General features: G+C 39.4%; 1 protein-coding gene and 1 non-coding gene across 3 annotated transcripts; one reads left to right on the forward strand and one right to left on the reverse strand.

Moving 5' to 3' along the window:
• Positions 1–35,328: 35,328 nt before the first annotated feature.
• GIPC2 (GIPC PDZ domain containing family member 2) lies at positions 35,329–118,230 on the reverse strand. 2 transcript variants are annotated; one of them, XM_047873560.1, is made up of 6 exons: positions 117,468–118,230; positions 91,271–91,456; positions 76,063–76,243; positions 55,535–55,641; positions 49,180–49,261; positions 35,329–37,180 (listed from the first exon to the last, which is right to left on the reverse strand). In XM_047873560.1, exons 1-6 carry the CDS (start codon positions 117,705–117,707, stop codon positions 37,035–37,037), a joined length of 942 nt encoding a protein of 313 aa, XP_047729516.1. In that variant the 5' UTR covers positions 117,708–118,230; the 3' UTR covers positions 35,329–37,034. The 2 variants fall into 2 exon arrangements, with proteins under 2 accessions (XP_047729516.1, XP_047729517.1); XM_047873561.1 differs by lacking the exon at positions 117,468–118,230 and adding an exon at positions 117,294–117,416.
• Positions 85,782–85,885, forward strand: LOC125174181 (U6 spliceosomal RNA). The gene has a single exon (XR_007155309.1). It is a non-coding gene; the product is annotated as a U6 spliceosomal RNA (small nuclear RNA).
• Positions 118,231–121,896: the final 3,666 nt, after the last annotated feature.

The raw sequence follows: 121,896 nt of genomic DNA on the forward strand, positions 1-121,896 counted from the left end.
AAAATACCTAGGAATAAATCTAACCAAAGATGTAAAGGATCTGTATGCTGAAAATTATAGAAAGCTTATGAAGGAAATTGAAGAAGATTTAAAGAAATGGAAAGACATTCCCTGCTCATGGATTGGAAAAATAAATATTGTCAAAATGTCAATACTACCCAAAGCTATCTACACATTCAATGCAATCCCAATCAAAATTGCACCAGCATTCTTCTTGAAACTAGAACAAGCAATCCTAAAATTCATATGGAACCACAAAAGGCCCCGAATAGCCAAAGGAATTTTGAAGAAGAAGACCAAAGCAGGAGGCATCACAATCCCAGACTTTAGCCTCTACTACAAAGCTGTCATCATCAAGACAGCATGGTATTGGCACCAAAACAGACACATAGACCAATGGAATAGAATAGAAACCCCAGAACTAGACCCACAAACGTATGGCCAACTCATCTTTGACAAAGCAGGAAAGAACATCCAATGGAAAAAAGACAGCCTCTTTAACAAATGGTGCTGGGAGAACTGGACAGCAACATGCAGAAGGTTGAAACTAGACCACTTTCTCACACCATTCACAAAAATAAACTCAAAATGGATAAAGGACCTAAATGTGAGACAGGAAACCATCAAAACCTTAGAGGAGAAAGCAGGAAAAGACCTCTCTGACCTCAGCCGTAGCAATCTCTTACTGGACACATCCCCAAAGGCAAGGGAATTAAAAGCAAAAGTGAATTACTGGGACCTTATGAAGATAAAAAGCTTCTGCACAGCAAAGGAAACAACCAACAAAACTAAAAGGCAACCAACAGAATGGGAAAAGATATTCGCAAATGACATATCGGACAAAGGGCTAGTATCCAAAATCTATAAAGAGCTCACCAAACTCCACACCCGAAAAACAAATAACCCAGTGAAGAAATGGGCAGAAAACATGAATAGACACTTCTCTAAAGAAGACATCCGGATGGCCAACAGGCACATGAAAAGATGTTCAGCGTCGCTCCTTATCAGGGAAATACAAATCAAAACCACACTCAGGTATCACCTCACGCCAGTCAGAGTGGCCAAAATGAACAAATCCGGAGACTATAGATGCTGGAGAGGATGTGGAGAAACGGGAACCCTCTTGCACTGTTGGTGGGAATGCAAATTAGTGCAGCCGCTCTGGAAAGCAGTGTGGAGGTTCCTCAGAAAATTAAAAATAGACCTACCCTATGACCCAGCAATAGCACTGCTAGGAATTTATCCAAGGGATACAGGAGCGCTGATGCATAGGGCCACGTGTACCCCAATGTTCATAGCAGCACTCTCAACAATAGCCAAATTATGGAAAGAGCCTAAATGTCCATCAACTGATGAATGGATAAAGAAATTGTGGTTTATATACACAATGGAATATTACGTGGCAATGAGAAAAAATGAAATATGGCCTTTCGTAGCAACGTGGATGGAACTGGAGAGTGTGATGCTAAGTGAAATAAGCCATACAGAGAAAGACAGATACCATATGGTTTCACTCTTATGTGGATCCTGAGAAACTTCACAGGAACCCATGGGGGAGGGGAAGGAAAAAAAAAAAAAAAAGAGGTTAGAATGGGAGAGAGCCAAAGCATAAGAGACTTAAAAACTGAGAACAAACTGAGGGTTGATGGGGGGTGGGAGGGAGGAGAGGGTGGGTGATGGGTATTGAGGAGGGCACCTTTTGGGATGAGCACTGGGTGTTGTATGGAAACCAATTTGTCAATAAATTTCATAAAAAAAAAAAAAAAAAAAAAAAAAAAAAAGACTACAACATATTAATTTCATTTGGTTGTACTGACCATTGCTAAAGTCATCAGGATAGATTTTAGTATGCACTCTCTCAAATAAACTTCAAAAAAAATATGTAAGTAATGTTTAACCTAACGTCTATATTGACATTTATTCTATCCTAATTATTTGACATGTGATTGCAGTATAAAACTATAAATGTATTTTCTTACTAATGTTATCAAAAACAGCAACTGCATAACTAAATTAAGAATTAATGGCTTCAGAGGAATTCAGGCATTCTTTTCAAACAATGTTTCAAAATAAGGAATATTTTTATGATAAAATATATCTTTATCCAAAATCTCAAAAATTTTTAAAGTTTTCATAAAATTTATATATTTTTTAATTTGAGAGGGTGTGTGAGAGAGCAGGAGAGAGGCAGAGAGAGGGGAAGAGAAAGAATCCCAAGCAGGCTCCACACTGCCAGTGCAGAGCCTGACATGGGGCTTGAACCCACAAGCCATGAGATCATGACCTGAGCTGAAATCAAGAGTCAGATGCTTAACCGAGACACCCAGGTGCCCCAAAATTTACAGTATTTTATTTTTTATGATTTTTTAATGAGAATTTCATTTTAATGTTTTTTTTAATTTACATCCAAATTAGAATATGGTGCAACAACGATTTCAGGAGTAGATTCCTTAGTGCCCCTTACCCATTTAGCTCATCCTCCCTCCCACAACCCCTCCAGTAACCCTCAGTTTGTTCTCCATATTTGAGTCTTTTATGAAAAAAACAATTAAAAAAAGACTCTCTTATGTTTTTTTCCCCTCCCTGTTTTTATATTTTGTTTCCCCCTTCCCTTTGTTCATCTGTTGTCTCTTAAAGTCCTCATATGAAGTCATATATTCGTCTAATTTCACTTAACATAAGTGGGTCGTAGGGTAGTTCTTTCTCTGCATTCTCACCAACATCTGTTGTTGCCTCAGTTGTTAATGTTAGCCATTCTGACAGGTGTAAGGTGGTATCTCATTGGGGTTTTGATTTGTATTTCCGTGATGATGAGTGATGTTGAGCATTTTTTCATGTGTCTGTTAGCCATCTGGATATCTTCTTTGGAGAAGTGTCTATTCATGGCTTTTGCCCATTTCTTCACTGGATTGTTTTTTGGGTGTTGAGTTTGATAAGTTGTTTATAGATTTTGGATACTAACCCTTTATCTGATATGTCGTTTGCAAATATCTTCTCCCATTCTGTCGGTTGCCTTTTAGTTTTGATGATTGTATTTTTAAATGAAAGTTCTATATGTTATATTTTATCTTTAATAAGATTTTATCTATAAGGATGATATATTTTAATATTACTCTTTTAAACATTATTAGCAATAATATAAATTTAAATTTTGCAGTGTTATTACAAAGATTAATGGTTAGCCTTTAACCTAATGGCCTCAAGGTAGCCACCATTAAATTGAGAAGGAAGGGTATGGGAACAAGAAAGCAAAGAAATAAGACTTGAGAATGACATCTAGGCAAACATTGGATGTATTTACTGGCACATGGAACTGACTAGATGCTAACAGATCAAAAGCCTTCTAGATTTCTAAGTGAACTGTACTGTCAAATAAATATAATCCCAACCTGAAAAAGCCTTAGACTATTTGAGCATTAAAACAATCCTCAGGACCTCACACTTGCACAAGTAGGAAACAGGCTGTGAAAGTTGTATAGCCTTCAAGAATACACTCCCAAATATCCTCTTCAGGTGTGGCCATAAAAAACATGACATGGAAGTCCCTCCCAGAGGATGGACCCAGGGCCATGGACAAAGGAGTTGACCAGGAGAGCAACGTCATGATCTAATCAAGGAACTTCCCCTAACCCCACCTTATGAAGACAGGATATTTTCATAATGCTTGTTCAGGATTTCATATATACTAGCAACTAGAAATTGTTGAGTGTCTTCTGTTTTTCTGTTTTCCAAAAGAGAGGTTCATTTGTTTTTGTTTTGTCTTGTTTTGTTGAGTTATCCTGTTCCTGATTCACCACTCTATATTCAGATCACACAAGAGGCCCCATCCAGACACCATGTCCATCACTGGAAGATCTGAACTTTGTGCCAGTTGGCTGACTTCATAGGTCTTCGGGTGCCTCCTATGAGAAATGGATATTTTCTATAAAAGAATGGAATAGATATTTGTGACCAGAAAGAAAGACTGCGGAGGATACTGGTTAGCAAGTCATTGAAAACCATTTTCTTTTTCTCCTGGGACACTGTTAGCCTGTTTTGTGGTCAGTACTGACCAATATAATGTGAGAAGTAACATCTGTTGCTTCCAGGCCTGACTTGTTTGGCCTCTGACTCATGACCCTCATGCCTTTTTCCTTCCAGCTGGCTAGGCTGGAGATGAGAAGAACAACTTTGGGAGTTGTGGTGTGAACATGGGGGATCCAAAGGACAGAAGAAACAGGAGTCCCTAAAAACGTGTAGAGAAATGCCACCCTCTAGGAGTGACTGTATTCCATTCTAACCTGAGCAAAAATAAATATACTTTAATCATATTAAGCCCCTGAGGTTTGAAAGGTTATCTATTACAATCACTAATGTATATATAGCAGAAAGAACAGCACAAAGATAGGAAGATTGAAAGAAATGACACAGCCTGAGGAGGGTAAGTGGTTCTCTTTGGCCAAAACATAGGCACAAGAAAGAGAACAGCAACGAACAAGAGGTTCCTTTGGGCATATTGCTATGGGTCTTAAACACATGCAAAAATTTGGACTTTATTATGTAGAAATGGGGACCGTCAAAAGTTTATATCTATTATATATCTTCTATTTAAAACTGCTAGAGTCAGTGCTGCCAGTAATCTGCCTTTTCTCAGGCAATTGAGAATCCATATCTTTCACACACTGTTGCCCCCCAAAACTGAGAATATACAATATAATCACCAAGCTGACAACAGCTTTTGCAATCTGTTAAAGCTGCAACTCACATCAAAATGGATCCTGCCAAATTCAGTAAGAAAATCGAGAATCAGGGGTGCCTGGGTGGCTCAGTCGGTTAAGCATCTGACTTCAGCTCAGGTCATGATCTCGCGGTTTGTGAGTTCCAGCCCCGCATCGGGCTCTGTGCTGACAGCTCAGAGCCTGGAGCCTGCTTCAGATTCTGTCTCTCTCTCCCCCTGCCCCTCCCCTGCTCACACACTCTCTCTCTCAAAAATAGATAAGCATTAAAAAAAATTTTTAAGAAAATGGAGAATCAGTAACCTTCAGAAAAAAAAGTCAACTTTCAAAATCTGTTTCTTCATGAAAGTGTGGTGTGTCGGGGGGAGGGAGAAAAGGAGATGTCTTTGCAGATAATGCTATTCCTGCAACAAAACAAAACTGAAAATGGGCTTAAATCAGGGGCGCCTGGGTGGCTCAGTTAAGCACCTGACTTCAGCTAGGGTCAAGCCTTGCGTTGGGCTCTATGCTGACAGCTCAGAGTCTAGAGCCTGCTTCAGATTCTGTCTCCCTCTCTCTCTCAAGAATAAAAACATTAAAAATTAATTAATTAATTAAATTTAAAAAGACGGGCTTAAATCATGGTCACATTTACTAAGCTCCTTCCATGTGTGTCTAGCAGGTGGCCTGCTAGAAGTCTACAATACAAAGATAAATTACTTACCAGGACTTCGAATTACTCAGAGTAATACAATTAGTAGGAACAAAAACAGATTAACCAGGATACATTAGTGTACATGCTATTATAAAAATAGGACCCAACCGAACTACACGGTTTGGGGAAGAATCAGGGGTCACAGAACTTTCTTAGCCTCATACTGAAGATCCTTCTTGATCAGACTCAACCTACCCTTGCAGACTGAAATTTTGGTACTTTTCTTCACAAAATCATTTGCTCTCATACCTATCCTCCACCTTCCCACATCCATGCCTTGCCTTCTACCTCATTTTCTCTCCCTGACTCATTGCTGGCCACTGTTTAATGTGCTGCCAAGACTCTACCCATGAACTCTCCCCTGGTTCCAGTGGGATGTATTCTCCCCCTTCTCAGGGGTCCCATCAGAGCCCTCGCAGGAAATTACCACTCCTCTGCTTTGCATTTTGGCTACTTTCTGACTTGTAGTCTTGTCTCATCTCCACTCTAAACTATAAGCCCCCTGAGGATCAGGAATGTTTCTGGTATGGCACCTTGTATGTACATAGTGGATTTTCAGCATTTTTTGAATGTTAGAATTTTAAACCCAAAACCCACTCCCTGCAGATGCTAACTCAGCACACACAAATAGTCACTGCATTCTTTGGTCCAGAGCTAAATCGCTGGGTGTATGGTATTTTCCCATGGGAGGGGAACAATCCTGAAAGAATATTCAGTAATAACAAGCTGAAGAAATAAAAATAGTACTACACCCTGGTTCTAACTAGTGCCTAGTTGTATTGCAAAAATTAAGATTGTCCAATTGGTCAAAATGCTTACATACTGATTAGAATGTATTAAAATATCTAAGTTTGCCTTACTGCAAAACAATCTTTTATAGAAAAATCTCTACTTTAAAATATGTCAGCATTTGCTCTTAAGCAATCCAGAGAGGAGAAAATGGAAAGTGGCCTCCCTTTCTAATATCAATACCATTAGCAAATGGTATTGACATGAGGGCAGCTGGAAATATGGTCTATAATGTCCCCACACTACACTGATGCTATAAGAGCTGGAAGCTAAAACATGGAGACAAATCAGCATTATTCAGGACGGAATGGTCAAAGCCAAAAGTAGAAAAAAATTGATGTCTATAAAATATTGAAGTAGACTGAATGTGTTCACTGGGGCCTGGAACATAATAAAGGAAATACATGCTTAAAATTTAAGCGAGGACAAACTTAGGATAAGTAGAAATATGTACAAGTTTTTTTAAGTGGGATGAACTTAAGGTTTTTGTTAAGAGATAAGAACAGATGAGAATGAAAATATAAATCCATGGATAATAGCTCCATAAAATATTAATAGAGGAATTTTTGTGGCAGTGGTCCCCAGCCTGTTGAGTACTGGGGCCCCTTGGCCACCATAATTAGTACAAGGACACTGTAACTACATAAACACAGCAAGCCCTGTCTGTGGACTGTATAAACAACATGCCTAACACATTTGTACTACCATTTGACACAAACACAAAGATGTTTTTCCTGAGTAACAGAATGTCAGACAGGTTGGGGAAACTGGGCAGACTGATCTAGTAGGAACACATAGCTCTGAGAAGAGCTGTCAGAAGGAGAGGGAAAACTCTACTCACCAGGGGGGGCACATGATGTTTGGGAAGGATCCCAGAAGGAACACTGGCTTTGAAAGGCCCTGAGCAGAAAACAGAGGACAGAGCCTGCAAGATGGCACAGGCTGTGTAGTGAGTAAAGGAACCTCTCAGATCTTCAAGACAATTACCACATTCAAAAAATTCTGTGTATGGTTAAAGTTTTTGTGGGAAATGGTCAAGGGGCTGAGCTTCTGGATCACCACAAACAGCAAAAAAGTGGAAGTAATGGGACACATGAGGAATTAAAGAGTGGGAAATCCAAGGAAACAGGAGAAGGGGCACCTGGGTGGCTCAGTTAAGTGTCTAACTCTTGATTTCAGTTCATGTCATGATCTCATGGTTCATGAGTTCAATCCTGCATTGGACTCCATGCTGACAGCATGGAACCTGCTTGGGATTCTCCGCCCCCCACCTGCCCCTCCCCTGTTCACACATGCTCTCTCAAAAAAATAAAAAATAAAAAAAGGGGGGGGGCAACATTGGGGCACTTGGGTGGCTCAGTCGGTTGAGCATCCGACTTTGGCTCAGGTCATGGTCTCATGGTCTGTGAGTTAGAGCCCCACGTTGGCCTCTGTGCTGACAGCTCGGAGCCTGGAGCCTGCTTCGGATTCTGTGTCTCCTTCTCTCTCTGCCCCCCTCCCCAACTTGTGCTTGATCTCTCAAAAATAAATGAAAAAAAATTTTTTTAATTAAAAAAAAAAGGTGGGGGGCAGCAGCACTATGCCTGTTATAGGCCCTGAAAATGGAGCTCAAACCTAATTTAATCTGGCATGGGGGTCTTGGGCAGTATCGGAGTTTCTTACATAAATTCACTCAAAAGTGTTCCTGAATCCTCAGAAGCTTTTTGTCATTATGTGTTTCCTTGGTTGATGGAATAATGCAAAAAAAAAAAAAAAAAAAAAAAAGATTTTGTACTATAGATTTTGCACTATAGGTTGATGGAATAATGCAAAAATCAAAAAACAAACAAACAAACAAAACCACTATTTTCAGAGTACTGGCCTGTTCTGACTGAAGCCAAGAGGAATATGAAGTTGTTAGCTTCACCAGACAGGGAAGGCTGAACTCAGTTCACCAGAGAACTATGAAATGCCACATAGGCCACGGTCTTCTTTGAGAGCATCCATGGACCACATCCCAGTCCCATGTATTGCCAAATAAATAGGTAATACTAGTCACAGAAAGGCCCTGAATGGGTGTAATGGTTAGAGCTTTCATCAAAACTTGTTTCCTTTCCTTGCTCTGTTCCATTTAATCCTCACAACAACCCCATTTGGAAGTTAACATTATTAGCCTAATATTAAAGATGAAGAAACTGAGGCATAGAATTAACCAAAGTCATATAGTTAGTAAACAGCACAGAGTCCAAAACTTTGACTGTGAAGCCTGTAAGAATTAATCAACTATGTATTGTACACTGTGCAAAGTACTAAAACAGGCATATGATTAGCAAATGTTATGTATATTACTGCATTAGGGTTCTCAAGAGAAACAGAACCAGTAAGATGTAGGAATTGGAATATATGAATTGAATCACATGAGTATGGAGGCTGGCAAGTCCAAATCTGCAGTGATCTTCTTGAAACCCAAGAGAGACAATGCAGTTCCAGTCTAAAGCAGGTGCAGGTACAGGAAACCTGATGATACAGAAGAAGTCTGAAGACAGTCTACTGAAGACTTTTTTCCTCTTACTCCAGGGAGGGTCAATCTTATTCTATTTAGACCTTCAACTAATTGGATGATGCCCACCCACATTATAGAAAGCAACCAGCTTTACCCCTTAAAATATTAATCTCATCAAAAAATACCCTTGCAGATATACCCAAAATAATGTGTGACCAAATATCTGGGCACCCTATGGCCCAGTCACATTGACATATAAAATTAACTATCACAATTACATTCCAAATGAACTTTCTTTCAACCCTTTATCCTTATAGTACCTTTATAATTTACATACTTTACTAGTCTGGAATTTAATACAAGTACTTTTTAGTCTCAAATACTTAAGAACCCACAATTCCCTTTATAGCAATTAAGGATATAATTTACATTTGTATCTCTTATTTTTAAACTTTAAATTAGAGTTTAAATGTAGACTTTCAATTGCTATGTCCTCAGGGAACTCCTAAACTTAATAAGACATGAATTTGAAATTAATGCTTTCAGAATTAAGCTTTCTGATAAAAATCTTACTTAAGCAAATTTTATTATTTTTCACATTTACTACAGAGATAAAGATAAGGGGGAAAAAATGTCTCAGGAAAATGAGTTCTGAGGCAGAAAGGGCAATTTAAATCAGGAAGTGACAAAATGACAAACAGCAGCTAATAAAATGCCTGGTAAAAAAGAACTTTAGGGCTATGAGAATGATATCTAGAACCAAAAGGGAGTCCTACCTTGCTGTTCAGCGCTAAGGGTTAGTGTTAGAGTTAGGGCTAGGTCTCACTGTTAAGGTTCCCTAGGGCAGGAATCACATCTTTATGTCTCCCTCCATCTACCATGAGGTATAATACAGGCCTTGCATAATAGGTTCTCAATTTTGTCAAGTTAAAAAAGAATAGATATTTGGAGAAAAGTAACTTAGCAGAAGGGAATTAAAAAAAAAAAAGAAAAGAAAAGAAGGAATGTGCTGTCCAGGCATGTGATATGGCTTGGTTACAGGCTTATTAGGTAAGAAGGCTGAGATTCCAAGACCTTTTTAGATTATTAAAGGAGTAAGATTTACATGAAGGCACATTCCCAAGGCCTGACACACTTATTTAGCTCAAGAAATACTTTAATTCTCCCCTATGACAATAAAACATAACAAAAATTGGTCATTTAAAAATCCTCACTATTGGGCTGCCTGGGTGGCTGAGTCGGTTAAGCACCTGACTTCGGCTCAGGTCATGATCTTACAGTCCGTGAGTTCGAGCCCCGCATCAGGCTCTGTGCTGACAGCTTGGAGCCTGGAGCCTGCTTCAGATTCTGTTTCCCTCTCTCTCTGACCTTCCCCCATTCATGTTCTGGCTCTCGGTCTCAAAAATAAATAAACATTTTAAAAAATCCCCACTATATCCCCCACCTACCAGGCTCCCCCCACCCCTTAAAAAGCTAGTAACTTTTCTAGGTTACTTAGGAAAAAAGAAAGTTCATTTCCAATTCTCCTTTTCTAATCTTTCTGCCAACTTCAAATATTTGGGCTTTGCATTTCAGCTTAAAAATCTTTTTTGAAACACACACACACTAGGATTTATGTCAATCTCAGTTCTGATTAGAAATGCAAAGTCAGTTTCACTTGGGGTACAGCACTATGGGAATTCTAATGCAATCAGAGGTCAGACATTCCTTCAAAGTCACAAGAACTCTCACATAGATTATATATATATACACACACATATATATATATGGCAATCCAAAAACCTTTTCACTTTGTATAGTACATTTCCAGGAAAGAACCCCCAAACTTTCATAACTGATATACACAAAACACCAATTAAACAAAGCTGTTGTCAAAGCTTTCAGAGCAAGAGCAGAAATTCTGGCCTAAAACACAGGGTCCGTAACATCTGAGAAAAGTGCCCTAAGGTCCTTCCAATTCCAATATTCCATCTGAAAGAATAAGCACAGCCAATTGTCTGGACATAGAGTCCACTCATTAGAAAGCAAATACATAAGGAGAGAGTTCATTAGAATAGAGGCACAGTCAGAGAAGAATGAAAATCATTAACCCCAGGGTTAGAAGTCACATGGTAATTTTCTAACCACTCTTACTAATGAAATCATAGAATCTTAGGATTGGGGGAAGTATTAATATATAATCTAGATTCCAGACAAAACACTGCATCAGAAAGATGACTACCCATATTTTGCAAATTCAATTCTTATGCTTAGTGAACTGTATTTGGAAACAAGCAAAAAACAAAAAACAAAACAAAACCCCCCAAAAAAATGAAAAACTTGACTTTAGCCTTTTTCAAGTTATTGGCAATTTTACTTGCAGCTTGAGTTTAAAAAGAATGACTTTCCAAAAAACAATGAAGTATGAAACATTTAGGAAGATAGTTATTTAGAAAATTGATAAATTTACACAATTTTTTAAACGTTTCAACTACTTTTAGACCCATTTTAAGCAGAGAAAAAGAGTAAAAACCATAAGGAAGAAGGCTGAAAAAGACATGTACACTACTTCATTAAATGTGAAAAACATGGCCATGACATGTGCACCTGCTGCTTCTAGTGCCCACAATGGGATCTCTGTCCCAGTGACATAGGTCAGCTGCTTGATCCTTCAAGCTCTTGCTAAGGCCAACAGACACAGGTATTTTATTACAACATTTCTCTATTTCTTTCCAATAGCTATATTTCAAAAGATGACTTGCTTCTCTCCTGGAGTGTGACTAAGGCTTTGTTTAAATGAAGAGGTCATAGATGCTTAACACTTCTTAAGCTTATTTCACTTAGTCGGTCACTTCTTTCAGTTATCTAAGCCTTTTTGTTGAACACTGGACAAAAATAGTCCTGATGAGGTCTTCTGGAGAGTAATGTGCTGTTTGCCTGGGAGAACTAGCTTTAAAAATTACGTCCTCCTTTAGCTCTAAAAATTTATCACTTATGTCTCTGAAATAAAGCACACCATGAAAGAAAACACAAACATTATCCATGTAACCTTGATTTTCTGGGAGAGTCCAAGTTTCATGAATTAAAATATAGTATTAAGTGTCAAATTATAGAGGTTTGGTTGAATAAGTTGTAATATATCATACAATAGGCAACTATAAAGCCATTTAAAAGATGTGTGGAAGAATATGAAATGGAAAATGTATTAAGTGTTTAGGTTAGAAACCAAATTATAAAAATTATAGTACTGATTTTATAGAGACAGCAAGAGGATTGAAAACTACACCAAAATAATAATTGCAGTTTTATTTATGTGGTGAAATTATGTGTGATTTTTACTTTTTCCTTGAACTTTTCCATACTTAACTTTTCTATAGAAAGCATTGTATTAAATAGATTAAAAATAATTGTAAAAAGAAAAGTCACTATTACCACTCAGCAAAAGACACCCGAAAAAGTAAAAGTTGCAGTGTTTCCTATGATCTTTATATCTGCATCTTTTCCATGATTTTTTTTTAATTTTTATTTACATCCGAGTTAGTTAGCATATAGTGCAACAAAGATTTCAGGAGCAGATTCCAGTGACTCATCCCCTCTGTATAACACTCAGTGCCCATCCCAACAAGTGTCTTCCTTAATGCCCCTTACCCATTTAGCCCATCCTCCCACAACCTCTCCAGCAACCCTCAGTTTGTTCTCTGTATTTAAGAGTCTCTTATGTTTTGTCCCCTTCCCTGTTTTTATATTATTTTCACTTCCTTTCCCTTATGTTCATCTGTTTTGGTTTTAAATTCCACAAGTCATATGATATTTGTCTTTCTCTGACTTATTTCACTTAGCATAACACCCTCTAGTTCCATCCACATTGTTGCAAATGGCAAAATTTCCTTCCTTTTGATTGCCAGGTAATACTCCACTGTGTGTGTGCGCGCGCATGTGTATACACACACGCGTACACACACACACACCACTTCTTTATCCATTCATCTGTCAATGGACATTTGGGCTCTTTCCATACTTTGGCTATTGTCAATAGCACTGTTATAAACATTGGGATGCCTGAGCACACCAGATTCCCTTAGATATATATTAGTGCAATTGCTGAGTCATAAGACAATTCTATTTTTTTTTAATTTTTTGAGGAACTGCCACACTGTTTTCCAGAGTAGTTGCACTCATTTCCCTTCCCACCAGCAATGCAAAAAAGATCCTCTTTCTCCACATCCCTGCCAACATCTGTTGTTGCCTGAGTTGTTAACGTTACCCATTCTGACTGGTGTGAGGTGGTATCTCATTGTGGTTTTGAGTTGCATTTCCCTGATGATGAGTGATGTTGAGCATTTTTTCATGTGTCTGTTAGCCATCTGTATGTCTTCTTTGGAGAAGTATCTATTCATGTCTTTTGCCCATTTCTTAGCTGGACTGTTTGTTTTTTGGGTGTTGAGTTTGAAAAGTTCTTTATAGATTTTGGATACTAACCCTTTATCTGATATGTCGTTTGCAAATATCTTCTCCCATTCTGATGGTTGCCTTTTAGTTTTGTTGATTGTTTCCTTCCCCATGCAGAAGGCTTTTATCTTGATGAGGTCCCAATAGTTCATTTTTGCTTTTGTTTCCCTTGCCTCTGGAGACTTGTTGAGTAAGAAGTTGCTGCAGCCAAGGTCCAAAAGGTTTTTGCCTGCTTTCTCCTCAAGGATTTTGATGGCTTCCTGTCTTACATTCAGGTCTTTCATCCATTTTGAGTTTATTTTTGGGTATGGTGTAAGGAAGCGGTCCAGATTCATTTTTCTGCATGTCACTGTCCAGTTTTCCAGTACCATTTTCTGAAGAGACTGTCTTTATTCCATTGGATATTCTCTTCTACCTTGTTCAAAATTAGTTGGCCATACCTTTGTGGGTCCATTTCTGGGTTCTCTATTCTGTTCCATTGATCTGAGTGTCTGTTCTTGCCTAGTACCATACTGTCTTGATGATTCAGCTTTGTAATACAGCTTGAAGTCTGGGATTGTGATGCCTCCAGATTTGGTTTTCTTTTTCAGGATTGTTTTGGCTATTCGGGGTCTTTTCTAGTTCCATACAAATTTTAGAATTGTTTGTTCTAACTCTGTGAAGAATGGTGGTGTTATTTTGATAGGGATTGCGTTGAATATGTAGATTGCTTTGGGTAGTATCGACATTTTAACAATACTTGTTCTTCCAATCCATGAGCACAGAATATTTTTTTATTTTCTTTATATTTTTTCTTCAATTTCTTCCATAAGCTTTCTAGTTTTCAGTGTGCAGATTTTTCACCTCTTTGGTTAGATTTATTCCTAGCTATTTTATGGTTTTTGGTGCAGTCATAAATGGGATCGACTCCCTGATTTCTCTTTCTGTTGCTTCATAATTGGTGTACAGTAATGCTACTGATTTGCATTGATTTTATATTCTGTGATTTTGCTGAATTCATGGATCAGTTCTAGAAGTTTTTTGGTGGAATCTTTTGGGTTTTCCATATAGAGTATCATGTCTTCTGCAAAGAGTGAAAGTTTGATTTCCTCCTTGCCAATTTGGATGCCTTTTATTCCTTTGTGTTGTCTGATTGCTGAGGCTAGGATTTCCAATACCATATTGAATAACAGTGGCGAGAGTGGACATCCCTGTCATGTTCCTGACCTTAGGAGGAAAGCTCTCACAGTTTTTCCCCATTGAGGATGATATTAGCAGTGGGTCTTTCATATATGCCTTTTATGATCTCAAGGTATGATCCTTCTATCTCTACTTTTTTGGGGGGTTTTATTAAGAATGAATGCTGTTTTTTGGCAAATGCTTTCTCTGCATTTATTGAGAGGATCATGTGGTTCTTGTCCTTCCTTTTATTGATGTGATGTATCACATTGATTGTTTTACATATATTGAACCAGCCTTCCACCCAAGTATAAATCTCACTTGGTCATGGTGAATAATTCTTCAATGTATTGTTGGATCTGGTTGGCTAATATCTTATTGAGGATGCTTGCATCCATGTGCATTAGGGAAATTGGTCTGTAGTTCTCCTTTTCAGTGGGGTCTTTGTCTGAAATCAAGGTAATGCTGGCTTCACAGAATGAGTTTGGAAGTTTTCCTTCCATTCATATCTTTGGAACAGCTTCAAAAGAATAGATGTTAACTTTTCTTTAAATGATTGGTAGAATTCTCCCAGAAAGCCATCCAGCCCTGGACTCTTGTTTGTTGGGAGATTTTTGATTACTAATTCGATTTCTTTACTGGTTAAGGGTCTGTTCAAATTTTCCATTTCTTCCTGTTTTAGTTCTGGTAGTTTATATGTTTTTAGGAATTTGTCCATTTCTTCCAGATTGCCCAATTTATTGGCATATAACTGCTTATAATATTCTTTTATTGGTTGCATTTCTGCAGTGTTGGTTGTGATCTCATTCTTGACTTTACTTATTTGGGTCCTTTTTGTTGTTGTTGTTTTAATCAAACTGGTTGGGGTTTATCAATTTTGTTAATTCAAAGAAACAGCTCCTGGTTTCATTGACCTGTTTTTTTTTTATTTCAGTAGCATCTATTTCTGCTTTAACCTTTATTATTTCCCTTCTTCTGCTGGTTTTAGGCTTTCTGTTCTTTTTCCAGCTCTTTAAGGTGTAATGTTAGGCTGTGTATCTGAGACCTTTCTTCCTTCTTTAGGAAAGCCTGGAATGCTTTATACTGCCCTCTTATGACTGACTTTGCTGCATCCCAGAGGTTTGGGGCTGTGGTGTTATCATTTTCATTGGCTTCTATGTACTTTTTAATTTCCTCTTTAACTTCTTGGTTAGCCCATTCATTCTTTAATAGGATGTTTTAGTCTCCAAGTATTTGTCATCTTTACAAATTTTTCCTTGTGGTTGGAGTTTCATAGCAGTGTGGTCTGAAAAGTATGCATGATATGATCTCAATCTTTTTATACTTGTTGAGGGCTGATTTGTGTCCCAGTATGTGATCTATTCTGGAGAACGTCCCATGTGAACTCAAGAAGAATGTGTATTCTGCTGCTTTAGGGTGAAATGTTCTGAATATATGTTAAGTTCATCCAGTCCAGTGTGTCACTCAAAGCCATGGTTTCCTTGTAGATTTTCTGTTTAGATGATCTGCCCATTGCTATAAGTGGGGTGAAGTCCCCTACTATTATGGTATGATCAATGAGTTTCTGTATGTGATTGATTTATATATTTAGGTGCCTTCACGTTGGGGGCATAGATGTTTACAATTGTTGGGTCTTCTTGGTGGATAGACCCCTTAATTATGATATAATGCCTTTCATCTCTTGTTAGTCTTTATTTTAAAATTTATATTGTTGGGGCACCTGGGTAGCTCAGTCAGTTAAGCGTCCGACTTCAGCTCAGGTCATGATCTCACGGACCATGAGTTTGAGCCCCACATCGGGCTCTGTGCTGACAGCTCAGAGCCTGGAGCCTGCTTCGGATCTGTGTCTCCCTCTCTCTGACCCTCCCCTGTTCATACTCTCTGCCTCAAAAATAAAAAAACATTAAAAAATTTATATTGTCTAAGTATGGCTACTCCTGCTTTCTTTTGGTGACCATTAGCATAACAGATGGTTCTCCATCCACTTATTTTCAATCTGAAGGTGTTTTTAGGTCTAAAATGGGTCTCCTGTGAACAGCATATAGATGGATCTTGTTTTCTTATCAATTCTGATATCCTATGTCTTTTGATTGGAGCATTTAGTCCATTGACATTTAGAGTGAGTACTGAAAGATATGAATTTAGTGCCATTGTGCTGCCTGTAGAGTTGGGAGTTTCTGGTGGTGTTCTCTGGTTCTTTCTAGTCTTTGTTGCTCTTGTTCTCTGTTTCATCTTTTCTCCCCTCAGAGAGTCCCCCTTAAAATTTCTTTCAGGGCTGGTTTAGTGGTCATGAACTCCTTTAGTTTTTGAGAAATTTTTTCTCCTCCTATTTTGAATGACAGCCTTGCTGAATAAAGAATTCTTGGCTGCATACTTTTCTGATTCAGCACATTGAATATATCCTGCCACTCCTTTCTGGCCTACCAGGTTTCTGTGGATCGGTCTGCTGCAAACCTGATCTGTCTTCCCTTGTAGGTTAAGGACTCTTTTTCCCTTGCTGCTTTCATAATTCTTCCCTTGTCTATGTATTTTGTGAATTTGACTACCATATGCCTTGGTGATGGTTGGTTTTTGTTGAATCTAATGGGAGTTCCCTGTGCTTCCTGGATTTTGAGGTCTGTGTCTTTCCCAGGTTAGGAAAGTTTTCTGCTATGATTTGCTCACATAACCCTTCTATCCCTTTTTCTCTCTTCATCTTCTAGGACCCCCATGATTTGGATGCTATTCCTTTTTAATGAGTCACTGAGTTCTCTAATTCTTATGTTGTGCTCTTTTGCCTTAGTTTCCTCTCTTTTTTTCTGCTTCGTTAGTCTCCGTAAGTTTGTCCTCTATATCGCTGATTCGCTGCTCTGCTTTGTCCATCATTGCCGCCATGGCATCCATTCAAGACTGCATCTCCGTTATAGCATTTTAATTTTGTCCTGACTAGATTCTACCTCTTTTATCTCTGCAGAAAGAGATTCTATACTTTTTTCAGCCCCAGTTATCGTTCCTATTGTGATTCTAAATTCTGGTTCAGACATCTTGCTTGTATCTGTGTTAAGTCCCTGGCTGTCATTTCTTCCTGTTCTTTTGGGGTGAATTCCTTTGTTTTATCATTTTGGAGGGAGAAAAATAAAAATTAGAAACACAAAAAAATCAAATAAAAGATGCTATATCCTAGGTGTATTTTGGTGTGATTGTTGAAAGCTGCTTGATAGAACAGAGGAAAAAGAGAAAAAAAGGAAAATATTTGAAAATTTCAAAATACATGAATACAATAGAATGAATTGATATAGAATCTTAAGAATATACAAAATATGGAAAAAAATTAATCTTTATAAAAACAAAAAATAAGTTTTTTCTCTTTCTTTTTCTCTTTCTCTTTCTCTAAAAAAGGAAAATATTTGAAAATTTCAAAATACATGAATACAATAGAATGAATTGATATAGAATCTTAAGAATATACAAAATATGGAAAAAAATTAAAGAAATCTTTATAAAAACAAAAAATAAGTTTTTTCTCTTTCTCTTTTTCTCTTTTCGCTCTTTCTCAAGAAGGAAAAAAATTTTGAATAGATGGACCAGTGAACAGAATGGAATACAATTGAAATTACATCCAGTTTCCCCTAGAAGTCAAACTATGAATCATTTTTTTTTCAACATTTATTTTTGGGACAGACAGAGCATGAACGGGGGAGGGGCAGAGAGAGAGGGAAACACAGAATCGGAAACAGGCTCCAGGCTCTGAGCCATCAGCCCAGAGCCTGACGCGGGGCTCGAACTCACAGACCGCAAGATCGTGACCTGGCTGAAGTTGGATGCTCAACCGACTGCACCACCCAGGCGCCCCTATGAATCATTTTATACATCATAAACTAAGTAGGTGGAGAGACTTGGAGTGTTCCTCCAGAGTATGGCTGGCACAGCTGGATGGGGCTTGGTGTAATGGCTCCATTCTCCACTAGATGGTGCTGCATAGCTTACTGGGATGGATTGTTGTAGCACATGTATGCGCTTGCATGGCAGAGGTGAAAATGAAGTCACCCAGCTACCCAGTCTCTAGCATCAGAACTCTGTGCTCTTGCCAACCAGCAATCAAACACCCCTCCCCTTTGTCTCTGTCCTCTATCTACTCCCCATTTCTACCCTGTTCATGACCAAGTCATCAGCCTACCAGATGGTACCTCTGTCCAGAGTTTTATCTCAGATGAGGCTGTGTTTATAAATCCCTCACTTCAGAGGGCTCTGCAGCTTTGATGCGCTCAGACCCTCTGGAGGAGGGTCTCACCAAGCAATGGTGGGGTGCTGGCCCACCCCTGGGAACACTGTCATGACCACACCACTGCAGATGTCCAGAGACTGCAGCTAGGTGCCAGCCCACCCCATGAAAAGTTCACGCAATCATGTAGCAGCAGCATTTCAGGAATTATGGTAAATCACAACACACATCTGGCATCAAGTTTCATTGCCTGTTAATATTCTTATTTCAAAACCAGCGAACGTGGCTGTTCTCCAGGGCCCACTGGGACCTTTGCCTGTGGGGAGGCCACACAGCCTGTATCAAATGTCCTCTGAGCAGGGGAACTGCCTCTCCCTATGTGGCCTGAGGACCCCTCAGACTTCACTATCTGCTCCTGGAGATTCACCCTTCCCACCAGAGCTCTGCCAGGTATCGAACTACAGAGCTGCAGACTCTGTGCTCCCCTGTTCATTGATCTTAATGGTATCCAAACCTCCTTTCTCCCTTTCTTGTTCAGTCCCTTATGGGTGTTTCCACTCTTTCTTTCTCTCCAGCTGCTTTCAGGTGTGTGTGGGGGGAGTGCTTTTTCTGTACTCTCCCCCATCTCTGTCCTCTCTCTGCAAGCAAAAAACAGATCCCTACCCTCCGTGGCTTCTCTCCCCCTCAGTTCACCTCTTTGTGCACTGCATAGCTGCCAAGTTCTTTGGTTCACGTTATGCCAATTGTTGAGTTAATCCTCAGATCAATTTTCTAGGTGTGCAAGATGGTTTGGTGTTGACCTAGCTAAACTTCAGGGAAGAAAGGGACACAAAAAGCTTCCATGTTGCTCCACCATCTTTCCCCCTCCCTTGATCTTTGAATTTCTTCTTGTCCCTTCTTTCTAATTAAATTCTGTATTACTTTCTAATGCAATGTAACAATATACACCAAAACTAAGCAATTTGTAATAATGCACAATTATCTCACAGTTTCTAGGATTCATGAGTCTGGGCACAGCTTATCTGGATCCTGTGATTCATTGTCCCTCAGTCAAGAAGTTGGCCAGGATTTACAGTCTCATCTGAAGATTCAACTGGGGAAGGATCAACTTCCCAAATTCATTCAGTGTTTGTGGGCAGTTGTTCCTCACAGGGTGTTGGACTAAAAATAAAAATCTCAATATCTTGCTGGCTGCTGGCCACAAATTTCTGTCATTTCCTTGCCACATGTGCCTCTCCAACGGAGCAGCTATTTTATCAAAGTATGCAGGCCAAGACAACAAAGAGGATCTTGTAGCAAGGTGGAAGCCACAAAATTTTGTAACTGAATCATAGAAGTAACACCCCACACCTTTGCCATAGCCATTGCTTAGAACGAAGTCATTAAGTCCACCCCACACTCAAGGGGAGAAAATTATACAAGGACACAAATACCAATGGGGGGGAACCATCTTAGAAGTCTGCTTACCCCATTATTCTTTCTAGTAGGCCTTTTTATAATTTCTCAAATATACCTTAGAATTAGTTTTCTATCTTCCTTCAGTCTATAAATTTATAAAAATAAATACAAAAATCAGGTTTTCTGTTTTATACCTTAAGTTTTTAGAGAAAGTAATTTAAAAATCATTCTTCTAATAAATTGATAGATTTTTTTATATTTGTATGTCTTTAAGTGATTTTGTATTCCTTTAATGGAAAAAAGAAAAACTGTATCACGATATTATTTACAATACTGGCAAGCTATTTTAAAAACCTCAATTTTCAGTGTATATAAATTATGATATCAGAGGGAATAATATTTAATGAGCAAAATCATGTTGTGGAAAAACATCTGTGACATTAGAAACACCTATACTGTTAAATGAAAAAGTCAAGATCTAAAGCACCATATTGAGCATGATCACAATTTGTTAAAATACATAAGTAAACAAACAGGAACACTCCTGGCAGTATGCACAATAAAATATTAACAATGTTTATCTTTGGATATTAAAATCTCAAGTGATTTTCCCCTTCACAGTATCTTCACAATTTGAATATTTTATTATTAAATTGTTACATTTAAGTATTTATTAAACATTATTTTATTTCCTCTCAACAAAGTAAAACCTAAAATTAATATATTTCTTAATAGCAATTAATATATGTGACCAATATTATCCAAAAATTCCTAACAGAACCTTCAAATAATCCTTATAATACCAAACGGTTTTGAAATTCAAGTAATATAGATTTTTAAAGTTAGAATATTGAGAAATTTACAATTATCTTATGTAGTAAAGAGGATATTATCAGTTAATTCTAAGAACAAAAAGGACAATACTCTAGAATTCTTACAGATGAAATCTCTTTAGAGCATAAGGTAAGTGGAAGATAAATTAATAAAGCTTTAAAACAATTTTTTTCATGTACTATTTGTGTGTCTACTTTGGGCAAGCCTCTGTAGCTTAAAATTCAGTTCGTTAGCTCAGAAACAAAACCCAAGTTACATATAGAATTTTCCTGTTTGCTATATTAAGTCATTTTTAAATGTCTAACAGCATTTTCTAATTTATTGAATTTGGGTTCATACCTTAAACTTTCAATAGAAGTTATCTGCTTTTGAATTTTCAATAAACGAGGTTTCTTCCATTTTTGTCACATTATGGGAAACAGACCAAAAAATTAAAACAGAAAGCCCATTCATCACCTAGAGAAAATTGTTATATCCCAAATTCAGTTCCTCCACAGTATCTTCCACAGATACAATTCATTTGCTTAAAAGATTCATTTTAATTTTTTAAGGGAAGGGAAGGGACTAGTTAGAAAATGAAGAAAAAATTAAAAGGAGAAACTTCCCAAATCTCTCTAAAGACAAAGCTAGCCATGTGAAATTGTCTAAATCTTTTTTTTAATATTGTAAGTTTTATCATATCCTTCATGACTATATTTTGATACAGCCACTGTCTCCATTTTGAATAGTGTTCCTTTTCTGAGTATGGAAATAATGCATAATCATTGTTGAGATTTGGAAAACAAAGGTACAAGAAAGAACAAAGTCACCCACAATTGTACTACTTAGATTTTACTATTGTTAGTATTTATATTACTGCCTTATATATATATTTTTTTTAACTTTTTTCTAGATATGTCTCTTAAGGCGAGGGAAACAAAAGCAAAAATAAACTGTTGGGAATACATCAAAATAAAAAATTCTGCACAGCGAAGGAAACAATCAACAAAACTAAAAGGCCACCTAGGAAATAGGAGAAGATATTTGCAAATGATGTATCTGAAAAGAGTTGGTGTCCAAAATGTACAAAAAACTTCCAAAACTCACACCCCAAAATGAATAATCCAATTTAAAAACAGGCAGAAGACATGAATAAACATTTTTCCAAAGATGAATCCATCACTGATCATTAGGGAAATACATATCAAAACTACAATATCACTTCACACCTGTCAGAATGGCTAAAATTAATGACAATAAACAACAGGTGCTGGCAAGGATGAAGAAAAAGGAACCCAACTACACTATTGGTGGGAATGCAAACTGTACAGCCACTATGAAAAACAGTGTGGAGGTTCTTCAAAAATAGAACTACCCTATGATCCAGGAATTGCACTACTGGGTATTTACCCAAAGAGTACAAAAATCACTAATTCAAAAGGATACATGCATCCTTGTGTTTATAGCAGCGTTATTTACAATAGCCAAGATATGGAAGCAACCCAAGTTTCCATCAATTGATGAATGGATAAAGAAGATGTGGTATATTTATAAAATGGAATACTATTCAGCCATAAAAAAGAATGAAATCCTGCCATTTGCAACCTGGATGGTGCTACCGAGCATTATGTTAAACCAAAATAAGTCAGTCAGAGAAAGACAAATACTATACAATCTAACTGATGTGTGGAATTTAACAAAATAAATGAACAAAGGGGGAATAAAAGAGAGAGGCAAACCAAGAAGCACTCTTAACTATAGAAAACAAATTGATGATTACCAGAATGGGGTAAGGGGCATGAGGGGCTGGGCTAAATAGGTGATGGAGATTAAGGAATGCATTCTTCATGATGAGCACTGGGTGATGTATGGAATTGTTGAATCACTATATTGTATACCTGAAAGTAATATAACACTGTATTTTAACCAACTGGCATTAAAATAAATACTTAAAAGGGAAAAATGTTATTAACAAAATGGATCCTGCTGAATATAAAGTTGTAAGCCCTCCTTTCTAAATGAACATTATACATTTTCTCATGTCATTCAATGCATTTTGAATACAGTATTTCAATGATATCCCATCAAGATGATGTTTTTATCCAAATCTCTGTTCAAGTATTCAAATCTTAAGTTGTACAGCAGCACTATGTGACACTCGTAAAGTAATTGATAGAATTTCAGCATGTCTCAATGCTCTATAATAGTTACTATAAAATAGAAATTATCTTTTTCCAAAAATAAAAAACTCGCATTTTCTGTCTGCACAGAGTCATTCAGTAGATGAAGGGAATTAATTCCTCCATGGTGATTGAACTATTCAGGTTTTCTACTCAATTTGGGTAATTTTTTTCCAGAAAATTACGTATTTTACATATGGCATAAATTCCTTCTCAAGTAGGGCAGATTGTTGCTGAATATTACAGTTGTCAACATTCTTCAAGATTATTGAAATGGGGAGGTAGGAGAAAGCATATCAGGCACTTCTACCTAGCTCCTATCATATTCAGGAACCTCTCTACCAGCGTGTGAAAACTCTGGATGTGTACCAACAACAATAAACTTACTAAATACTTACTATGTTCCAAATAATATGTTAAGTGTTTTAGGTATATTATCTATGTAATCCTTGCAAGGACCTCACGACAAGTAAATATTATTATTCCCCATTTAAAACATGAAGAAACGGAATGCCGGAGAAGTAATTTAACCTGTAAGTGGAGCTAGTCTAGCACCCAAGTCTATATGACTTCCATTTCCTTATGTAATATTTCATTATGCAATATCATCTCCCATTATGAGCCATTTTTCTCTACCATTTTTTAATGTATGACTTAATTTGATATGTTTACATGCATTAACTATTTCTCTCTGTTGCAGATGATGAAATAATCTGAACTGGAAAAGAAGGAAAAAGGGGCGCCTGGGTGGCTCAGTCGGTTGGGCATCCGACTTCAGCTCAGGTCACGATCTCATGGTCTGTGAGTTCGAACCCCGCGTCGGGATCTGTGCTGACAGCTCAGAGCCTGGAGCCTGTTTCAGATTCTGTGTCTCCCTCTCTCTGACCCTCCCCCGTTCATGCTCTGTCTCTCTCTGTCTCAAAAATAAATAAACGTTAAAAAAAAATTTTTTTTTAAAAGAAAAGAAGGAAAAAGAATCTGATGTAATTAGATACAAAAGACTTTACCACTATGCTGCAAGAAGGACAGGCTTAGAAAATCCCAGACTTTTGCAAAAACTGAAGATGTTATACATTCTATAACATTTTCTAGCCAAAATGAAATTCTAAGTGCAGGGCTTGTTTGCACATTAAAAGATATAACCATGATATTTTCACTCACCTTTATATCTTAGAGCCAAGAGACTTCCAGCAGCATTAATTTCTCAGTGTACAGAACATTTAAAACATTATCTACAATTTTTTAAAACAAAAATGAAAACACTTATGATGAAAATGTCTAAACTAGTGTAGTGCCTTAACAACCAACCAATCAGGGATGGAATTAAGAGTCAGTGACTAAAATAATTAAAGAAGAATAAGTGTTCACTTAGATCAGTTCTTAGCACAAATAAAGGAAAAAATCACTACCATTTAGCATTACTTATAAAATCCAATTTGGAAAGTAATATGTAATCCATTGAAAAGATGCTTCAGCATAGACAAGAGGCAAAAAAGGTCATTTCATTTAGATCAATTAACAGTCTATCAGTTCCTTAATATGATTTGTCTTATATCCTTTGTACTGAGGCACTCTATAATAATGAAGTAAACCTAATAAAATTCTTTCAAGCAAACCATCATTTGTGTAGGAACAAAGGATTTTTTTTTTCAACGTTTATTTATTTTTGGGACAGAGAGAGACAGAGCATGAACGGGCGAGGGGCAGAGAGAGAGGGAGACACAGAATTGGAAACAGGCTCCAGGCTCTGAGCCATCAGCCCAGAGCCCGACGCGGGGCTCGAACTCACAGATCACGAGATCGTGACCTGGCTGAAGTCGGACGCTTAACCGACTGCGCCACCCAGGCGCCCCAGGATTTTTTTTTTTAAGGAAAAGAAAGTTGGAACATTCACCCAGTAGAGAAAGCAAAATACAAATGAAAGAAAATTACAGCGGATGATTGCCCACTGAGCCCGAAACTAATCAGCAGCCTTGCAGAAATTCAGAGAAAAGAATGCACCAACAAGTTCCCATACCACACAACTCAACAATTAATCTATAAAGCTTTTACTTTTTTATTTTCAAGAATAAAATCTTCTAATGTAGATTGTTTTGTCTCAAGGCAATGGGAGCTGCAGGGTGGTACTGTTTTATCCTATGCCCATTTCACCAACTTTCACACAAGCTTCAAGAAAATATGTTAGCCAGTGATTTGATTTTATTTTACTTTATTTTATCTTATTTGAGAGAGAGAGCACAAGTGAGCACATGAGCTGGGGGGGGGGGGGGGGCTTGGTGCAGAGGGAGAGAGAGAATCTTAAGCAGGCTCCACACTCAGCATGGAAACTGATCCCATGACCCTGGAAAGATGACCTGAGCCAAAATCAAGAGTCAGACACTCAACTGATTGAGCCACCCAGGTGCTCCACCGATTTTATTTTTAAAAGACAGCATGAATTTTAAAAAATAGTTTACCAATCTATATAAATATGTTCTGGCTGTCTGCTTACATGCCAAAAAAGGCTGGCTGGTTTTTCCCAATTAGGGAAGTAAGCTGGGCTGCTTAAAAATAAGTCTGACTTAAATATAGACTATTGGTAGTAGCAAATATTTTGGATTGGCTTACTCAACATCTATTCCAATCTTGCTGCGTTATCCTTCTGATACTAGAGTAGACAAAAAAAACTTTTTACCTCAGGGTCTTTTGCAGCTACAGATTCTGGATATGATTTAAGTTCTGCCACTCATGTGCACTCAAGATTTGAATTCAGAAGGCAGATACAGCAGAAGTGATATGGCTCCAGAGCTGCTAAAGATTTAGTAGAAACGGGGTGCCTGGGTGGCTCAGTCAGTTAAGTGTCCGACTTTGGCTCAGGTTCTCACAGTTCCTGAGTTCAAGCCCCACATCAGGCTCTGTGCTGACAGCTCAGAGCCTGGAGCCTGCTTCAGATTCTGTGTCTCCCTCTCTCTGTCCCCTCCCCCTCCCCATACTCACTCTCTCTCTCTCTCTCTCAAAAATAAACATTAAAAAGAATTTTTTTTAAAAAGATTTAGCAGAACAGCATCCAGACCATGGCAGCAGCTCCATTAGCAACCCAGTTGGGCAGCAAGACTTTGGGAATTCATCCTTGTGCCTACCTCCCTCAGTTTAGAGGCTTCTCTGGAGTGCTAACAATTTGGGGGCCTATTTGGTAACCTAGATTACATTACTTTCTGCTTATAACAGTACAGCAGATTGTATTCTCTGTAACTGAATCCTGACTAATAGGATGATTTTATATAAAATTCAGGGGAGGGGGCCAAGATGGCAGAACAGCATGGAAGTTTGTTTTGCATCTCTTGTCCTTGAAATGCAGCCAGGTTTTATATAAAATTCAACTTACAGAGACCCAGGGACAATGAGAGGTCCCAGGTCATCGATCAGGAGAGGCGCACACTCTCCAGGACAATGGAGACTGAAGCTCAAAGTGCAGACTGTTTGTGCCCTTGAAGAAATGAACCAAAATCCTCCAGATCTGCAGAAAATGAGGTACATAGATAGACTCCTGCAAGTGTCAATCAGAGACATGGTCTTTCACAGGCTAGTGAAATCCAAGTCTAACATTTGGTTTGGATATTTGGTTCCAACCATGTGGAACATGCCATACTTAATAAAACACACTGTGGACAGAGGAAACAAACCTAAGTGCAAAAATGAGCCACAAATCAGCTAGATTAAGGAATCCAACAATAGACTAATGGCTGACATTGACCATCTAATTGTCCACGCTTTTCCTGGAATTACTAAATTCCAGAGATTATGAAATCCTTACTATCAACGCAACATGAAGAATTTGGACATTTAACATAAGACCAATGCTTACAACAGGGCTTTTCAGGAGGTCTAATAAAGGGAAATTCTCTAGAAGCCACTGATTCCTTCCAACTTCACCTTTGCTTTTGCATCTCTGCTATTCCCTATGACCAGTTATAAAGCCTAGATAAAATATTTTTAATTGAGGGTGTTGATTTGTGATTCAGTTGCTTCTTTCATGGGCAAGTATACTCCATACAGCAGCATGAAATCATGCATATAGACCCTGGGCCTGAATTGACAAGTATGCCTATAAGGAAGCAGTTCAATTATAATTATAGGAAATTATTACAATCCCAACTTTTAAAACTCTTATTTCTAACAAATGTCATTTAGCTATAGCTAATGGGTCCTGAATAACATCAGTTGATAATAGATCTGATATACATTTAATAAGGGGAAAATATCCTATAAGTACAAGATATTATAACTCAGAAGTATTGGCAAATTACTTAAATGTAAAAAAAACATGAGAGAGGAGAAAAGTTAGTTCAAATGACAGTCGTTGAAACAGTAACATATGAAATCAATGTCTGGCCAGAATTCTATCTCCATGGTTTTTTTCATGATGTGAATTATCACACAATATTAATTACTAAATATAAAGAAGCTCAACTTGCTTTATTTATTCAGGGAAAGAACAAATTCACAATTAACTATTTGCTTAAAACTTATTTAAAAGTTTTGAAGTCATGAATAAGGTTTTAAAGTTTTTAATGTACCTATTTAATTTTATGCTTGGTATGAAGCCATCTATAACTTTCACAGGATATTAACCATAATCACCTCCTACAGTACTTCAGTGCTCAGTCATTTATTCGCCTCTCAGATCTCAAGGAGCCTTGGTTGGTTTTGCAGAATTAGTCATTCACTCTGAACACTCTCCCAGACCAGAAGATATAATCCCCCAGATTCTGAGAAGAAACTGTCCAGGTATCAAAGATACTTGCACTGTCAAAAAGCTATCCTTAGTGAAATCACAAATGACCTCAAAAGTCAGGCTGGACAAGTCAGAACAGATACAAGAAGAATACAAAACAGCTAAGTTGGTATGGAAGGTTAGTTGCATAAGAGACAGATAGACTTGAGGTAGTCCCGAGGGCAGGCAGTGCCACCTACTGGTCAGAGGATGTAAATTTTTTAAATTGCCTAGTGAATTCCCTCTGTCAGGTGACAAGGTGGTAGAGAGCTGGGAGGTCTCCTTCTAAGCACTACATCACCTGGAAGAAACTTTCTGGAAACTAATTATTTTAAAACATTATACCAAGGTGATTAAAGTGTTTATCAAAAAACTCAAAAAGGAGAGTCACAGACACACTCCATAGAATTTTAGAATGATCAGTCCTGAAAATGCCACTTAATTCTATTTAAGTCAATATACCTTCTTCAGAATTTCCCTGGACCTCCTTTAATTAGGAATTCAATAAACCTGTCCAAATTACAAATGAATATTTGATCTCTGGAAAGACATATGATTGACTTCATTTTTTTCATTACCACAGTTACAGTCTTACTTTGGGTTTAATATTGAGGGAAGCCTCACAAATATTCCCTATTCACCAACTCATAATATGTTGAAACTGACCACTCTTATGTATAGAAAACTGAGCAGGGAATATATTCAGGAAATTTATAATCATCTCTATAAACTCACCTCTTTGACCCACAAATTAAAATTTTTGTCTAGAAATGGGCTTCTGAGCAACATAACTTCTCAATTCATGTCTCAGAATTCAAGTATCTTAGTCTTAAAAATGGTCAATGGTGATATTCCATGCTCCATGAAACCTCAAATGCTAATGACATTTTCAAACAGTAAATGGTACACAAAGCATTTGGTAATAAGCTGCTTTTAAAAAATTTGTGAAACAATGATTAAAAAAAAAACTAAAGAACACAGCACTCACCCCTTAGTTTTCTGAAACATAAACAATGACTCCAGAAGCAAAATACCCACAACTCAAAGCAAAACAATTAAACCATAAAATCACTTTAACCAGATTTGAAGGATTTCAAAGCCAGTCTTCATTCTCCAAGATATGGTCAGGAACTTTCTTAATCTTTTTTTTTTTCCTTTAGTTACACCAGCAAGAATTTATTATGCCAGTGACTACAATGTTTGTTTTGTTAGTTTTTAATCTAGACTTAACTATTGCCAGTCACAATTTTTTTTTACTCTAAAGAATCACTAAAATCCTTTAGCGTACGGTTTGTAACATAAAATCCATCACTTAGCCATTCAAGTCCACTTCTTGGCTTGCCCTCAGAGTAGCTGTTCCCTACTCAGACTGATGACAGCAGCCAAGTGAGCCTATAGCCTTGTTCTCTGGGTTTAATCCCCTCTACAGCTTTCCTCAGTTGAGTGAGAACACTGCTCTGGTAAAGTATTAACAGGATCAAGTTGAGAGAGTCAGGACTTAAAACTGGGTTCAAATCCTGTCTGCCACTAACCAAACATGTGCCTTAGAGCAAGGTATTTAATTTCTCTGGACCTGTTTCTTCACCTTTAAAGTGAAGATGATCATTGCCTTCCTCAGGGGTTTGCTGAGGATTAGGTGAATTGATCTACTTCCAACAACTGAGCACACAGTGGGCACTCAATTAACATTTGAAGTTCCTTATTAATTATTTTGTTAGTATTTAATACATACCAGGCTCCATGCCAAGTGCTGGGGATAGAACAGTAAGAGATAAAAACAATCCCACCGCCAAGAAACTGATATTCAAGTGGGGAATATAGAAGAAAAATGAAACAATTTAAAATACTGATGTGTTAGGGTGAAAACAAACAAGGGCTGAAATCAAGAATAGAGAGAATAAAGGGAGGAAGAAGATCAAAAACGTCATCCCCAAAGAAATGCCATTTAAATTAATTACTGAAGGATGACAAGGACACGGTCATGCAAATAGGAGGAACAGTGCTCAGGGAAGAGAAAACAAAGTGAAATAGCTCTAAGAAAGGAAGTGCTTGGTGAAAAGTGAAAAGTGAAAAAAAGTTCCGTGTAACCAGAGCACACACTTGGAGGAAGTGTGGCAATGAGGTGGGCAGGGCTCTGGAGGCCACTGTAAAGAGCCTGAAGGAGGGTGGTGTGATCCCATTAACATGTAGCAGAAAGGGTCATTTGCCCATGTCCCTGTGAAAAGTCTTGTGCTGGTACAAAAGCAAAGGCTTTCCCCACCACTCCACTAGGCGTATCCAAGGGACCATCTCTCTCTTCTCAGGTTTATATGTGGGTCACATCATTACCAAACGAAAAAAAAAAAAAAAAGAGCCTAGGGGCGCCTGGGTGGCTTGGTCGGTTAAGCGTCCGACTTCGGCTCAGGTCATGATCTCATGGTCCATGAGTTCGAGCCCTGCGTCGGGCTCTGTGCTGACAGCTCAGAGCCTGGAGCCTGTTTCAGATTCTGTGTCTCCCTCTCTCTGCCCCTCCCCTGTTCATGCTCTGTCTCTCTCTGTCTCAAAAATAAATAAACGTTAAAAAAAAATTTAAAAAAAAAAAAAAAAAAAAAAGAGCCTAGAGCAGGGAACCCACAGGAATAAGCCAGAGGCCTGAGCTGATGTGACAGCCCTCCTGCTGGACAACAGTAGGCAAAACTGCATACAAAAAAGTCCTCACCAAACACTGATGAGAGAAACAAACAAGAGACGGGAAGTGCTGGTTCTATGAAAGCTGCTGGGCTCTGCTCAATGACTCAGGCTTCGACAAGGGTCCTGGGTGCTCAAACATCACCCCTGACTGGGAGTCTTACTGCCTCTGCAATGAGGAGACAGCAGGAATCTTTGGAAGGTCCTTGCCCCTGTTGGTCTAACACTCCATCTAGCTATAACAAGTCTGCAGGAAAACAAGGCACAATCTTCCTGTTTGGACCTTTCTCCCCCCACCTTCCCCAACACACTCACACACATACACCCCCATAGCCTTTAGCCTCTGTGTGCCCTTTAGTAGAAGCTGAATCATCCAAAAACCAGTGCCCCTTCCCTCGAAGACAAAAATGAGCATAAGGTCAAGCCCTTCCAGAGAAGAAAAACATTAAGACCCTGACATCTTCACTTTCAAGAAAGCTGAACACTTATGTCCTGTAATCAATGTTTTCAGAGCACTCCCATTACTAGGTAAAACCTAAACTGGAGGAAGGCAAGAATGGAAGATGGAAGAGCCAATGCAGAGCCTGAAGCAGCAGCCCAGATGGAAATGAGGCATGGATGAAACAGGGGACAGTGAAACTAGAAAGAAGTAGACATTTGGGAGACAGATGAATTAGGTACAGTAGGTGAAGAAAGAAACAATGAAGCGAATTATGATGCCACTTCCTGTCAGAGAAAATTAAGGAAAATAAGACTTTAAAATTAGCTTCATCCTGAACACGTTAAAGTTCTGACACACAAGTGGAGAGGTCAAGAAAGCAGTTGATATCTGAATATAAATCTCAGAAGAGCAATCCAAAATGTTAAGATATATATCTAGGAGTTGTAACTGTCAAAATGCTGAAAGACATGGGAATAGATGAGTCTTCCAAGAAGAGGGTAGAAAAGGGGACAGAACCCAGGTCTGGGCCTGAGGAACCCCCCATGGATAGAGGGTGGGTAAAGAAGAAGCCAGGAAGGGATGCGCAGTGGAGAGGAGGGAAGAACATTGCAAGAACATGGCTGCAATGTTCCCATTTTCATTTCCCACACCTAACCTATCCTACACTGGAAACCTATAAAAATAAAACCAAATTATTTTTATAACAACTTACCTGGAAAAGTGGGTAAGAATTCAAACTTAGAGGAACTTTTTTTTTATGTTTATTTTTGAGAGAGAGCATGAGCAAACATGAGCAGAGAAGAGGCAGAGAGAGAGGGAGACAAATAATCCTCAGAGAGAGAGGGAGACAAATAATCAGGCTCCGCACTGTCAGGTCAGAGCCTGATGCAGGGCTCAAACTCATGAACCATGAGATCATGACCTGAACCAAAAACTCAAGAGCCAGATGCTTAACTGACTGAGCCATCCAGAGCCCCTAGAGAACTTTTTCAAAGCTAAATTAAACTCACTGGATCTACAATTTTTTTTAATCATAAATATTATATCAACATATTTTTGGGTGACACATAAGAAGATAATGAAGCATGAATCATATTCACTCTACCCCCTACATGAAGAAACCTCACTAAGAGAAAAATCTACACAAGAGTTCAAGTAGCATTTTTAGAAGCTTAGCTTCTCCATAATTAAAACTACAGTACCCACTGAAGTTATTTCCATTGAGATCAATCTTATCATGCATGTCAATTCCACTCTAAAAACCACTAAGAGCATCCTCATCTACAAAACTAGAAGAGAATAAAATACCTAGTAAGAGAAAGATAAATAGCCAATATTATTTGTATCAATGGGAAGTATCAAATACTGCATGTAAACTGAGACAAAACTATCACATGGGTTAATCCATAGTGCACCAATTGGGAAGTCTCCTTCTCCAAGAACAAATTCTTCTGGCATACCAAGTTACATTTAGAAAATCACCCACTTGGTGAAATTAAAAGAAATCTTACTATCATCTACAGCTTCTTCCCATACTATTTTATATCCATTTTAGCACTTACCTAATTGTATTTGAGAGCTCTTTTAGGTCTCTGCTTACCTTGACAGATGGTAAGTTCTTGAAGTCGTATCTATTGTTCCTACCCAATGCTAGTCCATGACCTTCAGAGACTTCAAAGTAAAGGTCCATGATTCACTTCCATTGGAACCATCTGGAGAATGGGTCAAAACGCAGATTCCTGGACTCCACCCCAAACATATGAAATTAGCATATTTTTAAGGATTTCTAACAGCTCTGATAGGGCTTTAAAACTGCATCAAGGAGATAATGAATCCAAAAGGCATAACTACCTAAGAGTTATAAGCTGCTATTTCTTCTACTTACACTATTGTTTGGAAACTACTGCCATAAAACTGGTTGAATAAGGAAATGTCACCCTGGGTAAACCTCCATCTAATAAACAGAAAAAGATTATGACTATTTTATCTTAGAGTACCCCGGCAGTGCATATCTCTTGTATTTTTACTGAATCAAACCACATAATTTTGGGATTTTCATTGAGGAAAAAATGCACTGAGAAAAAAATATACCAATGATGTATTAAAAACATAAAGACCTAAACAATTACATGTGTTATCCCCTGAATCATTTAAACAAAAAGCCTAACATTTAAAACCCCAAATTTTTATGATAAAAACATTTTTTCATGAAAAGTTTATTTTAAGGAGTCATATTTTAAATATAAGAAAGATTATAAATTATAGCTTTACAATAATTTACTTTGATCAGTGCATGAACATTTATACATCTATGAGTAGAAACACAGTAAACACATTTTTAAACAATATCAAAATACGTTACGATTTCACATAACAGATTCCCAAAATTCAATCTCAAAAAAACATTTTAAAGAATATGTTATGATTTTTATAAAAGAGAAAAGCTTTCCTTTTCCCAAAACTGTAGAATATTTTACTTGTATATAGTCAATACTACTTACTGCACAGCAAATGATATAAGATGTATTCAAAATATAAGATGTATACTTAAAACAATCTACCAGAAAATCTTTTAAATTTCTTTTTGTTACTGCTTTAAAAAATATCTATGGCTATACTGAAGTTTTACAGAGGCTTAATGTCTGAAATTCAAGATGTCATATTCAACTTTCAATCCTCCTGGCAGATAATAACCTAGAGTCATTTCTTAGAACTAGTTTTCAGGTAATAGGTAGGGACAGGCTGTGCCATTTGTACACTTCACAATCTTAGAAACATTTTATAACCATGACATGTGTTAGGACTTGTAATTACTCTGATGTCCCTTTCAATCGGTGTCAAGAAGATAATAAATGTGCATTTTACCCAGAGCACTAATTCTTGGCACTATAAGCTGAACAGCATCTCCTATCTCTTTATTCACTTCTAGCTTGGGTAAAACCCCCACTGTCCTTCTAACCTATTACTTCCACCAGAATAATAGCAATGCTATTAGTACCCATATATTTTTAGAGGTATCAGAGGGTGAGAGGGTCATTAATGATCCAACTTTCATATGGCGGATAACTATGCTCTGTTTAGAAGAACCATTATTTTGAAACCTATTTGCAGATGAAATTCATTTTGCTACTCTGCCAGATAGGCAATGGTAACTGAAGAATGCCAGGAAGGCTCTCTCTCAACTTGATGAAGGTCTAGCAATAACATGGACCTAAAGAAAATGTGCTGTACTTAGAAAATGTCTATTTGTTAAAGTTATAGGAGGAAATATAGCAAATTAACCATTTGGCAAAATTATCTCTATTTAATCATCTGTTCACATTACAATATTGGACATGGCAGCCCCAAACAGAGGTTAACTGATTACTGCTTTTATAACTGAATTCTTAAAGAGTTTCACATAATTATATTTATGAAACATCACAGAAACCTAAAATGTACCTATTTGTAATCATCAGAATTTATACGCTTGATCAGGACCAAGCTATGTTCGAGGCTCCATCTAGCCCGACGTTCAGTCATCACATGTATTCCCTGCCACAAAGAAAACATGTGCTCTTAGTAGCCACTGAAAGATGCTGTTTTGCATGGAAGAAAATCAAGAATTAAATACCCTTCTCCACCGGGCAGGAAACCCCTACAGAACAAAAGATGATGACAGAGGTTTCTGGAAATGTTCAGAGGGACCAATGAAATAGCATGCTTAGTGAGGGGCTGGGGGGAAGATTGGTCTCACTGTAGCAGGAGGGTAGCCCAAACTGCAGACCATGACATCTAAAAAGAGACCCTGTTCTTTTTGTTCACGGAGAGTTACCAAAAGTCACCAAGTTCACAAACAGATATATCTTCATGTAAGGGAACATAATGACAAAGAAACTGACCCTGTTATCAGCTTAGCAATAGAGGTGAGAGAGAAAGACATTTCAAGGAAAAACTTACTAGTATTAAAGTACCTGTGGACAGCTGAAGCCCTAAATAATAACTGCCATTTAACGCCAACAGACAAATGGAGTTACAGCTGTACATGGACCCTGGTACCTTACATATCAAAATTCTAGAAAAATCATGGTGAGTATAACCCACTTTGTGAATATGAGATTCCATAAATCACAGGGAATCAATCTTCCTGCATCCCCAAAAAAAGGAGAAACGGACATCGATCATAATAATGACTTATCATTTCAGATCTAACATCTAGTGACAAGAATTTTTTTGTTTAAAATGTTTCCGTGGGCCTCAATGTTTTCATATCTAAAAATATCAATTCTTGGGGTGCCTGGGTGGCTCAGTTTGTTAAGCACCCAACTCTTGATTTCAGCTCGGGTCATGATCTCACAATCTTGAGATGGAGCCCCATGTTGGGCTCTCACTGGGCATGAAGCCTGCTAAAGATTCTCTCTCTCCCTCTACTCCTCCCCTGTGCACACGCATATACACATGCTCTCAAAAAAAAAAAAAAAAAAAAAAAAAGAGGGGCGCCTGGGTGGCGCAGTCAGTTAAGCGTCCGACTTCAGCCAGGTCACGATCTTGCGGTCCGTGAGTTCGAGCCCCGCGTCGGGCTCTGGGCTGATGGCTCAGAGCCTGGAGCCTGTTTCCAATTCTGTGTCTCCCTCTCTCTCTGCCCCTCCCCCGTTCATGCTCTGTCTCTGTCCCAAAAATAAAATAAAACGTTGAAAAAAAAATTAAAAAAAAAAAAAGAAAGAAAGAAAGAAAGAAAAATATCAACTCTTTCTTTGTGTGTCCTTCTAAGACAGATGGTGTTAATAATTAATAGATATTTGGGGAGCTCCAAAAGAAATCCAATGAACAAGTAACAACAAATTACATCCTGAGGTGGGTCCTATTTTCAAATGATGGGCAAGTACAATAAGACAAACCACATTCTATAACCTACTTTTGTCACACATTAATGAGTAAAACCGGGCTTCTGTACAGGTCTCAGATTAATGAGACAAAGAATATCAGCTTCATAGCATTAGATTTATGTGAAAGAGGAGTGGATGTCTGTACAGGTAAAGTTGTACCAGAAATCAATAGTTACCTTAGCATTAACTCAGCACGAAAAAGGAACTACTTCTGATTTCCTGGAACACAGCCCTCACGGGTTATTATTTCTGATTACCATGGCAGCACACAGCATCTTCCATACAACACTTTAGAAGAATGCTTGGTCACACCATGCTCTGCCTTATTAAATGATCTATGTTGAAACCATGCATTTCCATTTCTCCTACATCTATAACATGTCAAATAAGAGTGATAAGACAGTCATTTGCCCTCAATTTTCTCAATAATGTAAGGTTTTAGAGAAAGTATGTTAGAACTCTAAAATAATAGGCTAATATATTTTCTCAATTCCTCTGGTCCTCCTTTATTTCCACCGGGGGAAATCGATTTCTGATGCTATCTCCTCTAAAGTTTAGGGGGCTTAAAAGCATTGCTCTTTCACCCCAAAAAATGTTCTCAAACATAGTTATTTTCTGAGTAAATATCTTTCAAAAGAAAAGTTCCACAAGGACTATAAAAAACCTTCCCTGGAGTGCTTATAAAAGGTAACATAAACGTGGGTATGAGTGGAAAAAGAAATAATGGTTAAAGAATTGCTTTAAAAAAAAAATCAAATATAAGTGGTTTCTACTCTATCTGCCTTTTCCACCTTTCTTCCACACAAGCAAACACATAGCACAACAGATTTCACGAGTTTTTAAAAAGAAGTAATTACAAAGAAGCAAAAAGCAAGTCAATCAATCCTTGTTTTATGAAGAGAGAAAGTAGGCTATAGACATCAAGAGACTATAGAAACCTTCCTCCCTCTTACTCAGTGGATTAAAGAAACAATGCTTCTAGACCTATAGGTGGCATAATTCACACTTCGCTTCCTGAACATATCCTGCTCAGGCTGGTATAACAAAATGAAGATGCTACAAGACAAATCAAACTCTAATCCTAGTTTCACTGCATTAAGATATTGAAAATGAGCTACAGACCTATTGCAATCAATGACTTCTATGTGGAAGAGAAAACATGGGTTAATGTGGAGCAAAATCATCTCTCTAGAAATACTCCCTAAAACTTACTTTAAAAAGACTCTTGAATGAATATTTAAATTGATATTTTAGGTAATTTATCTTAAGAATAGCACATATGAAACTGCATTAGAAGATACCCAGAAACCAAAATTATATTTCAAAGAAGGTATTTCATACACATAAGACCAAACCAGAGTCCGTAACAGTGTCTAAAAACAGATCTTATGGGACTTCAAAAAAGGAAGAATGGTTCATTTCTCCAGAGATGGATCATCCACATCATAATCATTCTCGTTTCACATCACCGATGGCTCCCCAAACATCAAAGAGAAATTCATCTGGGAATGCAAAGTCTCCAAGAGTTTCGTCAAGTGCCACAGCAAATTCATCTGGATTACCTTTGTCCTTTCCAGCTTCAAACATTGTGGTAGCTATCAAAAACAATTTTTAAAAATTAATGACATGCAACAGCATCACAGATTGGAGAAAAATGGCACCAGGAAAATTACTTTCTAAATGTAACATGCATAGATATATTTCTAGTACAAGTTATAACATTAACATTCTATCATATCAAGGCAGCAAATATATTTTTAAACAATCTGTCCCCTGCAGCCAGATTTGCAGCTGTCCTGTCCTCTCCTCCACCTTGGAGCCCATCAGTCAGGAACTACTGCTAATCCTATGGGCGTGACAAGAGCTCCTGAAAGAAAACCCTGTGGCTAAGCCTGCTGGGAAACTCCAAGTACATCATCCCTCCCCCATCTCTTCACAGCCACTAGCTCTACCAGTACCCCACTCTTAACTAGAATGGAATCTAGTCCTCCCGACCCCTCAAAAGAAAAAAGACAAAGGATAACAATTTGCAATGGGAAAACCAAGCTACGGAGAAGAGGAGAAAGGTATCTATCTACTTGTGGAATCAAGGTAACTTCTTCTGAGCCCCTTTCTTGTTTAAGATAGAAAGAGGAAGTGGTGCCCTTATTCTGTTTTTCCAGTAAATTACCTGGGCCCCATATCTTATCTCTGGGAACCAACATCTCCAGGAGTACATATTCCCATGGAACCTGCCCAAACTAGCTGGGAACCCATGAGGCTCAGGTGTTTTTGTTGTTGTTGTTTTTTCCCCTCAGCCCCCTATAAATACTAGTAACCAGAAAGAGACAATGTAGATGTGATATGGGACTTGGGTGAAGAACCTACAGGGAAAAAAGAAACACCAAAACTCAGTATCTCCTTTCCTCCCAGGTTAAGGTTGAACAAATCAACAGTTGTAGGATTTCTCTGAATGAGCCAAGAGGTCTGGTCTTTCAGCTAAAATCTACTAGGGCTCTTAAGAGCATTTAAGAACTGTGTCTTGCCTTAAATAGTTCTGTACTGACACAGATTGAAGGGAAGGAGAAGATCTGGCTCAAAGAAGGGCACCACAATCAGAGCAGAAGTGGGATGTGGCTGGAGTGACTCCATGCAGGGATGAAAGAAGCTTCCACATGGCCAAACAACCTGGTGGCAGATGGAGAGTCCAGGTGTGGTAAGGAAGGCACGGAGGTTGGGCAGGAGGGAAGAGGAGAAGACAGCAGCTACAATGATGATTGGTCACACACTTGGAGAATAATCACCTACGCATATATATTAAGAATATTGGGAGCCAGATTTGTCACTGCCAGAAAAAGTTAAACAGGGAAAGGGGAAAACTAGAATGAATCCTGTGGAACAGAACTCAAGAGACCAATGGAGACATATTTCAACAGAGAGATTTAGACACCCAGATAGCAAGAAGCACACAAAGCACCCAGAACTTGGCTCTTAAACACCTTTCTCCACTAAAAAGAATCAGAGTTCACAGGAGAAATGGCTGATTCCAGGATTGGAGCAGGCAAAGTAAAATATGAACCAAGAGTAGCTAATCTTATGCCAAAAGGTAAGAAACCATCAACAACTGGTGAGAACATGAAAAAGACACAGAAGTCAAAGTGATAGAGACCCCATCGACTAGACCAGGGATAATTTAAGCAACAAATTAAGTGGCAATGTTAATAGATTATAATCCCATTGAACAAAATATGAAACCATAAATCCACAATGAAATGACTGATAAATAGATTGAAGGAAGGTAGGAACATGAGGAATAGGATATTTACAGAGTTTCAAAATCTCTTTCCACCAAATACTTATTAAGAAGAGAATAACTTTATGGTGGAGACAATTATCAAACATCACCGTAAATCATCAATATGAATATCAGAAATAGAACAAATCAAGTCCTATGCCTCCCGATAAGATGTAATGAAAAGAATCTAATAATCCAGTGAATAAATGGGCAAAAGACACGAATAGACACTTCTCCAAAGAAGACATCCAGATGGCCAACCGACACATGAAAAAATGCTCCACATCACTCATCATCATAAATACAAATCAAAACCACAATGAGAGATTATCTCACACCTGTCAGAATGACTAACACTAACAACTCAGGCAACAAGAGATGTTGGCGAGGATGCAGAGAAAGAGGATCTCTTTTGCGCTGCTGGTGGGAATGCAAGCTGGTGCAACCACTCTGGAAAACAGTATGGAGGTTCCTTAAAAAATTAAAAACAGAACTACCCTACGACGCAGCAATTGCACTACTAGGTATTTATCCACGGGATACAGGTATGCTGTTTCGAAGGGACACATGCACCCCATCTTTATAGCAGCACTATCAACAATAGCCAAAGTATGGAAAGAGCCCAAATGTCCATCGATGGAAGAATGGATAAAGAAAATGTGGTGTATGTATGTATGTGTATATATATATATATATATATATATATATACACACACACACACACACACACACACACACACACACACACACACACAAACGGGGTATTACTCGGCAATCAAAAAGAATGAAATCTTGCCATTTGCAACTATGTGGATGGAACTGGAGGGTATTATGCTAAGTGAAATTAGAGAAAGACAAATATCATGACTTCATAGGAGGACTTTAAAAGACAAAACAGATGAACATAAGGGAAGGAAAACAAAAATAATATAAAAACAGGGAGGGGGACAAAACAGAAGAGACTCAAATATGGAGAACAAACAGAGGGTTACTGGAGGGGTTGTGGGAGGGGAGGATGGGCTAAATGGGTAAGGGCCACTAAGGAATCTACTCCTGAAATCATTGTTGAACTATACGCTAATTTGGATGTAAATTAAAAAAATAAAACTTACAAAACAAAAAAAAAGAATAGAGCACATATTTGATATTTCTGCCAGAGGTATAACCTGAATGCAATTCAGAAAAAAAAAAAATCAGGCAAACCAGAATTGAGGAGCATTCTATAAAATAACTGGTTTGTACCCTCCAAAAGCATCAAGATCATGAAAATCAAGAGTGGGAAACGATTCCAAATTGATATAAAAGTAACACATGATTTTCGACATGTCCTTCTATAACAGATATTATTTAGTAAAACATAAGATCTGAGTTTAACATTTATTTATTTATTTATTTTTTTGGGACAGAGAGAGACAGAGCATGAACGGGGGAGGGGCAGAGAGAGAGGGAGGCACAGAATCGGAAACAGGCTCCAGGCTCCGAGCCATCAGCCCAGAGCCTGACGCGGGGCTCGAACTCACGGACCGCGAGATCGTGACCTGGCTGAAGTCGGACGCTTAACCGACTGCGCCACCCAGGCGCCCCAAGATCTGAGTTTAGATGGTAATGATGTATCAATGTTAATTTCATGATTCATGGTTATATTGTGACTAGATAGGAGAATATCTTTGTTTACAGGAAATATGCACTAAAGTATCTGGGGGCAATGAATATCATTAATTTATTCCCAAATGGTTCAAGAGTAAAAAGTCTTTGTATTGTATTTATAAGCTTCCAAGTTTAAGATTGCTTCAAAAATATTTTTATAAAGCAGTAATGAATTGACTTTCTCATCATTGTCCCCCCACCCCCCTTACCTTGCCTCAGCCCTGACCCAGAAGCTACTGCATTTACCATCAATCCAGAAACAAACACTTCAAAGAAGAGCATCCGTCAGCTGGACCTGCTACTCCAGCCAAAGCATTTTGCCAAGTTTATTAAAACTTTTATATATAGATCTTAAACGATATGCAGCACTAGCCAGGATATAGTGAAGCAAAGATTCAGATACACTGGCTTAACTTCGTAAGTTTGGCTTTTGAAAAACAATTTGGCAGCAGATATCAAAATCCTTAAAAATGTTCACATTCTTTAATCTACTAACATTGTCCACTTCTGGGAGCCTACACTTTTTTTTCTTCCAGCTTTATTGAGATATAATTGATATGCATCACTAAGTTTAAGGTGTATAGTGATTTGACTTACATATATTGTAAAATGATTACAGTAAATTTACTTAATACCCATCACACCTCATATAGATATAAAAAAAGGGAAAAATTTTTTCCTGTGAGAACACTTAGGATTTACTCGCTTAACAGCTTTCCTGTATGTCATGCTTCAATGTTAACTATATTGTCATCATGTTGTACATATAACCCTAGTACTTATTCATAACTGGAATTCTGTACCTTATGACAACTTTCTTTCAATTCCCTCTCCTCTCTCACCTGCCTCCAGTAACCACAAATCTAGTCTCTTTTTCTAGGAGTAGGAGAGAGGAGGTTTCTTTGGGAGGAAGGGGTCTTTATTGTGTGGTTGTTGGCTTTCTTTTTAGATTCCACATATAAGGGAGACCATACAGTATGTATTTGTCTTTCTCTGTATGACTACTCCACTTAGCATAATGCCTTGAGATCTGTCAATGTTGTACAAATGGCAGGATTTTCTCCTCTTTTTACAGCTGAATATATTCCATGGTGCATATATACCACAACTTCTTTATCCATTCATCTTGATAGGCACTTTGTTTCCATGTCTTGGCTATTGTGAATAATGCTGCAATGAACATGGGAGTGCAAGTATTTCTTCAACATAGTGTTTTTATTTCTTTTGGATATACAGGAATCTAACTTCTTTAAAAATCTTAGAAACAGAGAGATGCCTGGGTGGCTCAGTCGGTTGAGTGGCTGGCTTTGGCCCAGGTCATGATCTCGCAGTTCATGAGTTCAAACCCTGCGTCGGGCTCTGTCCTGACATCTCAGAGCCTGGAGCCTGCTTCGGATTCTGTGTCTCCCTCTCTCTCTGCCCCTCCCCAACTCATGCATGCACATGCAAGCACTCTCTCTCAAAAATAAATAAAAACATCTAAAAATCTAAAAATGTTTTTTAATCTTAAAAACAGAATTTAGCATACAAATGGACCTAACAGTATCAAACACAAAAACAAAACCTAAGATGCAGAATCATTAAGTTCTCTCTGCACAATGAATTCTAGTAGATGAAATACTTGATGAAATATTTTGAAATCATTTTTAAACAGTATTTATTATTAGACTAACTCTAATAAGCTGGGGATAGTTTTTCATCTTAACATTTACTGAGAAAGCAACATAAATTTTATATTACAATCAACTACATTTTTTTTTTACACAAAATCTCTATATAGGATGGATAAATGGAGAAGTAGGTGATGAAGAGATTATAGTAAATTAACAGAATCTTTTAACTCCACTATATGTCTGAAAATCCTAACAAAACATTAGAAAGAGGACTTCTACACAGACAAGGGAAAAATACTTAAAATACAGTAGACACAGTCAAACTGGAGAGAAAGATTGTTTTTTAAGTTAAGAAAAGTAGAGAGCTGCCCTGAGCATGCATGTTCACACAGAGAAGCCAAGGGCTCAGGAAACAGTACTTTACTGATATTCCCCCATAAACCTGGAGGGTTCTCCCTGTGTCTCTCTTCTCCTTAGGTTGTCTTGCCTTGGCGATTTTAGCCACAACCATGACCTTGCAGAAAAATCCTAAACCTTTACTTCCATCCCTGACTTCTCTCATGAGTTCCAAATACCTGTTACTGAGTAAGTGGTAGACAAGTCTTCCTAGGTGTTCTGTGAGTAAATCAACCAGCATGTCCAGAAACCAAACCTCCTCCTCCCTTCTGAAGAAATTGCTACTCTTTCTATTGTCTCCACTGTCATTCGTGGTGCACACATTCTCCCCGTTACAGCTCTCTTCTTGTGCCTGTGGACCACACATGCCTCCCCTCAGTTGCACCTCTGCACTCTGCTGTACTCTCTGATCTGCTCCTTTACAATTCACTCCCATGGCCACCCATGTTGTTTCCTTAACCTCCAAGTCCGGGCAGCACCATCCCCAGAGATACAATAAATTTATCTTCCTAAAGCACAGTGTGGATCCTATTAGACAATGAGACAAAAGGACCAGAAAGCTCCTTTCCATCTCAAAGACTGTCTGCATCATTCCCATATATAAAAATACTCCTTGGGTCACCAATGCTTACTTACAAACACCAAACTCTAGTCTGGCATTCTCATCCAAAGCACCCTTGGCTCCCACTTGGCTATACTTCTCTACACTAACGCTACGCCCTCATGAATCTGACCACTCAAACCACCACCATCCCTCCTTCCTGCCTTCACCCAGGATAACCTACTCCTAATCACCAGCTCCACTGTCAGAATCCTTTCTCTCCTTGGAGGCTCCTTCCTCCAGGAAGTCCCATGTCCACAACTGAAAGTGATATCTGCATTCCCCAAAGCCTTCTGCCAGTGCCCCTCACATTTGAATGTGCAAGCAAATTGCCTGGGACCTTGGCGAAATGCAGGTTCTGGTCCAGAAGCTCTGCTGCAAGGCCTGCGAGTCTACATTTCCAACAACTGACAGGTAATGCCAGTCCCCAGACCACATGTTGAGTGATAAGGTCTTACAGTGCATATTTAACATTGTTCTGTATTGTCATCATTTCCACCTCTGTATCTTCTCTCCTTTTAAGACAATAAACTCCCAACAGATCTTGAATAGATCCTCAGTCTTTCATGCCCACAAGAATTAGTTCAGTGTCTTAGGCATAGTACATGCTGATAGGTGCACAGGTACAGGCGGAGGCTTTGTAATTACACTTAAGAAATTTTTTAAGGTTTATTTATTTGATAGAGAGGGACAGAGAGCAGGAGAGGAACAGAGTGAGGGAGAGAAAGAATCCCAAGCAGGCTCTCCACTGTCAGCATGGAGCCTGACACTAGGCTAGAACCCATGAACCGTGAGATCATGACCTGAGTCAAAACCAAGAGTCAGACACTTAACCAACTGAGCCACCCAGGTGCCCCTACACTTAAATAATTTTTACACTGGCACAGGTAACATGCATTGGAGAAAGCAAAGCCCAGAACTCTGGTCCTGTAGCCAGGCTGTGAAAGAGTAAACAAAACCTGAAGTATTGTAAAAGTAGGACTCGAGTTTAGAATTTTGCTTAGTCTACCATTTTAAATATTTCTGACTCCACACACAGCATCTATTGAGACCGTTACCTGAAGATTTTACTAACATTTGGGTCAAATACAACCTGACTGAGGAAGAAAGAAGATGCACACAGAAGATACAAGAAAATCTACACACCATTCAGAAGCAGAAACTAACAGTGCACATAAATGATGCTCTTAAACCGGGGACACAATGACAAGGATCAGATGTTCCCTGACAATGAGTCAACCAAGCTGTCACACACATACACATACCCACTTGACTATAAGAGACAACTTGGCACATGGCTGTTTGACACCTCAGGAAGCTCAACAGCATTGTCTAGGCCACTGAGCCCAGGAATGATATAGTCTCAACCTTGCCCACTCTGACTTGCAACCTCTGGTTTAAGCTCCTTAGTTACAAAATGAGAAAAATGACGGTCTAAGATGCCCATACCACAACTTCACAATCCCAGCTGTATAATCTCACTCATGCACTCGTGATGGCACTGCAGAAAAATAAAACTTCCGCCCTAACTACAGTCCCAGAGTTGGTCAGACCTCCAGTTATGCAGTCCTACCTACCTCTATCATCACTACTACTATTACTAGTAATAATTACCAGTGATTACTGCTAAAAATGGTAATAGCTATACCTATGATTTATTATGTAACAGGAACTTTATACATATTATTTAATGATCCCACAGTTCGTGACTTCAAGCCCCACGTTGGGCTCTGTGCTGACAGCTCAGAGCCTAGAGCCTACTTCTGTGTCTCCGTCTCTCTCTGCCCCTCCACCACCCCAGCTCACGCACGCATGTGCTCTCTCAAAAATAAACGTTAAAAAGATTTTTTTTAATTTATACATATGATTTAATGCAATGTGTTAGCAACCTGATAAGGTTTTTATTTTACCCTTTTTATAAAAATGTGAACATTAGGCTCAAAGTTTAATAAATTTGCCCAGGAGCTAAAGCATCAAACTAATGAAGTTAGGACTCATACTTTCTGTGAATTCACTATTTTTGTGCCTCTCAAAGGACAGTCAACAAGCATTTACCAAATATTTACTCTAGGAGAGCTACTGTAGTAGGAGTGGAGATTAAAAACAAAGTATCTGCCTTCAAAGAACTCCTGGTATGGTAGAAATAACAAAAATATCAATTAGGCAGTTTCACTGTTGTGTTAGAAACACTATATGTAATACAGTGTTTCATAAGTCTTTTTAAAAACACAGTAATTTGCTGTATGAATTTTCAAAGAAATTAAGAATGGAGCATGCACTAAAACATGTATGAAATCTGGCTAATGAATAAAGTATAAACATAAATTTTCAACATCCTTGCACGAAAAGTAAACTAGTATAATTTTATCCTTTTTGATTAAAGACTATCTTTAAAAGAAAAGCAAAATGAAACTCAAGCAAAATGAAGCACTTTTTATAAAGTTATATCACATTAACATGACAGCTACTAAAATATTTTTTGTCTGTAACATATCTGCAATAACACTTAACACCCGAATACTATCTGGGAGAAAAAAAAAATTGTACTGAAAGAGTTGAATTGTTAGACTACATATAGCAGCTAAGTGCTTCCCTCTAGTGGCCATTTTGAAAATATCTTTATATCCTTCCCACAACTGAATTTAACATCATTTATTAGCAACAACCTTATTTTGGTACTATAAGTCAATCTACATTTTCCACTAAGTTTTTAAATACTTAAAGCTTTTAAACATAATATATTATTTCAGATGAAAAATCCTGGTATCAAAATCCCAGAACTGAATCTCAGCTTAACTTGTTAGCTGACTTTGGGTAGGTTACCAAACTTCTCTACATCTGTTTTCAAATCTATAAAATGACACATAGCAGTATTAAATAAAGATGTCATAACCACTGTTAGCCATTAAACCTGTAGTTGTATTTTCTTCAATTGAGGGTCTTTAGCACTTATTTTCCTTAAGGCTTTTCATAAATAATCCATTTCAAGCAACTCAAGACAGGAGTTAAACATCAAAAACACAACCAATGTTGAATATGGTTTCTTATTAATGAAAATCTATTTCATTGGCTTTATCTGAGAAGGATGACTTTCTATAGTGTTGTTTTGAATTCACTGAATAAAATCATCTTAAGAATGTAATTATCTCTATTAAAACACCATTATTGTATATTTTTAAAAGAACTAAGAAATATTTTATGAGAAAAAATTACTTAGAATCTATCATTCAAATTTCCTTTCCACACATTCCTGGATCCCTTAATAAATTAGAAGTCCTAAAATTCTGACATTGCTAGGGTGATCTCCAAACTCCTAAATCAGTATCAGAACATATTGTAGTTGTATATATAATTTACACAGTTGCCTTAACTTATATGAAACTTATAGGATACAACTTTTCATTAAGTTAGGTCAATCACATATAAGGCGTCACAGGACTCAAAATCTTCCAGACTCCATTCTCCCCTAAGGATAACATTCCAAGGCAACACATATGGGCATTGGGTCAGTTGAAAAGTCATAATAACATTTCTGAATGCTAAGAACACTGAGAATAGCAAGCAAATATATTCATTTGTCTGTTGAATCAGTGTCACAATTGTGATTTGTGCTTCATGCTAATCATATCTGAATAATGACAGAAATTCCTAATTTAACAATGGTTTACATTCTTCAAATAATTACTTTCCTTAAACTTTACCTCCCTAGATGACTGATCACATTGGTAATCATGTATAATGATAATGACTTTCCATGTCATTGGAGGAATTTGTTACAGATGACTAACTTTACAATGGGATTACAAGTTAATTTACAAGGAATTTGTGAGCAATGTTTAGTGCGCTGAATTTTTCAGAGTAAAAGAAACTGATTCCTAAAGAACTGCTTCTTAATTCATTCATAATTACTCCACTGTCCAATTGTTCTTCCATGTATACTTGTATATATTTAATAACAAAAGAGCAAAACTTATTTATTCCCAATTTATACTTAAGTAATATAAGGACTGTACCCAAAAATTTTTTTTAATTTTTGAGAGAGAGAGAGAGACAGAGACAGACAGCACACACACACGCATGAGTAGGGGAGGGACAAAGAGATGGCAAGAGAATCCATCCCAAGCAGGCTCTAAGCTGTCAACACAGAGCCTAAGATGGGGCTCAATCTCATGAACCACACAGGATCATGACCTGAGCTGAAACCAAGAGTAGGATGCTTAACCAACTGAGCCACCCAGGCACCCCTGGCCTATTCCCAAAATTAAGTTCTAAAGACAGTTTTAAATTCTCGCCTGTGAAAAGTGTGGTTCTCCTAAATTTGAGTTCATCAAGATCTAGCATTGATATGCTAGTTTCTGAATAGTATAATATTCAGTTATATGGTTTGAAAACTTCTCAGCTTCTCTTCTCAATAGAGATAGAGATTATTTTTCCAACAATAAGAGCACTGCCATTTCTAAATCCCCTTTGTCTTCATTTGCATAATTTCCATAGACCTACCTCACACAAATCTGTTTTTCCAAATGCAAAAAGGTTGAGAAAAATTTTAAGACCCTGGCTTTCTATAGGATAATTTCACCTTTAACTTCTTGTCTGTGTGGAGCAAGTATCTATTTCATGCAAATTTTATATTCTGAACCAAGGAACTAAAAAAGAGTATCAATTTTTCTTAAGTTACAGGCAGCATCTGTATGTCCAACACAGAAATTTTATTTTAGGTCAGACAGGCAGGAAAAAATAAGAATAGATTCTATAGGAAAAAAGGAAGGTGAGTTAAAGTAGAAAAGGAAGAATGAGTTTCAAATACTCTACCTGAGCTACAGTAAAACACTTCACTTGGCAGCAGGTAAACATAATAGTCCAAGTCTTTGGCTTAAAAAATTTTATTAAGTAGCTGATCCAAACAACACGTGTGTGCACACACACTCACACACCGATGCATATAGACACAAACCACATCACTACAGTGTGCATTACTCTTTCGTCATCCAGCATCCATCTGCCCTTCTCAAAGGCACATTTTCCTGGCTTCTACATGGGAAAGGCCAGGACTTTGACCAGCTCAACCCTAATATTCCAGTCACTCTCAGCTCCAGAGCTGGAGCATTTGACCCAGATCTAACCATCCTGCCCCCTGCACCCCAAAACTGCTGCCTCAGTGAGCCAATCAAGCCAATCAGAGTCAATCCTCAGCATTTTGTTCGAATGACTTGGAAAAGGTCTTCCCTCTTTCCCATCATGCTTGACACTAAGTTGTAGAGGATGAAGCCATAGCCATCATTTGGACTCCATGAGGGAGGGCCTGAAGTTGCCAGAGGACACTAGGTAGGGGGGCCTAAAATGCAGCCCAAATGAAAAGAAGAGAAACCACATCCTGGTGATAGCCTAAGAACTCCAGGTCTAGCCATTTTTGAAGCCAGGATCTATCTCTAGACTTTTCAGTTATAAGAACCAAACATGTCCCCCCTTTTATTCCTTACGTCAGCTGGAATTCAGCTTGTTGTTGCTTTGTTATTTGCAATGGATAGTCTTACTTGATAAATCAAAACCCTGATATCTTAATGACGACACAAGAAATACACAGAAATTGAACTGCTCAACTGCCCTTATCAGTCATACACCAGGCATGTCCTTCCTCTTCAGATTTCTGATCCATTGTTCACAGGGTCTCAGTAATTGTATTAAGTGTGCACAACTTTGATATCCCAATATACAATTTAGTTGACATAGATCTGTAGCAAAAACATTTCATGTATCCTGTAACGAAACCTGTTCACATATATATTTTAAATCCGTAAAGCAAGCCTATGAAGGAAGGCTGTTATTACAGTTTATAGTTTGTAGATTAAAAACTTAAGTTTAGAAAAGTCGACTTGAGTCTTAATGCCTCACAGTTAGTAAATGGTAAGGGTCAGGTCTTTTCATTATTCTTTTATTACATTTTCATTGTTTTTCTTATTCCACAAATAATTTTTATCACGAAGTATAAATGCAGGACATAAATAAGCACTAAATTCCATCAAATTAAGAACTATAAGACTTTTCAAAATAGTATAATCTTACCTAACTCAGGATCTCGAATTCCCATGTACAATTCAAGAAGATCATCAATCTTCTCAACTGCTTTTGTTTTGGCTTCAGAGGGCTTTATCAAAGACAAGAGAAAGAAGATACTATTTTATATAAAATCTCTTGAATGTTAAGGGAAGGTAAAATCTGATTTGGAGCCAGTTCATGGTTGTGTCCATCAGCTCATTTGAGTGGAAATCTATCCCCAATGTGCTCTGTAATGCAATACAAATCAATACAGTAAATACTTATTTTTAGTGTCAGCGTTAAGTGCCATGGATTCAAAGGAGAAACAGAACACAGTCTCTAAGTAGCTAACAATCCAGAAAGGGAGACAACTGTGAAAATAAATATGTAATAATAAGGAAAATTTTTAAAGGATATAAGAGGCATCACAGACAAGGTAAACTTAAATCTCTTAGAAGTCACAGAGGACTTGAAAAAAGGTGACTTAAAAACTGTGTTTTCAGGGGTGCCTGGGTGGCTCAGTCGGTTAAGCATCTGACTTTGGCTCAGGTCATGATCTCGCTGTTCGTGAGTTCAAGCCCCACGCCAGGCTCTGTGCTGACAGCTCAAACCCTGGCACCTGCTTCTGATTCTGTGTCTCCCTCCCTCCCCCCCCTTCCCCTCCCTGCTTGCTTGCTAAGAAAAAAAAAAAAAAACTGTTTCCAAAGATAAACTGGTAGAAGATAAGCAGGAGAGGTTACTGCAAATAAAAGTATTGCAAATAGGGGCACCTGGCTGGCTCGGTTGGTAGAGTATGTGACTTGATTTCGGGATTGTGAGTTCAAGCTCCACGTTGTATGTAGAGATTACTTAAAAATAAAATCTTAAAAAACTATTGCAATAAATATGCAAAGTCTATGTGAACTCGGAGTCTCATAAAAAAGAGTATACCCAGACAGGACTTGGTCTTAGGGGTTCCTGTGAGCCATGAAAAGGGCTTTGGTCCTCATCATGCAGATGAAGGGTCTCCAAACCTTTTAATGGCTCATCCCCAGGGTAAAACATTTGTGAACATATACTCTTACTATTTTTTATTTAATTTTACTGTATTGTTGAAATAACTTTCTGGGCCCAAGATGGAGCCATGCTGTCCAAAGTGTCATGTTATCTAACTTTCTTGTCCCTGTAAATACTATGTTTGACCAGAAACGCAGTATAATCCAGTCAGCCCACCCCCAAATATCAAGCGAACTCTAGGACTCCTCACACCTAACAAGATTGACTATCTAGCCCCAGACAATCAGAGATTTTCTATTTCTCTCTTACTTGTTCTTTAATCTTTATCCTACAAATCTTGTCCTCTAACCCATTTTGCAATTGTCTGAAAGGGGACTGTCCACTTCATGAATAAAGTCTGTATCACCTAAATTGTCTTTAATTTTTTTTATTTGTGGCATTTTATTATTTTTTTATGTAAGCTCTACACCCAATATGGGGCTCAAACTCATGACCCCGAGATCAAGAGTCACATGCTCTACTGATTGAGCCAGCCAGGCACCCCTTCTTTAATCATTTTTTCACAGTATGTATCTTTCATAAATACATGTAGTACTATATTAATGTATTATATACATTATGAAATACACAGAAATGTTATAAAAGGAGAAGATGCTGAAACAATAGTTAATTTTTATGTATTAATGGTACCAAAATATTTTTGTTCTTCCTAAAATTATTAAAGGTTAGAGTGAAAAACATGATTGGATACATTATTCTTTGAAAATCTTGGTTTAACGTTGGCAAAGTTTGTTTCTACATTCAGTTTATTTCAATACTTGGTCTTAATGGCTTCATAGCTAAAAAGGAAATTACCCAAAGATGTAAAATAATCAACTACTGGTACAAATGCAGAATTCAAGATTAGATTGTAAGAAATTCATAATGCTTTTAAGACAGTTATAAATATATGTTGCTTTGTGTTCTCCAAACTTATTTAAAATATGCATTTTATTACAAATACCATTTTATTTTTATTTCCTTGAGGATATTATTACAACTTTCTCATGTTCTTATTTATACGAACTAAGCCTTAGAAAAACAGGTACAATATACCACTCTTGCCTTCTTTATGGTGTATTTTGGATGTGCTGTGTAAATCAACAGTCCATGCAAAGTAACTTGGGTGTTCACCTTTGTACCCAGCCAGCCATATTGTTAAGTTTTGTAACAAGTATCACTACTTCTCATACACAATTTTTACCATTCCACCCCCTAAATAGCTCTTGATCTCATCACCTCTTCCCCACTCACATTCTGATTGTCTGGGTTTAGCCCTCAATTTTTTCATATTTGCAGAAGTTTCCTAATTTTTCTCCCTGCCTGCAATCTTCACCCTCTCAAACCCACCCTGCTCAACAACCCATCCCTTAGAACCAAGGGATTTTTCTAAAACACAAAACTATATTGCTCTCCTCAAAATTCTTTTTTTTTTTAACGTTTATTTTTGAGAGAGACCGAATGCAAGCAGGGGGGAGGCATGGGTAGCCGAGACAGAGGGAGACACAGAATCTGAAACAGGCTCCAGGCTCTGAGCTGTCAGCACAGAGCCCGATGCAGGGCTCAAACTCATGGCTCGTGAGATCATGACCTGAGCCGAAGTCAGACACTCAACTGACGGAGTCATTCAGGCTCCCCACTCTCCTCACAATTCTTAAATGGCTTCCCCAATTCCACAGACCTTTCACATCCTGACCCAGGCCTCCTCACCCCCAAGCAGATCCCTCTAGCACCCCCAAATCCCAATCATGGGATGCTTATAACATCCCCAAGCCCATCATTTTTTCAGGCCTAGAATACTCTTCTCCCCATCTTTAACCAACTCAACCATTTCTTTGGGATAGAAATTCCCTCCCACCTCTCCCTATCCCTGACAGCAGCTGATCAGCTCTCCTCTGATATTAACCCTATTCCCTAGTTTTTAATGGCTTCTTTCAATACTTCTCTCCCTTTATAAGAAAAACAAGGTTTTTATTCATCTTTGTATCACCAGCACCTGGACTATGCCTGTCTCAAGAAACACATACCAAATAATTTATGAAGTACGCAGGTGGAATAGCTTCCACACTTTTCAGAATCTGTGCTAGGTTATAAGGAGGTGATTTGTTTCAGATCTATAAATTCTTTAGATCATAAGTCCTTTGCACCAAATTTAACATTAGCAACAAACTAGCCTTTTCCTTTGAATTGGGCTATTTTCAATTACTCTATTTAATGAAATAGGCTATGAAAATAGGAATGGAGTTTTAAATTTTTTTTTAACATTTATTTTTGAGACACAGAGACAGAGTGCATGGAGGGGAGGGACAGAGACAGGGAGACACAGAATCCTAAGCAGGCTCCAGGCTCCAGCTGTCAGCACGGAGCCCAACTCAGGGCTCTAATTCACGAACTGTGAAGATCATGACCTGAGCCAAAGTCAGACACTTAATTGAGCAACCTAGGCGCCCCTAGGAATGGAGTTTTAGAAGTTTATCTTCAAATGAATCTTTCCTACCTCCCCAGACAGATCTTTGGCTCCTCCTTTTCATCCCAACACCTTATAAACAGCAGGTACTCAACAAATACTAATTATGTTAACTAAGCAAAGATGACCCTCCTCCTGAAGTGACATCGAGTTTTCTGCCTGCTTCTGACCCCTTTGCAAGTGGTTTTAAGATCTGTCCTTTGTTCCTCACAGCCTGGACTAGAAAGCAGTGGGCATTCTCCTGGCTCCCCCTGCCAGCTCCCTCCCACTGTCTTCCACTCTATTCCAGATTCCTCTTCTACTCAGGTTTGTTCATTCATGCAATAAACATTTACTGGCCTGCATCAATGTGCCCAAGGGTGTGCTGGACACTGGGGTCACTTGGGTGGCTCAGTTGGTTAAGCATCTGACTTAGGCTCAGGTCATGATCTCAACATCTAGGAGTTTGAGTCCACTTCAGGTGACCCCACCCCACTTTCTCTCTCTCCCCTTCTCTGCCTCTAACTCACTTGCACCCTCTCAAAAAAAAAAAAAAAAAAAGTGCACAGGACACTGGAAAAGTAAAAACTCAGAACTACCAGATGTCACTGCCATGAGTTTTTCACATACCTCCTCAAATCTCATTTGTAAAATACTTTTGGCTCTCCCTGGTCTCTTCCTTGCCCCTTGCATCCACATCAATCCTTTCATTCACTATCCAAGACCAAGGTACCTGACTCAGAATCTTTCTCTGGATTCCCCCAAACGGACAACATCCTAGGGGACTCAAACATTTGAAAGTACAACTTTGGCCTCACGGTTCTTTGAGTGTCTGCTCCAACAAACCACCCCCATGAATGATCCTGGGCATCGTCACCCAACAAAACTCTGGGATCCCACTCTGAAAACGTGCTCACTCTGCTCTTCAAACACATGGAGAGCCCTAGGCCAATATGAACCAGCCATCTCTGGTGCCTGTGTCCTGCCTGCTGGAGCTCCCTCGCCTCAGACACATGCCTGACCTCCCCATTGTCTACAGGAGGACTTCATCACCACAGTCTTCCCTGGGAGAGCAGACCACCATGTGCCACCCTGAATCCTCATTACCCCTGTCACCCTTAACCCCTGCTATTCTCTCCTTTCACCCTTCCTCCCTCCATTGGTCTCTTCTCCTTTTGGTGTTTTTCACTTAAAAACTGACCAAGCCGGGGGCACCTGGGTGGCTAAGTTGGTTAGGCGTCTGACTTGAGCTCAGGTCATGATCTCACAGTTTGTGAGTTCGAGCCCCACGTCGGGCTCTGTGCTGACAACATAGAGCCTGGAGCCTGCTTCAGATTCTGTGTCTCCCTCTCTCTGCCCCTACCCTGCTCATGCTCGGTCTTGTCTCTCAATAATAAACAAACATTTTTAAAAAATTTTTTAATAAAAAAACACCGACCAAGTCAATCAGCAAAACCCTACTCAAGTTTAAATAACTGTTTATTAATTCAGCAAAGATTTGCACTCCTTTGATGTGTCAGGTACTGTTCTAGGTGCTGCAGTTACAGCAATGAATAAGACATGTGAGAAAAAGAACTAAACAGATAAGAAACAAAGATATAATGTGTCCTATTGTGCTTAGTGCTTTAAAGAAAATTAAGGGCAAGGAAGATTGGGCAGAGGGAGGAGTGTCAGGAATTGCTACTTAAGCAAGATACTCAAAGAAGGCCTTTTAGATAAAGCAATATGTGGACAGAAACCTGAAGAAGTCAAGGGAGTGAGCCATGCCTATAAGTGGACAGGCAGAGGTAACAACAGTACAGAGACATTGAGATGGGATGTATCTGGAATATTTGGGGACAGCAAGGAGACCCATGTGGCTGAAGCAGCGAGAGCCAGGAGAGGAGAGGAGTGGTGGGCAACAAGATCAGGGAAGAAATGCAGGGTCAGATCATGTTGCTCACTCCAAGGACTTTAGCTTTTATTCTGAGTGCAATGGGAAGACACTGGAGAGTATGGAACAGAAAAGCAACCACTTGTACTTTTAATTCTGGCTGACGCGCTAAGCACAGAGGGAAAGAGGACAAGGGTAAACACAGGAAGACTGAATACAAGGCGACTGCAACATTCAAGACAAGATGTAAGTGCCTTGGGCCAGATGAAGAGGGCAGAGATGGTGACAAGTTGCTGGATTATGTTCTGTTGTGGAGGTAGACCCACCAGGGTTTGCTGATAAAAGGGACATTGGTCACGAAAGACAAAAGTCAAAGGTGATGAGGAAATGTTTTACCAGAGGAGACTGGAGTTCATGAATATAGTATTTCATTATCAAAATCTTTTTTTTTTAATGTTTTATTTATTTTTGAGGCAGAGAGAGACAGAGCATGAGCAGGGGAGGGGCAGAGAGAGAGAGAGAGAGCGAGACACAGAATCCAAAGCAGGCTCCAGGCTCTGAGCTGCCAGCACAGAGCCCGACGCAGGGCTCGAACTCACAAACCGTGAGATCATGACCCGAGCCGAAGTCGGATGCTCAACCAACTGAGCCACCCAGGCGCCCCTCATTATCAAAATCTTAAGTATGCCTGCTACTACCAGTGGCTCTGAGACTTTCTCTTGCCTCTCAGAGAATTCTGGTTAAGTGTTTGAGCCAGTCCAGATGTCTATAGACTCTAGCAAATGTTCTCAGCAGGTAGCTGAAGATGGCCATAGATCACAATTTCTTCTCTTGGACTTACTTATGTTTCCTTCTTAAATGCTTTCAGTAATCTTCGTATTATTTAAGTAGGCATTGAATTAAAGTCCTTGCTTTAGCGTATATGGTACCCTGTTTAGTTTTGTGGCTTTGCCTTTATTTCCAGCTCTAATAAACATGAATATCCACACATTTCCAAGCAAAATGGGAGTTAAATAAACATAACCTACCATTTCTTCCACGGTGGCAGGACCCTTTGATCTCAGGCGAAGTGTCTCCCTTCCAGTACTAATTTTTCCTGCTGAGGACTTTCCAGCTTTTGACCTTGGCTCTATTTCTATAAACATATAATAGATGGAGAAAGGTGTGTATATTCAGAAAGAATTTCAACAGATTTCTATAAATGTAAATGCATTTTCCATCATAAAACTATATACACAATTAGACATTTGATAGAAGACATGTCTTCTTATAGAATTTCCTAAAAAAAAAAAAAAAATTCGCCTGCCATTGTTATTCTTATATTCCACATACAGTCTGGTTACAAAAATAAAAGGGAAATATTTTAAATATAGTTGGAAAGCACTAAGAGTTAAAAGGAATAAAAAATAAAACAGTTGGCTTTATTATAATAAAGGGATGTAAGTAACAGGAGAGCAGAGGCAGAAGTTCAGCTGGACTTCATTAAGGTCATGAAGGATTCACGTCTGGATAGAAGAGAGGAGTGGAGGCACTCCTACTGAAGTACCTACCCTCTGCTTGATGCTCTATATACAAAACTCATTTAATACTCATACCAACCTATGATGTAAGTTATAGCCCTCATTTTACAGAAAAGGAATTTGGACTCCATGAGGAACAGAGCGGGGATTCAAATCCAGGTCTTGTGACCCCAAGTCTGTATGCTTTCCTCAATGACACTCCAACACCGTACCTCTTGCAAACACAAGGGATAGATTCAGAGATGTCATACTGAGAGAAGCAGGATTCTAAAGAGGCTAGGAATAAGTTTCAAGGAAGGAATTCTCCTCAGAAAGTCGGTAAAAGAACAGAGAACAAAAATCCAGGGAAAGCCACTGCTTTCCTTAGGCTTGTTGTGTTTTGGTTTTTTGTTTGTTTTTCCTACCCACCAGGAGTCACCCAATACTAAGTAGTAACATAAATGAGTGAAAGGGTAGGGCGGGGACTGAGGATAACTCCAAAGCACATGCCCTATCTATAACTTACTCCAATAACTTACTGCCCTGGGGAAATGTGGGCCCCGCATAGTTGAATCTACTTGTTTGCAAAGAAACTGGATACTCAGTTCTCTATGAAACTCCTGATTTTTAAGTTTTTCCAATTAAGTCAAACCTTTAAAAACAACGTATTAGCAAAAATAAAAGATGTGTGGATCCAATTCCAGTCACAGGCTACCAACTCATAAGTTCACAAATATCCCCAAGCACCCTTGACCAAGGACTCTGTGGCAGCAGTTTGGGACAAAGTACAGAGGTGGGGCAGGAAGATGCCCTACCACCAACTGGAGATAACTGAGCTCCAATGAGGAGCCACAGGACAGGCTGGTACATGCAAGTAGGTAGTGAGGGATGTACAAAGCTCTCCAGACAGACATCAAGTGTCCTGCAAATATGCTTTGTTGCTGACATAGAATCTAGAATCATTCCCATCTTCAGCAAGTACTGTTTTGCTATTGGGAATCTACACCAAAGTAATTAAGGATTTTACATATTAATTGTAACTTGTAAGCGGGAATAGAATCACCAAAACATAAAACAAGTTTTCTGCTGGGGTGCCTGGGTGGCTCAGTTGGTTAAACGTCCAACTTTGACTCAGGTCATGATCTCACAGTTCGTGAGTTTGAGCCCCGCGTCGGGCTCTGTGCTAATAGCTCAGAGCCTGGAGCTTGCTTTGAATTCTGTGTCTCCCTCTCTCAAAAATAAACATTAAAAAAAAAAAAAAAAAAAGCTTTCCTTGGAGAATGAAATTATTTAAAATTATCACACAATAAAGAGACCAGTTCTCGTAAGCTGATGACATTAATGCTAATCATCATGACCAGACAGATTCTCCAGCAACCAGAGCTTTATCGGCAAGTCTACTGCATTTGCCTTGCCAGTCATACTGTGCCCTGAGGGAAGAACAAATTAATGGAAGATTTTCAGCACAGAATTTCCAAAAGCGTGCCCAAAGAAAAAGATGAGGTCTGTCATCATCACCACCTCGGAGTGACGTACAGACCTAAAGCACTCAAGACAGTCTCAGCTTAATATTAACCTTCAAGATAAATAACCTTACACCACCCACCCCTTCCACACACCCCCCCCACACACACCACACCACTGTGATTTCACTAAGCAACCTACTCAGTATAACCTGTCTCCCCATAAAAATTTCCTATAAGGTGGAAAATGAATTGCCAGCTAACACAGGTGTTTTGGTCTACCACTTCACACACATTTCTAACTAAACTACTACACTAGCATTCTGACTTAACAAGTCTCTTGTAAGTTTGGTCAGCAGGATAGAACCCTGGAAAATTGGACAACTCTAACAACAGTGAAAATAAAAGGTTTCTGAGGTTTACAAAGCTAAGGACCCAGCCTCTGGAGTTTTATCAAGGGACTGTCATCCAGGCTGGAGAAGTCAGCCAGCTTCCCTAGATGATGTCTCTATCTTACCTTGCTCTTAAAACACCAGTAGCTAGAAAGGAAAATGCATGTAGAATGGAAGGGTTTTTTAAGTTCGTTTTTTTTTTTTTTAATATTTATTTTGAAAGAGAGAAAGAGAAAGAGCGGAGAAGGGGCAGAAAGAGAAAGAGTCCCACACAGGCTCCATGCTGTCAGCACAGAGCCTAACCTGAGGCTCGATCCCACAAACCATGATATCATGACCTGAGCCGAAATCAAGAGTTGGATGATTAGCCAACTCAGCCACCCAGGTGCCCCTGGAAGGTTTGCTTCTTTAAATGTTTTATTTTTTAAAACAGTTTTAGGTTCAAAACTGAGAAGACAAATTTCCCATATGCCTCCTGCCCCCACATGTGTACAGCTTTCCCTTTTATCACCATTTGCCACCACAGTGATAAATTTGGTACAATCAACAGACCTACACATCAACAGACCTGACACATCATTACTTGAGGTCTGTGGTTTACGTTACAGTTCACTCTTGATGTTGTACTTTCTATGGGTTTGGAAAATTTATCCACCATCACAGTAGCATGTAATTTTTCTTTTAATTTACATGCAAGTTGGTTAGCAGATAGTGCAACAATGTATTCAGGGGTAGATTCCTTAATGCCCCTTACCCACTTATAGCCCATCCCCTTTTCCACCACCCCTCCAGCAACCCTCTGTTTGTTCTCCATATTTATGAGTCTCTTCTGTTTTGTCCCCCTCCCTGGTTTTATATTTTTTGCTTCCCTTCCCTTGTGTTCATCTATTCTGTATCTTAAAGTCCTCATATGATATTTGTCTTTCTCTGACTTTGCTTAACATAACATCTCTAATTCCATCCACATAGTTGCAAATGGCAAGATTTCATTCTTTTTGATTGGCGAGTAATACTCCATTGTGTGTGTTTGTATACATATATATACACACACATATACATATATATGTATATATACACACACACCCCACATCTTCTTTATCCATTCATCTGTCAATGGACATTTGTCCTCTTTCCATACTTTGGCTATTGTTGACAGTGCTGCTGTAAAGATGGGGGTGCACGTGTCCCTTTGAAACAGCATACCTGTGTCCCTTGGATAAATACCTAGTAGTGCAATTGCTGGGTCATAGGGAAGTTCTGTTTTTAGCTTTTTGAGGAACCTCCATACTGTTTTCCAGAGTGGCTGCACCAGCTTGCATTCCCACCAGCAGTGCAAAAGAGATCCTCTTTCTCTGCATCCTCGCCAACATCTGTCGTTGCCAGAGTTGTTAATGTTAGCCATTCTGACAGCTGTGAGGCGGTCTCTCATGGTGGTTTTGATTTGTATTTCCCTGATGATGAGTGATGTGGAGCATTTTTTCATGTGTCGGTTGGCCATCTGGATGTCTTCTTTGGAGAAGTGTCTATTCGTGTCTTTTGCCCATTTCTTCACTGGATTATTTGTTTTTTGGGTGTTGAGTTTGAGAAGTTCTTTATAGATTTTATCTAACCCTTTATCTGATATGTTCTTTACAGATTTTATCTAACCCTTTATCTGATATGTCGTTTGCAAATATCTTCTCCCGTTCCGTCGGTTGCCTTTTAGTTTTGCTGATTGTTTCCTTTGCTGTGCAGAAGCTTTTTATTTTGATGAGGTCCCAGTAGTTCATTTTTGCTTTTGTTTCCCTTGCCTCTGGAAACTTGTTAAGAAGTTGCTGTGGCCAATGTCAAAGATGGTTTTGCCTGCTTTCTCAAGGATTTTGATGACTTCCGGTCTTACATTGAGGTCTTTCATCCATTTTGAGTTTATTTTGGGGTATGGGTATAAGAGTGGTCCAGATTCATTTTTCTGCATGTGGCTGTCCAGTTTTCCAGCACCATTCGCTGAAGAGACTGTCTTTATTCCATTGGATATTCTTTCCTGCTTTGTCAAAGATTAGTTGGCCATACATTTCTGGGTCCATTTTTGGGTTCTCTATTCTGTTCCATTGATCTGAGTGTCTGTTCTTGCACCAGTACCATACTATCTTGATGATGACAGCTTTGTAATTCAGCTTGAAGTCCGGGATTGTGATGCCTCCTGCTTTGGTTTTCTTTTTCAAGATTGCGTTGGCTATTAGGGATATTTTCTGGTTCCATACAAATTTGAGGATTGTTTGTTCTAGCTCTGTGAGGAATGCTGGTGTCGTTTTGATAGGAATTGCACTGAATATGTAGATTGCTTTGGGCAGTATCAACATTTTAACAATACTTGTTCTTCCAATCCAAGAGCATGGAATATTCTTCCATTTTTTTGTGTGTCTTCTTCAATTTCTTTCATAAGCTTTCCATAGTTTTCGGTGTATAGATTTTTCACCTCTTTGGTTAGATTTATTCCTAGGTATTTTATGGGTTTTGGTGAGCATACAATTTTTTTTTAATGTTTAATTATTTTTGGCAGAGAGAGTGCAAGCAGAGGAGGGGTAGAGAGAGATGGGGACAGAGGATCCAAAGTGGGCTCTGTGCTGACAGCAGCAAGCCCAATGTGGGGCTCGAACTCACAAACCGTGAAATCACAACCTGAGCTGAAGTCAGACATTCAGGTGACTGAGCCACCCAGTTGCTCCAGTAGCATGTAATCATTGTCCTAAAAATCCTTTGTGCTCTGCCAATTCACCCCAGTTTTTTTTAAGTCATTATTTGTCAAACCATCCTTCTCCATGAGGGTAGTTATCTCAAAACCAACCACTCGGTGGCACCAAATATTAAATTTTAAGTTCTGGCTTGGACCAACCTCCGGAAAGGCAGCTTTTACAGCTAAGGAAACAGAAGCCATGTTTCTCTATGATCCTATGATTCAGGGACGTAAATCACCAGTTCATACATGAAAACAGGATGGTCCTGTTTACCCGCAGGAGAAAAAAACAAGTTCTGTCCTTCTGTGCTGAATGTTTTGAAGACTGTGAAAGTTTCTCATCTGGCCTACTTTTGGCAAGCCGGCCTAAGCATGTCTAACTAACGAGGCCAAGCCCTAAGTCAGTCACTTCACACTTCCCATGAACAAGTTTACATGAGACCTCTCTTGGGGCTGAGTTCAGAGAGAGATGCAGTTCGTCCAGTAGACACTAGTAGCCAGCCTGCAGCTGGCTAGATTTGCTAGATTCAGGGCTCCTCACTCCTGTGAAGCATACAGACTACCCACCTGCTGCAGATGACGTAGACCACAGGACACACACAGCTGTGGTTACACAGCTGCTCCCATAGTTGAGGGGGAGGTCACCAAGAAGCAGTCACACTTGTTCCCAAGCCCATTTTGTGGCAATTGTATCTGTTACTCTAATTATGTAATTTAATTTAAAAGTACATGCACTGATGAAGTAAGTGTGAACCAAGGAGTTATTGTGAGGAAAAGTAGGTTAACAGCTTTGGAAAGATTCCATGAGGGCAGATGCAAAAAAAAAAAAAAAAAAAAATAGATGTAAGCAAGACAACACTAAGAGATTAGGAAAAATATTTTTAAACATCCAGCATTTCGGGGCACCTGGGTGGCTCATTCGGTTGAGCATCCAACTTCAGCTCAGGTCATGATCTCACATTCCGTGAGTTCAAGCCCCGCGTCGGGCTCTGGGCTGATGGCTCAGAGCCTGGAGCCTGCTTCCAGTTCTGTGCCTCCCTCTCTCTCTGCCCCTCCCCCGTTCATGCTCTGTCTCTCTCTGTCTCAAAATAAATAAACGTTAAAAAAAATTTTTTTAATAAAAAATAAAAAAAAATAAACACCCAGCATTTCACATATCTAGTTTTTTAAAATGAAACAGAACCCACAGATATGCATGAAGATTGTAATTATGTAAGACCTCACAGAACTCCAATCTGTGTCCTCTACTCAAAGGGATTTTTACAGCAACAAAAAAAAAAACAGTAAAAGAATGTATACATTTTTAAATAAGATATTTATACACACTAGTATCATTCTTTATGATACCCCATTTTAATGGGCATTTTCAATAATTAGCCCACCCTCCAGTCTCTGCTATACTATGAAGTGGAGGAATGAGGAAGCAGAGAAGACAGATGTCTACCTCTAGTTCGACCCTGACCTCTGGAGAAATAAGAGGCTGACAAAAACTATAGCCCTGTTTTCAGGAGGGGCACATACAACATGGCTTAGATCCCCAACTGACACAGAGTGACAAGGTGGTGAAATGGGCATCCTCCTCACGTCTGCAAAACAAGATCCTGTTCTGGTCCCATGAGGGCTCTAGTTGGCCTACAGTATGGATCATCACTTTCATAAGGAAGACCAAAGCCAGGATTTCAACAGGAGATGGGTACAGACAGATACAGCTACATCTAACACTTACTCAGTGAACAAGGTAGAGTTCAGAATCAGAAAACCTGAGTTCAAATCCCAGCTCTTCTGTTCACAGGGAACAAGTCCTCATCCATAAAAGACCACCACCTAAATATGGTGTTGTTTTAAGCATTCACACAGCTAATGTATAATACTTGGTCAGCCCACTGGCCTGGCTCATATCATAGAAGGTTTCTGCTGGTACATTTCAACCTGGGGAGGAGAAATCTCTTCCCAAAACTCTCTCCCCATCAGAAACACTTGCATTGGTTTTCTGACAGTATTCAGAGACTTGTCACTTCAAATAGAGGTCTCCTTTTTATTCTATTTAATCTTTTCCATAAAACTATGATTTTGCCCCTTCAATTTACAGGAGCATGGAAATAACACATGACCCTCCCTCCCACTGCTCCACTCAGATTCTCCAAAGTGGCTGAGTTTAAACCCAACCTCTCATGGAGGCATTCAGCAGTGGAGGCCCTCCAGTATCCATTCCATTGGTTGCCTTCTCAGTACCCAGCAATCATTTGAGGGTCACTGTGGTTCAGGGGAAGCTGACTGCTCTCAGCTTCAGGGATGGGCCAACCTATCAGATTCCCTTCATCACAAGTGACTGTTTCAGAGATGATGATGTGACCAAAGTCAGTTAAGGCAGAATGAATCTAAGGACTTTCGCTAGAAATTCTGAGACAAGGACATGCTCCTTTTCTATTCTGCAATGAATAAGGAAGCACACAGTCTCAGTAGTTGCTGACCTCCATCTCGGGACAGAATGTGGAGCTAACCTTAAGATAATATAGGAATAATGAAGCTGATGCCTCAGGCAGCAGAGAAGAAAGAGCAAGAAACTGGGTCCTGATCACACCGTACAGCCCATACACGGAGCTTTGCTAATGCCAGCACCCCTCATGGACGGCTGATTTATAAGATGCCCTTTTCTGCACAAGTCAGTTTGGTAAGGTTTTCCACTGTTGCCAACTGAAAGAGATCTCACAATACAGAATTCTGTCTAAGCAGTGAAGCGATTTCTAAAAAGGCCTTCCAATGCTTGGACATACACAAATAGACCTGTCTATAAACAGTTCAAGAGCTCCCTACCCTATTCCCACCCCTAACACACACATGCCTGCACACATACTTCTCAGAACAGTTGACATAAAAATCTAGCTTGTGTTCCAAAATATAAAAATTTAACTGTACATTCCCTTTTTCCATGTGTTCTTCCTCTCACCAACATTTCTCAGACTCCTTTAGAATAGCCATGAGTTTTTGTTTTTCAAATTCAGCTGGTAGGGTGCTGGGGTACGTTTAAAAAAGACAAGTTGGGGCACCTAGATGGCTCCATTGGTTGAGCATCCGACTCTTGATTTCAGCTCAGGTCATGATCCCAGGGTCATGGGATGGAGCCCCACACTGGGCTCTGCAGTGAGTGTGGAGCCCGCTTGGGATTCTCTCCCTCGCCCTCTGCCCCTCTCCCCAGCTTGTGTTCACTCTCTAAAAAGAAATAAACATTTTTAAAAAAGACAAAAAGACAAGTGGATGCCACATGCACAAGGCATCATTGTCTACTGGATCAAAGGAGCTGGCAACAATGAACCAACACCACAAAACACACACACACACACACACACACACACACACACACACACACACACACACAGTTGCTCTTAACTATTCCTTTGAGGAGACTATACAGTGCATGATAAGTGTGGGAAACGGAATAACTGTACCTGAAATCTTATTCTTTAGTTAAGATGTCATTTGAGCGTGCCTGGGTGGTTCAGTGGTTAAGCATCTGACCTGGCTCAGGTCATGATCTCACAACTCTTGAGTTCAAGCCCTGCTCGAGCCCCCCACCGCGGTCATAAGCTCCAGCCCCAGGTGAGCCCTGCTTCTCTCTCTCAGCCCCTCACTCACTTGTGCCCTCTCTCAAAATAAAAAATAAAAAGACATCATTTGAGAAAAACTCAGCTCTATTTTTAGAACTCCTTGAAATTACAGGCAAAAGTTAATGCACGCCTTGAAGAAAGTTTGTAGCTTTAATACAGGGGGGACTGTGTTACAAAAAAGATTATAAACCTCTGGACTCCAATGGGAGGGAAAAAAAATTTTTAAGTGCTGGATAAAATATTTTTACCCTTTTAAACTTATTTATTCCACAGCATGATTTTATCAGAGAATTCAAAAAATCAAGAGGTATCCTTCACTTTTATTATTGGTTTACTACATATTTTCTACTAGTCTTTGAAAAGGTATGAAAAGTGTTACAAAAACAATCTTAACAGTTTAAAGAAGTGATACAATGGAATATTCTATATTTCTAACACAGAACTATTTATAATATTAAAGAAAATGGTTTAAAATGAGAATAATCAGGGGTGGCTGGGCAGCTCAGTAGGTTGTGTCCAACTGCAGCTCAGGTTATGATCTCACAGTTCATGAGTTCGAGCCCCACGTCGGGTTCTGTGCTAACAGCTTGGAGTCTGAAGCCTGCTTTGGATTCTGTGTGTGTGTGCACATGCTCGCTTGCTCGCTCTCTCTCTCTCTCTCTCTCTCTCTCTCTCTCTCTCTGCCCCTCCCCCACTCACACTGTCTCCTCTTTCAAAAATAAATTTCAAAAAAAATTTTTTAATGAGAATAATCATATAGTTAAAAATTATGAAGCCACTAAGTAGAATGACTCAGTTTCTCTACTTCTTAGCCTAGAAATGCTAGCCTCTTTTTCCAAATAATTGTTTTCTGGCTATAAAAGTTAGTATATTAATTTTATATTAAAAATGCAAAGAACACAAGAAGCCTAAAGAAAGAAGTCACTCATAAACTCACCACCTAAAAAACTATTAAGTTTCAATATACATATGCTGTAAGTCATTTTCCTTAGTTGTTACAGGAGCCCCTGAGTGGCTCAGTCAGCAGACTGTCCAACTCTTGATTTCGGCTCAGGCCATCTCACACATAGCCTGCAGCGGGCTGTGCTGACTGCGGGGAGGCTGCTTGGGATTCTCGGTCTCTGTCTCTCTCTCTCTCACTCTATCTCTACCCCTCCCCAGCTCACACTCTCTCTCAAATAAACATTAAAAAAAAAAAAAAAAGTTTTACAGAAATAGGATATTACCACACATTGTTTTGTAGTCTGCCTTTTCACTTAATACATCATTAATCATTTTCCATACACAAAAGAAATAATCTCCTTAACTTATTTTGAAAACATACTCTTACCACAATTTTGAGCACAATCTGTTATATAATTATAGGATAATGGATCTGACAACTCCCATTGTAAAAATACTCTCACAGAATGTGTGTTGGTATAATTGCTGTTTTTCTAATAAGTTACTTTTTTTATTAAAAGAAATTTTTAAGTTTATTTATTTTGAGAGAGAGAGCAGGGGAGAAACAGCGATAGAGGAAGAAAGAAAATCCCAAGCAGGTTCTATGCCATCAGCACAGAGCCCGATGTGGGGCTTGAACTCACGAACTGTGAGATTGTGACCTAAGCTAAAACCAAGAGTCGGGTGCTTAACCGACTGAGCCACCCAGGCACCATTCTAATAAATTACATTATATTCATACTGTGCAGCCATATTAAGGAAGCCACTTACATTTTAGCATTTTTGCCCCCTTCGTCCTACAGTGCTAGGACTAAGCTTAAGAACAGTTGAAAACTTAATCTTTTATTCACGGTTATTAATTCCAAGTGTTCCTGAAACATTATAGTTCTAAGAAACCAATCTCTGTTTAAAGTAAGTGACTCGGGATTACAAAGTTCTTAATACTATAGATTGTAATTTCTCTTTTCCCAATTAAAAATGTCAGCATTTAATAAATTTTCTTTTAAGGAGAGTTTACAACTACAACAAGAAAAGAGTGTGTATTTAGCTTGAGTCTTTATCCAGCTAAGTCTTACGCTGAAAACGCATTTATCAGTTACACTCAGTATTCAACACATCTGCCACACCCCACAAAAGAGAATTTGGCTCTTTATTTATCTTCTCCCATAGTATCTTAGTGGCAAATGCCAAACCAACATCCAGTTAGATAGAAGAGCAGAACAAATTCTGTGACATAAAAAGATGATTAAGTGGCATGTTCTACCCCCTAAATTTATCACTGTGAAGACCTTAAGCCTTTGCCTGTGTATACACATACACACACACACACATATATATATAATACATGTATATACATATGTATGTATATACGTATACACATATATACATACACACACACGAGTGCCACTGTCAGATAAAATGCAAAATATCTAAAACTGAACATCTCTCCCTAACTTTCCCTCAAACCAATTCTACATCCAAACTGCCTCATTTCCAGTCATCACTCTTATTACACAGGCTCCAAGGATAGGCATCTTGGGAGTGACATTTGTTTCTTCTGAACTTTCTCTTCTCTCTTCTCCTTTAAGCAGCATCAATCCAACTCCTGACAACCATGTTGGCCTTGGCAATATTACTCAGGCTTCTTTCTCTCCTTCAAATCCCTACTGCTGCCCCTAATCCCAGCCCTTATTTACTCCCAGACTGCTGCTGCAGCCTCCTATACAGTTTCTTCTCTATAAAATCCAGCCACATTGATTTTCAGGCTAAATCCCCAAAATCTATTTCATGTCATTCTTCAGTTCTAATACCTAAAGGACTCCCTCTCTCCCTCAAAAACAAGCTCAGATTCCCCACCTCATTTTTGGAGCTCTTCTTATAATAACCCAGAACTGCTTCTGCAGCCTGATTTGCTGCAGTTCCTACAAGCCCAAGCTCTTCACTGTTCTCAACACTTCCCACAGAAAACCGTCTATACTTTTCCTCCCATCTACCAAGACCGAGTTCAAATGCAAATCTTCCCTAGGAAGATTTCACCTACCTACCTTTCCCTTCTCTGAACATCAATTTAAATTTCTGAAGCAGATTTAAAATTTTACTCCACAATTTTGGGTATAAGAAAGGTCAGATTGAACAGGATTCGGAGCCCCTCATTCCAGAGGCTTGGTGAGAAACCGAGCCTTAGCTTTGTTTTTGAAGTCTCTCTTCCCTCTCTGAGCATCAAGAGGGCTGCTAATGGGCTCAGTCCAACAAAAACCCTACAGTCTGAAACTATGTCTGAGTCAGTGTGTCCACTTGTAGCCTAAGCCCAGGACACAGGGCAATCTTGACCTCAAGCCCGCAAGGCTACAGTTTTGTTCTTTGGAAGGTTCTTTTGTTTTTGTTTTTAGATAGTGAGCACACAAGCAGGAGGGACAGAGGGGGACGATGGATCTGAAGCAGGCTCTCCGCTGACAGTAGCAAGCCCGATGAGGGGCTTGAACTCACCAACCGCAGAATTATGCCCCGAGCCAAAGCTGGATTTTCAACCAGCTGAGCCACCACCTAGGTGCCCCATAAGGCCACAGTTCTTAAGTCTCTAATATCCTATGGAACTCTATCAGGCATCCTGTCACCTCTTACGGGGAGTTACATGGAAATAGGGCCCTGGTCCCTGATTCTGGTGGAACCTACCAAAAACCATGGCTTTCTCTTTGGGGAAGTTCCTTCCCAATCTTACCATTTCTCCCAGCCCCCATCACTGTCGAAGCTTTAGAACCCTTCCCAGTCATAGACAGTCAGCTCTCAGCCGAACTGCACTTTAAACGTTTTTCTAGCACATACCCTGGCTTGTGTTGTATTCTAGAAAGGCAGTAACATCCAATGTTAATACAAGCCTCAGGAGCAAACAGGAATGGAGTACTGTATTTGCACTTCCCATCCACCGTTGGGTGACCTCAGCAAGGTATTTAACTGCCCAAAGTCTCAGTTTACTTATCTGAAAAACTCTCAGGAATGGCATGATGATTAAATCAGGCCATAACAGTCCTATTAGTAATGACTTACATTTATGTAGCACTATGTGCCAAGCACTATTCTAAGTACTTTACATATATTAACTCATCTAATCTCACAAGGCTTTATAGATAAGTAAACAGGAACAGAGGGAGTACATGGTCCAAAATCACATAGATAACAAGCAGCAGAGATAGGAATTAAACCCAAGCAATTTGTCTCAGTCTATGCTCTTTATTGCTTCCTATAAGCCTTCAATAAATGGTACCTTACTGCTATTAATAGAATTACTTGATTCTTAATATATCTGCCTCCTATAAATTGGAAGCTCCTTGAGGACAGCAAACATACAGACGTATCTGCAACAGTTGTTAGAAAGCTGGCTCTGAAGGCTCACTGCATGGGTTAGAAGGCTGCCTCCATCACTCACTAGTCTAAAACCTTGGACAAACTGCTTCATATTCTAGCAAGGTTGAAAGGATTAAGTGATTTCCAACATAGAAAGTACTTAGAAAAGTGAATGGCAGGCAGCTACTATAAGGACATACAGATATATCTCACTGATAGGAGACAGGATATCATCGTAGGTCTTTTCGAGATCTGGAACCGTGCCAGAGTTCCCAACAAATAACGTGCTAATCACCAACTCATCTCCATTACTTTTCAAGTTTCACATGTGTTTGTCTTGTTCCTAAAATCACCCCTTACAGAAAGGTTCCACCTTCATAATAATAGTAATAAAACTTACATTGAATACTTACTAGGTGTCAGGGACTGTTCTGTTCTCTTTTCATGTATTTAATCATTTAACCCTCGCAGTGGCCTGATAGGATAAATACTATTTTCATTTTCACTTTTTGTATGAAGAAACCAAGTCACAAAGTTTAATCCAATGCCACATGATCACAGAGTCCAAACGTGACAGTCTATATACTTAATTACTTGTACTTTCTCTTCAGTAACTTTTACCATATTCCCCAGTATGTTTTGTAGAATTCAGTATACATGAAAAGGCACTAAAAGCATTTGTTGGTTGAAACTTTTTCACTAGAAATAGCATGAAGAATAGACATTTCAAACACTTAAAAAATACTATCTAAAAAGTCATCTAAAACTTAAAAGCCAAAGTTTCTGTCTTAATATCAAATAGACTTAGTCTTTGAAAAGGAGCATATCAGTGAAGCTGAATCACACAGATGAGGTCCGAGTTTTCCAGCTGTGAATGACTCAAAGGACTCAGACGTACTTCACATACTGAACATCCTATTCTGATAGACACATAGCACAGAAATGAAGCCTCTAAAAGAAGACATAGCCCGGAGATCTGTTACAAAATCTAACCCCAAAGCAAAGACTATTAATGCTTTAGGAGGTACACTTTTCTTTTAACTCCCTTTCTGATTTTGAAAACAATTTACAAAAAACACTTCAGGCCTTCTTCCACAAACATCTTTCCATAAAGGGCAACAAATACAAATTAAAGAACTTCTCTGGGATACATAGAGAATCATCCAAGTAAAACAACCAAAGTTTCAGAGATTTAACAGTTATTTTTCTGCAGTTAAAAGGCCGCACAGGAAACAAACCAGTTGAACTAGTCTAGTCTTAAAGCCAGCTAAATGGAAGAGTGGGTTTTCACAGTCTTGGGAAAGTCTAGGTTTACAGGGCAAACCCTGCAGTGTTGAGCTCATTGTGGAGACATGTTCCTTTTCATTGGCAAAAAGGGAAAGGAAGTGAGCCATGCCCTAAAAAAAATATCACTAGAGACATTCCACCCGATACTTGATAAGGACTGGGAAGGCTGCCATCAACTCATGGCTAGAAGGAGAAAAATTTGGATCAGAAAGCAGCTGACCAGGAGAAACCATGTTAGGTATGGGAAAGATTTCTCAAGCTACAAATTTTTAACAAGGGAATCATTTAAACCAGTGGCTTCCATTTTTATCATTTTTTTGCTATGACCCACAGTGACAAATACACATATCATAACACAATTACAAATATATACATAACTGAAACACAAATATACAAAACGTAACTGACACGTACAGTGTAACCTACCCTTACTAGGCACAAAGCACTATGAAGTTTCCGATTCTATTCTACTTTGTGTTTTGGGGTTTTTTTATAATGTTTATTTTTGAAAGAGACAGACCAAGATAGAAAATGAGCAGGGGAGTGGCAAATGGAAGAGGACAGAGAATCCAAAGCAGGCTCTGCTCTAACAGCAGAGAACCCAATGCAGGACTCAAACTCACAAACCGTGAGATCATGACCTGAGTCGAAGTCAGACACTTAACAGACTGAGCCACCCAGGTGCCACTACTTGGTGTTTTAAACACACTGGTTGAGATCCACTGGATGAACAGTGATTTAAACTCTGATCAACACAGGAGAATCTGAGGGTGTGTCTTAAAATAGCCTTTAGCTCCCCCTCAGAGCCCCACCGCCAACTCAGGAAAAGCTGCAGTGGAGCATCTGCTCTTGGGACAAGTACTGGGCTCTTGAGTGCTTGGGGAAAGGGCATCCAAAAGCTGTCTCCTCCAGGTCTGGCCATTCCTCACTGTGCTGGCCCCTCCTCCCTCTACTCAGGAAAGGCTGGGCTTCCCCCACAGCTCTAGGTTTGATCTTTTTCTCTTACTCCTCTGAGTGATGGGATTTCCACAGCTTGAAATTACTCCTAAATCCCATCCCCGAGGCTCCAGTTCTCGACACCTGTCTACCTCTTACACATTGCCAACTAAATTTTCCCACAAGTTTCAAATTCCTCAGGCCCAAAATTATACTGTAAGTACAGTCTCTCTTCCCTATCTTCTCACCCAAATATGTTTCTCTTCGTTTTCCTCATCTTAAAGAATGGCACTACAATCCCTCACCCAAGCCACATCTGTGGGTCATCATCTGCAATATCTTTTACCTCTACAATGAGTTGCCAATTCTACCTTCTTAATATTCACTAGTACACAGATAAATGTTTAACCATCAGCTCTCTAAGCTTAAAAAAAAAAAAAAAAAGTCCTGACTTGCAGCACTTTTCTATGTCTGTGATGTAAATGATGTCACTAAATGTGGAGTTTGGAAGAGATGTGCACAAATGGCTCCAGCACGCCACTGTCTATTCCTCGGAACCATTTCTCATCTCCATACCTACCGGTACTACCTTAATTCAGGATTTCGCCTTCTCTCTCTGCAACCTACACAATAGAATCTTCATGGATTTCGTTGACCACTATCTCATAAACCACCCCCGCTTTGACACAGTCTCCAAACTGTCTAAAAGCCAAGTCTCATCATGTCACTCTCCTGCTTAAGCCCCTTCATTGCCCAGTCTTTATCTTCACATATAAGGGTCTTGATTATTTGGTCTCTACTGACCCTTGAGCTTCGTCTCTTGCCACACAACCACCTATAACCTCTATTGGAATCACACTGACATACATGCTTATTCCCAAACATAGGATACTGCCCCATGCCTCTGCACCCTTATTGTATTCTCACTCCCTGGGACAACCTTTCCTAATTTGTTTACTGAGCACACCTCTTTTAAGATTCAGCTCAAATCCTTTCTCCAGAAAGCTTTTCCTCAACTCTTAGGTACACCTGATGTCTCCCACTTTTATGCCTCTAATACATGTTAGCACCTCTAACACTCTATTGGATTTCTTTCTTTTCATATCTATCTCTTCCCACTAGATCTGAGCTTCTTAAAGGCAAGAATTAGATCTTATTCACAGACAGACCAAGCAGGTAATATCGTGATGGAATACAGTGGACTCTCAAGAAACTATATCAGCAATTAATATCCTAAGACCAACATGTATTAACTGATCAAACATCTATTGAATGAAAACATCAGGATGTTCTTGCCATATACCCAAGGCCAAAGGACAGCTAAGACACCCCACCTGTACCTTCTAGATTACTAGGGAGCCCATACTGCTATAGTCAAAGAATTTGCACTGTGATTTTTTTTTTAAGCCTATTGGCTTCTGTGTTAGTTTCCTAGGGCAAGTACAAAAGACCACCTATCTGAAACATAAGAAATCATTTTCTCAGTTCTAGAAAAGTCCGAGATCAAGCCAACACCAAGGTTGCTTTCTTCTAAGACCACTCTTCTTGACTCGTAGAGATCTTCGTGGTCACATGGCATTCTCTATGTGTATTTATGTCCAAATTTCCTCTTCTTATACCAGTCATATTGGATCAGGGCTCACCCTAATGATCTCATTTTAATTTAATTACCTCCTTAAAGACCTTATCTCAAAATACAGTTACATTTTGAGGTAGTGGAGATTAGGATTTCAACACATGAATTTTAGGGGCAAAATTCACTGAATAACAGCCTCCTGCTAAACTGTGAACTCCTCAAAAGGTAAGAACTATAGCCTTCTTTCTTAGTATCCACTGTGCCTAATGGAGTTCCCAGAACACAGCAGATTCTTAAGTTAACTGTGGGAGACGATAAATGAAAGATCTTCTCAGAAGTATAGTCCAAATCTGGATTGTTGTCCTTTCCAAATCTGGTGATCAGCACTAAGAATGTTTCTTTCACCCTTTCCCTAAAAGAAAGCTTGATGCAGGGTGCCTGTCTGGCTCAGTTGGTAGAGCATGAGACTCCTGATCTCAGGGTGTTAAATCTGAGTAAGCCTCATGCTGGGTGTAAAGATTACTTAAAATTAAAAAAAAAAAAAATCCTTAAGACCAGACATGCAAAGCCAATTGACAATATCCTGCCTCCCTCCACATCCATTCTTTTTTTTAAGTAGGCTTCACGCCCAGGCTGGAGCCAACACAGGGCCTGAATTCACGACCCTGAGATCGAGATCTGAGCTGAGATCAAGAGTCAAATGCTTTACAGACTGAGCCACCCAGGCACCCCCCTCCATATCCATTCTACACACCCAGCCTCATAGTATCATGCATGGGTACGGTCAGATTCAAAGTCAAGAGAACACCAACACACTCCACTAAACAAGGTAATAACTTAGGAGAAACGGCAAAATGAACATCTGCTACTTTTTCCTACCCAAAAGGAAACCTCTCCCTCCTGTCCTGCATGATTTTGGTGGGCCTACTGATCATGTAACACTGCCTTCTTCACTATCAAGATGGAACATGACTTAATCAGTGTCCCTCCCTCTCTGAGGAATCTGAATCCTCAGTGGAGAAACATGAAGATAGGAAATACCTAAAGGGAGTTAATTCAGTGCCATGAAAGGTGCCTGGTTCAAACATCCCTGAAATGGCCTTAGCTCCCGACCTTCCCAAGGCTTGACTGACAGTCTGTTTCTGAGACCTGATAGTCTTCTAAAAAAAAACAAACAAAATGGGTTTTCAATAAACTAGGAAGTGTTTATTCTGTAGCTCTCAAAGAATCTTGGCATATATAATGGCCCCCAAAAGTGGGATGTGGTGGACCTATGAAAATGGGAGCAGGCTGTAAGGATTCCCCCATCCATGTCTGAAAGTTGAATTCATCATCTTTATTACACCATTGCAAAGCAGCCAACTGCACTCTTCCTCCTTGGATTTTGGAACCCAGTCCACATGCCTCCCCAGGCTAAATCTTTAGGGAAGTTGGTAGGCAAAAGTCAAAATACTAGAGTGTATGGCTATTTCGACAGCTTTCAGTACAATCCTAGAAATGACTTCACTTCAGCCTAGGCAGCCTATCTGATCACAGAGATGAGAACGTTCTGCCTCACCTACACTGGCCTTTTCTTCTGTGGGAATCCAAGACAACAAAGTCAGATAATCATGAAGGACAATGAATTTGAATCAATCCATCAATGACAATGCTATAAGATCCAGGATAGAAGGAAACAGCAAAAAATAAGATCAGAACCAAGAGAACTGGGGGAAGCTAGATCCCCTAAGTACCTCTTGATGTATACTCCCTTCTGGGAAAAGCACCAAGCACTGGGATGAAGTCAAAGAAAAGAAACAACTACTACTGCCTTTATCCCAGAGGCAAAAAGCAGCAAAATTAAAGGCTGAAGGACAGACAGAGTAGCAAGGCCTATTTCTCAGAGAAAAACCCCCAGGCTATGGCCCAAAGTCAAGTACCAACCCAGAGGAGATAATGCATATTGATCAGCAGATTTAAGTAGAGTTAAGCTGCCACAGTAACGTTGGAAAATAAAACCTATCATTACTCCAAAATCAATTTCTACATGTCCTAACCACAGCACCACCAGAATTTGGGATACAGAAATAATATACCCCCACTAGGAAAATCCTACCCAGTGTCCTCAAATGTGTACACGGAATTCATAGGAGCAATAGAGAGCAGGTTCAATAGTAGCTAGCACATAAGGCAGTGTGGGGGTTTATCCATCTATACATGTGTCTCCGGCATTGAAAGGGAAAAAAATCTAATCATGGAGCAATAATAGCTAAATACAATGACTTCTGTAACATCCAAGACTAATATCAACCAAGCATCCAAGTTAATGTATATCAGCAACTTTCTACAAAGATACAGGGACCACAAGATTTCAATGCAGACAATAGGTAAAAATAGAGATTAATTCTGAAAAAGAGATTATGTGCTAGAGACAAATGTAGGAAAAAATTATATTCCTTGAGTTGTACTAAGAGAAGAACTGATTTATGAAAAGTCTAAATCAAATCAAACTGCTTATATCCAATCAGTTTATAGGTTATGATCTGGGGAACTGGGTAGCAAACAAAGCCAGTTCACAAGGAGGTGGACAGAAACCTGAGTGTGCCCACCTTCCTCTGTGACAAGTGTACTCAGAAGCTTGGTTGCACACCACACAGAATCACAGTATCGATAGCATGGTCTCCTAGGATGGTCCTTCCAGGAGCAGCACTGGAATAAGGGATTCTTTCCCCCCACCCCCAATGTTTGTTTGTTTAAGTTATTTTAATTCCAGTATAGTTAACATACAGTGTTATATTAGTTTCAGGTATACAATATAGTGGTTCACTAATTCTGTACATTGCTCAGTGCAAGGCATTCTTTTCTTACATCTATGTAACCCCGCTCCCACAAGTAATATAACCTACACCGTATTTCTATTAAATGGCACAGAATCGCTTGGAAGCAGAGAAGAATTTCCACTTCCATATGGATAGTATCTGTCGCTTACTTGTTAAGGGAGGGGAAATGTAATTCCCCAGACCCACTGCATTCTCCCATCACTTTTATTTACTGCCCTGAGAAAATATCCATTAGAAACAAACTATAAGGAATATTTATGTTCTGTGAGCAAAGGGAAAAACAGAAGTTGGGTGGGGTCATGGATGAGTAAGGGCAGCCTAGAATGATTCTGCTAAAGATATTTCAACATTGATGAACACCAGAGGCCGTCATTTGGCTTATTAAAATAGTGCTGGATAGTCAGGAGAAGCTGGCACATTTTCCTGTAGATGAGATAGCCCTAGGGGTTTGAACAGTTGGAACACAGCTGCCATGGCTAAAACCAAGCAACTACAGATGTCACACCAAAGTGGAAGTAATTTCATACCATCCCATGCTGCCAAATTCAAAATGCTAATGGCGAAAAAGTATTGAAGGAAGTCTTTAAAATAGACTAGATAACTATTTTAAATACCAATTCTATGTGTAACTAAAAGTTTTTGCTGTTAAGGTCCATGAACAATAGTTATGGCTTAGAGAGCCCAGTCAAAAATTTTACTCCTCAGCAAGATGAATATATTACAATGTGCTGTTCTTGGAGTCTGGAACAGCCACAAAGTCACTCGACATCAGACTTTGTAACTCCAAAGGTCTTTCAGAAAATGTCCTTTTAGGCAATTCTTTCTCCTTGAATAGTTGTTTCCCTTATAAGTAGTGCTCTCATTCTCTATATCCTTAATGGATATACTAAATCACATGGCACCACATCTCAGTGCTCACTACCCTTAGAAAGACAAGCCAGGGAAGGGAACACTTCACACACATACACACACCCAAACTTACCAAATGCCTTCTTAGGTTCTATTAACTTCAAGGTAAAGGGTTCATCTTTTTTTAATTCCTTTAACTTCTTAGCAACATCATAGTGACGCCACCCAATGATATCTTCTCCATTTATGGATTCAATATGATCCCCCACACAGATGGTTTTAATGGAGTCAATTAGGCTACCATCTTTAATTCTCTGAAAGAAAATTAAGGATAACACTTAATACAAAATGGAACTGTATAACATTCCTTTTTATGCCCCCGAGACATTATATGTATTGACATATTCACAATGCAGCTTAATGCTCAGTTAAAGATAAAGACCAGGCAACAAAGGACAACCACCATACCTCATTCAGAACTCTGCTCCATCAGTCATCATACCTCCTCCAAGAAACTTCTCCTCAAATCCTCTGGGTTACTCCCCTAAGAATCGTTAAGGTGTTACTCTCCTGCTTCTATAGTAAGTGTTGTTACATATGCTGAGCTCTAAACTAAGCACTTTACATTTGCCATCTCATTTAATTTCAACAACCTTTAGGAGACCCTCAGACCATAGACTGAAAAATTGAAGCTTGGAAAGATCTCTTCCAAAAAATAGGAAGGGAAGGAAAACTTCCAGACTCATTCTATGAAGCCAGCATTACTTTGATTCCCAAACCAGAGACCCAGCAAAAAAAGAGAACTATAGGCCAGTATCCCTGATGAATATGGATGTAAAAATTCTCAACAAGATACTAGCAAATCGAATTCAACAGCATATAAAAAGAATTATTCACCATGATCAAGTGGGATTCATTCCTGGGATGCAGGGCTGGTTCAATATTCACAAATCAATGTGATACATCACAATAAAAGAAAAGATAAGAACCATATGGTGCTGTCAATCGATGCAGAAAAAGCATTTGACAAAATTCAGCATCCTTTCTTAATAAAAATCCTTGAGAAAGTTGGGATAGAAGGAACATACTTAAACATCATAAAAGCCATTTATGAAAAGCCCACAGCTAATATCATCCTCAATGGGGAAAAACTGAGAGCTTTCCCCGAGATCAGGAACACTACAGGGATGTCCACTCTCACCACTGTTGTTTAACATAAGGGTAGTGCTAGCATCAGCAATCAGACAACAAAAGGAAATCAAAGCCATCAAAATTGGCAAAGATGAAGTTAAGCTTTCACTTTTTGCAGATGACATGATATTGTACATGGAAAATCCGATAGACTCCACCAGAAGTCTGCTAGAACTGATACATTAATTCAGCAAAGTCACAGGATACAAAATTAACGTACAGAAACCAGTTGCATTCTTATACACTAATAATGAAGCAACCAAAAGACAAACAAACTGATCCCATTCACAATTGCACCAAGAATCATAAAATACCTAGGAATAAACCTAACTAAAGATGTAAAAGATCTGTATGCTGAAAACTATAGAAAGCTTATGAAGTGGCACAAAAACAGACACATAGACCAATGGAATAGAATAGAAACCCCAGAACTAGACCCACAAACGTATGGCCAACTCATCTTTGACAAAGCAGGAAAGAACATCCAATGGAAAAAAGACAGCCTCTTTAACAAATGGTGCTGGGAGAACTGGACAGCAACATGCAGAAGGTTGAAACTAGACCACTTTCTCACACCATTCACAAAAATAAACTCAAAATGGATAAAGGACCTAAATGTGAGACAGGAAACCATCAAAACCTTAGAGGAGAAAGCAGGAAAAGACCTCTCTGACCTCAGCCGTAGCAATCTCTTACTCGACACATCCCCAAAGGCAAGGGAATTAAAAGCAAAAGTGAATTACTGGGACCTTATGAAGATAAAAAGCTTCTGCACAGCAAAGGAAACAACCAACAAAACTAAAAGGCAACCAACAGAATGGGAAAAGATATTCGCAAATGACATATCGGACAAAGGGCTAGTATCCAAAATCTATACAGAGCTCACCAAACTCCACACCCGAAAAACAAATAACCCAGTGAAGAAATGGGCAGAAAACATGAATAGACACTTTTCTAAAGAAGACATTCGGATGGCCAACAGGCACATGAAAAGACGTTCAGCGTCGCTCCTTATCAGGGAAATACAAATCAAAACCACACTCAGGTTATCACCTCACGCCAGTCAGAGTGGCCAAAATGAACAAATCAGGAGACTATAGATGCTGGAGAGGATGTGGAGAAACGGGAACCCTCTTGCACTGTTGGTGGGAATGCAAATTGGTGCAGCCGCTCTGGAAAGCAGTGTGGAGGTTCCTCAGAAAATTAAAAATAGACCTACCCTATGACCCAGCAATAGCACTGCTAGGAATTTATCCAAGGGATACAGGAGTACTGATGCATAGGGCCACTTGTACCCCAATGTTCATAGCAGCACTCTCAACAATAGCCAAATTATGGAAACAGCCTAAATGTCCATCAACTGATGAATGGATAAAGAAATTGTGGTTTATATACACAATGGAGTACTACGTGGCAATGAGAAAAAATGAAATATGGCCTTTTGTAGCAACGTGGATGGAACTGGAGAGTGTGATACTAAGTGAAATAAGCCATACAGAGAAAGACAGATACCATATGGTTTCACTCTTATGTGGATCCTGAGAAACTTAACAGGAACCCATGGGGGAGGGGAAGGGAAAAAAAAAAAAAGAGGTTAGAGTGGGAGACAGCCAAAGCATAAGAGACTGTTAAAAACTGAGAACAAACTGAGGGTTGATGGGGGGTGGGAGGGAGGAGAGGGTGGGTGATGGGTATTGAGGAGGGCACCTTTTGGGATGAGCACTGGGTGTTGTATGGAAACCAATTTGTCAATAAATTTCATATATTAAAAAAAAAAAGAAAGCTTATGAAGGAAATTGAAAAAGATACAAAGAAATGGAAAAATTCTGTGCTCATAGATTGAAAGAATATTGTTAAAATATCAATACTACCCAAAGCCATCTACACATTCAATGTAATCCCAATCAAAATTGCACCAGCAATCTTCCCGAAGCTAGAACAAGCAATCCTAAAATTTGTATGGAACCACAAAAGACCCTAAATAGCCAAAGTAATATTGAAGAAGAAGACCAAAGCGGGAGGCATCACAATCCCAGACTTTAGCCTCTACAACAAAGCTGTGATCATCAACACAGCTTGGTATTGGCACAAGAACAGACACATAGACCAATGGAATAGGGACTCCAGAATTGGACCCACAAAAGTATGGCTAACTAATCTTTGACAAAGAAAGAATATCCAATGGAAAAAAGACAGTCTCTTTAACAAATGGTGCTGGGAGAACTGGACAGCAACATGCAGAAGAATGAAACTAGACCACTTTCTTATACCATTCACAAAAATAAACTCAAAATGGATGAAGGACCTGAATGTGAGACACGAAACCATCAAAACTCTAGAGGAGAAGGCAGGAAAAAACCTCTCTAACCTCAGCCGCAGCAATTTCTTACTTGACACATCTCCAAACGCAAGGGAATTAAAAGCAAAAATGAATTATTGGGACCTCATGAAGCTTTTTATCTTTGCGCTGCAAAGGAAACAATCAACAAAAGTAAAAGGCAACCAACGGAATGGGAAAAGATATTTGCAAATGACATATCGGACAAAGGGCTAGTATCCAAAATCTATAAAGAACTCACCAAACTCCACACCCGAAAAACAAATAATCCAGTGAAGAAATGGGCAGAAAACATGAATAGACACTTCTCTAAAGAAGACATCCAGATGGCCAATAGGCACATGGAAAGATGCTCATGTCACTCCTCATCAGGGAAATACAAATCAAAACCACACTCAGATATCACCTCACGCCAGTCAGACTGGTCAAAATGAACAAATCAGGAGACTCTAGATGCTGGAGAGGATGTGGAGAAACGGGAACCCTCTTGCACTGTTGGTGGGAATACAAACTGGTACAGCCACCCCGGAAAACAGTGTGGAGGTTCCTCAAAAAATTAAAAATAGATCTACCCTAGGACCCAGTAATAGCCCTGTTAGGAAGTTACCCAAGGGATACAGGAGTGCTGATGCATAGGGGCACTTGTACCCCAATGTTTATAGCAGCACTTTCAACAATAGCCAAATTACGGAAAGAGCCTAAATGTCCATCCACTGATGAATGGATAAAGAAGATGTGGTTTATACATACAATGGGATACTACTTGGCAAGGAGAAAGAATTAAATATGGCCCTCTGTAGCAATGTGGATGGAACTGGGGACTGTTATGCTAAGTGAAATAAGTCATACAGAGAAAGACAGATACCATATGTTTTCACTCTTATGTGGACCCTGAGAAACTTGACAGAAGACCATGGGGGAGGGGAAGGGGGAGGGGAAAAAAAGTCAGGGAGGGAGGCAAACCATAAGAGACTCAAAGACTGAAAATAAACTGAGGGTTGATGGGGGGTGGGAGGGAGGGTTGATGGGGGGTGGGAGGGAGGGTTGATGGGGGGATGGGCATTGAGGAGGGCACCTGTTGGGATAAGCACTGGGTGTTGTATGGAAACCAATCTGGCAATAAATTTCATATTAAAAAAAAAAAAGCATATGCATTCCCTACTCTTACCAAGTGGAGTAATAACTTCTTCTGAATCCGCAGTATGATCACCGCATCTAAGAGTTAATAGCAAAACTCATGTACCCCAGCATCTCTATAATTGTCATTAGAAAAAAGAAAATTGTAAAAGGGTAACCTGGGAAGGTTGGGCATTTTTAAGTTTTATTACTATATACCAAAATTCACAATAGGCTTCTATTTCACCCCCAAATTTTAAGAACAATGCTATGTTCATTATAATAGTAACTATTAAGATGCTTTATGCTAGTGAAATAATACCAATTCAGAGCTCATTATCATTACGAATAGTCAATTATAAAAGAAATGAGAAATTTATAATCTGACACTGTTTTATTAGGGGTCCATATTAACATTACAAGTTAATAGAATTAAGAGTAACCACAGCAACCACTAAGTACAACTGGAATTTCTAAAAGGTCACAGAGAAACAAACAAGATTTTTAAGAAGACTAGAGTCTAAAGAAACAAAAAAAAACTATTAAATATCCTGTTATCTACCCATTCTTAAGCCATTAGAGTGTGAAAATCTATACATAAATATTGCCTCAAATTTTACTCTCATCTCTTCATACCTTCTGAACCTTTTTTTTTTTTGAACAACAACACACAAATTTCAGTGTCCTATCACATGTTTTTAAGACTTGTCACAGTTTTATTAATAAGTAGTATATAAAATTAATTAAATGAAAAACTTTACAGACATGTATAAACCTTACTAATAAATTAAAGGTCAGAGGAACAAAAATCTACACTGTCTTGGGCCTAGAAGTAGTCACAGAAGTCACTAGAAGAGTGTCTAGACAGAAGGAGGAAAGGCAGTTACCAGAAGTCCAAGTAGCAAGGTGAGAATCCAGGTGGGCAAAAAAACATCAAAGCACAGGTAAATAAACAGAAGTAGCAGATAAGGATCTGGGTTGAAGAGACAGGAAAATCAGTGTAAGAAACCTGAACACCATAAGGTGAATCAGATACAGAAGTGGAAGACACAGATTATAGACGTTGTAGGTTACCTAAGCTTTAGCCTCTTAAGTTCATAAAATAAAGAATGAGGTAGTAATTGAGACAAGTTTCTGGAATATATGCTTTGATAATCATATTATAACATGACAGAGATTAATAATCTTGCTAAAAATGCTACTCGAACACAAAGGATGGAAAAAAGATATTAATGCTATGCTTATATTTAGTGAGTCACTTAATATCCTCTGTAACACTTAAAACTTTGTCTAATCTGGTTTTATCTCATCTTGATACTGCAAAAAAGCAGAGAAGACAAACTTTTAAAAGATAGGATTTACAGCATTATTAAACTCAAAGGATCCTAGCCACCTCAGAGAATTATTATTCTCCGTTATTTCATCGCATATACTTATAAAACCTGCTAATCACAGACACCGGAACTCTAGGGGCAGCATCCCACCCTCCTCAAAATCTTAGGTATCACATTCAAGGTTGTTTGAGCTGCACACCCTGCTGCCATGGTCAGCAAGTTTGAGATCTGTGCTGCTGATCCTAACACTGTCCTCAGACTATGCTCATGATAACGTAACGTTCTTAATTATAAACAGTTATTTCACTTAGTCCTCACAACAAGCCTCATTCCATTAACAAATGAGGATACCAAGGTACAATGAATACTGATGAAAAGAACACAACAAAAAGAACTGGGCTTCAAACAGACGTTGCACCCACAGACTGCATGACCCTAAATTATGACAAAGCCTAGAATATTTAGCATCTGTCCCTCTGTATAAGTGTTTGCTAACCAGTCCTAAACCATTCTGGGAATTTCTAGTTTTAAGTATACTCTGAATTTTCTGATAAGGTTATTTATATGCTCTGGTTCTGGAAAATCTAGGCTTGGATGCTAAAATCACAAATGTTTAAGTCTGTTGTCTTTTACGCAAGAAGTTTTACCTGTGAAAACCACACCATACTTTAATTCAAACTTAAGAAATCACATAAATGTTTTAGATTCGACATAGATTCTACAGTATAGGTCTTTCTCTGACATTTCACTTAGCATAATGCCCTTGAGGTCCATCTATACCGCCAAAACTGAGAAGATTTAATTCTTTTATACAGCTAATACTAATGCTCCATTGTGTGTATATACACATACATCTTTATCCATTTATCAACTGATGGACACTTAGGTTGCTTCTGTATCTTGACTACTGTAAAGCTGCAATGAATACCATACATAAAGGCATGGTGTATTTTTCTTTCCAAATTAGTGTTTTCATTTTCTTCAAATACCCAGAAGTGGAACTGCTGAATTGTATGGTAGTTTTTTAATTTTTTAAAGAAAACTCCATATTGTTTTCTATAGTGGCTGCATGTTACATTCCTATCAACAGTATACAATGGTTCCCTTAACGTCCCATCCTCAGCAACATTTGTTATTTTTAGTCTTTTTGGTAATAGCCATTCTAACAGGTGGAGGTGGTAGCTCATTGTGGTTTTGACTTGCATTTCCCTGATGATTAATAACCTAGAACATCTTTTCATGGGGGCACCTGGGTGGCTCAGTCGGTTAAGCGTCCAACTCTTGGTTTCAGTTCATGATCTTGCAGTTCGTGGGTTCAAGCACCCCTCCAGGCTCCACGCCGGGAGTGCAGAGTTGGCTTGGGATTCTCCCTCCCCTACCTGTCTGTCCCTCCCCCACTCATGCGTGCAGTCTCCCAAAACAAACTTAAAAAAAAAATGTTTTCATGTATCTGGTAGTCATCTAGGTCTTCTTTGGAAAAATGTCTATTCAGCTTTCTTGCCCTTTTATTAGACTTTTTTTAGTTTGATATAGTCCAACTTGTTTACTTTTGCTTTTGTTTTCAGATTCAAAAATCATCACCAAAAACCTATGTCAAAGAGCTTAATCCCCACGTTTTCTTGTGCCAGTTCTGTGGTTTCATGTTTTAATTCAAGTCTTTAGCCCATCCTGGATTAATTTTTGTGTATGATGTGAGATAATGATCCAATTTCATTCTTTTGCAGATGGCTATCCAATTTTCCCAGCACCATTTATTGAAGAGAATCCCTTCTCCACTGTAGATTCTTGGCTCCTTTATTATAAATGGACTATATACGCAGAAGTTTATTTCTGGGCTCTATATTCTGCCATAGTGATCAGTGTTTCTATGCCAATACCACACTTTTTAAATTACCAGAGCTTTGTAATATAGTTTGAAATAAGGGAGTGTGATGCCTCCAGCTTTGTTCTTTCTCAACCTTGCTTCAGCTAGTCCAGGTCTTCTTCAGTTCATATGAATTTTAGGACTATTGTATTTCTGTGAAAAGTGCCGTTGGAATTTTGACAGGGATCACACTGACTCTGTAATATTGCTTTGGTTAGCATTTAACAACATTAATTCTTCCAATGCAAGAACATGAAATAGCTTTCCATTTGTATCTTTCTTACATCCTATAGTTTTCAATTATTGGTCTTTCCCCTTGGTTAAATTTACTCATAGATATTTTATTCTTTTTGATACAATTATAAATGGAATGGATTCTTCTGATAGATTATTCACATATAAAAGTGCAAGATTTTTGTGTATTAATTTTGTATCCTGCAACTTTACTGTAGTACTTCTAACAGTTTTCTGGATAAAGTCTTTAAGGTTTTCTATATCACCTTCAAGCAGTGACCATTTACTTTTTCCTCTCCAATTTGGATGCCTTTTATTTCTTTTACTGGCCTAACTGCTCTGGCTAGAACTTCCAATATTGTGTTGAATAGAAGTGGCAAGAGAGAGCATGCTTGCCTTGTTCCTGATCTTTGTGGAGAAAAACTGAAAGCTTTTCCTTTAAGGATGATGTTAGCTGTGAGTTTGTCCTACAGGACCTTTATGATGTTGAGGTATGTTCCCTCTATACCACTTTGTTGAGTTTTTTGTTTTGTTTTTTTTTTACCATTTGAATTCTTTCAAATGTTTTTTTCTTCAACCATTGAGATAAAAAATGTTTATATCCTTTTGTTAATGTGGTATATCACACTGATTTATGGGTGTTTAATCACCCCTGAAATAAATCCCACTTGACCATGATGTATGATCCCTTTAACATATTGTTGAATTTGATTTGCTAATATTAAGGATTTTTGCATTTATGTTATTAGGAATACTGGCCTTTTTCTTGGGGCATTCTTGTCTGGTTTTTCTATCAGGGTAATTCTGGCTTCATAAAAGAAGTTTGGAGGAGTTCACTCTAATTTTTGGAAGAGTTTAAAAAGGACTGGGATTAATTCTTCTCTTTGAAGGCTTGGTAGAACCCACCAGTGGAGCCATCTGGTCCTGGGCTTTTGTTGGGAAGTTTTTGATGACTAGCAAGGAGACTGAATCCATCTGTTCAGATTTCTTTATTTCATCAGTCTTGGTAGGTTGTAGGTTTCTAGGAATTTACTCATTTCTTACGTTGTCCAATTTGTTAGACAGGATAGTTCATAGCAGTCTCTTACTACCCTCTACATTTCTATGGCTCCACTGTAACATCTCTCATTTGATTTTGAGTCCTTTTTTGTGAGTCTAGCTAGAGGTCTGTCAATTATTTTTCAAAGAGCCAGCTCTTTCTTTGTTTCATTGATTTATTGTCTTTTTAGTCTCTATTTCTGCTCTAATATTTGTTATTTCCTTCCATCTACCAACTTGGGGTTTCATTTAATTCTTTTTCTAGTTCCTTGAAGTGTAAAGTTAGGCTGAGAATGGTTTCTCAAGGCAGGCATTCACCTCCGTGAACTTCCTTCTTAGTCCGTGTAAATGCAGAGCTACATGGTACTATTAAATACAGTTCTCTGTTCATCTAATTATGTGATGATTTGTTAGTACTCCTAATTGATAACTTAATAGCAGTATCAGATTTTTATAGATCATTCCTTTACACCTGCACAATCCTGTGAAATAGGTGTTAATATTCCCTTTTGAGAGAAGGATCAGAGAAGCTTAATGACTTATCAAAGATCATTTGTCCAAGTAAATAAGTGGTTGGACTAAGACTGAAAGCAGGCATGTGTACTTCTGAAGTCCATGCTCCTATATATCACCACTCCCTAATCATGGAATCCTTCTTCCTTACCTTTGTCAATCTATACCCACACTGTCCTACTCTAACCTACTTGGACTTCTAGCCACTACTGAAAGGATATCAAGTACTCACTTTAGCATATATACTAAAATTGGAACCATATAGAAAAGATTAACACAGTCCCTGCACAAGAATGACATACAAACTCTTGGAATGTTTCATTTTTTTCTCCTGCTTATCTTAGCAAAAATAAACATTGAAAGGGTGAGCCAGAAATTAATTAAAATGATTACTTATAAGGAGTGGGAGAAACGAGTAATGGGATAGAGGGCCAGGATAAAGTGACAGATCTCTGAACGTCTTTTAATATAGACTTTTGAATCATTTTAATATTTTATTTTTTCAGAAAAAATTAGAACATGATGCAGAGAAAACTCAGTTCAAAGAGAAGTGGATTCAATAGTATTTCAAATGAATAACCATCACCTAATGGGGAAAGGGACAGGAAAGAACCCATTCCAAGTAACCTGAATAGAATACTTTGTGTATGTTCATGTGTGTACATGCATACCAATCTTGAACTCTTAATAGGTTCTTCATAATATGGATATAGCAATCCTGAAACTATTTTGCATATATTGTAGGACTAAGCAAATGAGTAAATATTTTATTTTAAAAAGTATTTTAATAGGGGCACCCAGGCAACTCAGTCAGTTCAACATCAACTCTTGGTTTCATATCACTATCTTCTGGTTTGTGGGTTTGCACCCCACATTAGGCTCTACACTGGCAGTGCAGAGCCTGCTTGGGATTCTCTCTCTCTCCCCCTCTCTGCCCCTTCCCCACTCATGCTCTCTCTCATAATCAACTTTTTAAAATATATATATATATATATATATATATATATATAAATAATTTTTTTTTTTAATGGGGAAGGCAAGGGGAAAAAAAAAACCTATGGGGCAGGATTAAAATTTGAGGCATAATTTTGAGTCCATTTACTTCTAAAATAGGTTTTCTAACCCCATCACTGAAAAGACCCAGAAACAAGGACACTCCAGTGACAATGAAGGAGTCTAACTAGCATCCAGATCTTGATTTTGAAATATCAATCCTCACCAAAAGCAAAACCAGAGCCCCATGAAAAAATGGTTGATTCCAGGCTTGGGAAAAGATAAAAGATGAACCTAGAACATCTTGTTGTGCCAGAGAAGAAGAACTGCTTAATAAATGATCAGAGACATGTCAAAGGATACACAAGCCAGCTGAAAGATTCCGGCAGACCAAATCTCAGAAAATCTGAGCATAAGCAACAGTTGTAGACTATAACCCATTAAGTGAGAAATCATGTATCCATGCTGATAAAAACAAAAAACAAAAAAACAAAAACCATGCCACTTTTTTTCAACAGGATGTTTTAAATATATAAGAAATGATGGAATTTTTTAAAATTCACCATTTTGAAACCATCATAATAAAAATCAATTCAGGCAAAAATCAATCAACAGATGTTCAATCTGTAAGGTGCAAGTAGGAAAATGATATTTTTAAAATAAAGTTTCTCCCCACAAATATTAATTACAAAGGAAAATATAACATTGCAATGAAGACTGGCAGACACTATACCTTAGGTAAGTGACAAAGGTCATAAGCAAGCTAACATAATGCACCTTCCCATGTGGTACACCAAGAGGGACACATCATTGATCTAATTTTCCTACCAAAAATACATAATCCGTTTCTCACACTGTCCCTCAATTCAGGCTTCTTTGAGGTTTCTCATTCTATGAAAGGCTGAGGGATTATTCTAAAGACCATTAAAAAGACAACTAAATAAAATTCATGACCCTGGATTACACCTATAAAGGAAAAGCAAAATGCTACAGAGGATATGAGGCAACTGACAGAAATGCAATATAGGCATTAAAAATTATTTTATCAATATTAGATTTTCTGAATTTCACAATTGCACTGTCTAGCTATACAGAAAAAAAAAAAAAACCCTGTGCTTAATAACTACGTTCTGAAATACTAGAGGCTAAATGGGAATATATGCATTCTACTTTTTCAAATGGTTCTGAAAATTATATTTGTACATATGTATACATATACACATACACGTGTGTATTAGACCAAAAAAGCAAACGTGACAAGTGGTAAGAATTGGAGAAATGGGTAAAGGGTATTATGGAAGTCTTCTGTATTATTACAATCTTACAGTAAATTTGAAATTACCCCCACCCCAGTTTGTAAGAAGTCCTATTAATCGTATTCATTTCTCTTTTAAGTTGAATTCTACGTCAGCAGTTTGCCATATGCTCCACTTTCTCTTGCCATCATGTTCTGCCTCCCCAGGGCTAGTGACTCGTACTGACGCAGGCACATGTTCAAGGAGACATTCAAGAAAAAAAGAACACAAACTCTGAACAGAGGTTAAGATCTAAAAAATCCACGTATGTTTGCAAAACTTCTAAGCCCTTCCTGCTGACATTAGAAAGGCATTGCTGCATGTGCCTCATGTCCTGAGCTTCCCCCAGATAATCCCACATGACTTTCCCAACTCACGATTTTCCATTTGATCACCCACTCAACCTTCAACACAGTCCTATCTTTTAGCAGAGCTAAAAATAGCCATTCTATCAAGTGGGGAGTTAAATAAAGTACTATTTACAGTTAAGGAGGTTGCTTTCCTAAGACTTGTTTTAAATGACAGTGCATCAGCAAAGAAAAGATTTGGACAAAATAAAAACCTGAAACATACTCTGTTGCATGAAGTTTATAACTAATTCTTAGTGAAGTGGATGGGAATGCCAGCTCTGGAGTCAGAGCTCTTAAATTCAAATACTGAATTTTTCTGCTATATAACTTTAAAGCAAGCTACTTAACCTCCCTTATCCTGTTTCTACATCTGTAAAATAGAGGTTGGTAATAGTACCTACCCACAGGTCAATCTCCCAGACACCATGTTCAACAGAAGAATCCAGAAACGACAGAGTACATAATATAGGATTCTACTTACAGAAGGTTCAAGAACGAGCAAAACTGTAGTGATAGAGGTCAGAGTAGTGGCTACCTTCGTGGGAGAAGCATACTGCCTGGGAAACAGTACAAGGGAGACTTCTGGGTGGTGGAAATGAAGTTTCCCTTGATCTGGGTGATGATTAACAGGTGCGAGTACAATAAGCTGAACATTAAAAATCTGTTATACCCTGGGGTGCTTGGGTGGCTCAGTCTGTTAAGTGTCTGACTCTTGAGTTTGGCTCAGGTCATGATCTCACGGTTCATCAATTCGAGCCCCATGTTGGGTTCCCCACTGGCCGTGCAGAGCCTGCTTGGGATGTTCTCACTCCCTCTCTCTCTCTGCCCCTCCCCTGCTCACGTGGGTGTACGTTCTCCCTCTCTCAAAATAAGTATTTTTTTAAAAATTTGTTATACCTCAACAAGAGGAAACATAGTACCAATGGAATGGTTGAGACTTAAATGAGAAAATGTATGTCAAGTGCCTAGTACATAAGCATTCAATAAAAGTCTGTTATACAATTGCTTAATAGAACTGTTTAAGAGATAAGTCTACTTTTCTTTTCCCTACACCTCAGTTCTTAGTTTTTCATACTATTTCAAACTTCCTTCTCTTGCTTTACAGCTCTATATTGCTCTATTAGTATTTAAATTCTCTAGTTAAAAATTCTTCTAACTTTTCTAAAGCTTATTTATTTTGGGGTGGCACAAGTGGGGGGGGACGAGGGAGGAAGGGGTGGAGAGAGAGAGAGAGAGAGAGAGAATCCCAAGGAGGCTACACACTGTCAGTGCGCAGTCCAACACAGGGCTCAAACTCACAAACCATGAAATCATGACCTGAGCCAAAAATCAAGAGACAGACACTTAACCAACTGAGCCACCCAGGCACCCCTGAAGACTATTTAAGATGTAAGAAGGTGTCAAAAATATGTTGGAGCGCCTAGCTGGCTCAGTCAGCAGAGCATGAAACACAGTCTCTGGGTCGTGAGTTTGAGCCCCACATTGGGCATAGAGATTACTTAAAATTATATAGGTGTATGTATATATACATACACACACATACATACATACATATATATGGACACCTAGGTGGCTCACTAGGTTGAACATCCAACACTTGATCTCAGCTCAGGTCTTTGGTCTTGAGTTCAAGCCAAACAGTGATGGGCTCCACACTGGGCATGGAGCCTACTTAAAAAAATTGAGGGGTACCTGGATGGCTCAGTCTGTTGAACATCTTACTCTTGTTTCAGCTTAGGTCATGATATCACAGTTCATGGAATCAAGGCCCACATCAGGCTCTGTACTACAGAGTGGAGCCTGCTTGGGACTCTCCTTCTCCCTGTCCCACCCCACTTGCATGAGCTCTCTCAAATTTTATATATATAATTTTTTTTTAAATATAGCAAAAATGAACTATTGGGACCTCATCAAAATAAAAAGCTTCTGCACAGTGAAGGAAACAATCAGCAAAACTAAAAGGCAACTGACAGAATGGGGGAAGATATTTGCAAACGACATATCAGATAAAGGGTTAGTATCCAAAAATCTATAAAGAACTTCTCAAACTCAACACCCAAAAAGCAAATAATCCAGTGAAGAAATGGGCAAAAGACAGAAACAGACACTTCTCCAAAGAGGACATCCAAATGGCCGACACATGAAAAAAAGTTCAACATCACTCATCAGGGAAATACAAATCAAAACCACAATGAGAGACCACCTCACACCTGTCAGAATGGCTAACATTAACAACTCAGGCAACAACAAATGTTGGCAAGGATGCAGAGAAAGAGGATCTCTTTTACACTGCTGATGGGAATGCAGGCTGGTGCAGCCACTCTGGAAAACAGTATGGAGGTTCCTCAAAAAACTAAAAATAGAACTACCCTACAACCCAGCAATGGCACTACTAGGCATTTATCCAAGGGATACAGGTATACAGTTTCGAAGGGACACACGCACCCCAATGTTTGTAGCAGCACTATCAACAATAGCCAAAGTATGGAAAAAGCCCAAATGTCCATCAATGGATGAATGGATAAAGAAAATATGGTGTATATATATATACAATGGCAATCAAAAAGAATGAAATCTTGCTACTTGCAACTATGTGGATGGAACTAGAGGATATTATGCTAAGCGAAGTCAGTCAGAGAAAGACAAAAATCATGACTTCATTCACAGGAGGACTTTAAGACAGAACAGATCAACACAAGGGAAGGGAAGCAAAAAAGCATATAGAAACAGGGAGGGGGACAAAACATAAGAGACTCAAATATGGAGAACAAACAGAGGGTTGCTGGAAGGGTTGTGGGAGGGGGGATAGGCTAAATGGGTAAGGGGCATTAAGAAATCTTCTCCTGAAGTCATTGTCGCACTATATGCTAATTTGGATGTAAATTTAAAAAATGAAATTAGAAAAAAATAAAATACATTTGGAAATAACCCCCTTCCATTTTGTTTAAATGAAACCTTACCAACCCATCCCTGCTGAGCCAGTTCTGACTGTTAAGATCATTTCTTTGACCTGGTAGATTTTCTTAAATATTACCCTCCATTAAGTCACATAGTTATTTTTTTTTTAAGACTTACCTTTATAAAAGCATAGCCAGTACCATTATCTGTAATGGTGAGACCAAGTGAATCCTCAGATTTATGTATATTTACTTCCTTTTTGATCCCTTTCACATGGGCAAATATGAAATCTTCAAGACCTATCTGTGATCCTAAGAGTCTTTCCATATCAACTTTAGGTGTGTTTAACGTGCAGTATAAGATCTGTAAGAAAGAAAGAAATAGTTCAGTTTCCATCAGGAAAACATTCTGGTTATTAGGGTATTTGAGTGAAATAGTCGATTTATGACAGAAGTTACATCATTAACATTGGGTAATATATATGGAATATTTCCTATAGGCAAGGCTCTATATTAACCAATTTACGGTCATTATCTCATTAAATCCTCACAATGACTTTACAAATACTTATCCCCTCCAAATTACAGATGAGGAATTTGAGGTTTAGTGAAAGAAAGTAATTGGCCTAAGGTCACAAAGCCAATATTTGTCAAGAGCAAGATTCTGAGTTTACATCTCACCAACTTCCAAGTGATTGAAAAGATCTCCACTACTTGCCATTTACAATGCTAAAATCAAAAGTTGTCTTCTCAAAGGCAAGGCCATGACATGTATGCCACAATGAAATTATAGGCAAGTCTATTTTTGAAAACTGCTAAGTTTTTTAAATGAGGAAATTTATCTTGCATTAGAATGCTTGAGAAAATTAATGAATGAGATGCAAAAATAAAGAGGTCTAAAACATATCTTACAGACTCACTAATCCAATCCCTTAATTTTCTTGGGTATGTAAAACAAAAACATTTCAGTATAGCAGTTTTATTCCAAAATAGTTAAGGTTTTTTTTATTTTTATTATCAATTTTGCCACCGATGTTGCCAACACTTCCTCAGACCCTGAGGCTTGCTTCAGTCCTCACTTTCTACCCTCTCCCTGGATCCCCAGGTTTCATACCATTCTTGACTCCCACCGGAAGGTAAGCCTTCTCACATCCATAAGCCTCATGAAGTTCAGGAATGGCACAACTACTACTTATTAAATGGATCTTTAAGGCACATCAGAATGTGTCTGAACTGGAAGCACTCTCTGTTCTACAACTAAAAGATCCAGCATGGTCAGCAAGATTCTGACCAATTTCAGATGTATATGAAAGGAGCTACTGAGGAGGACAAGAGGCAACTGGATATAAAAGAAAAAAGGCTTACAAAGAAACATGTGCTGTCCTGCCCTTTCCCCTTTTCCTCTGTGGGGAGCTGTGCTAACTGGTGGACCTTTGATTTAACCCTTTGTGTTCCTGGGCAGGGCAGAATATATTTAGTTCTGTAATTAGTAAGTTTTTGTGAAATACTCTAGTATAAGAACTGTATTATTCACAGGGAAAAAGAAAGTCCTTTAAGAAAGGTTCCTATTCTTTATTCTGTGAAATCAATGGTATAATTAGTCCACTGACAAAAATCAGTAATAGTGTGGGTAGAGGGACAAGGTAACATGCACAGTGAACAGTTTTCCTGATTTTCTTTCTCAAAACGATGGGAAGTAAAGAAACAGTTTTGTTATTACTAGTTTTAACAGTGAATCTGCTAAACACCATTAACATAAAAGTTACCAGTTAGAAAACATTAAAACAGAATGATGATGTAATAGGGCAGGAGAAAAGCCCCAAAAAGGAAATCCCACACGAAGTGGACTTCTAGTTACTAAGCTGCTTCCTTTCTTTCAATTTTTCACATTTCCCTGCAGAGCAAATATTAGATTTCCTGTAGGTATGACCCTTTTTCATTGTGCTTCCTCCCCTACAGAACAATGTTACCTCCCAGGCAGCCAAAAGTTTGCAGGCAAGGCAAGACATGGGTGCCTTCCTCTTCCCCTCTTCACATAACACTCAGATCTCAAGTATCTATACATCTTATGTGCTTTGGAGGAAAATGACTCACATCCCCTATTCTAGGCATAAGATTTAAACCAGTATAAGTGGTATTTTAGGAGTAGGCATGTGGCCCAATCGCGGCCAACAAGACATGGAAGATGTCCAAGGATCTTCTGGAGAATATTTTTTTACTCTTAAGAAACATACAGTAAAAGACCATCCTTTCCTTGCCCTGGATGCTGTCTTATCTGTAGGTGGTCTGGGAACTTCCACCACCATCTTACTACTGAGGAAGAAACCAGTGCCAAGAAAGGCAAAGTAAAGAGATGGAATAAACCCAGATCCCTGACATAGGGGAGTTGCTCTGTTCACCAACTCTGGAGCTCACTCTACCCCTTTTATGCAATTGTTTTAGCCAATTTTAGCAAGTAGTTTCATATTATTGCAGTTGAAAACTTATCAGTCTTATCCCAAAATATTTAGTTACACAAACCAATAATTTAACCAACCCATTTTAGATTTTGTTGTTTTCAACTAAAAAGATTCCAGATATAAAAATACAAAAGATAGGAATTCTATTTCTTCCATTTAAAAGTTCTTTCTAGGGGTGCCTGCGTGGCTCAGTCAGTTGAGAGTCCAACTCTTGATTTCTGCTCAGGTCATGATCCTAGGGTTGTGAGCTCAAGCCCTGAGTTAGGCTCCACACTAAGCATGGAACCTGCTTGTGATTCTCTTTCCCTCTGTCCCTCCCCTTCTCACTCTAAAATAAAACATAAGCAAAAGTTCTCTCTACTTTCTAGCTCAATTTATCCTTAAACTCAGTCAGGAAGCTGGTGAATTATGTTTAATATACTGAGATACTATGCATCCTTATCCAAATTTCACATCCTATCTCCTCTATCAAAAATTTCAGGCACAGGGTACCTGGGTGGCTCAGTCAGTTGAGTGTCCAACTCTTCAGCTCAGGTCATGATCTCAGTTGGTGGGATTGAGCCCCATGTTGGGCTGTGCACTGACAGCACAGTACCTGCTTGGGATTCTCTCCCCCCCCCCCACCTCTGCCCCTTCCCAGCTTGTGCTCATGCTCACTCTTGTTCTCTCAATAAACATTTAAAAAGAAGAAATTTCAGGCACAGAAAAAGTGGTTCCCCCTTCCAATATCAGCAAAATAAATCCCCAAGAGGAAATATTTCATCCTTAAAACGGTTGTTAGGAAAAAAAAAAAAACAGATTAAGAGGTAAGAGATTTGGGGTGCCTGGCATGCAACTCTTGATCTCCATGTCCTGAGTTCAAGCCCCACACTGGGCATAGGGATTATTCTTAAAAATAAACTTATGGGGCACCTGGGTGGCTCAGTCAGTTGAGCATCCAATTTCAGCTCAGGTCATGACCCCACTGTTTTGTCAGTTCGAGGCTCATGTCAGGCTCTGTACTGACAGCTCAGAGCCTGGAGCCTGCTTCCAATTCTGTGTCTCCTCCTCTCTATGCCCCTCCCCCAGCTCACACGCGGTCTCTCAAAAATAAACATTAAAAAAAAAAAAAAAAAGGGTAAGAGACTTGAATCTAGTCCCACTTCCGTACTCTCAGTGAGCTCAGTCAAATCATTTGACCTCCCTGGTTCTCGTGTACATCATGACATTAGTAAAGTTGGTCTACTGACATACTTGTTGCAAAAACTGAGAGACTACATATATGAGTATTTCTTAAACGAAAAAGCTCTTTATAGAGGTTATTATTCCTGGAATGTAAGGGTTTCTTGAACAGTGATGTTTCACCCATGCTTGAAAGCTGCTTAGTTTTCCTGAAGAGATCAGATTTTGTTTCTTTTTAATGTCATCAACAGATAGATTCCTTTTCTCCCATAAATTACATTATCTTTCAACTTTGTTGTTAAAGAATAACTCATGGAGGGGCACCTGGGTGGCTCAGTCAATTAAGTGTCTGACCTTGGCCCAGGTCATGACCTCGACCTTGTGGTTCTGGAGTTCAAGTCCCACATTGGGCTCTGTGCTGACCACTCAGGGCCTGGAGCCTGCTTTCTTCTCTCGCTCTCTCTCGCTCTGCCCCTCCCCCCACTCATGCTGTTTTTCTCTCAAAAACAAATATTAAAATAAATAAATAAATAAATAAAATAAGAGGGGGCACGAGGGTAGCCCAGTTGGTTAAGCATCCAACTTCAGCTCAGGTCATGATCTCACAGTTCATGGGTTTGAGCCCGCATTGGGCTCTGTGATGACATCTTGGAGCCTGGAGCGTGCTTCAAATCGTGTGTGTGTGTGTGTGTGTGTGTGTGTGTGTGTGTGTGTGTGTCCCTCCCTTGCTTGCGTGCTCTCAAAAATAAATAACTCATGGACAGTATTCTTACCATGCACTGTATTTGAATTGCTATCTTCTGGTTATCATGTGGTTATGATTATTCACCCTTAAAACTCACTCAATATAGCCAAGATGATAAGTCTGAATGACTATAGAGTCACTAATATAGATTAATACTGCCTTTTCTCTCCATTATATACTTTATAATGTCCCTTGTTAATAAGTAGCTTGTCATTGGTGTTTCAAAAAATATTCTGGCCCACAAACAGGTTACAAATTTCTCCAAAAACACATCAAGTGCATTTTTTTTTTGTTTTTTTAATCAAGGAAGTTCATTTCCAACTTTCTTTTGTTTAATACTTTCCTTAAACAGGAACTGAGTTGGTCAAAGATTCCACATGTTCCAAAGTTCTCTGGAAGAAATTATAGGCTTGTGTAGCTGCCATTAGATTATTTGTGAATGTGATTTTAAATACAAGCAACTGGAATCTTTACCTCTTGAGGTTTTCTAAAATAGCAGGATTACTATTTTAATACTACTTTCTTACATCTCAATCTACCAAAAATCTAACTTTCTACAGGTTTTCTAGAAATATCCATGTTATTACAGAAAATAAAAAGCACATAATGACAAATCTAGTAACTAAACCACACTTTTTGTTGTTGTTGTTTCCTTAAGTAATCTCTACAGTAAACATAGAGCTTGAACTCCTAACTCTGAGATCAAGATTAGCATGCTCTATGAACCAGGCCGAGCCAGGCACCCCACTAAACCATACTTTCATCAGGAGTTAATACTTCATCTTTACACATAAGAACACTGCTTGGATTGTTTCCTTTGTTAGTGACTATGGTTTTTATCTGGGCTGTTCTCATTAAGTCTCAGACTTTTTCCTCAATAAAAGATTATTTTACCTCTATCTGATTAACTGTCCTTAAAATAGCAGGAATTAGGGGTACCTGGGTAGCTCAGTAAGTTAGGCGTCTAACTTTGGCTCAGGTCATAACCCCGAGGTTCGTGGATTTAAGGCCCCTCTTCTGGCTCCGTGCTGACAGCTCAGAGCCTGAAGCCAGCTTCAGGTTCTGTGTGTGTGTGTGTGTGTGTGTGTGTGTGTGTGTGTGTGTGTGTGTGTGTCTCTCTCTCTCTCTCTCTCTCTCCCTCCCCTGCTCGCACCCTTTCTCTTTTTTCCTCTCTCTCTCTCAAAAATAAACATTTTAAAAAATGTTTTTAAATAGGAGGAATTAAAAACAACCTGAGGGGTGCCTTGGTGGCTCAACTGGTTAAGCATCCAATTCTTGGTTTTATCTCAAGTCATGATCTCACAGTTTGTGGGATGGAGCCCTGGATCAGGGCTCCCAATCCCTGTTTGGGATTCTCCCCCCACCCCCCTCTGCCCCTCCCCTGATTGCACACCCTCATCCTCTCAAAAATAAATAAAATAAACATTAAAAATATATATAGGGGCACCTGGGTGGCTCAGTCAATTAAGCAATTGATTCTTGGTTTTGGCTCATGTCATGGGTTTCCTGGTTTGGGAAAGCAAGACCCACTTCAGGCTCCAACAGTGCAGTCTGCCTGGGATTCTCTCTTCCCCTCCCCCACACTCACACACACACTTTCCAACTAAATAACTAAATACATATATACATACATACAACCTGAAACTAAGAACAAAATAATTATGGGGGGGGGGGGGGGGAAATTACCCATTTACTGAGTGCTTGAATAAATGAGAGTAGCTTTAGCCAAGCCAGTGACAATATTCTTATTCAAAACTCTTCCACAAAGCTCTCAAGGTCTTATGCTACATGGCTCCTCCAAAATAGGTTATGTGAAAAAACATATCAAATAACTTCTAAAACTCAATCCTTCAATTACAGTCATGAACTGGGGCACCTGCTCATCCCTCTTAGCTGTACACAGTTTGAATACTGGCTCCCACTTCCAGTAAAGTAGTGGCAAAGTGAAGGAACGGAGAAGATAGGTCTGGAAGAATGGAAAAATAAAATCAAAGTAAAGGTCCAAGAACCATTATGTGCACCAGGTACTTTCACATATTACCTCCTTTAATCCCTACAGCAATTCTAAGTAAGAGATATTACCTTCCCCCTCTTTTAACAAACTAAAAAACAAAGGCTAGAAATGGCACTATTTGCAACAATATGGATAGACCCAGGGGCATTATACTATACTAAGATAAATCTGACCAAGAAAGATAAATATTATATGATCTCACTTACATGTGAGCTCTAAAAAGAACAAACCTCAGATACAGAACAGATTGGTGCTTACCAGAGGCACGGGATGCAGGGTGGGAAAAAACAGGTGAAGGTGGTCAAAAGGTACAAATTTCCCGTTATAAAAAACAAGTCCTAGGAATGTGACGCACAGCACCTATAGTTAATACTATATTGTAGATTCGAAAGTTGCTAAGAGAAATCTTAAAAGTTCTCATCACAAGAAATTATAACTATTTGTGTCGACGGATGTTAACTGGATATCATGGTGGTCACTTTGTGATATATAAAAATACTGAATCCTTATAATTTACATGTACTATTTCAGGTATACATCTCAAAAAAGTTAAAAAGACTTAGATAAAACAGGTTAGAGTCATATCAGTAGTATTTGGTGCACATGAGATTCCAACCCTGGGTCCAAGTCCAAGTTCTTTTCCCTGCAGTGTTACCTCTCTTGACATCTAACACCTGCACAGAGAGGGACACCTAAGTTACTGATCACTTCCTAAAGCCATTAGCACAACTAATCCTTGTGAGTCAAGTCCTGAGCAGGCATAACTATGCCCTGGGCAAGGTGGATTTATTAGGTGATTCATCTAAGGTCACATAGGTAATGAATGACGATCAAAATGGGAATTCAAAACTTCTGGGCTTTTTCTAACCCATGATACTATAATTGTACTGTAACCAAACTCAGCTTTGAATTTTTTTTAAGGTTCATTTATTTGGGGGGGAGGGGGGGCACGGCGGGGGAGAGACACGTGCACATTCAACAGGGGAGAGGGGCAGAGAGAAAGAGAGAGAATCCCAACCAGGCTGCACACTCAGCACAGAGCCAGACACGGGGTTCAATTCCATGACATCACAAGATACCTCTTGAGCCAATATCGAAAGTCAGACGTTCAACTGACTGAGACATTCAGGTGCCCCTCAGCTTTGAATTTAAAATGCAGGCAGAAACTATACATTTTTTGCTCTATATAGAACCAAAGTAATACTGTTTACCTAATTAACCACTTCCTGAAAGGAGTTAGAAAATCTGCAAACAGGAGCTATTTGTAATTGATTTTAAAAATCAAACATGATTAGTCAATATCAAAATATTAACACATTGATTTACTGTAATTTTAAGTTTGAGAGAGAGAGAGAGGCAGAGAGAGAGAGGCAGAGAGAGAGAGGCAGAGAGAGAGAGGCAGAGAGAGAGAGGCAGAGAGAGAGAGGCAGAGAGAGAGAGGCAGAGAGAGAGAGGCAGAGAGAGAGAGGCAGAGAGAGAGAGGCAGAGAGAGAGAGGCAGAGAGAGAGAGGCAGAGAGAGAGAGGCAGAGAGAGAGAGGCAGAGAGAGAGAGGCAGAGAGAGAGAGGCAGAGAGAGAGAGGCAGAGAGAGAGAGGCAGAGAGAGAGAGGCAGAGAGAGAGAGGCAGAGAGAGAGAGGCAGAGAGAGAGAGGCAGAGAGAGAGAGGCAGAGAGAGAGAGAGAGAGAGAGAAGCACGCAGAGAGAGAGAATCCCAAGCAGGCTCCACCACAGAGCCAAACGCAGGGCTCAAACCCACCTCCCACGAGATCACGACCTGAGCCAAAAATCAAGGGTCAGACCCTTAACTGAGCCATCCAGGTGCCCCGATGTACTGTAGTTTTAAAATGATTTCTTCCAGTTAAGTAATTTTAAAACTAGTTGCAGCATTTCTGTCTTCATATTATAAACAGTCATTTAAAATCTCAAGTCTGTTATTTTCCCAGTATAATACATGTCCTAAACTTCTAAGAAGTGTTTCTAAAATATACGTATTATATATAGCGCCTCTTTACCTTGTCAATGGCTACAGTCATCTAGAAACAAGTTTCAGTTTGCAAAAGATAAAATTGGCAACAAGACAGATATTTAGAAACCTGATACTGTACGCTCTATTTAGACCTTCATGAGGATATTGTACAAAGCCCTGCCTCGAACTGTGTAGAACTTTCTATAAATGATTCACTTCTAAATTAGCTGCCCTGGGTCAGCAGTGGCAAGTCTTAAATAAAAGGTGAATCATCCTTTGTACTCTTCCTTCTCCAGTACAACCACTTTTTCAGTGATCAAAATAATAGGACAAAAATAATTTTATCCAAAAAAAGAAAAGCAGACTTATACTTGTTAATCTACCAAATGACTTCCCACAGTGACCAAAAGAACATTCTTTTGCTAATGAAAGCTAACCAAAGCAACTATGTATCCAAGAAACTGTGTATCCATATCCACCTATGTATCCAAAGCAATTCTCGAAAGATAAGGTTAAAAAGATAGGGATAGATTTTAGTCTTGCCTTTGTGAACATTACAGAAACACTAAACCAAGTAAGATAAATCAAATGTGTATGGCTATATATATCATCCTCTTCCACAATATTCTTCCAGTCAGAACTTTATCCTGGTCTAATAATGCTGCAAGGTCATGTGCCAAATTTAAAGACATCATAAATCACTGCTGTTCCCCTGGTCAGGTGCTGTCTCAAATTTTCCAGCTTTCTAAACCTACTCCTTAAAAGACTCCTCTTGACACTTAAAGTGGAAAATATAAAAGGGCAAAGAGACTATAATAAGGAGACATTTTGTATCTAAGAACAGTGTAGTAGGGTGGGTTTGTGAAGTATTATAAATTCTAAGAAAAAGATTCATGATTAAACTTTCCAGTTTACCAAATACAAATTTATAAAATATGGCCATTATATCCCCAAAAGGTCCCTAATCAAAATCTTAAAACACGTTTGGCAAAATGCTCATGGAGCACTGTGTTCGTATTAGCCCAGGTAGCAGACTTACAACCCTTATAATGAAAGGTCTGTAAGCATATGGTATTTAAAAATCACCCAAAGGTGTTGGGGGGGGGGGGCGTGGCTTGCTCAGTTGGTACAGCACGTGACTCTTGGTCTCAGGGTTGTCACTTTGAGGCCCCTGTTGGGTGTAGAGATTAGTTAAAAAAAAAATTTTTTTTTTTTTTTTTTTTTAAAGTAAACACCCAAGTGAATCATGGAGAATTGGAAACCAAGCATGGTGAGCCACTGAGGGATCAGGTGAAAATGACAGGGGTCTATTCCTTACTACTATTTCCTAGGACAGAATTTCTGAAAGAGATGAGCACTTTATGGAAAAAGTGGGCCATCTGAAGCACTATAAACATCTTCAGAGAAAAAGATTGAAAAGGATTTTTAGACTAAGACACCTGAAAAGACATTAGGAAAAGTACAAGGCAACAGGGGGAGAGAGGTGACAGAGGAAAATGCACTAGAGTGTTCCCTAGATGGAAGGATTGGGGGAAGACAAACCACTGACCACCTTAGATAATTGTTCACTAGCAAGTTTGAGAAGCACTGGGGGAAAAACAAAACAAAACCACACCTATAGATAGAGTCAGTGTGACACAAGTAAGGGGAGCCCTCAATCTGGAGTATGTGTGTGAAGATTCTTCTAAACTCAGGTTGCTCAATTCTGAACCATCTCCCACCCCAGGGATAGAGAACCCCAAGAACAAAGACTGGGATGAGGTAGAAAGGAGCTGCCAAGAATAGAATTATGTTACAGGCTCAGACACTTAGGCACAGCCCTGGCTGCAAGACTCTCCCCTTTGCTCAGAGCCGTTTATTACTAGCTCCTGCTCCCTGCTCTAAGCAGCTTCTTCCCACCCTCAGCTTGCCAACATTACTGACATTCCTGACTATAAAACTCCTGGGACTGGAGCAGGCAGAAGACTTAAAGAAGGGAGAAGAACCCAGCAATGTCAGAAGGCTTCCCGAAGAAGTTGGCAGGCTACCACAGGGTTCCACCTTCAACTCCCAGAAATGTGTCACCAAGCAGGAGCCAGGACGAGGAGTACCAGTGTCTCCTGGCTCCAGGTCTGGTGCTGACGCTGCGCCCTCACTATCTGCTTCTATTTTTACAACCACGCTATGCTCTTCCCACCCCCTTCCCTAGTGCTTATAATTTCACAGACTTCCTTAATGCCCAGGAAACTGGTTTATATATGGTGTTTCATTACCAAACAAACATGGGAAACTTTCTCATATTTTTCTTCTTTCTCCTTTTCTAGTAAGCATTTTGGTTATAATTAGGTGGATTCCAGGTCCCAGAGTTTTTGTTTTTAACTAGGTTCCACACCCAATATGGGGCTTGAATTCAAGACCTTGTGATCAAGAGTCTCATGCTCTACCAACTGAGCCACCCAGACACCCCTCCCTACCCAGCCCCCTCCCAGAATAATTCTTAATACCATCCCTGTCACTCTCTGAAGTGTCTGGGTTTGAAATACAAATTGTATGGTCATCTAGTTATAATACATCTATTAAGCTAATCAAATAAGCATATTGCCATTTCAGAATGGTAGGACTAAAGACAGCATGGGATAAAAGGAAACACATAGATTTGGATGTTGAAAAACAGTGGTAGAGTTCTTCCCCTATCCTTTAGCATCTAAGTAATCTTCCCCAGAAGATTCTTGGAAGGAAATATCAGTGTGTAGAACTTGAGCACAATTAAAACCATAGGAGACTTGGGAGAGAGCACACAGGAGAGGGGTAGAAGGATAATCTTAATCTTCAGGCTGAATGTGGAGACTGACACTGGTCTCAATTCCACAATGAAAACATCATGACCTTTTTTGAGATGAGCACTGGGTGTTGTATGTAAACGATGGATCACAGGAATCTACCCCCTGAAACCAAGAGCACACTGTATACACTGTATGTTAGCTAACTTGACAATTAAAAAAAAAAAAAATCAGATGCTTAATCGACTGAGCCACCCAGGTACACCCGTTGAGCCTGCTTAAGATTCTCTCCCTCCCTCCTCTAAATTTTTTTAATTTTTAAATTTAAACAAAAGATGGGGCACCTGGGTGGCTCAGTCAGTTGAGCGTCCAGCTTCGGCTCAGGTCATGATCTCAAAGTCCATGAGTTCGAGTCCCAGGTCGAGCTCTGTGCTGACAGCTCAGAGCCTGGAGCCTGCTTCGGATTCTGTGTCTCCCTCTCTCTCTGGCCCTCCCCCACTCATGCGGTCTCAGAAACAAACATTAAGAAAAATTAAGAAAAAAAATTTAAACAAAAGATCCTAGGAGACTTAATGGGATTTAATGTGCACCTACTCCATTCCTTAAGAAATATATATTTTTAGGGGCGCCTGGGTGGCGCAGTCGGTTAAGCGTCCGACTTCAGCCAGGTCACGATCTCGCGGCCCGTGAGTTCGAGCCCCGCGTCAGGCTCTGGGCTGATGGCTCAGAGCCTGGAGCCTGTTTCCGATTCTGTGTCTCCCTCTCTCTCTGCCCCTCCCCCATTCGTGCTCTGTCTCTCTCTGTCCCAAAAATAAATTAAAAAAAAAAAAAAAAGAAAGAAAAAAAAGAAATATATATTTTTAAAGTGTGTATAGGTAGATAATATTGAATTTTTATTTCAGGATAGTCAACATGGTGTTATTTTGGGCCTGATAAGGCTAGGAACCACTTGCGTAAAGGAAGAGGCCTGGACTTTGACTCAAATTTATCTGGGCCCAAAGACATCGCTTTAGACTGAATGACTTGCATAATTTACTTTCCCTCTGAGCTCTAGTTGCTTCATCTACAGTTGGTAGTCCTTTCTAGGGCTTTGGGTAGAAACCCACCATTTCAGATAGGATAGCATGGGTTAAGTGTTAAGGATAGGTATTCAACAATTCCCTTCTTGGGGGGCCTGGGTGCCTCAGTTCATTGAGCACCCAGCTCTTGGTCTCAGCTCAGGTTATGATCTCACAGATCGGGAGGCCAAGCCCTGCACTTGCAGATAGTGCAGAGCCTGCTTTGAATTTTTGCTGTCTCCTTGTCTCCACACCCCTGCCTCAAAAAATCACCTAATTTTTAAAGAATTCCTTTCTTCTTAGTTCTTAAGATAGGTTTCCCTTTCCCCACTCACCTTTACATAAAGGCAGGAAGATTAAGATAGGAAAGAGAAAGTATAAAGAATATAGAAGAAAGGGAGTAAAGGGGATCATGACCATCACCTAATACCTAATCACACCCAGTACATGCTGCTAGTATCAAATGTGAAAAGCTTCAAGAGGTTAAATTAAGATTCTGGCCCTGGAACATGAAGGACCTAGTGTTAATGCCAAGCACAGAAACCACTATTATATTAATGCACTATGTAGATATGTGAATGGTTTTAAGAACGGACATAGAATTATCATTTCCTCAAATTTGTTACTGTTAGATCCTGTTAAGGCCACGTAAAATTAACACTGCAATTTAAGAACCTGTGACTTTTACAGATGGAGAGGATCTACAGGATCATCCTGGACTTTAGCCATTAAAACAAAAAAAAAAAGTTGAGGGGTGACTGGCTGGCTCAGTCAGAGCATGCAACTCTTGATCTCAGGGGTCAGCAGTTCAAGCCCCATGTTGGGGGTAGAGTTTACTTAATAGTAAAAAAACAAACAAAAAAAAAAAAAAACAAAGAAAAAAGAAAGTTAAAACTATTCTCCTACATAGGCTTTATCTCCAGGGAGTTTTTTCTTTGGTTTTGTTTTGTTTTTAAAGAATAGAAAATAACACTTTCTAAATGCTTGAGTTCTTGAGCCTCTTAACCAGTACTTACAGATTGGTCATACGTATCTACTTTTAAGTAGGCTCCACACCCAGCATGGAGCCCAACAAGGGCTTACAGACTTGAGCAGAGATCAAGAGTCAGATGCTTAACCGACTGAGCCACCCAGGCGCCCTGATGGTCATAGATTTCTAAAAACAAATATTCTATCACAGACAAGGTCAAAGGTCCCTTCTTGCTTTTCACTTATCTATAGTAGCCACAAAACCTCCCTGCTGTTACTCATGCCCAAGCTTCAACTTCCTAGTCTGCATTTTAAGCACCAAACCTCAGAATACTCAGCATACCTATAACAGCAGGGCTGGGGTTTCTAAGATGAGTAAGGAAAGCCAACTTTTAGATCCCAATCCAGAAAAGCAGTGACAGTCATCCACCCTCAGTCAGCCAACCTCTGTTGTCTATTTCAGCAAGTATTTAGCCCAAAGGTATCTGTTAGTCACTTCAATCTTAAGTAGTTTCAAGGAACATCTTTTGTCACCTCAGGTGATGGGCATTTCTAAGGAGACACGGGGAAGCAAAGAAAGCACAGGAAACCTTTTCAGAAGGCACAGACTTCTTAGAAGTTATTTTAAATTGGCTTATCACCATTAAAGACACAGTATCAGCTCTCCCAGCATGAAGGACACCCTCTGGGACACTGCAAAAACCCCAGTGACTGTCATTCACAGGCCTCAGAATCTCCTGAGGTCTACGCCCTTCTGCTACTACCAGCTGTACAGAACAGATATATAGTGTTTAAAAGAAAAGTGAAAGGAGGAGAGGTTTATAGTCACAGATATGCACGTATTTTCACACATACAGACTTGAAAATTCAGAGAGTATTTTTCTAGAAGGATGGCCAAGAAATTGGCCACAACAGATGCTTCTGGTGAAGACTAGGGAACTGTGGTTCTGGGTGACCCACTTTTTTCTTCTAGTTTTTATTTTGTGATATATTATTTTTCAATTAAAACCTGGTTTCATAGAACATCATTTACTCTATAGCTCCACTATGGACTTCTGCTACACAGAGAATAATTTCTGCTAGTAGATTCAGTAAATGAATGAAACAAAATTAAGAGACACCACTTTCCTTAACTTATGGATACCCTTAACTGACAGCCAACAAGTGGATGAGAAGAGGAGGACCTGAGAGGTAGGATGGAACTACTAACACCAGGAGGAAGAAACTAGACACATTGGATTAAGAATCGATTGCATGAATTAGTTATAACTATCCTGCTTATATCCAGTTTTGAGGCAACAAAAGACCTTGTGTGGTATAACCATTCCCGATGTCCAAGCAATATATTTGATGTCAGAAAAGCAGAAAAACATACCCTAACTTCTAAAATTTTATTTCAAGTTTATATTACTGCACCTTACTGAATCATACATGGAATTGTTTTCCAAAACAGTTCAAAACACTTCATTTTTAATTTATCCGATTGACAGCACTGTCAGCATTTCGGTCTTATACTTTCTATCCAGAACTTAATAAGAAGGAAATGATCTCTAAATGATTTTTTTTTAATTTTTTTTTCAATGTTTATTTATTTTTGTGACAGAGAGAGACAGAGCATGAATGGGGGAGGGGCAGAGAGAGAGGGAGACACAGAATCGGAAACAGGCTCCAGGCTCTGAGCCATCAGCCCAGAGCCCTACGCGGGGCTGGAACTCACGGACCGCGAGATCCTGACCTGGCTGAAGTCGGACGCTTAACCGACTGCGCCACCCAGGCGCCCCTCTCTAAATGATTTTTATAAGAACTACCAGTAAACCAAAAAAATTGTGAGAAGTTATTTTTTTAATGTTTATTTTTGAGAGAGACACAGAGTGCAAGCAGGGGAGGGGCAGAGAGAGAGGGACACACAGAATCTGAATGAAGCAGGCTCCAGGCTCTGAGCTGTCAGCACAGAGCCCAATACGGGGCTCAAACCCCACCCCCATGAGGTCTTGACCTGAGCCAAAGTCAGATGCTTAACTGGCTGAGTCACCCAGGCACCCCTCTGAGTGATCATTTAAATACACTAGGGTCTCTACAATTTCAAGGATTTCTTTAGTCCATCCACTTGCAAAGCAGAGAGAACTTTCGCTGTTTTGTTTAGCATTTTAGAAATTAAAACAACAACAACAACAACAACAACAACAACTCTGGTTTGAAGTCTTATTCAGTTTCATTACTACAGCTTTCCTCTGTAGCTATAGCTTTGCATTTGTGGAATCAAAATTACATGCTAGGTATATACACTGAGCAGTAAACGTACACATGGCTCAATACTTCAGGGCTCTGCCATAACTTTCCCAGCCATATCCCAACTCACCTCTCTTTGATCTCTGCCTACCATATCCCCATCAGCATATCTCATACTACTGGTAACATTCTTCATTTTCCACCTTGTATTATCAACATATGATACTTATCTTCGTTTGCCTTGTTACCACCACACCTATATATTCTAAGCTCCAGGAGACAGGCACTTAGTAACCTCTTTAATTGAGGTTAAATGTTAAAATACAATAAATACAAATAAATGTTACCTTTATGTACAAACTCTGGAGCAACATTCAGGCTGAAAAATACTTTGGATCTCATTTAACCCAGTGGTTTCCAAACATCTATCAATAATAGATGACAGGCCAGGGATATAAGGGAAAGGTAAAATTCACAATATACAGGCCCTAGCCCAAATCTACAGAAGTGGGGCCCAGAATCTCTGGTTGTTTTAAAGGTCTCCAGGTGATTCTGAGATGCACCAGGTTTGGGAATCACTGGTCTCATCTACCAAACACATATTACATATGGAGAAACTGAAGCCCAAGGAGATCAAAGACTTGCCCAAAGTTGAATAGCAAAGTAAACAGAAGAGCATGAACATCAGCAGAGGACAATGATGAAATGGAAACCACCTGGCAGAGTTCAGAATGAACTAAAAGATAAGCATTAACTAGATCATCATCCTAGACCATCTTTCTATCACTGAATGTAGCAACTGCTGAATAGCTTTTTTAAAAATATGGGTTTTTTTTTTAAATAAATTTTTTAAGTATGTACCTCAGAATATTGGCCTAAGGAGTACTAGGCAGGAAAAAAAGGGGGGTGGGGGGGGGGGTAAGTTCCACAGTCAAGTAAACATAGGGAATGAGAAACACCAAGCTTTTTAAATGTTTAGTGGACTTCTTAGAGCCTTTAATATGTAATTATGAGTATACAAAACACATCTCCTCCAAAGTTATCCGACAATTGAAGACACTTTCTATAATAGTATTTCAAGAGATTAGTATTCCTTGGAACACATTTTAAGGAAATTCTAGCTTAACCAGAAACTAAGTTTCTAATCTTCGAATTGAACTGGAGGAAGGGGCTAAATATTTTTCACCTTTATGTTCCCAACATCAAATACAATACTGGACTCATAGTGAGCACTCAGATAAATGGACTCCTTCAGCAAAAGTTGGTTAAAAGTAATCAGGCACAGGTTTATTTGGTGGGTAAACAAGTTAAAAAGTTGGATTACAATAAGTCTCACCCAACTCCAGAATTATAAAACATTTAATACCTGGCATTGACCTAGATGTTTACATAAGTTATTTCATTTATACTTAAGTCTTTTATGGTAGCTCCTAGCAACACTATTTTACAGGTGAACAGAAACCAAGCAGCCACTAACTTGCCCAAAGTCTCAAAGAAGTGGCACTCCCAAACACTGAGCTATACTGTCATTCAATGCTTCTAGACAGGGGCAGGGAGGGGGTGGGGGCAGAGTTTAAGGATAGGCACAGAGGAGTTAAGCATGACAACCTCACAGAGGGTTATCCAGAAAAAAGTACATACATGCTTATGCTAGCAAAGCTTAAGAAAAAGGTCCCTTTTTCTTAAAATGCAAGAAATATGAATGGTTAAAAAAAAAAAAAGAAAACACTTTATAAAAGCTCAGAATAGGCCAACAAATGCCCAGTCTGGCTGGTGTTGGTCACTGACTCAAGAAGTATCCACCTAAGGGGTGCCCAAGTGGCTCAGTCGGTTAAGCGACCAACTCATGGTTTCAGCTCAGGTCATGATCTCACTGTTCAGGAGTTCGAGCCCCATGTTGGGCTCTGCATCTGGCAGCATGAAGCTTGCTTGGGAGCTTAAGTCAGACTCTTAACCCACTGAGCCACCCAGGAGCCTCTATATTTAAAAATTCTTAAATGGGATTTAAAAAATATTGGCACCTAGGTGGCTCAGTCAGTTGAGCGTCCGGCTTCGGCTCGGGTCAGGACCTCATGGCTCAGTGAGTTTGAGCACCACATCGCGCTCTGTGCCAACGGCTCAGAGCCTGGAGCCTGCTTCGGATTCTGTGTCTCCCTCTCTATCTGCCCCTAACTCACTAGTATTCTCTCTCTCAAAAATAAATAAACATTAAAAAAATGCTTTTTTAAATATTGGCAAGTGTTGATAATTGTTGAAGCTGGACACCTGGGAGGTATTATACTATTTTCTTCCACATGTATTTAAATATTCCATAATAAAAAGTTAAAAATGAAAAAAAATTACTGCATACCAACTGCTAGTCCCTGCCTAGAGCAGTTCTCAAATTTATGGCAAAGACAGGCAGTAAATCAACAGTTATTCAGTTTGTAAGATTTATGGAAGCTAAGAAAAGAGGCAAGGAACCTTGAGGTGGGCATGGGGATGGGGGGGGAGGGGGAGCTCTGGGTATGGACTTCTAAGTAAAAGTGCTTTAATTAATTTAAAAAGGAAGCTTTTAGACTGAGGTTGTTCTAATACTTCGGCAGCCTATGTAAGCAAACCAAAATCTACACCTGCAAATGCCTCAAGAATACAAAACCTAGAGATAACCAATCACAAACCACCAACCAGGCTTTCCTAAACAATGCAAAAGAATTGTGCTTTGCTTCCACATCTCTTCTGTAAAAACCCTGCCCCTCACTCCCTATACTCCTAGGAGTGTAGAACACTCCTAATCACTTCTGTTTTGGCACTGCTCAATTCCAGTCGATTTTGCTCAAGTAAACTCTTAGGATTTTTAATATGCTTCAATTCATCTATTAACACAGTTAATAGAGAAAGACAAGGGGAAAGATTCCCAGGGAAAGGGAAGAACAATGCATAAAAGTCATAGGGAACTGAAAATATTCTCACATTTTGGACAGGCCATGGAAGAGATCTACCATTCCCTTAATTAAGGAAGTCTTCAAAATACCTATCATGCCCACAATGCTCTCCACTGGGACTCCTTAACCACTGTTCACCTGCCTTTGTACACATGCCCTACAGGCTGGACCAGAGAGAGCCCCTGATCAACAGGTTCATGGGTCCTGTCCCACCTGTTCTGTACCCAGACTTGCCAACACAGAGACTCACTCTCAGGGAAGTCAATTTTGAGACAGAATGGGGCACAGAAAGTAGACAGGTAACAAAACAAGACAGAGATGAGGCAATAAGAACGTTAAAGGCACAGAAATCAAAAGGCTGAAAGGCATTAACCAGTCAAGACAAGAAAGCGGGGTGGAGGGAGGAAGAGATTGATTGATTGAAATGGAAGGTCAAGGACAGACTTGTTCTTGGTTCTCCAAGTCTAAAGCTACTGCTTTCACCTGGACAGCATGAATGATTGTACAGTTGTCCATGGAACCTGAATGTCCAGCTGCAGAGGCTATCCTGAGCTTCTTTACCTCCCTATACATCCTCATATAAACAAACCCACACATACAAGTTGCCTAAGATAATCCAAGTGTCTCCATCTCCTGCTATCTGCAAGAGCCTTTCATGTCTACTCAGGATGGTTGGAGTGGTGGGAAGGAGTGAGGGAAGGCAAACAAACCAGTCATTAGCCTCTGAAGTGGCAGGGGAGAAGTGTGATTGGCCACTGCCCAGGGATTCAGACTTTAGGATTAGCCACATGCCAACCTCAGGGGATTTCCAGCACAGAAATCAACAGTTTTATTCATTTCTAACCCTCCTGACAGCAATGAGGTCTATAAGGCAGCTGATTAGATTCTCCCACTTCTCAAAGTCTTTTGAGTTTTTTGTAAAAATAAATGAAGCTGATGTTCATGAGGGATAGTAAGCATATATATTGATTGTAATATACTTAGAACTTATCAGAAGGTACTATGCAATTCCAGAAAATACCATCATATTCAACTTACAAAATATGTATAAGGAAAACATAGCAAATGAATGGTAAATTGGGTTTCTACTTTATAAAACACAAGTCAAAGATCATTCCTCTGCTGAAAACATTTGAGTTCTTTTCACTGCTCACATAACAAAATCCATACAGCTTCAAGGATGTTTGTAGTCTCATCTACATCTTCAGCTCCTACTGTATCTACCATTTACTTAGACTTTCATGGAGCAGCTAAACTATCTAGCTACCCTAGGGACAATATTTAAAAAAAAAAAAAAAAAAAGTCCCAGCCCCTCCTCCCACCTCCCCACCACTGCTGCCCTGGAAGACAGGAGTAACTAAATTCAATTCAGTGTGTCAACGTAATGTTAAAATCATGCAATAGTGGGTATTACACCTAATCTAGACTGACAAATTCACAAGGAAGGCTTCTTGGAGGAGGTCACAGTTGAGATCGGAGAGGTGAATGGGAGTGATCAGAAATGAGAACAGCACAAGAAAAAGCATAGAGAAATGAACAGTTAAGTATTCTGGAATATAGAGGGGATGGTTAGAAGAGATTGGAGCAGTAAGCACAGGACAAGACTTAAGAGGGAGGCCGGAATGGAGACATTGTTTAACTGGTGGGGTATTTGTGTTCTCCCTCCAAAATTCAAATGGGGACTCCCCAAAGGGGATGGCATTAGTAGTAGGGCCTTTGGAAGTTACTTAAGCCTTGAGGGTAGACCTTATGATCAGGATTAGTGCCTTATCCGAAGTTCCAGAGAGACTACCAGCTCCTCCCACCATGGGAGGACACAGTAAGGAGGTCCCAGCAATGAACTAAAAAAGGGACCCTCACCATAAGGTGCTCATGCACCAGCTTTTAGAACTGTGAGCAAGAGATTTACATTGTTTAAAAGCTACACGGTGATATGGTTATAGCAGCCAGCAAGGAATAAGGCAGGAAGTAACTGGGAACGCTGAAGGTTTCTAATAGGTATGATCAGACCATCAAAATATTACAATAGAAGATGGGCAGGATCAGGAAAATCATTTTCAGGGTGCCTCTTTAGCCTCAGCATTGTAATAATCTAGCAGTAACAAATGTCAATACCCTCCAACCAAAGACCACCAGCATTTTTCACCTCTAGTTTATTGTTCTTGGCATCAAGGGACACAGCATGCCTTGAGGCACCATGGAGGGGTCTGAGTAAGAAGATGCTAGAAAGGATCTGGACTCCTGTGAGGTGATTTGCGAGCAGCTCCAAGGAAACAGGAGTCTGCTCTAGATAGGGTGCCATCAAGAAGTAGGGCGATTCTAGGACTATTTTAGTAAACCTATCACTAAGGTGGGAGAAGTTATCAAAGCTAAAGCTAGGATTATTAAAGGAGCAGCAATCATTTAGATCAGTCACCTGGTCTGGGGGGGCAGTAGGATACCTGGTGATTTTTGTGGTTTGAAAAATGTTCATGTTTTGTTTTCTGTCCAGGTATGATGACAGAGTAGTCTTATGATTAGAGAGCAGTCTTTTAAGTGGTGTTTGTTTTTGTTTTTTTAAGTAATCTCTACATGCAACCCCCGAGATCAAGTCACATGCTCTACCAACTAAGCCAATCAGCCAGATGCCCCCAGAGTGGTCTTATTTTTTACTTGACCCATAAGTCACAGAATGGTCTTATCCAATTTTGATGTTCTAGGAAATCATTTATGCCCGACAGGAGAACACCAAGGCCTACCTGTGAGAGTCAGGCCAGCTCCCAGACAGCAGGGACTGCTTTTCTCACTCTTACACTATTTAGATCTGTTGGACTGGCTTCAGAGTCCTCACAGCTCAATGGTAAACTTCACACTGAATTCCTAGTTCCTTCATTTTGTGTTGTGGTTCCTAGGAGGGACTGTAAGTCAGTCAGTGAACCCCATTTTGCTTTCGTCTTCCTGGATTTCCCATTCATGAAACAGAAAGACATGGTTCCATGTTGGGATGAGCACTGGGTGTTGTATGGAAACCAATTTGACAATAAATTTCATATTAAAATAAATAAAAAAGAAAGACATGGTTCCACTTGCCAGTTATCTGCATTGCTGGGAAATTATAAAGTCTGCAGTGCAGTTCATGTTCTCCAGATGTGCCACATAAATACAGAATATTGACTTTCACAAGAGCTCAGTGCTGATGCCAGCAAGTTGAAAAAAAGCAGTTTCTGGGAAGCTTCACAAGGCAGCTTCACTAACTCAGCTAGGAAGCAATTCTGCTTGTAAACAAAGTCTTCAACTTCATAATTTCTGGAATTTTTAGAGATGCAAGAATTAGATAAAAATAAATCTTAGCTTCCCAGTTTCCATACTTTGCCCTCTTACTCCCCTCCACCTTCAAGATATGAGGGATGCTCCTCACTCCTACCTCCATCAAAAGCTAGTCTTTCTTGGGGCGCTGGGTGGCTCAGTCAGTTAAGTGTCCAACTTCGGCCCAGGTCAGGATCTCACGGTTTGTCGGTTTGAGCCCCTCATCAGGCTCTCCGCTGACAGTTCAGAGCCTGGAGCCTGCTTCAGATTCTGAGTCTCCCACTCTCTGCCCCTCCTCCACTTGTATTCATTCTCTCTCTCTCTCTCTCTCTCTCTCTCTCTGTCACACACACACACACACACACACACACACACACACACACAAAATCAATAAACTAGTCTTTCTTCACACTGCAATATGAAAAAATTAACATCTATAGAAGATATCAGTATTATAACTAGTACTAAAGCTTCATACTAAAGCTACAGGATTTTAAGTACGGTGAGGATTCATTATTCAATGAATATTTGAGCTCTGTCTTGGATACAACTATAGGCCCTTTGGGGCTAGGTCTGTAAATAGACAAAATCCTTGCCTTTGTGGAGCTTATATTCTACATAGGAGAGGAAAAAGACAAGTAAGTTCAATATACATAGGATGTTAGTATCAGGGAAAATTAAGGAAGGAAAGGAACAGGGATGCTGTCATTTTAAATGGGATGATCAGTACCAGGCTCACTGATAAGGTGACATTTGAGCAGACTAAGAGGAACAACATTCTGCAAAAAGAGGTTCTGGTAAAGACAACAACCCTAAGGCTCCAGAGTTCAAGGAACAGCTAGGAAGCCAGATTGGCTGGAGCAGAAGGAACAATGATATTAGAGAGGTATCAGGGCCCATAGCCCATAAGGTTTCGGCTTTTGCTGTAAGTGAGATGGGGAGCTATCAGAGTTTTGAACAGATAGAAGTGATACAGAATGTGCCTCACGGGAGGCAACTTTTGAGATTTACTATAGAAATGGGGTAACAGATGAGATGGGACAGGTGAAAAGGTAAGGATTGCTTTGTTGAGAGGAATAACAGAATTGCAGGTTGCATAAATAGCTTGAAATTAAAATCACAATTCTTGAAACTAAAATCTGATCTTCCCAAGAATACTGTTTTACTGGCTTGCTTTACATAATTGAGAAGTTAGATTTGCTTGACCCATTCATTCAATGATTTAGTAACATATATATGTACAAATATAACCAAATCAAAGGAAATTATTTCTGAGATTTGTAAGGAAACTAAGGTTTTGGTTTCTGGAAATGTAAGGTATCTAACTACAAAACTGATTTCTCTAAATGCTTGTTCAGATTACCTTTCTCCAATCTTTCCACATAATAGAGAATTAAGAAAACAGGTCATGGAATAAACTATTGTCAAACAATCACAGTGGTCAAATATTCAAAATGCCCCTTCAACAAATTTTATGACTAAAGCTCAGGAGTTTAATGATCAACTCCTTTATATAACCTGAGTATTTTAAAAGATGGTATTAAACCTTTTGTAAAAGTATCCCTGCATTTACAGAAGTGAACTGCTCTTTTAGGCAAGATTTACTTTTCTCTTTTTATTGAATTGCTCATTTAGTTGTTTAGAAAAAAATATCAGCTGAAAGGGATTTCTGCATAATTGGCCATCTGTTTCAAGGTAATGATCACAGACTGCAGCCTACAAGTGATTCATAGCTTAGATTCATAATTTCCTTAGCTTCCTCCTTCAGAGACCTTGAAATAGGTGAAATCCAAATTAGTTTCACAACAGCATTTTTTTTTTGAGACAATATTTTTGTGGGTAAGTCTGAGGCTTTAAAATAAGTTCTTCTGGGTTTGCATTTGGAATTTGAATGCAGTTACCAAGATCCTCATAGCTGCCATGTAATGGACTTGGAACCAGGAAACCTGCATTCAAATCCTAGTTCTGCCCAATACCAGCTCAGTGACTCTAGGCAAGCTACTTAACCTCTCAAAGCCTCATTTAACTTAACTATGAAAAGAACCCTTACGCCATTGCTATGGTGAGTATGGAATGACCACACTGAAGACTTGCATGCCTAGCACAGCAATGGGCATGTTATGAACTCCCAGTAAATCTGCCACACCTGAAATCAGGTCAGGCCTAGTCCTTCCTTTCCCCCCTCCTTAAAGAAGGTTCAACTTTTTATACAGTGCTATTTATAACCTTATAGCCACCTCTCTAGGAAAAAGGCAGGACTTCAGAGTTAATCGTTGAAAAAAAGGGGGTAATTTTTTGTTTTGTTCCCCTTGACCACTCGAAAGTTTATACTATGATTTCCCCCTTGAGGGCAGGGGGAAAGGAGATGGGAAATGGGAGCTCACCATAGTGCATTTTAATAAATTACTTGTTTCAAAATGAACTATGGAGATATTTAGGATATACTATACTATGATGACCAGTATTTTATCCTGGATATACTTAACTATTCTTAATCCAAATGGAAAACTCACATTAATGTTGGCTGTATACATAAAGTAACATATTTGGAATTAGAAAAATAAATCAACTTTGATATAGCAGGTTTAGATTATCTTGGAATTTTATCTAATTCAGTGCATTTGAAACTGAAAACACTGAAAATGACTGCCAAGCTGTCAGACACCCTGGAAAACTTGGGAAGCAATACAGCAATAGAGGTTCGTGGAATTTGGAGTCAGGAGACATACACATACACCTGGGTGTAAACCCAGGCTCCACTACTTCGTGTAATTTTGAAAAGTTTGAGAACCTAAACACCTGTTTCTTCTCTGAAGCAGTGATGATAGTAATATTTTTCAGGAATTAAGTGGATTAAATAAAGTCATGCATCTTGAGCTCTCAATATTGATAACGAAGACTATTAATGCAAAGCAACTAAATCTAGAGTTCCTGGATACAGGAGAGACATTTAAAGTTGTCAGTTAAATATGCTAACAAGCTTACTTAGCTTAGAAACCAGAAGATCCAAGTTTAAGTAACATCCCAGGGTTTTTTTTCTGGTTATGTGACCTTGCAAAGACCCAATCACTTTGTACTTAGCTCCTCACCTATTAGGTATTAGTAATATTAGTTACAATTTGTTAAGCATAGACCATGTACCATGCAGTCTGATAAGTTTATTATATAGGAACTCCATCTTTTTAAGGTTATTTTTGAAAGAGAGAACGTGTGCATGAATAGGGAGAGGCAAAGAGAGAGGGAGACAGGAGACGGAGAATCCCAAGCAGGCTCCACGATGCCAGTGCAGAGCCCAACACGGAACTCGATCTCATGACCCCAGGATCATTATCTGAGCCAAAATCAAGAGTCCAACGCTTAACCAGTGGAGCCACTCAGATGTCCCCAAACCCCAGTCTTTACAATGCTTCAAGGTAGAGGTTACCTGATTTTTAAGATTTTACTTTTATCTCCACACCCAGTGTGGGATTTGAACTCCTAATCCAGAGATCAAGAGTCGCCTGCTCAACCAACTGAGCCAGCCAGACATTCCTGTTCTCATCTGTTTTATACATGGCTGAAAGGGAGGGAAATTAAACTTGTTCGAAGCCACACAGCCAGTAAGTAGTAGAACCTGGACTCACATCCAAATCCTGTCCTTGGCTACCCAATGAACTACCTGTGCCACCTGCCTCTCCTAAAGGACTTTGTTCTTGTGAAAGGGCTTTTCGAAATTGAAATATCCTTAAAATATTGTTACTATTCTAAATCAATATAAATAATTCACAAAATGGGTTTGTGATTTGCCCCTCGGCTCCTGGGAAACCTGAAAGAACAAAAGGTTACACTTCAAGCGCTCTTTCATCTCCCCTTGGAAGTTTGCCGTGACCTCAATTTTACTTGAACAGGTCTGATAAACAACATTAAACAACAGAAATCCAAATGCACCTCTGTGCCATTCAAAGGCAGCTCTCTATCCTCCCTGGAGTCCAGGGCAACATCTCGTGCTCTTCCTCGAAATGCGGACAAAATATTTTTTTTGCGCTGACTTACATTTGCACTTCGCGGGAGGAAGCATAAAATAGCCCCATAAACAGCCACATAAACTAGTGCTTTCTGAATCACGCCCACGGCCAACTCCAGCTCCAGGCGCGCAGGCAGCCACTCTAATTAAAGCAAGTTGCAGCCCCTTTTCAAAAATATGGTGCAAAATTTTGAGCTGATTTTCCCTCTGAAAGTTGTGTTAACTAGTCCCAAGTAGTTAGCTATAATACTCTCTAGTTATCCACCCTTGGTACAACAAATTCCTTGGGGACGCCACCAAAGGGATTCTGGTGTTTGGTGCTGACACCTGTGGGGCTAAGGGGACCTCGGTTTGCTATCACCTGGAAGGTACTTATCTCTCCACTCCTCAATCTGGGAGATCCTCAGCGTGACCCTCTCCCGACTGCATAGGAAGGAGAGTAAAGTCCAGATGCAGTCGAGGGTGTCAACTTGCCCAGCCGGAACTCCACTCTGGGGAGGCGCTCACGCCCCGAACGGCTAACTCTGGGACAAGTAAAGCATATTCACTTACCTGAGGAAGAAAGGTCGCCCCCGGTTTCCCAAAAGCCAGGGGCCTGAGGAATGTGACCTTCTCGGGGCTGGGACTTACCTTTCCCCTCCCGCGAGGCCCTCTCAGTGCCCCACCAGCGCTGCAGGTGGACTCCATGCCGGGCTCAACACCCAGGCGCCCCGCCAGCCGGGGCCAATTTAAGCCGGTGCGGCACGTGGGAGACGCGGGGGGCGCCCGCGCGCGCCAAGCTGAGCCGGAGCACCTGGTCCTTACCTCCGACGCCGAAATCTCGAACACTGCCGCGATCTTGGCGTAGAGCTCCTGGATGCTGGAGAAATTCTCCACTCGGCCCGTGGCGCTGCCGTGCGCCAGCTGCGTGTGGAAAACCAGCTTGTGTGTCGGAACCGGGGGGTCCGGGAGTCTGCCGCCGCTCGCGCCCGCCTGCTCGCCCTTCACCAGCCGGGCGGTCTCCTTGGACTTGGTTTTCATCTTTCTCCGCAGCCCCAGGGGCATCTTGCCTAGCCAAGGGCGGGAGCCCACCTGTACTGCCAACCGCCGCCTCCCCGGCTGGATGCCGCGGACTTTGAGCTCAGGCCACGGGGCTCCGCGCAGGTAAAAGTCGCCGCTGGGCCAATGGCAGAGGTGCTTCCGCCTGGCCACGCCGGGTCAGCGGCCCCCTCCTTCCTCGCGAGGAGAGGCACCTGGGCCGTAGCGGCCACCTGCCCTCCCAACGCGGGGATCTGGAGACAGGAAAAGTTGGGCCCATTCCCGATTTTCATCTACCGGCTTCTCTCCCCGCCTTTTAAAAAATGCCAAGATTTCCGTAAAAGCCTTGGGATGCTGAAGCTACAGAACACATCTTAGAATGCAAACACGCTGGCCTTTCTGGTAGGACCTCACACAGGACTGGGCCATTGGGGATAGGGAATTAGGTAGAAGTCAGCTTTCATCGGCCTTCTCTGAGCCTCACACCCTGCGGGGCCGAGTTGGAAGGGAAAGTTTTGAGATTGGTGCCGCATTTAATTCATAGTCAAACCCTCTCAGCGGGGCCTCGGCGCCTCTCAGTAACCCTTTTTATCCCCCACCCCCATCCCCACTCCCACCCTCTCCGGCAGTTTTCTCTCGCAAAGGTTCAGAGCTCTACCCAAATCATGTGCTCCACTCCCGCTTCTGGGTCTGTGCAGAGCACCCTGCCTCTCACTCTGCAGAGAAAAACTGGAGCTATTCTGTGCAGTGTGTGAGCCACCTCAATTCCCCACCCCTCTGTGTAACTTCACGCACCTCTGGTCTCCAAACTCCGAAGAAATCTATTTTTATTTGACCCTTGCACTTCTCTCTTCTAACATCTCTATTTTTTTTTTTCAACTCTAGTATAATTAAGGTTCAGTGTTGTTAGTTTCCGGTGTACAATATAGTGATTCAAGGATTCTTAAGATCTCTATTGTTAAGCTACCTGTTGGCTCTTGTCCTTTCCCTCCCCATCTGGTGCCACTCACTGGTGGTCAGAAGCCCAAATCTTTTACACTGTTTTCAAGTCCCACCTTTGTACTTGCCTCTAGCTACATCTTCACAACAAAGCAAAAACAATCTTGACTTCTAGGCTGCTCTTCCTCACTTCCCCCTTTGCTCTTAGACTTGCTGTGATCAGACTTTGGCCCCACACTCCACTGAAATTGCTTGTACTATGATCAGCTTCTTAATCATCAGGTATGATGAACTCTTTTCAGTCTTTATCTTACTTGATCTTTTAGAGCATCTGACAGCGTAAACCATTCCAGTCTTAAAACATGCTTCTGTTTTAACTTACCTCTATCCCTTTTTCTAACTGTTACTTTCCAGGAACTGTTTTCTTAAAGGCTATTATTTTTCCTTAGCCATCTTCTCTTACTCTGCATGCTCTCCCTAATGACCACACCTATTCCCTTGGTTTCAGTAGATGTTATTGACTTCCAAATTTATATCTGCAGCTCATACTACCGCAAGGGGAGAGTACTGCAGAAAACTCAAAGTGAGATTGTACAAACTAATCCTTTTCACTCAAAGCATCTTTTTTTTAAACTCTTGATTTCAGAAAATAGGATAATGTACTTAGTAACCCAAACCAGACATCTTTGAGTCATTACACCAAACTTTTTCTGGTTCCCTCCCTCCTCACATCAATTCAGTCCTGAAAAATCCATGTTTCCCAAATTAAGGTTAGCAGAGCAGATGTCCTAGAATAGGGAGGGGATCTATTCTTTAGGATAATTTTAATATTTTTGTTTTCATGTTCTATGACTTAAAATTAGTGTAAACATATTCCAGTTCATGTGGACTTTAAAACTTAATATAAAAATATTCCGGTTCATACTCTCTGAAAATGGAATACTACTTCAGGATCCCAGGGCTTGAATTTGCCTTTGTGTTTATGATTGCTATTGCGCCAAATACTATTACTTTGTATGGTGCTGAGAAAAGAGTAGAGAAAACCTAATGTGTAAATGATGCATTCCCATCAAGTGAAAGCCAGATAGCTTCACAATATATTGTGTGAATAAAAAGCTCACTAAAGTTTGATTAAAGTAGGAAGAGACAAAGGGGAGCCCTCTTACACTGTTGGTGGGAATGCCAACTGGTCCAGCCACTCTGGAAAACAGTATGGAGTTTTCTCAAAAAGTTAAAAATAGAACTACCCTATGACCCAGCAATTGCACTACTAGGTATTTATCCAAAAATACTGATTGGAAGGGGCAGTGTTTGTAGCATTGTCAACAATAGTCAAATTATGGAAAGAGCTCATATGCCCATCAACTGATGAGTGGACAAAGAACATGTAGTGTGTTGGAATGTTACTCAGCTGTCAAAAAGAATGAAATCTTGACATTGCAATGATGTGGATAGAGCTAGAGTGTATTATGCTAAGCAAAATAAGTCAGCAAGAAAAAGACAAATGCCATATGATTTCACTCATATGTGGAATTTAAGAAACAAAATAGATGAACATAGGGGAAGAGGGGAAAAAAGGAAGCAAGCCTTTATAAAAAAACTCTTAACTATAGAGAACTGAGGGTTGCTGGAGGGGAGGTGGGTATTTAGAAGGACACTTGTGATGAGCACTGACCATTATACATAAGGGATGAATCACTAAACTCTGCTCCCCAAACCAATATTATACTATATGTTAACTAGAACTTAAAATTTTGAAAAAAAATCTGATATTTATGAATGTTTTAAACATAATCATTTTAAAATTATACTTATCTATTCTATAATTTTTAAGACTTCAAACATAATTCACCTACTTTGAATTAATGAGAACACAAATATATTCATAAATTATATTACTGATTTTTAGTTTTAAAAGAGAATAAAAGTAGGATGAGAATTGAGTCTTCCTAAGGTATATGGCAGGTACATTCTCAATATCTAAGAAGTGTGAGGGAACACAGGATGTGAAAATAAAAATTTCAAAGAATAAACTGTGTCAAAATATCAAGCAGAGCAAAAGTATTGGCATAGGATGGGAAGGGTGGATTCTACAGCCCTTCAATTCCCTTTAATTTCCAAATCCTGTCCTTCTTTGCCTAGAAACTGAAAGTGTTCCTTGAGGCGTACATTAACTTCAACTTCCTGTACAATCTCACTTAGGGAACCAGTTGTATCAGCCATAGTCACAGAAGGAAACAGATGGTACACTCAAATTAAGAATATTTGGTTATGGTTTAACAAAGGGACTGGGCAGGTGGTAGTCAAGATATACTCCTAACACAGAGTATAGTATGTACTCCAGGGCTATTTCTATCCCAAAGTCCAAAGTGGTAAGGAATTAAAAAGTTCTATAGGCAAAAACACCTTAAGAGGACCTGTTGACATTTGTTTGGAGGAAGCCTCTAGGCAGAGGCAATCTAGAAGAAAAGCAGCTGGGAAAATGGATAGCCTGACCCAATATTCTTAGACCTGAGCAAAAGGAGCCCCTGCTCCAGCCCCCCTCCAGCTGCACAAAACCCTACAAGGTATAGAGTCCACAGAGTCAAGGGGCAGTGGCCACCCAGGACCCATGCTGTCCCTTCTAGACCATGCCTTTAATAATACCCAGGATCCCAGATTTCCCTCCCAAGTGTCCCCAAGTCTCCTTCTGGAAACCTGTATAGGCTTTCCTAGGGTCCAGGCAGCCAGCACTGCCAGAGCACACAACCCTATCTCTGGGGGTAGTCAAGGAAGCAGCTCTTTGTCAAGAAAAGTTGGGGCAGGGAAAGTGGGTGTGGGAATATACAAAGCTGGGTAAGAATATAGTATATAATGGGGTAGGCCGCAGGCAGCCTTGTTTCTTCCCATGTCCCAACTCTCTAGTGTGGAACTCTGATGAACTGAGGAACTCTAAATTTGAACTTCACCTTTCAGATCATTATGAAAATCTATTAGTTAAAATAGGAGGATAGAACATATATTATTTGACAATCTGTTTTTAAAGCAATTAGTTTTAGTTAGTTTTCAGTAATTAAAATATGGTATCTGGAGCCCCTGGGTGGCCCAGTTGGCTAAGCATCAGACTCTTGATCTCAGGTCATGGTCTCAGGGTCCTGAGTTAAAGCCACTTAAAAGAAAAGAAAAAAAAAAAAAGATATGGTATCTGGGCCTCCATTTGTACTCTGGCCTCAGACCCCACAAATGTGCCTACCCTGACCTCATTCTCCTTCCTGCCTCAAATCAACATTGAACTAAA

Source organism: Prionailurus viverrinus, chromosome C1 (assembly GCF_022837055.1).
Source record: "Prionailurus viverrinus isolate Anna chromosome C1, UM_Priviv_1.0, whole genome shotgun sequence".
Taxonomy (NCBI): Eukaryota; Metazoa; Chordata; class Mammalia; order Carnivora; family Felidae; genus Prionailurus; species Prionailurus viverrinus.

What these genes read in the sequence shown, in the direction of transcription:
- GIPC2 (XM_047873560.1), bottom strand. Translation starts at nt 117,707, where the DNA reads ATGCCCCTGGGGCTGCGGAGAAAGATGAAAACCAAGTCCAAGGAGACC. An exon ending in AGAACCTAAGAAGGCATTTG is followed by an intron (nt 55,642 to 76,062) that starts GTAAGTTTGGGT and finishes ATATGTTTATAG; the next exon opens with AAATAGAGCCAAGGTCAAAA. An exon ending in CTGCCACCGTGGAAGAAATG is followed by an intron (nt 49,262 to 55,534) that starts GTAGGTTATGTT and finishes TCTTTGATAAAG; the next exon opens with CCCTCTGAAGCCAAAACAAA.